The sequence below is a fragment of the Prunus avium genome, chromosome 4, assembly GCF_965620075.1.
Source record: "Prunus avium chromosome 4, drPruAviu1.hap1.1, whole genome shotgun sequence".
In the NCBI taxonomy this organism is placed as follows: domain Eukaryota; kingdom Viridiplantae; phylum Streptophyta; class Magnoliopsida; order Rosales; family Rosaceae; genus Prunus; species Prunus avium.
In genome coordinates, this window is record NC_142287.1 from 29460133 (window position 1) to 29598700 (window position 138568).

Genomic DNA, 138568 nt, shown 5'->3' on the forward strand with positions numbered 1-138568 from the left:
GAGTATAACTCGTGCTCTCAACGAGAACACCAATTTGTGGGAGCCAATTTCCTCCCACAGGAATATTCGCCTAAAGATTCCTTCGTCTTCTCCGCCTCTCTTTCTCCCTGCAAAACGAATAACAATAAGAGGACCACACCCGGGGGGTGTTGGCCAAAGGCCCTCCGATGCCTAAGTCAGTTCAATCGATCTGAAGAGAAACGATGGCTAAAATAGGGTACGGGAATATGTATGTGTGGTAAAAACCGGGTGGCCGGAGCCTTGTGTAAAAAGGGGGAGAGAAAGTGGCGGCTAGGGTTTCTGAGAGATAATTTCTGCAGAGTTTCAGTAGGAGTTTAGACGTACCTCAACCCTTGTGTGTGGCCATCCTTTTATAGAGGTCTCGGGGGCTAGGGTTTCAGAGGAATAATTCCGTAGATAGAAGGGAATTATTCCTCCCCAATTTGGCGAGATTTGACTAATTAGAGATTTGATTTATTTGATTTAAATCAAATCCCTAATCAGGGTAGCAATCAAATCAATACCTAATTTAATTAGGTAACTCCTCCTTTAATTGAGAATCGTCCTAGGAATCAAATCAATCATCAACCCAATTAGGTAACATTCTATTTAATTAGGTAATCCCTAATTAAATTGAATAATTCCCAATTAGGTCAAATAATCCCCAAATGGAAGGAATTATTTGACCTAGGGTTAAGGATTAATCCGGTTCCCACAATAGTCATGGAAACATTGCAGCAGAGAGGCTCGCTCTTACCCTAGGCCTCCAGCTTCACATGTTTTTCTGATTAAATATGGAAAACTAAGGTCCAGTATCAGATCTAAAAACAGTTTTTCATTTTGGAAAACTCAAATTCCCTTTTCGAAAACTAAGGTCTAGTAGCAGGAAGTTGAATAAATCATTTACAGGGGAATCATGTACATAGTGCATGCTAAATAACGTCTTTTGATTAGGTTGATTGTCTCTTCCTACCTCCAAAATAATTAGTTTTAAAACACTGAGAAGTACATAACAGATGCTTGTATTACCCTAAATAATCTCAAATTTACGAATATATTGAAAACGTATAGAATATATATATATATATACTCTGATACCAGAAGGGAACTAGGACCTATAATCTAGAAGAACTAGATTAAAAAGGATTTTTAACTAGTTAACTAGTTGTAGGCGGAAGACTTGACTTTTGTTTGGCTTATGTATTTAATGACTTGAAGACTTTGTCTAATGGAGGTGATGACTTAGATACTCAATTTGGAGGAAGAAGAAGGCTTTGAAGAATCGGAGCAAGTGATAATAAAAACTTAGAATGGAGTAAATGCACACTATTAAAATATAAATATATAAACCTATCATAAATTAAGTAGAAAATGAACATAAGAGAATAAACTGTATAAATGAAAAACTATGAGATAACTAAATTGGATTAAATTGAAAATACAAATTATTGAAAATAATTGAAGGCTCATAAATTTGAATGTGAAGGACTATGTTAAATTAAAATATAAACACAGAATATTAACTCAGAAAATAATATTAATTGAAAATATTATTGATTGAGGAAGCTTTGACAAACAAAGTAAAAACTTACATAAATCTTAGTTCAGTGAAAGCAAGCAATGCCACGCAGGACACTCACACTCCATATATATATATATATATATATATATATATATATATATATATATCTTTATGTATTTGAAGTTATAATAAAAGAAAATAGGAAAAATTAGTTTCTTTAGTTTACTATATGCATTTAAGTAATATCTTAGCCTTTTTTAATTACATTAATTACTAATTATGTTTTAATTATTATTTTTATTATTGAATAATTGGTATTTAATTATTTTACTAATTTCATAAATTAATAAATAAATAATAAATAATTATTTTAAATTATTTTGTGGACTTTATTTTTGAATTTTTATATACAAAATTAGTTTGTATAGTTTTATATTTGAAATTAAAACATTTAATACTAATATAAATTATAAATAATTTATGAAATTAATTAAAATAATTAATACTAATTATTCACTAAAGAAATAATAAATAAAACATAATTAATAATGAAAATGATTAAATAACTCTAAGATATTATTTAATTACAACAAAGAAAATACAAAAACTATTTATTGACCTAAGGAACTAATGCTATATTTAAAAAAAGAAAATGATACAAGTGTGAATTTTAAATATTATAGCCACGCGAATATAGTGTTAAAATATTCTAATATATTGAAACAATATAGCCGGGCGGCTATACTATTGTTTTTTAAAAAAAATTGAAAAACCGAGTACAGCCGCTCGGCTATACGTTTTCTTTTTTAAAAACAAGGAAAACCGAGTATAGCCGTGCGGATATACTTTTTTTAAGGGAAAAACTGAGTAAAGCCGCGCGGCTATACTATTTGGTTTAAAAACAGCTATATTATGCGAGTATAGCCGCGCGGCTATACTAGATCCCAGCTCCGTATGAACATTTTGTTTTTGGGCTTGCATTTCGATATCAATTTCCTAAATTTTGGGCCGACCGTTATCCTATAATTCAACCCCATCTTCCAGATCATGGTCCAATAAATATACCCAAAGAAACCAAACCAGGGCCTGTGGCAAAATCTGAACCGCCGCATATTTCCAGTATAGCAGCGTCCAGAGCGCACAAGGCTCTGGTGAAGCAGCTTTTCTCTCTTCCCTTCAAATTCCTTCCATCGCAACTTTCCCTCTTCAATATCCGTCTTCCATTTCGCCTAATTCTCTCCATTTTTCCATGAAACCTGATCCATCATTAAAAAATTAGGGCATAGCATAGCACAACGATACCCCAAAACGATGCCGCTCTTCGTTTCCAACGAGGACTTCTCCCGCCACGGAAACGACGCCACTTGGGTGGCGGACAAGGTCGACGCGTTCATCCGCGACTTACAGACGGAGCTAGAGATGTTCAGGGCCCAGAACGACGCCGCTTCTATCACGGCCGAGCAGAAGTACCTATCACTCTCCGATGAATTCTCCAAGCTTGAGTCGCAATACGCGCAGCTTCAGTCCTCCCTCGACCACCGCCTCTCGAGGTCGCCGAACTCCAGTCCCAAAAGCGCCAGCTCCATCTCCAATCGGTACGATGTTCAATGCTGCTTTCAATTATTTTCTCGGTCCTGTTGCTTTCGGCTTTAGGATTTCATATGATGCTATACAACGATTTTAACTGGGAAACCAACCATAATGTTTTATTAATGAATATATATATTCAAAAATAGTTTCTTTCATAAAACTTGAAGATTCAATAGTTATTACATAGTTAACCAATTTTTATTCTACAACAAACATAATTCCTACCAATTAAGTAGTACAATCTTTTCCTAACAAGACCTATGTACTCATAATCCAAGCCTTCCTCATCCAAACATACAAATGATGCATAACTGAAGTCTCCTCCATCATCCCTGTAAATAAATCAAAATAACAGAGAGAGAAACAAAGCTAAGATTATAAACATATAAAATTAGGTGGAAGAGAAATTTTACCATTGGACCATATTTCCATAGAAAACTTGTAAAATGAGCATAAAAAAGACCATCGAGAACCTGCAAAAGGAAAAATATATAAATAAAATGATGGTGAAAAGAGAAGGTAACAAATTTTTAACAACAAAAAAACATATGACTCACATAGAAAATTTGCAAAAGAAAAAGTTATAAATCTGCAAGCTTCCTCCTCATCTCCTAAGAACCAAATCAGAAAATCTAAAAAGAAACCAGAAATATAAAAAAATATGTAAATAAACCAGACAAATCAAGAGAGACAAAATATGAAATCAGGGAGACAAAGAACATACCATAAACGCAAAGAGACTAATCCAGAATTCACTAGCAAGATATAGAAGGGTATTGAGAGATTAGGTGACTTTCAAATCAAACCTTTCATGAGGGTGTTTTAGAGAGCTCAGGAGGGTTTCAAGGAGGAAGAGATAAGGTTTTCAGAGACGGGGGAAAATCTGAAAATTTGTCGAGCGCGAATTCACTTAAGCGGCCTTTTTTTAGCGTGTTTTAAAAGACGACGCTTGTTAATGAAAGATAAGGTTTTCAAAGACGAGGGGAAATTTGAAAATTTGTTGAGCGCGAATTCACTTAAGCGGCCTTTTTTTAGCGTGTTTTAAAAGATGACGCTTTTTTAAAAAAAACCGTCATCTTTACATATAATAGACGACAGTTCTTTCAAAAAAATAGCCATCTTTACATATAATAGACGACGGTTTTTCAAAAAAACCGTCGTCTTTCCATATAATATACGACAGTTCTTTCAAAAAAAAAACCGTCATCTATTATATGTAAAGATGACCGTTTTAAAAAAAAAATGGTCGTCTATTATATGTAAAGACGACAGTTCTTTCAAAAAAACCGTGTCTTTACAACAAAAAAAGGGCCACTTGATTTTTAAAAGACGACGCTTGTCACTAACAAGCGTCGTCTTTTAAAAATCAAGTGGCCTTTTTTTTGTTCAGCGTGTTTTAAAAGACGACGCTTGTTAGTGACAAGCGTCGTCTTTTAAAAATCAATCTAACGCTAGTAGTGTATAAGATGATATATCATGACGGTTTTAAAAACACCGTCGTCTTTTAAAACATAACGACGGTTTTAAGATGCACCGTCGTCTATTTGTGTCGTGGTTTAACTATTTTGTATTAGTGGTAGCAGGAGGATGCGACATAAAGTGGTTAGGACTCTGGCTTAGTGATGTGGTGGCGTTAAAAATGCATCCATGTTGTATGCGGCCCATGAATAGCAAGGATCTTAAGCTAGCGCAACGTTTCTTGGAAAAAGATGCAGTTGTGAAGGAACGTCCACAATGGGATGAGGAGCTGACGCTAATGGTGGAGACCCGCCGCAAAGTAGAAGTTGACGCGTTGTCCCCCTTAGGGAGGAGGAGCTTCTTGTCCAACGTTTATTTTCCAAACAAGATGGGAGAGCAGGATTGGATATGACTCACTCACTAGTACTCTCATATATGGCTATAGCTACCTTAATTATTACTAGGTATCTTCTAAATTATTCTGTTTGGCATGCTCAATATACTATTTCTTTTAATATTTCTGGATGATGATGCATATTGTTTGTTAATTTCTCTTTTATTTTTCTTTCTGCCCAAATAACCCAACAGCCAACGACTTCCTTGCTAAACCCAGCGAGCGTCTGTCTTCTCTTCTCCAATTGCAGCCAACCCAGCAGCCAGCGAGCGTCGTCTTCCTTGCAAAACCCAGCCATACCCTCTCTCCTCCCTCATAATCTCTGCATCTTCTCCACCATCAACTCTCAAACGCTTGCAAAACCCAATTCTCCTCCCTCCTAATCTCTGTTTGGAAATTGCAGCACCATTTTTCTCAAACCTTCAGCTTCATTTGCATTGCATTGGCAGTCCAGTCCCCTTGTCGACATTCTACCTGCATAGGCCGACTCCACTATTTCCTTCATTGGCCAGTCTAAGAATACTTCTTGAACCACACACCAATATTCAGAAAGCTCTCAAAGTCCGATTGCGGCCTGCAGACAGGAGTTGGAATCAGATGGAATTGAAACCCAAGTATGAAATTTTATGAGCTTGATTGTAGTAGTGACTGAAAGACTACTACAACGCAGAAGCAAGTTTGGCTCATGTGTTTACTTTACCTCTCAATGGCATGAGTATCATTAGGAAACACAACGACTTTGACGGGAACTCCTTTCTCTTTCAATGCCCGAGCATACTACAAACAATAAACATCTAGATCACTTTTCTAATTTCACACCATTACAATTGTTTGTGTATTTTATGTTTCATTCACTTTCTACTGCAATGCAGCCAAGAAGAATTGTTATCCAAGCACTTGTTATTGTTGTAAAATCATTTAAATAGAATAAAGTGTTCAATGTGTAGTTCATTAGGAGGGGAACATATTAGCTTACTTGCAACTCGGTAGAAACTGGAACACGAAGATCCTGAGCACCCAAAAGAAAGAGGGTGGGTGTTTTGACCTGCAGAGAGAATAAAAAATAAAAAAGTTAGAAATAGCAAACTCCTTACTAGATAATATCATTCTAAATATTAGCTGTTTTTGGAAAAGGAAGACAACGCTCGCTGGCTGCAATTGGAGAAGAGGAGAAGACGACGCTCTCTGGGTTTAGCAAGGAAGACGACGCTCGTTGGCTGCTGGGTTGGCTGCAATTGGAGAAGAGGAGAAGACAGACGCTCACTGGGTTTAGCAAGGAAGTCGTTGTCTGCTGGGTTATTTGGGCAGCTTTTAATTTTTTTTAATTGTTAAAATTGTCAAATAAAAAAGTTAACAGAGTTAACTCCCTGTTATGTTAGTTGACACGTGTCAGCAAATTAGAGAGGAGACATGGAGGGGACACCAATTTGGGGACAGCGGATCCGCTCTAGTTTACTATATGCATTTAAGTAATATCTTAGCCTTTTTTAATTACATTAATTACTAATTATGTTTCAATTATTATATTTATATTGAATAATTGGTATTTAATTATTTTACTAATTTCATAAATTAATTAATAAATAGTAATTAATTATTTTTAATTATTTTGTGGACTTTATTTTTGAATTTTTATATACAAAATTAATTTGTATAGTTTTATGTTTGAAATTAAAACATTTAATACTAATACAAATTATAAATAATTTATGAAGTTAATTAAAATAATTAATACTAATTATTCACTAAAGAAATAATAATTAAAACATAATTAATAATGAAAATGATTAAATAACTCTAAGATATTATTTAATTACAACAAAGAAAATACAAAAACTATTTATTGACCTAAGGAACTAATGCTATATTTAAAAAAAGAAAATGATACAAGTGTGAATTTTAAATAGTATAGCCGCACGAATATAGTGTTAAAATATTCTAATATATTGAAACAGTATAGCCGGTCGGCTATACTATTTCTTTTTAAAAAATTGGAAAAACCGAGTACCGCCGCATAGCTCTGTTTCTTTTTAGGATTATTCGCAACAATGGTCCCTCAACTATACCCCAAGTTACACTTTGGTCACTCAACTCAAATATTAGTTGCAGAGGTCACTCAATTAGGTGTTTTGTTGCACCGTTAGTCTTACCGTCAAGTCTCTCTAACGGTAGGGACTAATGGTGCAACACAACACCTACTTGAGTGACCAAAATGTAACTCTGAGTATAGTTGAGGGATCATTGCTACAAATAATCTTAACTGAAAAGTCACATTTGCCCATCAATAATCTAAGAGATACTTGCCACATCATCATTTTAAACAGAAAAAGTAACAGACTTGACGGTAGGACTAACGGTGCAACAAAACACTTAATTGAGTGATCTCTGCAACTCATATTTGAGTTGAGTGACCAAAGTGTAACTTGGGGTATAGTTGAGGGACCATTGCTGCGAATAACCCTTCTTTTTAAACAAATTGGAAATACCTAGTATAGCCGCCCGGCTATACTATTTCTTAAAAAAACAAAGGGAAAAACCGAGCATGGTATTCTTTTTAAAAAAATTAAAGAAAACCGAGTATAGCCGATCGTGTATACTATTTCTTTTTCAAAAATTGGAAACCCAGGATAGTTGTTTGGCTATACTGTTTCTTTTTAAAAAAATTTAAAAAACTGAGTACAGCCGCTCGGCCATACGTTTTCTTTTTTTTAAAAACAAGGAAAACCGAGTATAGCCGTGCGTATATACTATTTTTTTTTTTTAAATTTGGAAAAACTGAGTAAAGCCGCGCGGCTATACGATTTGTTTTTAAAAATTAAAAAAACGAGTATAGCCGCGCGGATATACTAAATCCCAGCTCCGTATGAACGTTTTGTTTTTGGGCTTGCATTTCGATTTCAATTTCCTAAATTTTGGGCCGACCGTTATCCTATAATTCAACCTCTGCTTCCAGATCATGGTCCAATAAACATACCCAAAGAAACCAAACATGGCCTGTGGCAAAATCTGAACCCCCGCAGATTTCCAGTATATGGAACGTCCAGAGCGCACGAGGCTCTGGTGAAGCAGCTTTTCTCTCTTCCCTTCAAATTCCTTCCATCGCAACTTTCCCTCTTCAATATCCGTCTTCCATTTCGCCTAATTCTCTCCATTTTCCCATGAAACCTGATCCATCGTTAAAAAATTAGGGCATAGCATAGCACAACGATACCCCAAAACGATGCCGCTTTTCGTTTCCGACGAGGACTTCTCCCGCCACGGAAACGACGCCACTTGGGTGGCGGACAAGGCCGACGCGTTCATCCGCGACTTACAGACGGAGCTAGAGACGTTCAGGGCCCAGAACGACGCCGCTTCTATCACGGCCGAGCAGACCTGCTCCCTCCTCGAGCAGAAGTACCTATCACTCTCCGATGAATTCTCCAAGCTCGAGTCGCAATACGCGCAGCTTCAGTCCTCCCTCGACCACCGCCTCTCCGAGGTCGCCGAACTCCAGTCCCAAAAGCACCAGCTCCATCTCCAATCGGTACGATGTTCAATGCTGCTTTCAATTATTTTCTCGGTCCTGTTGCTTTCGGCTTTAGGGTTTCCATGATCAACTGCTTGTGTTTTTAATGTTGTTGAGGCGGTTTCGATATTCTTGTGTAGATTTGATACTTCGTTGGTTTTGATTTGTCAGTTTTTATACGTAATGAACCTATTTTGATTTGGTTCATTGGTATGTTTGGGTGTGCCTTGCTGTGTGTATAGATTGGGAAGGATGGGGAGATAGAGAGGTTTAAGACGGAGGTGTCGGAGCTGCACAAATCAAAGAGGCAGTTGATAGAGTTGGTGGAGCAGAAGGATTTGGAGATTAGTGAAAAGAATGCCACCATCAAGTCTTATATGGACAGGATTGTAAGCTTTGTTGCACGCTTTCTTTCCCATTTAGCATTTACAAGGTGAAGTATAATGCTGCCACACATTTAGTGACATTTTCACCTGTTCTTTGATGATTATGAAGGTTTATTCATCAGACAATGCTGCACAAAGGGAGGCCCGTTTAAGTGAAGCTGAGGCAGAATTAGCACGCACCAAGGCTTCATGTACTCGTCTGTCACAGGTAATTTCAATTGCATTTCTTTTAATTTTTTTTAGTTCTCCATGCCACTGTCTCTTATACCGAGACAACTAGATATATAGTTACTCACCACTGGACAGATGATGTTTAATGTGGTGGCTCCTGCTTTCTTTCAATATATTTTGGAGCGTAATTGTTTTACCATGCCAAATTTGGTGATATGCAGGAGAAAGAACTTATTGAGAGGCATAATGTCTGGCTTAATGATGAGTTAACAGAGAAAGTTGACAGTCTCATTGGGCTACGTAGAACGCATGCTGATGTTGAGGCAGATTTGTCTTCTAAACTTGCAGATGTAAGTATATTTTACAGTTTATTTGTAGAACATAGTTCCTTTTTGTGGTCATATGTAAAGCATACTTTTTAGTTTTTATATTAAATGATATACATACAATTTATTTATTTATTTGCAATGTACTTCATTTCTATCATTTTCAGGTTGAGAGACAATTCAATGAATGCTCTAGCTCTTTAAAATGGAACAAGGAAAGAGTGAGGGAACTGGAAGCAAAGCTAAGATCTCTACAGGAGGTGGGATACATTTCATTTGGCATTGTAAAGTATGTTTTACATGGCTCATTACTTATGTATCAACGGACTCATTCATACTTATTTCACACTTGTAGGAACTATGCTCATCTAAAGATGCTGCTGCAGCCAATGAAGATCGGTTAAACGCTGAACTTTCAACAGTGAGTTTTATGAAATATCTATTTATATTAATATATTTTTTCTTTAGCCATGTATTCAAGTGGAGTTGGTGTGAATTGAATTTTAAATGTTATTGGAAATAGAGATGTTTTACAGAGTTTTAGTTTTTTTTTTTTTGCGTCAAGTTTGTGCTCATCTGCACTGAAGATATAGAAGATTAGCTATATGAAAATGGTTGGCTGTTGTATGTACTTCTTTCATCATATTTAATGTGTATGTTTGCTATTTTTGCAGTTAAATAAGCTTGTTGAACTATATAAAGAAAGTTCTGAGGAATGGTCCAAGAAGGCAGGAGAGCTTGAGGGTGTGATCAAGGCTCTGGAGGTGAAATATTTTTCGGTTAATTTTTTTTTCTTTCTTATTATTTTTTTGTTTATTGTGGAGTTTCTGTATTATAATTTAAAATGGGCTATCATGTAGACACATTTGAGTCAAGTGGAAAATGATTACAAAGAGAGACTTGAGAGGGAAGAATCAGCAAGAAATCAATTTCAGAAGGTAGCTGCATTTCTTTCCCCCTTTCCCCATTAGTCATTAGTTTATGGCTTTAATATTTTAAATTTCTGGAGCACAGCTTTTCTGCACTCTTTATTTTTGGGTGTGATGATAGGATTCAAAGTATGTCATATGATACTCTTGCTTTTTTTTTTGACAAAGAAATTTTTTTATTTGTTTTTTGGAGACGGAATTGATGGTAATTTTTTTTTTCCTTTCCAAAAGTTGAAAAATCCAAGAACAAGTTGTTGGCCGAAACTTTAATTGTAATATTAGCAGTTCTTTTTGGGCTTGCAACTACTTCGTCTCAATTTTTCATTTGACATGAGCATTCCAAACATCTGTTGCAGATTTGAGCCATTTTTGGCTCAGAATGTATCGCTGTATTCTTTTTCAAAGTTTTTTTGTTTAGAAGTCTTGCCATTTGCTTTCTGTATAATGTTTCCTTGTTGTAAGTGTTGTGTTAAAACAAATTGCTATCTTGATGATGCATGGGATTTCTTTTATTTGTCTATGTTGGTGTGCTTTTGTGTTGTTTGGCGGTGATAATTCCTAGTGGCATCTGTCTGTTGCAGCTGTCTAATCAGGACCACATGTGCCGTGCAAGTGGGACTAGTCCCTGTATGTGGTAATCACACTTGCATGATACAGCGTGGATGGGCAGGTGGCGTAACTGCCCTTATTGTTCCTGTTTTGGTGATTTTGTGGTTTATTTTTCTGGACATCCAGCCAAAAGAAATGTCTGAGTGTCATTGTGGTGTTATATTTTTTCTTTTGTAAAGCCAATACTTAATATGTCCTCTTTTTTTTTCTTTTTTTTTATATATTATATATATTTTTTTTTCCTGATCGGCTTTTGGGTTGTGATAATTATAGGAAGCTGCAGATCTGAAAGCAAAACTTGAGAAGTGTGAAGCAGAAATCGAAACGAGCAGGAAAGCGAATGAGCTAAATCTTCTTCCACTCAGTAGTTTTACCACGGATGCGTATGTTCCACTTTATTTTGTTTGAAGACATTTTGGTTTCTAGCTATTACTATGATGCTGTTTGGTCCACTTTTGTTGCTTGATTTTGTCGTCTTTGTTGTGTTTTCTTATTCATTTATATGGGTAAATCCTGTCTTGTTTCTTCAGGGTATTTGCTACTTTCTTGCTTAGTATAAAATGTTACTGTGCACATTAGTGATAAGGGAATGAGTCAGATAAAGTTTCTGTGCAGACAATTTGACTCGTAACTTATTTTCACCAAGCTTAATGAATGGTTAACAAATTTGTCATGTGGATTATGATAGTTGTGAAGGTTTGGAGCTCATTCGGCTTTTATAATTTGAAATGCGTTCTATTGAAATGAGCTGATCTATTTTATAAACTTAAATTACTAGTGGAGACATGTTGGTCAGCAGGTCATGATTCTCTATCTTTGTTAATGGCATATTTCTCGGTGAAATGTTGTTAACCTTTATGGGGTGCTTAAATCTTTTGCCCTGGGTAAGTTGCTTCCTAAGTTTGGCAGTTCCAGATCATGCCAGCTTATTCCATGGTGTTGGGAGTCATTTTGGAAAGAGCTTCTTTTTCATAGCTTCTGATGCTCATGAAGTTGCACCTGTAATAAAAAGAGCTGATTACGATTGAGTGTTCTCTGATTCGATATTTGGCTAGCTAGAAAAAAGTGTCATTTACTTGAAGCTTATTAATATTATAAGAATTTGATAGTGGTAAAAAGGAGCTCAGATAGGTGTACAACACCGTTTGACCACAATTCACAGAGAATAAATCCCACGCAGTGCCATGAAAGCTATGAGTAAATTCTTATCTGTAAAGATTCTTTACAGACAATGTGATGTTCTCTGGGTACATCTAATTTGACTGACTATTTATCAAATTAGCTGGTTGACAAGCTTGCTGTAAGTTTTCATTCAAAGTTCTTGACGATCTACATAACTAAGGTGGGAGAATTCTGGGCTTCATTGCTGGGGATTGCTTAAATTGCACAAAATGATTGTCAAACATTGAAGGCGTGTTAGCCTATGGTTTTAGTACCATGAATTGTATTAATGTTATTGAGAAGCACGGCTAGAATGTAGAGGGAACTTGTGGAGTTGTAAGAAACTTATTCTTCTTATTTTGGGTATATTTCTTAGGTTTGGTGTGAGGGTTGAGTTTTGGAGAAATATCTGGTATTCCCATTTCATATGCACTTGCTTTGAAATTTCAACATAATATAAAACTTTAGGTTTGTTGTTCAGTCGCATTTCAGTTTCCTGTCACAGCAATTTTTGTGACGGAAGTTTTGTACCCATGTTGACATGTATGTTTTGGCGAGTGACATTATATTTCACTGAATTTCCCAGGTCTAATTCTTAGTCTGTACTAGTGCGTATATGTTATTTGAGTTGATTTATATGTTGCAGATGGACGAATTCATTTGAATCTACTGACATGGTTGAGGTTAATCGTGCGGTTGTCCCAAAGATTCCTGCTGGTGTTTCAGGAACAGCATTAGCAGCTTCACTTCTACGGGATGGTTGGAGTGTGAGTAGTTATTTTACTATATTGCGAGTCATATATTGTCGTCTATTCAGTTTACTATTTGTAGTTTTTTTTTTCTTTATTTTTCTTTTGAATTCTTCCTCCCCGTAGCTTGCAAAAATGTATGCGAAGTACCAAGAGGCTGTGGATGCCTTTCGTCATGAGCAGTTGGGAAGGAAGGAATCTGAGGCAATTTTGCAACGGGTATGATCTACGTTGTGATTTGTTGTACTTCTTCCCCTTGAGAAAGGATGATACTCAATGCATGTACTGCTTGTGTCTTTTGAACATACATAGTATTATGATATTTTTGGTGAGGTTTTTTCTTGATATTGCTAATATTTCTGAGCAGGTTCTGAGTTAAGCAATATATATGTTATATAGTGAAATTTATTTTCAAGACGGTTTTATTTTCTTCTTTTCTTTTTGATGGGAACATGTTTACAGTTGTTGCCTATGTACAGTTATTTGTTCTTGCATATACCTATTTTCTTTTGTAAAATCTATCTTGTAATCTTGTAAACCAACATCTGATGTGTTAGGCTGAGTTACCGTCATGTTGACCCCAATTATATATAACACACAGTAGAATGGCATCAACTGTTGGTTTTATCTTTTTATAAACTTTATTTTTGCCATGCCAAAAGGTTTAGTTTGCATTTCGTCATGGTTTTGCAGGTTCTATATGAATTAGAGGAGAAAGCAGAAGTCATTTTGGATGAAAGAGGTATACTATTTAATACATGCCTATCAAATCCCCTTCATTCATATGTTCTCTATGAGAAAAGTTTAGACAAGTCTTAAAATACTAAGACATCTAATTGTGATGAAATAAATAGGCGAGGACGATCATTGAAATACAATGCAGAGTGGGCCCTACAAGGGTGTCCCTCAAATAAGTTTATGTGAGGGATCCCTCAATGGAAGCTCCATCCATGCCTATCTTATACTTATATTTGAGGCAGTCATGTTTTATTATTGATATTCAAGATCTTTCTTAGTGAATTTGGATTAATTGAAGTAATGTGTGTTTGTGTGTTTTCTGTTATACTTGCCCTGCATCAGGGATTGAGACAGTATATTCTCTCCTTTGACCCTCTTGTATGCGTCTGAGAAGTGTACGGCATGCCAGGATAAGAACTTAAGATGTTAATAACGACTGATGGGGTTGAAACCGCTCTAGAAGGTGTCTTAAAATAGGCGTACCGTGAATTTCAAAGAGCCAAGTGATTCTTTAGTCTAAACAGCCATAAAAAGAACAGGCCAACTTTTTGTCTCCTTAAGCTGGCTTTGACCATCTCAATTTTGATCACAATTTGAGTTGCAACATGACACCTTTCACTGTCATTTAGCTCCTTGACAGTTGGCTACATTAAGAAGATACATGGACTTCTGGTTTATAACATTGACTGTTTCTTGACAATTCTGCAGTTAACTGGTTGACGTTCCTTGTTTACCATATTTGTTCATAAAATATTTCCTTTCTTTCATTTTACATCTGGTTACATTTTTCATTTTCAACAATAACTTGGTGATTGCAGTGAGGTTGAACTTGGTGATTTCATTTCCCATTTGTTGCACTAATATCATTGTTTTCATCTATGCAGTGGAACATGAGAGAATGGTTGAGGCATATTCTATGATCAACCAAAAACTGCAGAATTCAATTTCTGAACAGGCAAACTTAGAGAAAACCATCCAGGAGTTAAAGGTTTATGACATCATCAAACTTTCTATAGATCCATTATTATTATTATTATTATTTTCTGTCATATGTGCTTATGTATTTGGTATCCAGGCGGAGATAAGGAGGCATGAGCGTGACTACACATTTGCTCGAAAAGAGATCTCTGATCTCCAGAGAGAGGTAATTGAAATTCATTCTATTAGTGGAATGTGCGCATTGTTTGATTGATTGTTCTTTAAAAATTCTTGACTTTGGTATATCTATAAAGTGGAGTTGTTATATAACCTTCATTGTTTTATTTGTTCAACATAACATTTTAAAACTACCCCATACGGAGCGTCATCCTTTATTTCCTGTGTAATCAGACATTTAAGTAGATCACTACAACTTATTAGATACTAACCTTAATTCTTATTACTGGCTGGTTCACCAAATGAATCCAAAATCCATTTCTCTTTCAAGATCATATGCTATCTATTTGTGGTATTATTTTGATCTCCACAATTAGATCATATTGGTTAAAGAAAGAAATCTGAAGTGACCCATTTATAGTCTTCTCATTATGTCTTCCATTATATATCTACATATATTAATATGATCCAGACTTGTAGAACACTCTATCAGTTATGTTAATCAATAATTTCAATTAAAAATTTATCAAATTTGTACACATGCATCAATATGCTACTGTGCTAAATCATGGATTTGTATACATTTTTCCAAACGACATTGCATGATGTTTTAGAAGATAAACCAATGCGTATGGTGGTATGATGTCCTATCATCTTTCAGCATATATTTGCAAATATCCCCCCACCACCCTGCCGCCCCATTATAATTTGAAAGCTGTACATGCTTTATTGGTCATGCTAATGTTAATATGAGTTTTAAATTTATCAATCTTTTTGTTTCTCTTTTATTTCATTGGTTAATGTGTCTTGTTCCGCTGGTGATACAATGTAGGTGACAATCCTTCTGAAAGAATGTCGAGATATACAGCTTCGTGGCACATCTTCTGGTCATGATAGTCATGACTATGGTACTGTTGCTGTGGTTGAGATGAATGCTGAATCTGATGCTGAAATAGTCATATCTGAACATCTTGTAAGCTTGTTGCTTATTTTTCAACAATATAACTCTTTAACCTTATGCTTTTTCTTTTTTGTGTATGGATGATTATATTTGAACTCTTGTGGATGTAACACTGCAAACAGTTGACCTTCAAGGACATAAATGGACTAGTTGAGCAGAATGCGCAGCTCAGGAGTCTTGTTCGCAATCTTTCTGACCAGCTTGAAAATAGGGAAATGGAGGTCAAGGTTTGTGTTAAAATGTCAATTTTTGTCAGTATGGTGCTTGTTTGTTTAGCATAATACTACTTACCTATGTGTGTGAATTTTTTTTTTATGAGTAAGTGTGTACCATGATCTACAGGAAAAGTTTGAAATGGAGCTCAAGAAACATACTGATGAAGCAGCCTCTAGAGTTGCGGCAGTGTTACAAAGAGCTGAAGAGCAAGGGCACATGATTGAATCCCTTCACTCCTCCGTAAGTTCTACTTAAGCCTTCTGTATAGCAAGGGCACACTTTTTTGTCATTAGTACTATATATCTTTTTTTCTTTTGTTTTTGGTTTTTTTTGAGATGGCAATGACCGGCTGATGATGGAACAATTTCGCTGACTCTTTTCTCTGTCGTCCTAATTTCTACCTAGGTTGCAATGTACAAAAGGTTATATGAAGAGGAGCATAAACTTCATTCATCTAGTCCCCGCTTAGCAGAGGCAGCTCCAGGTCTGTCACTCTCTATCTATATGTCAATACAAAAGATTTGATGGTCAAAGGAAGCTTTGATCAATATGCTCTATGTGTGTGTAGATATATATTATCCAAAAGAGCTGCGATTATCTTCAGATTGGAATAGTCTGGTTACAAACGTATGAGTTGGGCCTAATTGTGAAACAAAGGGCGTTTTAATCTCTTCGAAGAGAATATTAATCAGGAAGGGCAATTGAAATATTGTAGATTATGATGTCTTACTATTACTTTAGAAATGTATGAACTGTTCTGGTTATGTTGGGCCACTTTTCCAACTAAAGTGATTGCTGAAGGTAGCCTTTATGGCTATATCAAAGTAAAGTGATTGCTGTGGTTATTAATGCTGGTGGATGTGGATTAATATCCTTTAAAACGACTATTTCTTTAGAAAATCATTTTCAGTTTTCTGAGCATTTATTTGGTATGAGAGCCCTTCTTACTTTAGATTTAGTTTATTTAAGAAAACATGTTGAGGTTTCTTGACCTCTTCTTCTTTTTGCTTCGTTACTACTTTTTGCGTCTCTGTTGTACAATCTAATTATGTTTTTTTTTTCTTTTTGGCAGAAGAAAGAAGAGCTGACGTTAAGCTTCTCCTTGAGAGTTCCCAGGTATGGTGAACATTGGAAATTATCCAAGGAATTGGCATGTTGGTATTTTTATTACTTGTTAATTTGTACTACTATAAAATATGATACAATTTAGGAATTAATGTAGGAAGCTACCAGAAAGGCCCAAGACCAGGCTGTAGAACAAGTGAAATGTCTGGAGGAAGATTTGGCAAAGACCAGGTAAACGCTGTCATATGAATATTTGTGAACTGTCCGTCCTCAGATGTATGTTATTGTGGCAATAGTCTATTCTAAATTATGTGCTTTTCATACGTGTTTGTCTCTTGATATATCTTTTGACTTTTGACCTCTTGGCCATTTTTTTTTTCAATAATCATTATTGTAATAATATTGGCCCCTGATATTATTTTGATTTGTCAATGGCCTAGTCAAAAGTTTATGCAATGCAATTTTGTTCTCCTTTTCTGTTAGTTTATTTTTAACTCTGTCAACCTCATATGCTTCATCACTTATTCAACAAAATTTGATGTTTATGGTCAGGAGTGAGATCATATCATTGCGGTCAGAGCGGGACAAGTTGGCTTTGGAAGCAAATTTTGCTCGAGAAAGACTTGAGAGCTTCATGAAAGAATTTGAGCATCAGGTGATCTTTTTGTTGGAATCTTTTGCCAAATTTTTCTCTCTGGCTGTGGTCCATTTTTATGTTTTTTTCCTGGTATTTTGTGTTGATGTGGCATGGTATGACTGATATTTGTCTAACTGTTAATTTATCATTTCTTCTTTCTAATGCATAAAATATCAGAGAAAAGAAACAAATGGTGTTTTAGCAAGGAACGTTGAGTTCTCTCAGTTAATAGTTGACTACCAACGGAAGCTTCGTGAAAGTTCTGAATCTGTGCAAACTGCTGAGGAGCGTTCTAGGAAGTTCACTATGGAGGTGACATTATTATCCTAGTTTACGAAGCATGGTCACATTTGACAATACTCACTTTATATCTTGTTTCAATACAGGTATCTGTTTTGAAGCATGAAAAAGAGATGTTGGAACATGCTGAGAAGAGAGCTTGTGATGAAGTTCGTAGTTTGTCGGAGAGGGTCTATAGACTTCAGGTCTGGACTTTTGCAATTTATATTGTGCATTTTATTATTCTTGATTGTTTGCTGATAGTGTTCTTTGCAGGCTAGTTTAGACACTATTCAGAGTGCCGAGCAAATTCGTGAGGTAGCTCATCTCACTTGTGTTATTTGTAAACTATTCTTAACATGACACTTCTATATCTGATTTTATATTTTCATGCAAATACAGGAGGCAAGAGCTGCTGAGAGGAGAAGACAAGAAGAGTATACAAAACAAATAGAGGTGTGTATTCTCAATGTTCTTCCTTTTGTTGCATACTTAACTCCATATGTTGTATACTTGATATGTCAGTTTAGCGTCTTAGGTGCAGATTTTTTATCTTCCTTGTTGATATGTTTAACGGTGTTGTTAATTAAGGTCTATCTTTATGTTTCTCTGAATTACACAGTTAAGTTAGTTGTGGTTATTGGTTTGTGTCTAGACTATCCACATTGGAGAATGGAAGCTTTGCGATAGTGTTTAAGATATCTTGGGCCTCTCCACCCATTGCCAATTGGTTTTGGTTTGGCTGGTATCAGAGCAATCTATCCACGTGGAAGGCCAAACGGTCCCATAAGAATTGTCCAAGTGATATGGGCAAAAAGATGCCCCATGTAGTGGGAGTGTTGAGAGTATCCGACATTAGAGCATGGAAGCTTTTTAATTGGTCGCAAATGGAAGCTTTGCAATAGTTCTCAAAAGATCTTGGGCCACTCCACCCATTGCCAATTGGTTTTCGGTTGGATGCTCACATGCATATAGTTTGTTTGATTTTGAATTGTTCAAACGGAAGCTTTGCAATAGTTCTTAAAAGATATTGGGCCTCTCCACCCATTGCAAATTGGTTTCAGTTGGATGCTCACATACATATAGTTTGTTTGATTTTGAATTGTTCAAATTGAAACTATACTTGATGGTTTGGTAGGGTATGATTAGTTTATTATGATATTTGTTTTAACTTTTTTAGATATAGTGAAATTTTTGTAGAAATATTATTATTTGTTGCTCTTTTATTGTGGTTCTTGTATTTGAATATCAACTCCGTATAATTGCATGATCAGTTCCTGTCCTTTGTTTTTTTTAAATTATAATTATAATACTAAGAAAGAATCAAACATCTGTTTCTGTAAGGGTGGAAATATTACTGATAGTATGATTACATTTTCAGAGGGAGTGGGCAGATGTCAAGAAAGATCTACAAGAAGAGCGCAACAATGCCCGCACTCTCACTCTTGACCGTGAGCAGACCATACAAAATGCCATGAGACAAGTTGAAGAAATGGGAAAAGAGTTGTCTAATGCATTGCATGCTGTTGCATCAGCTGAGAGTAGAGCTGCTGTAGCCGAGGTCCTTTTTCCCTTCCTTTTCTTATTTTCGGTTTGGAAGAATCTTGATCTCTTTGCATTTTAACAATATTCTGTATCATATATATCCTCTACATGTTTGTAAGTTCACTTTTTTAGTTGGTTCATGCATTGATTCTCATGTATTATTTTTTTCTCGGCCATATTAATGATTTTTAAATTATGATTTGCATGTCTGGTCGATAACACAGGCTAAACTGACTGATCTGGAGAAAAAGATAAGATCCTCCGATATTAAGGTATATTTTCTAATAAATGGTGTTACGATGTCTGTGAAGTTATTTTATGATAAATGCCATATTCTTAACCCTTCTTTGCTTCTGGCTATTTGCATGTAGAAAGGTTGCCAATCAATTTACATCATGTTGAGAGTGTAAAGTTTCCTTGTCTGAGATTTATCCTTGATGTGCAGAGAGTTTCATTATATGTCTTTAAAATTGAATTGGCATGGGTGATAGCTTAAACAATATATCGAGAATAGTTTGAACTGGAAATACACAAGATCATTTAGACAGTCCTTGGCTATAATTAGTGTACACAGTCAAGTGCCATTAGTATTTTATTAAAAATTTTATTATTTATAAATGGAGTTAAGTTTATTCAAGTAATGCTGATACAATTTCCTCCTGCATCTCTTTTCTTACTGATGCAGGTTGTGGATATTGATGGTGAAAGTGGATCTTCCTCTTTGACGAGTGATGAGGTCGGTTCTGTTCATTTAACTGTCCATTTCTTTTCTGTTGCTTAATTTTTTCTAATTGACCTGGCTATCTCTGTTGCTTATATTATCCAGCTTTCTTTCTCTTTTGTGACTGATGTTGCTATTTTCACAATTTCCATGAATTCAGACTATCCATATTTCATTAATACCAATCTTTTGCTCTTAAGTCTATACATACTGTGATTGTGATCTCTGTGATATGTCGATGAGTTCTTGGTTCTTGTCAACATTAGCGGAAACCGGAGGCAGAAAAACTCCTTCCCCTTTATTGTTCCGAATTTTTTTGGGTATTTTGGTATTCTTTTAGCTTGATGTAGTTTCTCTCCCAAGCTGCTTCCTCACCGAAAAAGCAAAAGAGGTGTTAAGGTCTTGATGGTGTTGAGGACCCTGTCGAGTTCATTTTGATCTTGACATTAAGGAAATTGCAGGGTTTCCTGTTTTCAAAGGTCCATTTGGGTTGGTGGTAGCACAGAATTTCTCTAACAGAGAAACTGGGGAGAGGGAGAATTGGTTGGGGGGGGGGGGGGGGGAGTTCCTTTCGCATGTTCGCATTTGCAAGTTCAGATTTGATAAATTTTCAATAACCAATATAATGGGTTCAAATAGATATGCAGCTCCAATTGGATGTGTGTTAGTTGTAACTGATAATGATTGTAGTCAAGGTTTGACATCGCCTGGAAGTTTGAATGTGCTTAATACTAGTTATGGTGAACCACCTTACCTGTATGCAAGGTGGTATTTTGATTCTCATAGTATAAAGTCACAACTGTCATGCTAGCCGAATTATATTTTGGCCTCAGTAGAACAAAAACCATGAATGAAAGAGAGATTACTTGACCATTCTCCTCCTTAACAAAGCACTACGTAATGGCTGGAGTTGGGAGAGATTATAATCAATTTACTTCTCAAGTGTTATCCAAGTGTTTTTTGAAAAAGATCATAATCAAGTTGAAACTAAGTTTTTGACGAAGCTACTTCAAGCACATTCTTGCTCAACTTTCAAGTTCATAGTCTTAGTGACACTCACTGTTTTCACCTTCATGTATCATTTGATAATATTTACATGTTTAACTGATGAATTCTTGGTGGTTTAACATTTTAAGTGTGCTTGTCGACTATTTCAAAGTTTAACTTGAACTACAATAATGCTGGTAAGCACAATTTAGGTCATGAATGGGTGTTTGTTACCTCATGCATTATGGTACAATTGATATATTTTTCTAGGTTAATTTATCTATTAAATTCTAAAATGCACAGCTAGCCATTTGTTTTGGCTTATTACTATTTGATTGACTCTATTTGTTGTCTATTTTGGGAGCTAGTACCAAACTTTTGTATTGAGCTTGAGTCAGTTATTTCTGACATTGACTTGGTTTGGTTGAATAGGCTGTGGTGGCATTGCGTGCTGCAAAGGAAGAGATCGAAAAATTGAAAGAGGAAGTGAAAGCTAATAAGGATCACATGCTACAGGTTCTTACTATCCCTAGATGTGCTTAATCTCTTAAAGCGAGACGTATGATTTATGTCCATTTTAATTTCACAGTATAAGAGCATAGCTCAGGTAAACGAAGATGCATTGAGACAGATGGAATTTGCCCATGAAAACTTCAAGATTGAGGTACTTCTGTGTGTCAACCTTTTGGCTTGTTTGCATTATTATGTCAATGTGCCCTGCATTATGATCCCAAATAATTTACAGGCTGAAAAACTGAAGAAATTGCTTGAAGCTGAACTTCTTTCTCTGAGAGAGAGGGTCTCTGAACTTGAACACGAGTCTGGTTTGAAGTCTCAAGAAGTTGCTTCAGCAGCCGCAGGGAAGGAAGAAGCCCTTTCTTCTGCTTTATCTGAAATTACAAGTCTAAAGGAAGAAATCTCAGCTAAAATGTGGGTTTCTCTTATTTTTCATTATATCATGATTTTGATTATCCGATATGGTATCTCATCTACCGTTTTCTTGTAGTTCCCTAAATGCGTCACTGGAGATTCAGATATCTGCTTTGAAAGAAGACTTGGAGAAAGAACATCAGCGATGGCATTCTGCTCAGGCTAACTATGAAAGACAGGTTAATTGGCGTGTATTTGTATTTTTGTTTCTTGTACAACCCGGTGTTGAGTCATCTGGTGCATTTTGGAAGAAAGGTTTTAGACCTATCAAGACTGGAATTACTGATGCTTGATGATTCAACTGGTCCAACGGGGTTTAGAAACGTTGGGGATTTTTTGGCACCATTGATAGTGGTTTTTCAGGTTGATCTTTTGCTGTTTTCCTGCGTTGCAGGCCCGAATAAGTAATTGAGTTTTAAGGCTGCCATTGAACTCCAACCAGCTAAATATTGCTTGTGAAGATGTAAATTAATGTCAAATTGGAGGGTCTACACATGCCCCTGGGGATTAGTTGTCCAAAAGAAAAAGATGTAGTTATTGAGCAATTTCTATCATCTAATTCCTTGAATAGCTGCTGAGAACTTGAGATTGTCACGTTTTTCATACATGGTCGCCCTCATATATATTGCATTCATCGGTAGCTGATGTATGATTCTTAATCTTGGTTAGGTTATCCTCCAGTCGGAGACAATACAGGAGTTGACTAAAACATCGCAAGCTTTGGCCCTGCTCCAGGAAGAAGCTGCAGAGTTGCGTAAATTGGTTGATGCACTTAAAAGTGAAAATGTAACTTTACTCTCTTACATGGCCTGTAGTTTGCGGTAAATCATGTTTAGTTGTATGCAAGCTGATTTGTTTTTGCGTTACTTACAGAATGAACTGAAGTCTAAGTGGGAATTTGAGAAGGCAAGGTTAGAAGAATCAAAGAATGTTGCTGAGAAGAAGTACAATGAAATCAACGAACAGGTTATTGTAGTACATAGTTAATCTGATAGTCATGATTTGCGGTCTGCCCAGCTTTCTGTCAGTTTTATGTTAATATCTTAAGTTCAATTAATTTACTGTTAATAATCTGTATGAGACACTTTTATGTGAAGTGAGGTCTTGTCTTTTGATAACCAATTTTAAATATGGATACATAAGATGAAATTCTATGGCTACTTAACTTTGACTTTGGGCCATGTTATATTAACCCTTTTTTTTCATGGCCTTTTCTTCTGAACTTCCGTTTGTGTTTGCAGAACAAAATACTGCACAGTCAGCTTGAGGCTTTGCACATTCAACTGGCTGAGAGAGATCGTGGATCATTTGGAACTTCAGCAAGCACTGGTTCAGATACTTCTGGGGATGCTGGTTTACAAAATGTAATAAGTTATCTTCGACGGACAAAAGAAATTGTAAGTTCTTTTTCCCTGCTATTATTGCTCTCTCTATCCCACACATGACAGGCCTGAACTCCCTATTCACCCATATGACATATATTTACTAGTATTTGATTTCATTATTGTTTTCAACTTAACAGGCGGAGACAGAGATTTCTTTGTTGAAACAAGAAAAACTCCGGTTACAATCACAAGTGAGTTTGTAGAAATTAGGTTTCTTTCTTTTATGCACCACAAATTTTTATTGCATACATATGGAAGAACGAGTGTTAAATCGACTTTAGGTATTCTTACACTGTTACTATCATGTTATCCAGCTTTTCCTAATTTATTAATTTTGGATTTATCTTGAATAAGTATTATGATTTCTCAATAAATTGCAATTTCTGATGCATAAGTAAATGGAATTTTTTGACCCAAAAATAAAAATAATTGGAATTTTGCAGCTTTTGGCTGCGTCAGCTGATGTATTTGTTTTTTGTTCCAATATGTGCTGGTACTCTGTTGTTCTTACATTTATCCCTCTCTTTTTTCTTGGATATGTTTGATTCTTCTCCTTTGACTTATTTTTTTTTTACTCTAGGAGGTTCATCTTTGTACTTTGATTGCTACAACATACAGCTAGGCGGCTCTCTGTGTATGTTTTAGTTCATGTTGAACACTTAGCATAAGTATCCCATTTCCTTTGGACTGAGATAAAATACATATTAATCATCTAAGTTGTTGTATGTGACACACTATAATTCTGAATTCAGTAAACCATGGGTTGTCATTACATCCTAAACAATTTTTGCATATGTTTCTGATGTGTTTTATTTCCAGTTTTATCTTGATTGTCTTTTCTTGTGATTTCGTATTTCTTTTATGTTGAATTGTGATGGTTACTTCTTGTTTACAGTCGTTGGATGAATTTATGTACTCAAATTTTTATATTTCCTTTATAGCTTGAGAGTGCCCTCAAAGCTTCCGAAACTGCCCAATCATCACTTCATGCTGAGCGTGCAAATTCAAGATCATTGTTGTTCACTGAGGAGGAAATAAAATCCTTACAACTACAGGTTAGTTTCATTTGGTCCTGTATTTCTGTCTCTTCCCAAAACCAAGATGTATCGTGCTCCTTAACATTTAGTCCATGATCGGTTTCCATTATTTTGTTGTAATATAGTGCTTCTTCTCTAACATGTGTGTGTTTGACCTGTTTATTTGACACTGAACTTTCTATTGTTGTCCATGTTTCTGTGGACTTGTACAGAAAACTATTTTGTGCTTAACTCATTGCCTACTATTTCCCCCTTCTAACTCTAAAGCTGTCATGATGAAATTATTTCTCAGGTTAGAGAAATGAACTTACTTCGGGAAAGCAATATCCAACTAAGAGAAGAAAACAAGCACAATTTTGAGGAATGCCAGGTATTTTATATATATTTTTAACTGGAGAAAGTCCTTATTTGAGGAATCCCTCCAATAATGTTTTTTCTTCTATATAAGTATTATCAATCATACCGTTGACTTAATGCTAAATGTTTTTCCTCAGAAATTGCGTGAAATATCACAAAAGGCTAATATTGAGACTCAGAACCTAGAGAGATTGTTAAGGGAGAGACAGATTGAGTTGGAAGCCTGTAGAAAAGAACTTGAAATGCTAAAGACCGAGAAAGATCACTTGGAAAAAAGGGTTCATGAGGTATTGATCTTGGAACTTCTTGCTCTTGCTCTCTATATCACGGACATCTTGTAATTGCATAAATATACATGTTCCACGATGGTGGTTGTCATGTAAGATTGATATGGCCTATTTTTATTTTGTACTAATGTCTTGACGGTTAAAGCATTCCAAAACATTGGTATATATTTGTATTTGTAGCTATGTACCACATCCTTGTCCGATCCCTTACCACCTAAATTGAAACCGTGGCTTCAAATATAATGGGAAATATTTCAGGGACACAAGGATTTTTGAACATTTGGTTTCCCTTCAATGCAGTCACGTTGGTTTGGTCTACTACCAATTTGAGTGCTCTCCTAGGGTTTTGGATTATTCTGAAAACCTTGTACTCTAAATCCTTTCCCTGCACGCGTCAACCTAATCGAGACATAGAAATGCATATTATTTCTTGAAGTCCAACTGAGACAATGTCCTGACTCCTGAGAGCCAGATATCAGTGCTTGTAATATATTTCTGCTCTGCATCTGGGAGACACTCATGTGGACTGTGATACTACTTGAAAAGATGTAGAGCCCTGTTGGTCTTCTTTAGTGGCTGCTGTTAATTGTTTGTTTATACTTGCATGCACATATTGAACAAAGATATTCAATATTCTAATATACTCTCTTTCTTGAAGTTACTTGAAAGGTATAGGAATATTGATGTGGAAGATTATGATCGTGTGAAGAATGATGTTTGTCAGTTGGAGGTAGGTTTTTATCAAATTGATAAAGATATTAATTGCTTTAAGCTCACAATGCTGCGGGTAGTTATTTAATCTTATCATTTAAAACCCCTAGTCAGTAGAGCTGGCCTTAGTTTTTATCTGTGGTTATTTAGTGCATGTGAAAAGCTTTAAGGTATTTGTCCTTTTTTTTGTTTACTTTTTTATTTGATTATTTTTACATTAAAATTAAGTGGGCCAACATTCAATGGTGATTTTTAATTTATTTGTATCTTACTTTGTTTCAATTCCCTTAAAAAATTGTATGTGATTTCTTGTACTTTCTTTTATCATTGTTATTGTTTACATTTTTATTTATTTTATTGTTTTGTGTTGCCAGGAAAAATTGGAGAAGAAGGTTTCTCGTGTAGAAGAAGTCGAGAAACTTCTTTCAGAAAAGCAGGAGACTGTATCGCATCTGGAGCAAGATCTTTCTAACTACAGATTAGATCTGACTGAGAAAGAAAAAAAGATAAATGAAACTTTGCAAGTTGAGGTGCACCATAAAATTTTGTGCTCTAAAATCAGATTTGGATAATAGCCTGCCATTGGGTTTATTATATCTTTCTGATGTATATGCTTCTCATGCACAGGCAAGTCTAAGATCAGATGGCGAGAAGCAAAAGAAGGCGATCCTTCAGTATAAGGTTTTTATAATCTCATGTCGTTTAGCCGGAACAAGTATCACCCATATTAGTCGTACATTTTCTTTTTATTTCTCATAACTAGTTTTGTGACATATAGAGTTATGCTCTTAAGGTGGAAACTTTTTTGTTTGCTGATCAGTTTATTACCACCTTCTGCAGAGGAGGTGCGAGACACTCTTAAAGGAAAAAGAGGAACTGAGCAAGGAGAATCAAGCTCTTTCTAGGCAGTTGGAGGAAGTCAAACAAGGTAGTTAAACCATCCATGGTCTCTCCCATTCATTTTAAAAATATATGTTGTAATCCTGTCATTTTTTTTACTGTTGTTTTCTGACCTTGCATTATAGGGAAACGATCTTCTGGGGATACTAGCGGAGAACAGGCCATGAAGGAAGAGAAAGACAAAAAAATTCAGGTTGATCTTAACAGACATTTTTCTTTTTCTGTATTTCCCTTTGACCTCTTTAGCACGTTTTGACTTTGCTACCATGCTTGCCCAGACTCTGGAAAAGCTTATGGAGAGGCATAGAGATGATATGAAAAAGGAGAAGGAAGAAAACCGGATAGAGAAAGCAAGGCGCATAAGGACTGAGAAGGCAGTAAAGGATTCCTACACTAACGTTGAGCAGGTTTTTTTATGAGCCCATTGTTTGAGTTTCTATATCATTTAGTGCAGCCCGCCCATTTACCCTCAGGCTTTACTTCTGAACTTGTGGTGGATGTATTCTGGGTTGTTTAATTTCAAAGTTAATATAAGGTTTCTTCTGAAGTGATGTGATATTTTTTGCTTACATTAGGATAAAATGAAGTTCATGAATGAACTGGAGAAGCATAAGCAGGCTGTAAGGCAGCTTTCAGATGAACTTGAAAAGCTGAAGCATGCAAAAGACAGTCTCCCTGAGGTATAATTGTTACTTAATTGGTCTCTGTTTCCTTTTTTGTAACTTAGAAATATTAAATCGATCTCCTTTCTTTTACTACTTATAAAGGGGAATTAAGGCTAAGGCAGAATCTTGGGAATGTAAGTAGTGGATAAATGTGATAACTGTTGAGCAGTGAGCATGATTTACATAGGTTGGAATACTGGAAAACAGATTCCTTTCGCTCAGCTTCATGTAAGTTGAATAAAACAAATATGCTTAAGTATTGACAAGCAAATACCTGTATTATAACTTATTTCACGTACTTTTTTCATCATCTTTAGAAACCATACTTTCTATTGCTCCTGGATTTGTTTTAATAGTATAATCTGCATATCTCAGGGTACCTCTGTTGTTCAACTTCTTTCTGGATCCATACTGGATGGCCTTGCCGCTGCCTACAGCTTGGCTGTTGAAAATTTTGAAAAGGCAGCGCATTCAGTTCACGGTGACTTTGGAACTCATGGTGCTCCTGCAGACACTCCTCCAGTTTCAGATGCTTCATTAGCAGCTACTTCGGGTGCTTTTCCTTACTTAAGCAATCCTTTCTATACCGATGATTGTTTTACTTTATTTTTTTCCTTTTTTTTAAAATTGATTTCATATTGGATTTACTTGCTACTATTCATTTATTCATGACTAATGCGTCAACCTTTGTGGGTTATGCAGGTACTGGTCAAGCACCAACTGTTGTGTCCTCAATGAGTCCTGCAACAGGTTTGGCATCCAAATCAACTGAAGAAAGTGAAAAGAGATTGACTTTGACTTTGCCCAAAAGCAATGTTGAAATGCGTAAAACAGGGAGGAAGTTGGTTCGGCCCCGTCTTGTAAGACCTGAAGAACCACAAGGTGATGTAGAGATGTCAGAGATGGAAGGGAGCCGCAATGTGGCCAAGCATGCCCCATCAAATGAAATGGAAGTTCAAGGCAATGTTACTTCAACGCAACCGCTGCTTCGAAAACGTCATGCTTCTTCATCTGCTGTGGAGTCTCGTGAGGAATCAAGTAACCAAGGGGAAACTGGTCCTGATGTGGCAGCACCTGTGCCGAAGAAGTCCAAAGGTTCAGATTCTCCACAAGGAAGTGAAGGGCAACCATCTGCTATTTCTGAAAATCTTTGCAGTGTTCCAGTCAAAGATGAAGCTATTGATGTTGCTGAGTTGCCTCAAGGTTCAAATGAGGAAGCTGTTGGTGATACTGAGAAGGAAGAAATTGAGACTACAGGAGAGAAGGTGGAAGAGCCAAATGAACGACAGTTTGATGGTTCAAATCAAGTAGAATCACAACCTGACAAGCATATTGGTTTAGAAGAAAATGTTGATGGATCAGGTGGAACTGAGATGATGTGTGATGATGGAGCCAAGGATCAGGTTGAGCTGGACAACCAACAGTCCAATGAATTTGGAGGAGACAGAGAAGAGGGAGAGTTGGTCCCTGATGTTTCTGAGCTTGAAGGGGCTGATACAATTGGCAGTCCTGAAATAGGGGAAGGTCAACCTGAGCCCGTTGCAACTCCTGGGGCTTCCCCAGCCAGGGGCGATGATGAAGGGGTTGCTGCTGGTTCTGTTGTGGATATTGGTGAGGTAAATTCTCCGGAGGTTCTAAATGATGAGAAAAATGATGAAGTTGTAACTGAAGAAGCTGCCGATGGTTCTGATAAATCAAATGAAGGTAATGACCAAACTGGGATGGAGACTGATCAGGCAGCCGAAGCTGCCTCAGTAATTATTGAGAATACGTCATCAAGTACTCCTACGGAAGTTAATGTTCCAACGCAAGTTAGTCCGAGTGTTACTGCAGAAACAGAAGAGGTGAAACAGGTTTCTCCTATGACTAATACATCAACTACCATTTTTATAACAGAACGAGCGAGGCAGAGATCCGCGATCAGACAGGCTGGAGCTGGAGCCCCTTCTCCACCAATCAGAGGTCGTGGAAGACCAGCAGGACGTGGACGAGGTGTGCGTGGACGTGGACGTGCACGTGGGGCAGCACCTGGTGATCAAGGTTAAGACTGGAAATTATAAAAGATGTGCACTTTATCCCCCGTTTCTGCCATTTGAATGATAATAAGGGTTTCGCTCCCTAGTTAAACATGGTGTCGCAGTTTATTATGTCCCAAAACGTTCTAGGCATTTTGAGGGACATGATTACCACTCACTTTAATGGTTGTTGTCTATAGAATATGGATTTTGAAAATATGGTAGTTTGAGAATGTGTCATTTCACATGACTGAGTTCTATGTAAATTCCTTGTTTCTTCTTTCATGGTTGAGCACATGGCTAATATCCTTGAACTGATATTTTTTGCAGCCGAAAAACAGAAACAGAGATCCTTCACTTTTGCAATCTCGATTTCTTATTATCGAATTAAATAAAAAATTGTTTGGAGATGCATCATGGTTGTGCTTTTAGTTTTGATTAGCTTCATGTGCTTGTTGGCGCATTTTAAGTTTTCTGCAATACATTTTTTTAGACACGAGTTAAAAAAAGGCTCTGGAAAGGCAAATCCTGCGACTTTTCTGCAGTTAAAAACTTAGCAAACTTGAAAAGCTCGACGGCGAAATGCACTTTAATTTTCTGTAATTACATTGAGTTTAAACTGTAAACTAATACAAACCTGTCGGTCATTCATTGAAGTAATTAACTATAACCATCCTTTTTCTTTTCTTTTTTTTGGTTTTTTTATCTATTTTTACAATTGCATTTGTGAATTGTGATTATCAAGAGGAGAGGAGAAAGGGTGAGGAGAAAGGGTGTAAACTTTATGCTGAAAGAAACACCAGTGTGGGTCGGCAGGGGAGAGAGATAGAGCTTGGATTCCACAAGCATATCAATCAAAGTGGATGCATTCAAGCTGTTGTGTGGGCCATAAAGAAACCTCCTTGGTAGCCAAAACCAGCATTTTATATCTCATTCATTTGTTGGGAAACAGCTACACATTACACACTTTTATGATCCCTTTTGGCTTTCAGCTCCAAATATTCATTCATTTTCCCATATCCCTGCATCCTTCCTTTGCCTCTAACCTGAGGCCCTTACTCAGCGCTGATACTTAACTCACCTATTTTTTGCTGCAACATAAAAGAACTTTTTAGTGATAATTCCAAGAGGAACAAGTATGCATGAGTGTCTTCCAAAAATTTAAAGCAATCAAAAAAGAAAATTACAGTGATTATTATCCTATCTTTTGAAAGAATAGAATAAAGTCCATTTCAAAATTTCAATGGCACTACACTCTCCACTTTGTTACTTGCATAAGGAACCCTGCTTTATTCTTAATTTTATTGTAATCAAAGAGAATCATCTTTTCAATCTAAATATTAACCCATCCACCATCTCAGTTTGTGATCTTGACAACTCATGATTCTCAGTTCCTCTCCATGCATTCACCAAAGCAGTTCCAATAACAAAAGAAAACTAGGAAAGAATTTTGATTAGCTGAGAAGAATCAAGAGAATGGATGCGAAGTCGTATACCTGCAGATCATAGTAAGGTGTAGACTGCCTGATCCTCTTCTCCTGCATCACCTTCTGGCGGCTTTCGTAGAAATCAAAGTCGTCCAGTATTGATGTCTTTGACAGATGATTTTTAAATATGTTCAGCATTTCAATACCCTGAAGGAATTTCACCTGGAAATACGAGATAACCTCAGAGTTATGGTTGCTCTGACTGATCGACATCTGAAATAAGATATAACAGTAATATAAAATCAAACAACTAGTTGGAGATGCTCACCTCTTGCGTGTCTCTGCTATTGGTCACAGGCTTGTTCTCATTATTCTCAAGAATTATATGCCGTAACTGCGGGTTTGGGACGTCTTTTATGATATGCCACTTGACTGGGAAATAACCATTCCATTTATCCTGTTGCCAGAAATCCATGCTCTTATTAAAGTCCACACGGCCAGTCATCTCAGCTACTCCACAAAACTGACCACTTGCATTAACCTGAAACGCAGCACAGAGAAAGAAAGAGGGCATTAGTCACTCATTTCAGAGGCCAATAGCCTAAAAATGTGCAGTCGGAAACTCCTGTATCCAAATTAGGGTCAAATTCTAGAGCATACCGAAAAGAAAAGGAACACGGGACACTTGCAGCCTTTCTGTGCAACCTTCTCCTCTGCATCTTGATAAGCACTGTCCAGCCTCTTATTCCCGTTAGGAGTACTAGCCCACACATTGTACTTGATGCTCTTATGAATATCATCCTCACTGTAAGACTTGATAACAAAGAAAAGTGCTTGCTCATATTTGGTTGGAAAGTCAGGAAGGTTATATTGATCCTTCCTGATGGCAGAGGCTATGCTGTCACACTTTACATTCTCCTTTTCAGCTCCAGACAACAATGCACCTTTAGGGTTGGTTGTTCTAGGGCCATGGCTCTTTTCATTAAACAAACTAATATCTCTAACACCATTAGCCTTACTTCTTGGTTTCAACTTCTCAGAGCCACCCCAACCCTTTGCATTTGCTTTTAAAGTTGGTGAATTGTTTGGATAGAGCAGTCCACCAGTCCCTTGGTTATAGACCGGAACCTTTGCCACAGAAAAGTATCCTTTGGCTAGTGCTTCTGATTGGATACTTGGGGCACGTACTGAGGCCTAAAAATCATCAGAAAACAATTATCAAAATTGCACAAGGTGAGGACATAAGGCCAGCAGAAGACAGAAAATATACTCTACCTTGTTCACTGGTTTTGGCTGATTTCGTGCACCATAACCTGATTGAACATCCAACGGTTTAGGAGATTTAAAAAGTGGAGCACGATTGTGACTAGGGGAAGAGAAACTAGGTTTAGAGGGTGGTGTTTCTAAAACTCCATTGTAAGCATTTCCAAATGTTCCATCTCCAACAAGAGATGGATCCCACAAGTAAGGTGATGGGACTAACTCCCCATAAGGAAGAAGAGAGGGGTTATATCCAGGGGGCATAGGAGCTTGGTACATGGGGCTGAGTGGGGGATACATCTGTTGACTAACATATTGTCCATCACTACCGATTGTAGTTATGGGCATGTATGGCGCATAAGGATCGTAACCAGGCTGAAATCCTGGCATCAAGTAGACAAAAGATCCATTATCTGCTTGCATGACCTAAATGAAGCAATAGTGATTATAAGATCAATTTGTTACAATAAGCTAAAGGCTTGCTGAAATCTACAACTTGAACTCCAATATTCAAGCTATAGGAATCCAGATATATACTTCAATGTTGTTCATAGGCAATTGTGAAGAAGATAAAGGAACTTACAGGGTATTGCATCTCCATCCCGGGTCCGCCAACATAGTACCCTTGGTTTTCCATATCATAACCTGTAAACATGCTACTGTTAGATGTGAAAGAACTAATAGGATAAAAATCATGGACTGTAATTGAAGAAGCTGCAGCAAACCTGGATAGGTGTAGCCATAATACGCAGTGGTTGGATAAGATGTCACGGATTCATAATCTGCATCTGCATCTGCATCACTTTTCTTGACACTGGCAGTTGTATCTCCCACAGTTGATATGCATGATGCTGTATCAGATGGGCTTCCATCCTTGGAGAGGGCCTTAAGATGAACACAAACATACCCAAATTCACAAATTAGATATTATGAATTGCAAAAGAAACATAACAACCATGCTAATCCTGAATAGATATTAGATATGTAACACTGGTAATTGAATCTCAGCCTGAAAATTTGAGCTTTAGGCCTAAAAACCAAGTACTTATTGAATTAAGGAGATGAAAATTTCTGTAAAATAGCTGTCATGACTGGAGGTATAAGATGAAACTGGCAAGCAATTGTGTGAATTGAAATGAAGGAATGGAACAGTACCAGATTGGAATGGAAGAATTCAGTGGATTGAACATGTAGGTTTGTTTCTTTCTCTTCTTCTTGTTTAATTGCTGATCATAGAAAATTTAAATACAGAGTTAAGGCTCAATCACCAGAAAAACACAAACTTCTTCCTTAACAAAATTCAGAGAAAAAAACAATAAAAGAAAAGAAAAGAAAAGAAGATTACAGTTGTGATGAGGGTGTTGAAATTGAGGAGCAGCCATGGCCTCCAAAGACAAAGAAAATCCTTTGAATCAATCAAATGAATCAAACTTAAAATAAAAACTTGAAAAAGATATTTTTTGTGTGGATTAAAAACTGAAAAAAGGGTATCCTATAATTTCTCAAAGGATATTATCTGTCTGTCTATCAATCTATCAATCTATCTAACTATGCAACAACACAACAAAACCGGCTATAAAAATAGCGCTATATAATCTCTGTTGCCCAAACTCCAACAATTCCACTGCTTGTGTGCTGCTTTTATTCCTTTTCCACTTTTCTTTCTTTCTTTCTTTTGGGTTACAAAAATAAAATATTTATATGCTCTCAAAAACCAACAACAACAATCACAGAATCATAAACAGAGAGAGAGAGAGATTGAAAAAGAAGAAAGAGAAAATGGTTTGCTCAAACTTCAAAACAACAAGAACAAGAAGACCAAACAGCTAACAAAGACAGAGACAGAGTAAAGTCAACATCGACAACAAATTTATGGCCAACGGACGGTGTTGAGGCATCCACGTCCTCTTTTCTTTTTTGTAGCTAAATATTAATGGGAATAAAATTAATATTTAATGCATTTTCTATGCAATGTATATATTATTCTGGTTGTACTTTCTTCTGTTTACTGCTGTTCTTGCCTATTTCTGGAATCTTTCTATTTTTTTTTTATCACCATCCTTTTTATGGGCTTAGTTACTATTCATAATCTCGTTCTCATTCATCCCATCATTATTATTATCATTATTATCATTATTATTATTTCTTTTTTCATCTAATTATTCATCAAATATGACAGTACTGCTTTTATTTATTCTATTATAATTAATTTCAGATATATTTTCTGTACCTATCTATCATCATGCGCGTCATCACCATTCACCAGTCCATGCACCCATTCATATCATAAAAAATATCAATATCTCTATTTTGTTTCTTTTTTTCTTTTTCGTGGTGAAATGAATACCATTCAATTCATTATGGTCTGTATAAAAACAATGGTTGCTCACGTCTCTTCCACCACCCACACCTTCTCTACTATGCTCTCTTCATTCCTCATCATCCATTTTTTTATTTTCTTCTGCTCACTCTTTATCCAGTTTTGTGTTTATTTTTCTGGGGATTTTAGATATGTCTTGATAATAATTCATCTTCTACAAATTTATATTTTTATGAAGCTTACCCATGAATTCTATATAACCAAATAACATGATATTTCCATCACATAACATATAGTTGGTCACTGAGAAAAATAAAGAAATATGGACCCAATTTCTCAAAGTGAATGATGATCTTATGGTCATCTGTGAGCATGAGATGAAAGTTGACACGATCATTATTAATAGTTGGATCAAAATCGAATTGTATAGACATTACTTTTAATAGAAAAAATACTTTCTTTAAATTTGAACCGAATTGGAGTTATACAACAAAGCGGAGTTAAATGTCACTAGACCAAATCATCATTCTCGACAAAGTTGAAATTAGAAGAGAAGCCGGAGCCTATGAGGTTTCATTGACCATGATTAGTAGTAACCACGCGTTCCAATATTCATCAACCTACCTTCCTTAGTTTATTCGAATACTTGAAACGCATTGATCCACATGTCCCGGTTGAGATGCCTTCCTAAAACAGGCGCATTATCATTGGCCTTTATATATGCTCCTTTTTATCTGCTAAACCAGACTCATTTGATGCCACAAAAGATGCTTCAGGAAAAGCTCCTACTTTATTGAGAGAGAGAGAGAGAGAGAGAGAGAGCTCCTATGCAGCTATAAATTTCTAGTCATGCTGGAAACTGCAGAGAAATTTCATTAGATAGCAAATCGATCTTACCTATAAATTAACACCAAGAAAAAGATATCACAACCCTCTTTTTTTGGAAAGTTTGGATGAGTTCTTCTAACTTGCTGATCAAATAATTGTGGAAAGTCGTCGATCAAGAGTTTAAAAATGCAACAAGCAGGTGCAAGTGCAACATCAAGTCATAGGGTTTGGATTAATATATTAAAAGATGGTATGGAGGTGGTGCAACTTGGACTTTGATATAAAATATAAAGGTACCACCATGCTTAAGGCTTCAGCTTGGCATTGAATATTTGAAAATATTGTATTAAAACATACCTGAATTTAAGTTCAATAATTTAGTTTCCGCCAAAAAAATAAAAACAAGTTTAATAATTTAGTTAGTGTTTGGACATTTCTGAAAAGCCAGAGATCTAGAACTAGAAGAAGGTCCCCAAAAAAAAAGGACACAGAGAGAGAGAGGCAAAATATTGTCAAAGTTTTCTTAGTGGGTAAGGGTTCCTTCCCAGCCACCCATCCATCCATCCATCCAAATTTCAACCATTTAAAACTATGGACGTTGGCCAGCCCCAATTTTTATAAACCCAATTTTTAAGAGAGCCTAGGGTGCCACGTTTGGATTATAACAGATGGTGCGTGTACAGATTCATCAACACTGAAATATTGAACTGGATAGTATATACATTTCAAACCATTTAAATTAGGTTTTTGTACTAAATTTGGATAAAACCATTGCAAAAGGGAAATAAGATGGAAAACAAGCAAACCCTGAAACTGATCATTTTGGATTAAACATTTGTTACCCTAATTAGTAAATTTGCCAACAGGGTGCAGCCTAATGGAAAAAAAATCTTAAACTGCAAACCAGCGATTTCACGTTCAAACCTTTGTGGCACTTTAGTAGTTTGTGTGTGAAAACCCCCCTCTCACTTCCTAACTTTGGCAAACAGAAAACCCTAATTAGCAAGTTGAATAATAATAATATTATAATTAATTAATTAAATTAAGCACCTTCATAGATGCATTTATGGGGAGATGCTTCAAATCCTCAAACATGTGTTTATCTTCTTCTCAATTATGTTTGCGTATGGATTATGTAAAGGTATGTTGAATGAAGATGGTGTGATTTCGATTTGTAAATAATAATATACAATGTTTAATTCCGCATGAAGACAAACACATCCCTTTACCTCCTTTAGCCAACACAAACTCATCCAATTAAGGTAAGGTTTAATAGCTGTCTTATATATATATTTATTATTTTTCAACCCATCCAAAATGAGAAATGATGATTTACACGAATTGATGGGTTACATGGTTTGGTTTATATATGTAGAATTTTGTTTTGTGTTGTCGACATTGTCAATCGTAAACAAAACTAAGCAAAGCCCCGATGACACCAAGGACCCCAAAATTATTTGAACTTTGACCACCCCCTTGTCTTATCTTATGTATGCCATTGCCATGAGGCATGCAGTGTAAATGCACCAAACAATTTGATCAATACACACCCCAACACCTAATAGCCCTCCAGTCAACTCAACCAGGACTGGGTTTTTTTTATTATTTATTTATAATTTTGTGAATTTTTATCAATATACTAAGCCGAAATGGGAAAGTCCTAATCAAATTGTTAGGTGTTGAACAAAAATGGGAAAGATAGATAGAGCTCTCACCCCTTTCCTTGGATCGCTTTCCGTTTAGCAAATATCGGCCAAGCGTGGAGAACTGTTGTTGAGCCCCAAAGTATTGCAGCCAGACTCAACTTTTGGGCCAAACTATTAAATTTAGTCCCAAAGCTCAACCCATTTGGATACTTTTATCGTGCGAAGTAAACCTCTAGTGCTCAAGCATTAACTAATATGATGCTAATCACTCACTTGGACTCATTCTGAAGTATAACACATACACATTATTTGAATTGTTCATGTTTACGTCCACATCGAATCAGTTCCGATAAAATTCACTCAAGTTGAAAAGCATTTAATTATCTAACTGTGATTCAAGCAAATAGATGAACACAATATTTTCAATCAACAATGAAAGATATTCAAGATAATGAGCAAATAGCTAAACAATTTCTTCTAATATGAGTAAATTTTTACGATGACGATCGTTAGTGAGAACCAAAAAAATGAACAGTTCTAATAATGAAATTACAATATGGAGTATGTCACAACGAGTGGTTAGTATCATATTAACTTACTAACTAGTTAATGCTTTAACGTTACTAATTGTAATTTCCTTGTCGTCAATGAATGGTGTAAGTAAAAGCCCATATTATGCCTGCATATTTGCTGTAACACAACAAATTGATATTTTCAGGAGACTCAGCAACAATGCTTGAAAAGTGCAAGTGCAAACCATGAAATTTGGTCTGAGAGTTGATTGTATTGTATGGCAATCAAGCCATTCACAAACTTGGTCTGAGAGTTGTGAGCAAATTTCTCTCATCCACTCTTTTTACATGGTTTGAAAAACCAAAAGGTTGGAATAATGATTTGAACAAAAGCACGACTGGTTTTCTTTAAAACGGACTCATGAGGCCATGACCAGAAAGACCCAATTCGTTTTCCACCAAACTCATTTTCAATATAAAGAGGCCAACTTTTGTTTTCCACCAACAGGACCCATATCCATTTCAATAGAGGAGCTTCTAAATACACCCAACAATGTGATCAATAATACACCAAACATTGGAAAAAAAAAATCCAAAATTTTCCCATTTGTTCTTATGGGTGTATGTATGCAAATGTGATAGCTTATTTTCTCTTTCTTTTCAGGCCAAAGAATAAAATAAAAATCTCTCTCGTCCTTCGTAAATATTAACTTGATTGCGTAATGAGTCGCTCTCGCATTGAGTTATTTGTACGTAGTCTCTTGATTCATCTATTCGGAAGGGTTGAAGTTGATTGTACGAGCATCTTACCTGCTTCCATGTCCAAACCACGACTTTGCTCAAAACCAAACCCTGGTCTCACTCATCCATAAGACCATAGCCAAGTCTAGGCCACAACTATATGGGTTTTTCTTTCTTAATTTAAACAAAAACAGGGCAAGTCCATGCAAAGACAGAGAAAACGACAACAAAGTTCCTGATAATTGTATTATTAATGTAAAAAACAGAAAGCAAACAATTGAGCTTGACCCCGATGCACATGGAGTAGATAGACGTTTACATCTTGAGATTGGTTGTGTGTTTAAAGTGATGGCTAAATTATCACAAAATGATAAATGCGGTGATGAGAGATGAGAGTTGGTGGGCAACGGGTAAAGCGCCTTAATTTATGTAATTTACATGATACCCTTCCTCTAATCATGCATGTTCTAAATTCTATTATCTGCGTATTCAACTTCATCTACTGGATCAGATACCATGATTTATGTTGTCTAAGATAATCTTGATCATAATTTTATCTCTATTGAATTCAAGACAGGAGAAGAGCTAGAGTCAAATTCTTGTCATTAGTGTCAACAACCACTTGAGCTAAAATCGCCATATACAATTTAGGTCGCATCGACAATGATGACTTTGACAATTCTACTTTGCCTTCAACGATGGTACATCATGTTGCTTATTGATATACTTTGAGCAATTATGATACTCCTCTTCTCAATGTAAAAGAAGTTTCCAAATTCAAATTCCCCTTCCGTCGATTAAAAAAAATGCAAAAGAGACATCCTTCGTGCAATATGGATGACTTGCTTAACGCAATACATTTGTCTGAAACTGTTCTGGATCATAAATTAATGCCGTCTTATTAGATAAATTGGGACCTACAAGGATACTTTCATGCTTAACGACAAACAAAGAACAATTTGATATAAGTGAGTCTTAACCAACCAAGCAAGCAATCAATGATAAGCGTGCACGTCAGGAGTTGGTCTATCTCATGTTTGTATAGGAAGGAAGAAGCTCACTGCTACTGATTAATCATCAAACCAATTACTTGACATTTCTGTATTGTTGGACGCTTTTGCATATTTTGTTTTGGAAGATATCATATGATATTCAGTAGAATATCTATGGGGGTCCATCCAAATGCAGGTGGTGTTCAAGTGGACTCAAAAACAAACAATCTATTCTTAATAATTCTGTGTTCACTTTCCCATGTCGACATGCCAATCATTCACACTTACATAATTCTATCTTCACTATTCAATGTAGATTCAATCATTGATACTCGTTTCGAGAACAGAGCTCATTCATTCTTATTTTGGTTCGTTAAATTTATCACGTGATAAGAGAGCTAAATGTAAACGATCTTCTTAACTAAATCTAGAAACTTAAGCGTGCAGATAATGAATTCCTTTATGCATATGAAAATCCAATAATTGTATGTCCACTCTCCTACATTTCAGACCATCAATTCACAGTTGCTTCTCAGCATAGATTTTGAGACAATCAAACTCAGGAAGTCTGTTGAAAAACCACCATACTCGTTGGACATAACTAACACTTGCCAAATTATCCTACATTTGAGACAATGATCAATTCACACTTTCGAAATTATCTTTCACATCTATCAGTTCCAACATTAGTTTTACCCCTATAAATATTCGCTAGCTAGCTAACTTGGATTTCTTTATTTAAATTTATTAATGGATCAAAGAGAGAGGATTTGAATTTGGACTTCTTTCAAGAGACGTACCATTAAATTAAGAACTAGTTGGTCACACTTAAATTAAGAACTAGTTGGTCACACTTAGATATTTTGTCTGTTGAATTGAAACTGATATTGAAAGTTTTATTCTTCTTCTTTTATTATTTTTGTTATTCATAATTGATACAAAGAGTATACAAATAAAAAAAAGAAAAAAAAAAGGAACAATTTGGTAAGTGTGAGTAATGTAATTGATTTATGATCAATTACAAGATGTAACAAGAAGAATTGCAATGAATTTCACAACTATATATGAGAAGAAAGAGGGAGGAAAGAATTACAAGAACATGAATTCCAATTCCCATTTCGAAAAAGCAAAAAGCAAACAAAAAAAAAAAAAAGAACTAGGTGCAGGTGGAAGGAGCAAAACCCAAGGTTTTCCGCACCAAATTGAATTCCCACAAATGGTTTTGCTGCATTATGTTGCCAATAGTACAGGGGCCTTCAGTAGCTGGGACAAATGCAAGACACTTCTTCCCAGGCGATACATCAATAACATAGTTCCTCACTGGTGGCGCAAACTTTGCTCCACCTGCAAAATGAAACACCAACTTTGGGACCAAACGGTCACTATATCCTGTGGGGTTGAAGCAGAAGTCAAAAAGGTCTTCTCCTGATGGCAATCTTCTTAACTTTGTCAAAGGCATTGTCAAGGCAGTCATGACAGGCCTGTATGCTGGCATGGTCAGATATGTTAGGCTTATGCCTGAATCAATAAGGGTACCACCACCAAGTTTTGGGTTCCATATGTGGATTGGTATGTTTAACATTTGGCCTCCAATGGAGATCCCCTCTAGCTGTACGCCGTAATACGCACCGTTATTAGGGTCACCCAAGATCAGCTGTGTGTAGCTCATTTTGCCCTGCAATACAGCTTTCTTGTTGGCTCCAAATGTGAGATAACTTGTGACATTCTTGTGGTTCATGTGATCAAGCAGGCAATAAGATAACTTGCCACCAAAGTTTAGAGCTGCTTTTGTTGTGAACGAGTACTTGCCAAATCCCAACCCTAACATGCCATCACCTCCTGTGAAGCCTCCTTTGCCAATGACGGATTCCGTGCAACCAATTAGCACATTATCAATTCTGGTTCTCTTACCATTTGACAGGGATGCTCTTATAGTATCGGTGGCAAAGGCGCCGATTGCAGAAGATCCTTCTACGTAGCTGATGAAAATAACATAAATAAATAAAACATATTAACTTGTTGGTCATCCAAGAAAATTAGTAACATTAATTTGGCATTGTTAGATTATGACCCAAGAAAACTTAAGTTGTTAGGCAGTAGGCTGATATTGTATATCATGTTAACACCCTCCCTCATGTGCAGTCTCGTTCTACACGTGACGAGAAATAAAAATGTAAATAGAGTAAAACATATAGGCGCAAACCTCACCCTGCACCTTGCAACACAACAAAGAAATAAGGAGAGATTAAGATTTAAGATCTCCTGCAATCAAAACTCTAACCCTCGAAAGCTTATGTCGTTACTAGAAATGGCATTGCTACCATTGCAGCTGCAAACACATCCTAACAAGGACACAAGTTTATGTGTTTGGTACAGAAATGTGGGTCATGTGACCCTCACACCTACTTACAATAACTCCCATTTAAATCTTCTGCTGGATGTAGGTAAGGGCAGCGCTTACATCTTCTGCAGCTGATGAATTTGGGGTACCCCACAAACAATTGTATCTGATTGTTCATTAGACTTGTTAATGTTTCAACTAATTCTGGGGTTATTTCCAACTTTCGCAGCAAAATGGTCCATGAACAATAATGAATATATGAAAATGATGATGCCAACGAAAGACCCTTATAACTCCTAGACCAACACATGACCACATATTTACATTTGTATGCCGACTTCACTTTGGTATTTAGTATTCTTTAACACAACCAAAACCAACCCCCTTCAAATAAATACAAGCTCTAACAATTTTTAGGTTGGCTTTAAAAACGAAGTGGACGTATGTACTTCAGAAATGACACATGTTCCAACTACTTCTAGTTTGGATTGGATTTTCTCCTCTATGTCCAATCCAAAATCTCCACAAAAGTTTCTTCTCACCAATCCATCGGATCATAATTCACGAAAATTATAATCTCATCCCAATCTGGTACCAGATTTCTGGACCTCATCCGAAACTGGAGACAGGGTCTTTGTTCAAATTGGCATTTTTATAAGCAAAACAGAGAAACAATAGAGAGAGAGAGAGAGAGAGAGAGAGAGAGAGAGAGAGAGTGTGATTATGGAAGAAAATGGGAAATTGAGAAATGTACCTGTAATCATATCTGCAAGAGCTTAAAGGGCTAGGGCATTTATTGAGAGAAAACATGTTAGCAAGATCAAACTTGCACATCTGAGAAGAACATGGAATGGATTTGTGTGTAGAAGAGCGATCTGCGTTGAACACCCTCTGGTGGTTTTTCCTGCCTTGGCGTATGCCACAACCCTTACCGCAATGGCTTTGGCATCTCACCCATGTCAAGTCACTGCCTGTATTTGCTATCACCATGAATTTCTGGGGAGGTGTTCCTACTTCGAGCTTCACCAGGTACTGCCCGAGACCATAATCCCAACCGGCAGTTATCGGCATTGCCATGGAGACTCTTGTTTGCATATCCATTCGCCTTGTGCTGTTGCTGCTGCTGCTGCTGCTGTTGCTGCTGCTGCTGCTGTTGCTGCTGCTGCTGCTGCTGTTGAGGCCTTGATCATGGCCGTTTTGTTGCCTCTTTTGAGCCATCATTTGAAATCTAACGATGTCGTGGCGGTGTAGCTCCTGGATGAGCGCTTGCTGGGTTGGAGGTATCTCTACATGCACACCATGGTCTTTGGCACGTGGAGAGTACCTGTGTATCATCTCCAGCCTCATCTCATCACCATTGTCACCATCTTCCTCATCATGATCTGCATGAGCGAACGCAAGGCCATGGATGGCAGAGAGCAAGAAGATGAAGAAGAGGGTTGAACCTGACCTCAACTTCATCTCCAAAAATTTGATATGAAACAATAAACAAGGGGGGGGAGGAAAATAGAGGCACTTTGGCAAAATGTAAGAAATGGGGATGATTAAAAACAGGGGAGGAGAAACAGAACAGAGCTAAATTTAGGTCCTGGGTTATGGCTTTGCAGTTGAGGCCCTCCCTTGTTGTGAGCTTTGGGTGCTAATTCACACCTTGTAAACAAAGTAAAAAAAAACTAACCAATAAACCCAAAAGTAGGAGGTTGGGGTGGTCTAACATCAAAGATAGTGTGAGGCTGAAAACCATAAAGGGAGGCGCCTTTATTTTTTTTTGAGTTTGAGGCTATCTATTTAAAGCATTATGAGCCCCCCAATCCAACTTCTGGTTTTTCATTTTTGTCTGCCTCATAATTTTCTAATGAGTATATATATATATATCGCAATATGGTTGATATGCAATCATATCTCTCTCTCTGTCTCTCTCTCTCTCTCTCTCTCTCTCTCTCTCTCATGACTCATGTGGGATTAATATCAATCTGGAGTTGAAATTCAAATGACAGCATTGAAACTGAACCAATATTTTTATTAAAAATACAAGATTTATCATAAGATCACTTTGTTTGATAACTTAATGATGTAACAGTTTAGTCATTAATTTTAAAACTCCAACTTTGTACGATCTTTCTTTATGTTTGTCCGAGGGACACGGTTTGAAATAGATGTGTTATGTAACGTGACAATATTAAAAACAAATGCATGGAAGGTTCGTTAGTAAGTACTGCCTCATTAACCAACAAGCTTCCCCTCCACAACAAGGAGAGAGAGAGAGAGAGAGAGAGAGAGAGAGAGAGAGAGAGAGAGGTAACATTTTGACTTGATCAGCGTGGCCAGCTGGCTGAAAATGAATGTTTGTTTTTGTGTTTAGGATTAATTACCGTTCTCTTTCTATTTTTAGAGTATTTTTTAAAAACGGTTACAAGTTTGTTACTTCTACAAGGTTTGCCCAAATAGCAACATAACTGATGTCAATGATATATTTGTACTGCTAACAACCTAAAATGGCTTCGCAAAAATCACACACAAAAGTTTATAGGAAGACAACGATTGGAAAAAGGGGCCAAATCGGCTTTGGTCCACATCCAATAGAGCAAAATGGTCGGTTCTTAGGGGAGGGACGAATTGAACCTAGAACCTCAGTTGCCATATAAATAATCTAAATCACTTTAGCTACTATTCCTTTGCCATCAAGTTGAGTGAGCCTAGAAATAAGAACTTGAGATATCTTCTAATATACTAAAGAAAAACAACACTAGTTGAACCATAATAAGTTTTAGGTCGAAAAACATAATCCCGTGATATAATGTCATATCCTAAGACTTTCTCTATATATTATAGACTAAATTTGACAATTTGTCCAATTCTCAGTGTCCACCTTATTTGGTTATAGCATGACCACACTCAACAACAACGCGTCTGATTATTTTACTAAGATTTTAAAGTTAATTCTAATGTTTTGAATTTGGGGGACTTTATTGCCCCCTTGAAGTCATTTTCCTTCAAGAAATATATATTCCAAACTAAGGCTATATATATAACAAAAATGCTAGTCATAGCACATTTATATACCACATTGTGCAAAGGATATATTAGTGCAGTGGTTTAGAGTAATTGCTTCTCTAAACAAGGTCCAGGATTTGAGTCCTAGCATCCATTAGTGGAACTACATGGAGGGCAGATCGGGCAGCTTGTGAATTCTCTCTCTCTCTCTCTCTCTCTCTCTCTCTCTCTCTCCAGCCCATTTTTTAGATTTTTCTCTCTCTTGTGGGCTTTAGTTTCCTATTATCTCTCCCTCTCTCTCTCTCTCTTTGAATTGGGTTTTTATTCTTCTTATTATTAATTTTTAGGATTTGAAAATGAGTTGTATAGTATGGGTTTTGGTTATTTGTTGATAATATATTAATATTTTTGGGTGAGCTTGTGCTATTATTTTTGTGTTGCATTGCATTTACTTGTTGTTTTTATTTTTGGTTTTTTTAATAAGCTTTTATTTATGTATAAAGATGTATTTGAGGGTAATGCTCATTACATTTATTGATTAGGTGTATTTTTCTATGTTTATTAATGAAATTCACTCATACCATTGAGTTTTTAATGTAAGTTTCATCTGGCCGACTTTCAAATCCTGGATTGGCCAATATACCGTGTACCCCTCTCAATAGGAAAGGTCTTAAAGAAAACCATATTATGTACCACTTCTCTAATAGAGGTGCCCTATTATATTGGTAGACTTCACCTCTATTAGAGATGTGGTATGCCTAGCATTATTACCGAGGTGCACAATCGATGCTCAAAAGAAAAGGTCAATCTTGCTAGTAATTAAAAGATTTTTAATAAATAAATAAAAATCTAAAGAATGAGTATTGAACAAAAACTATAATATCGTTGGGAAGTCAAAGCCTATACCAAACATGTGTATGTAATACATATATACACGTATGCGAATCCCACCAATGGAGAAGATCATGAGCTGTTCATCATCAAGATTTGACATTCTATGTACCAAATAAAAACAAAGATTTGGGTTTTGTTTTTTGGTTTTTAGTTGTAAAAGCAATCAATTTCAAAGAGTTGTGAATGGAATAAGTAAGGATAATGGTGAGTAATAATTGTATAATCACCGTTTGGTAGAAGTGGCATGCAACTTGCAAGAGCAAAGAGGATGATATTTCAAAGGCAAGATTTGGAAACAGCTAATATTAGACTATAGACTCACTATAGGTATCATCTTGATGTTGAGAGTTTGTAGCGGCAAATCTGCCATGTTACATGGAGATTTTGACCTCTTCCTTCCAAGTTCCATCCCCATTACTAGGCCTCACCGGCAATTTCTTCGTTCTCATATTATTATAAACCAAAAACCCACCACTAAATAGACTTTTTAGGAGCATTTGCTAATATTGTGCAAGTGCCTCAGATTTGTGGCACTACTAAATTAAGCCAATATTGGATTGTACTGAATATGATAGATCTAAAAGAAGAGGAAAAACACTAATGGACTCATTCTATAGTGAGGGTATTATCCAAGACCATTAGATGAGGCTCTATCTTTTAACCGTTTGATCAAACTAACCAATTTGATCATACAGTTAAAAGATAGGTCCTCATCTGAGGGCCTTATAACTATAGAATTCTACAACACTAATGACCTCTGGAGTCGTTTCGCATGATGTATGTGCTACCAGGCCTCGCATGAAGAACAGGCAAGTATGTGTTTTGGCCCAATATGAATGAAGGCCTAAACTTTGGATTTGAGCAGGATGTGCAAATCTCCAATTAAATAATAGATAGCATTGTGACTTGTGTAAAACTTCTAAATCAGGAGTTTATTCCGGCAAAGAAACCTGAAAAAACTAGACTTTAATATTGTCGACTGGTGGCACCTTGTTTCGTATAGTAGCGCCATCTCCAAGCATGCTTTCATTACTTGATTGGCAATTAAGGAATGACTAACTACCATAGATCAGCTTGCTAGAGTAAGTTTCACAGAAAAAAAAATTGAATTGTGTTTTTCTGTCATCACCCTACATGGAAAGTATGGATCATCTCTTCTAAGATTGCAGCTTTATCTGAAGGGTTCGGTTTAAGCTGCTGCAGAAGTTCTTCTGCACCAGTTTAACGTTGATAGGCAAGTGGGGGACTGGAGCTTCATCGACTGATCAACAATCTAAGGGAGGGAATCTCATTTCTACATTACGAAGTTAAGCCGGAATGACTTCATTTACCATGTTTGGATTGAAAGAATAATCAAATTCATTCTGATGTCAAAACAGAAAAGCAATCATGTCATTGTGGAGGAAACAAGTTAGCAACTTTTCAATAACATTACAGCCTTCAACAATGTCTGTCACATTGAGATAGATGAATCCAAAGCTTGCGCAAGGATTATTCATGTATCACTAGAAATTACCAAGTCGAGGGATGAAACCATAAATTTACAAAAAAGCAAATATCTATCTTGGTTTTTCTTTCTACCTCTAATATCCGCTTTGGGCCACAGTGGAATCTGGAGGATAGCTGCAACAAATTCATAAGAGCAATGACCTACGAATAGAAATCCGAGCCTAATTTGTAAACTTCACTTTTTCTTCAACATAGTTGCTTCAGATTCTTTGGAGCGAAGCTTTCAGATGTGGTTGAAGACTTGTGAGATTTGTAGCCATCTGAACCTCATAAAACAGTTCTTCATCTACCAACTTAAAAACTCTGGTTATCTCTCTCACCTATGCAAGAAACAGAAAAGCATCATAAATTGTTCAAAAGTCAATTTCAGGACAGAGACAACTAATTTTTGTTACTGAAAACCATCAAGGCTGCTTTACAATTCATGGAACAACAAAATACCTGAAGTCAGTCAGATATCAAAATAATTCATATTTCTTATCAACATTTAGTCGTCTCCACGGATAAGATACTAGATTTCATAAATCTCTAATCCAAGGGCAGAATGACTTTAGTATAATAAGACATCAAGGGAAAGGACTCCAATCTTGAATCAGGATTTGATATCCTGTAACCAATTCTGCAGATATACGTAGGTCTTGCCTTCCGTATGTGCAGACCTTGAACTCAACGAAGCTCACTCTTCCCACACCAGCTCCATTTCTCCTTGTTATACTTTTTGTTTGTATCCCCCTACCCTTTATGTAAAATCTCTCGACATTCCAAAAATCATCAGCCAAGACATTTTTGAAAGGTTGCAAAGATAAAGAAAGAGTTTTAAATAATTAATTTAAAAATCATCTATCTTTGTATTATACCCCAATATCTCAAGATCCTTGAGGGATCCTCATTAGCCATGATTTTAGCAGCACAACCACTTTCCTTCTCCAAGAAGCTCTCAACTGTGCCCATAGAACTTATATGTTATACCGATAAACTCTCAAGTACCCATGTCTTGCCTTCACAACCTTACTGGCAATTATAATTCTCAATATACATATATCAATTTATTGCTTATGGTGAAGATTACTTATAGTAGGAAACTAAATAGCAAGTTTTTTTTTGAGCTAGCTCTATGAACTGCCATAAATTGATACATGAATCATTGTAAGGAAATTGCATTATTGTATCCACGGATCAGCTTAAATTACCTTAGAAGCATTGCCGACAAGTTCACTTTGAAGCTTTATGAATTTCTCTTCTGCACTGTATGTCCCTTTCTAAACAAATAATATATATACAATAATATCAGCAGATCAAACAAAGTAAATAATTAAGAAACATTAATTATCAGAGCCATACAGATAGAAGGTATATTATCAGCTAAACTTGGATTCATTTGTCATTAAAGTATGCATACCCAAAATAGGAACTGCACATTCCATATTCAGAAATGTATTTTCCAAATGAGGAAAAAAAGACAGAATCAAAATCCATATAGAACTTCTGAGATGCTACCGATCAAAAGGAAAAAAGTTAGAATCTTTAAAGAGTTAAGGAATATATTTCAATGGGTGATCAAACAGCTGAGCAGAGCAGTGACGAAGCAGTAACTTGGAGAATGAATTTAGGGACACATATAGGATGCGATGGAAATGAGAATTTCCCAGTAGGAGAAGACAAGGAAATTCATTGTATTTGTACCTGGGTGAGTACATGCATTGCATGATGAAATACCATGGCCACAACATTAGTGGATTTGGGTCATCAAAAGATTCGTTCTTTATTTGCTTGGAGTTGTTTCTAAATGCTAAATGCTAAATGCACATCCATCTCCAATTCCTTTCAACAATAACCATAAATATGAGAAGAAAAACAAAAGGGTAGTGCCACATTGGTCAATATAGCATAAATAAGCAAACTTGAGGCCACAATTCAATAGAGCAAGCACCTGAACTTCAACAAGGCCAGTGCTTTGGGAAATGACAACTTCAATAGTACCATCTGGTTTGGGTCTCCAAAAGCCACTCTCAGCGTGCATAGGCTCCCCGGAGTTCAATTTCCAGGTCTTCTGAGTGTAAGCTATGAAGGGCTTCTCTCATTTCAAGAATATAATCAATTGGCAACCAAATAGTCAGACAGAGACAAGCAAAGAAACAAACAAGACAGCGACTTTAGTGACCCACTGAGTCAACTCACTGACCCAGTAGCTAAAAAGAGAAATGGAGTACCTTGCCAGAGTGAGAGAAATGGAGTTGTTCAACGTAAGAGAAGGAGTTGATGGTGGGAAACCCACCTTCCCCTCGGCCTCTCCATGTGCCCAGCAGGTATGAGAGTGGTGCTATTGCTGGGTGTATAGCCGGTGATTCTGTAGCATCCTCCATGTTCTTGTTCTCCACCAAGCTCACAATACAGGCGTTGCTATTCTCGTCTTCTTTTGTCTTTGCTCTGCGGCCTACTACAAGTACAAGTTTAATCGTCATCATCTAATTTTCATTTTTCTTCCTTTTATTAAAATATTTTTCGATTTAACTAAAGAAAATAAAACAAAATAGTTACCAAAGGATCACTTAGTTATCTCTAAAGTGGCTTTTAATTTAAGTGATTAAAAACATGAAACATTTTCTTAGGCCCAAAGGTGTGAATATTTTAGTTTTGGAGTGGAGGATTACATAAATATATTTCTCAAAACTTAATATAAATAGTAGAAACGTTGATAGCATTAACTAAGAGAGCGACATGTAGATTAGATAATTTTTAATTATACTTCAAAGAATGTAACTCGAACATTAGTCAAAAGTATTTACCCTTGTACATAAGGTTGTATGTTTACTTCTTTTCTGTACTAATATAACTCATGTAAAATATGCATATAATTGTTTTTACAAAAATATATATAATTGTTAGGCCAAAAGTTAGTTTTAGTCCCTACAAAGAGCAAAATGATATTTGCCTTCCATAGCTGCTTCAAAGGGCTTAGTCTTAAAAATCACTTGAATCCGAAACTATTTGACCACTGAATTAGATGATTGTTATTTTAGTCTCTTTTTAAAGCACCGTGTTCGTCTATTTTGTTGCTTACAATTAGATGCCTTAATGATTTTCAATTTGTCTAATTTTTTGCAAGAATGATCTATTAATGAAGACTTGAAAAGTAGACCGTTTGGATCCTTTAAAAAAAATTAGTAGGGTACATTACCAACAACAACAAAAACTTATATGTGAGGTGTCCCCTTGGCATTGGTTGATGAGAGGCCAGCTCATCCGATTGCAAGGTTGGAGAATAGTGGTGGGCACAGAGGAAGAGAAGTCAGTCCGGCCACTATTTGACAGAGGATTAAACGCCCAACCATCCATCCTCTATGACCGTTTCCCTCCTCTTTCTCTCTCTCTCTCTCTCTCTCTCTCTCTCTCTCTCTCTCTCTCTCTCTCTCCTTCCTGAAGTTAGAAAACACAAAACACAACACACACACATACACATTCACACACTCTTCTAAATCTTTATTTTCTTTCATTTATAAAAGGGAAAATCAAAATATGGGTTTTCCTAATTCTAGTTTTGTTTTGCTCCACAATTTTCTCCAATTCCTCACACCTCCTGATTATGGGTTTGTGTGGTGGTCCAGTCAAGAACCAGCTCATTCCAATTCTTTCTCTCAATACCCAAATGCCATTTCTCTTGTAACCCATGTTTCTTTCTTTCTTTTTCTCTCCATATTTCAAGAAAGATTTTGTCTTCCTTTGACAATTGCTTGGGAACCAAACAATTCATGTTCATCTAAGCTCTCTCCCAAACACTGCTTGACAAGGAAAAAGATCACGGCTTTGTTGCTGTTAATTGCCACATTGAATTTCTGGTTGGTTCTGCATTTCCTGCAATCTTTTATTTCAGATGGGTTTCTTTTATTTTTGCGTTTGCATTGTCTCTTGCTTAGCTTACCTCCGTCAATATGACTAATTCTACATTTATTTATTTATTCATTTCTTTCGTTTCTTTAGATACTACTACCCATATCTATATTCGGGTGCCTATCATTCTGTATTTGAACTTTGACTTTGTTGTGTATGTCCCTGTCTCCCACGCCATTACGTGCCTACCACATACTGGTTTTGAATTCTTGATTGTGCTTTCCTTTCACATAGGCATACGGACAGTGGATGTTATATGACCATAAATAAGTAGATTATTGTTGCTTCTAGCAGAGGTTTTTATTCTTCGAATGATGATTATTCCTTATTTTCAGAGCTACAAATGTATGCATATCAGATATAGGATATCAGTTAAAATGATTTAGCAATTGGATGGTTAGAAGGTTAGCTTTTGTTTAGTATAATAGGAGAGTCTAGTATAGGATGTTTTTAAGAGTATAATATACTTTTTATGTCCTCAAGACCACAGATTTATCCTGTTGGCTGTTTATAGGTTCATTCAATATTATCTTGTGTTGGAAGTAATGGATTTTCGTAATGATATGATCAGGAATTTCTTTTGAGGGGTGTTGTCAGTGTTACCCCATTCATGTCTTCAAATCCAGCTAATGTTTCTGACTCATCCGAGGTAATTGCTCCATGTCTATTCTTGGTCATGATTTTTGTTATGTAAAGGTGTTATTTGTGAATACTGATGTCATAGAATTGTTTCTTCCTCAAACGCAGATGAGCTACAGTTCATCAGATGAAACACCATGTGGACCCAAGATGCAATCTCATGCCAAGACTGGTATAAATTCATCCAATGATAAGGTTTACGACCCCAATAGGGTGGATAGAGTAGCAAAATCTAGTGTCAAATCAACTCAAATTTCATCAGGTGGACCTCAACATGTGGATCCAATTTCTAAAGGAACGGAATTTGGTACTAAGACTATAGCTGAGCCAACCACCAACCATCATCTATATCCAAGCCCAATGGCACCTGCAAATTCTGAACTTCTAACCATTTCAGCAGGAATGGCAATAGGACCATCAAAGAGTACCAGTTCTATCACCAACCTTGGCCAAATGAGCGGTAGTAGCTCTCGATCCGACAGCTTAGAGAGTTCCTCTAGTGCACCCCTCAGGCCTCATACTGGTGGTGATGTACGGTGGGATGCCATTACCATGGTGTCTAAAGGTTCCCCACTTAATCTTAGCCATTTTCGGCTTCTTAAGCGCATAGGTTATGGAGACATTGGCAGTGTCTATCTTGTTGAGCTCAGAGGAACAAATACATTTTTTGCCATGAAAGTCATGGACAAGGCATCTCTTGCTAGTAGAAACAAGCTATTGCGAGCACAGACAGAAAGAGAGATACTTGGACTTCTTGACCACCCATTCTTGCCCACTCTCTATTCTTACTTTGAGACTGATAAGTTCTATTGCTTGGTCATGGAGTACTGTAGTGGAGGTAATCTGCATTCTCTTCGGCAGAAGCAACCTAACAAGCATTTTACAGAGGAAGCTGCAAGGTTTGTACCCTTTCCAGTTCTTCTGGTTTCTTTTTAGCTAAATATTGATAATTTAATTTGCTTATTTCTTAATATGTATGTGATCTTTGCTCAGTATTTTTGAATTTCCTTACAAGCATGATCAATGAGATTTGGTTGGAGATACTGGTTTGATGGCTTCAACTCACGGTTTGAAGCTGCACAGTCAGTACGTTTCCAGCCTTTTGTTGCATTGTAAGGGATGTAGATTTCATATAGGAACCCCCTTTTTTTCCTTTTGAATTGCAAGAGTCACTTCATTGAAGGTTGTATACATAATGTAGCTTATAAAAGCTTGTTGATGGTAATTATTAGCCTTTGGTTTCTATCATTTCTTTTTTCTGGACAGTGGCACGGCAAAGAATGGTTCTTTCTGGGTGCAGAACTGCATATGTTATAGGCTGAGAGATAGACTTCTTATTATCAAGCATGATGCAACTTAATTGTTAATCTGCTAAAATCCCCTACCTTTCTTAAGCCAACATAATGAAATCATATCTTCGCTGTGGATGTTCTATCTTTCTTCTCATTCTAATTCCATTGCATGCTAAGTCTAAGTTCCTTGTGCCATTCTTAGATGTTTAGACTGGGCAAGAGGTTTCTTACGTTTTATCTTTCGGCAGATTTTATGCATCACAGGTTTTGTTAGCACTTGAGTATCTGCACATGCTAGGAATTGTGTACAGGGATTTAAAACCAGAAAATGTTCTAGTAAGAGATGAGGGTCATATCATGCTCTCAGACTTTGATCTCTCACTCCGTTGTTCTGTCAATCCTACACTAGTCAAGTCATCATCTGTCCACGTAAGCAATGGTGGTGGTGGTGGAGGTGGTGGTGGGGGCATTTTAGACGATGACCTTGCTGTGCATGGTTGTATGCAGCCATCCCATTTCTTTCCACGCATTTTACCAGGCAAGAAAAATCGGAAATCTAAATCAGATTTTGGCCTTTCTGCTAATGGCAACCTCCCTGAACTGATGGCAGAGCCTACAAATGTGCGCTCCATGTCATTTGTTGGAACACATGAATATCTAGCCCCAGAGATTATTCGCGGAGAGGGCCATGGTAGTGCGGTGGACTGGTGGACGTTTGGTATCTTCTTATATGAGCTCTTACATGGGACAACCCCCTTCAAGGGTCACGGAAATCGTGCCACACTTTTCAACGTCGTAGGGCAGCCTCTGAAATTCCCAGAAACACCACAAGTGAGTGTTGTTGCACGAAATCTCATACGAGGACTGTTGGTGAAAGAACCACAAAAACGGATTGCCTATAAAAGGGGTGCCACAGAAATAAAGCAACACCCATTTTTTGAGGGAGTGAACTGGGCTCTGGTGAGATGTGCCATGCCTCCGCACGTTCCTGAGCCAGTAGACTTTTCACAATATGCTAGCAGGGAAGCAAACACTGCGGACAAAAAGATCACAGATATTAGAGGTGATAAAAAGAACAATAGTCATAATGATTCATCTTATGTAGATTTTGAGTACTTCTAGCACTCCTTTGCATGATGATTTACATCCTCTGGAGGAAATTTACCTTGTACAAAGCTCAAAAAGTTGCAACTCAATCAGTTATATACTTGTATCATTTTATGTTGAGAGGTCTTCACAGAGAAAACTTTCGTTGACTGAACACTATTGATTTCTTTCTAGGTAAAGGGCAAATAAAAATACATGCAGGGGTGGAAATTGCATCCAAATTTTTGGCTTGCCATTCTTTTTGCATGTATATATGTGGACTTGTCAATACTAAATTGGATCTGAATTCTGGTCTGGTGTGACATACAGTTAAATGATTCCAATTAGGACTAACATTTGTTCACTTGGTTCCAAATTTTGATGCTATAACTGTTAATAAGAAAGGTTATGATTGTGTTTTGTTGGTAAAGAAGCACTTCAGCTGGCCTTGGGGCAGTTCTCCTTACAATGCAAAATGGGTTTATTCTTCAGACCACAAGTGAATATTCAGAACACAAGGAATGCTTTTCTTTTTTGGTTGGAAAATATAAGGATGCTTGAGAATTGACAAATTGATATACAAAAAGGGGATGAAAATTGGCAGCTGTTTGGTCCTATGCAAGGTGTGATTGGCATTTACAGGAAAAAGAAGAAAAGTGCGATTAGTAAATCCTAAAACACATTGACATAAAAATTAACCTGGTGAAATTATGTTTGGCAAATAAGAAAAGACCAGGTAAAATTATGTCAGTAACTCGTTTTTGTATGAAGCTATGTGTACCACCAATCATGTAAACTTAACGTCACGTTATTTTATTAAGGTTTTTTATCACAAATGGTCCTTCACGTTTACGAAATTATCACGAATAGTCCTTGAGGTTTTTTTGTGACACTAATAGTCCTTAACGTTTGGACTTTTTATCACAAATGGTCCCTGCCGTTATAAATTCTGTTAAGTGTGACATGAAAGATAAGTGGAGCCCACATGTCCAATCATATTGTGACATGTGGATAAAAAAATAATTGAATAATTTTTTAATGAAAATTCTTTTTTTTTTTTTCTGCAACTTTTCATCTCCCTTCCTTACTCAGTCTCTCACCCCCTCTGCCCACACTCTCCATCTCTTCTCCCTCTGCTTTTTTTCTTTCCCACTGCCACCTGCAAGAAAAAGTTGCTCTCCAATCCCAACTGCCAACCACCATTGTTCTCTCTTCTCTTTCTCCCCACCACCCCAACTCCGATCCACCTCACCCCTAAATATATATCTCTCTCTTCCTCTCACAAGAACAACCCCTACCCCACTATCCCTAGCCATTTACCCCATTCCAGCCAAGCTTTGCCCATTCAGGGGTCACCTCACTTCTTTGTCTCCATCTCTCCCCTTTGGCCATGCCCCTCTTTCCCACCTCTCCGTTGCTGGGTCCTTCCCTCCCCGACAACCCCCATCCTTTTTTTTCAAGTTTTTTTCCTTTCTCTAATGTTTTATTTTAATTTATTTTTGTCTGATAAGTTTTTAAAATTGGCCAATGGAAAACTTAGCTTTTTGCATTTAACCCTCAGCCATTTTTACATTTAAGCTTTTAAAAATATATATAAAATTATTTTTCCATTTTTAATTATTTAATTATTTTTTATCCACATGTCACAATGTGATTGGACATGTGGGCTCCACTTATCTTCCACATCACACTTAACAGAATTTATAACGGCAAGGACCATTTGTGATAAAAAGCCCAAATGTTAAGGACTATTAGTGTCACAAAAAAACCTCAAGGACCATTCGTGATAATTTCGTAAACGTAAAGGACTATTTGTGATAAAAAACCTTTTATTAAAGGGGATATCCGATTAAAGAACTGTTATTTACAGTCTAAAATAATAATCGCACAAATCTCTATATGAACAAAAAAATACAGAATAATTATTTTGAAGTGTTAATAGCAATTTCTATCCTATCATCACATTATAATAAAGAACAAATATGGCAGTACAAGACTTTGATCTGATGAAACAAAGTTCGTCTCTTTTAGACTCCTAAATCTGAATAATAATAAATGCAACGTTTTTGTCATCACTCATCATCCCGTATCTCATTTCTCAATTCTCAATTCTCAGGAGAGTAGAAACGATTCAATTCATATGACGACCTTTACATAAATACCAACAAAGAAAGCAACAAACTTTCACTGGTTCTCTCTCGCTAGAGCCCAAGTTTTCGAAGCAAAGGCAAACCTTTCACCTCTTTTGCTATCGGCGGAGAAATGGAGTCATTCAACAAGATAAAGGTGACCAGCCCGGTTGTCGAAATGGATGGTATGCCGTCTCTACAGTCGTATGCACTCTCTAATGCCTATTTTCGGCAATTGTTTCTTGTGTTCTGTTGTTTAAACTGCTCTGCTTCTTCCCATTGAAAATTAAGAATTGCTCTGCTTCTTTGATTGATTTCTGTAATCTTGAATTGATAAACATAATACAAATTATCAAATCACTGTATTTGGATGGATCCCATGGATCAGACCATGCTCTTCAAGCCAAGTTTTAGAGACAACCCAACAGTTATGTTCCATAAAACTAGATGATCATCTTAACATTACATATTTAGGCCAATTTGAGGTCCTTCCAGTCTTACCCACCACTACTATGATTCTTCTCAGTTGAGCTTTTTTCAAGTATGTTTAAATGATTAAAATTCAATTTTGTTCGTTTAACCAAATTGCGTGGCCACTACTTTATTAGTACTTAGATGCAACATCTAATTTGCGATGCATATATTTGCCTGAGCTGCAATCTATATCTGTGTCATGGAACTGTCCATCACAATATTTGTCCATGTATTTCTAGTTAAGAACTGATACAGATTTGTTCAACATCTTGTTATCTCTGGTTTTCTATGATGCATATTTCCATTATGCAGGAGATGAAATGACTCGAATTTTCTGGAAATCGATAAAAGATAAGGTAATTGTGTTATCATGGCATCTCCTATGATTTCATGTTCATAATGAATCTGCAACTTGTTTTAATGTTCTGCAGCTTATCTTTCCCTTCCTGGAGTTGGAGATCAAGTACTTTGACCTTGGCCTCCCTAATCGTGATGCCACCAATGATAAAGTCACAATTGAAAGTGCTGAAGCTACTCTTAAGTATGCCCCATCATTCTCCCTTCATGGTTCCTTTGTTAGACTGGAGTACTCTCAAAGAATGCTATTGTTTTATCTTTATTTTAGTTATGGTTGCTTTCTCTTTTGATTTAGTCTGCTTATTTTCAGTGGCACAAGTATGACGTGTTTAAATGGGCTCAGCAAAACATGACACAGTCTATGCTTTGTCATGCTTAGAATGGAATGTCAGCAAAACATGACAATCTATGCTTTGTCATGTTCTATTGAGACCATTAGCATATTTGTTAAAGCGTTAAACCTATTTCTTTTCATGAAAAGAATGTATCACCTGTTGATGCCCCTTTATTTTCTTTGTATAATTTACTCCTTTTTTTCCCCTTGTTATTGTAGGTACAATGTTGCAATAAAGTGTGCAACTATAACTCCAGGTATATGCATAAATTCTTAATGGAGGGACAGTGTGCATTTTCCCTTAAATACATGGATTACTTGGCCTTTTCAATGGACACGATTTGGCTAACATGCTATTGTGATGATCTGAATCTTTTCTTTTGGATTTTAATAGATGAAACTCGTGTTAAGGAGTTCAACTTGAAACAGATGTGGAGGAGTCCAAATGGGACAATACGGAACATTTTAAATGGTCAATAGAATTTTCCCCTAATTTTAACATTTACCACTACATGTTCTGTTTTTTATTGGTTGTAATTAGCCAATATATTTTCCGTATTCTGCAGGTACTGTTTTTAGAGAACCAATTATCTGCAGAAATGTTCCCCGACTTGTTCCAGGTTTGCTATAATTTTCATCTAAACTTGCCCTTATAACAAAGAAAAATACCAATGAGTTAGTGTTCTTTCCAGGTTGGACAAAGCCAATATGCATTGGGAGGCATGCTTTTGGTGACCAGTACCGAGCAACTGATGCAATCATAGAAGGACCTGGAAAACTTAAAATGGTTTTTGGTATAAGATTATTTTCAGTATAGAGCCTCAAATTTTGTGCGTTTTACTTTCGACAGCTACTTGCTAATATCAGAGAAGTTGAAATAGCTACTTTCGACACACCCATCATATATTTTGAATATTCTTCTTTTCAATACTTCAGTAGATTATTTATATTATCAAGTTATTTGCAGTACCTGATGGGCCCAATGAGAAGACAGAGTGGGAGGTTTACAACTTTACTGGTGCTGGAGGCATAGCTTTGTCCATGTATAACACGGATGAGGTTCAAACTTGCCCTTACAAAAATTCTGGTAACTTAGTTACTGGTGTAAGTCAGTTACTAAAGGTTTTAACAGATATTGTTTTTTATGCTTAAATTGTGAAAGCAGTCTATCCGTGCTTTTGCTGAGGCTTCCATGAACACTGCCTATCAGAAACAGTGGCCACTATATCTTAGCACTAAAAATACTATTCTGAAGAAATATGATGGAAGGTATGCTGTTGTCATGCTGCCTTTCTTCCTTCATTGTGTAATCTCTCTTCTTTTTTTTCTTTCTAAGTTTCCATCAATGGAAAAGGAAACAACTAATCCCCCCCACATACCTTGGAGCGCATCTGTGTGCATGCACATGCAAAAGAGAAAGAGACAGAAGAGAGCTATGAGATGCTCATAAAATACCTGTGTTACATATACTGACCCACAATGTTTCACTACAGGACTTCTTTTTCTTGTCATTTTCTTACACTTGAATTTTTAATGAAGATTCAAGGACATCTTCCAGGAAGTTTATGAAGCTCATTGGAGATCCAGATTTGAGGCTGCAGGGATTTGGTGAGATACCTTGCCAAGCAAGCTGATTAGTTCGCATAGTTTCAGTGATTTTCAATTGATTAATATTCTTTTGAAGGTATGAACACCGTCTTATTGACGATATGGTTGCTTATGCTCTCAAAAGTGAAGGAGGTTATGTTTGGGCATGCAAAAATTATGATGGGGATGTGCAAAGTGACTTCTTAGCCCAAGGTCTGTATATTTTATTGTGTTGAAACCCTGTGAATGCTGCTTTTGTTGGAAGCAAATAGAAAGGTGCTTGTTCTAGGATATAGCCACTGTGTTTGCTAATTTTATGACCTTTTAATAAACTTTGAAACAGGCTTTGGATCTCTGGGGCTGATGACATCTATACTGGTATTTCTGTGGTGATTTGTTTCTGTCTTATCTTACACTTTGCCTGTGGCTTTGGATGTATGAAAACCTGTTTTGGTTCCAGGTGTGCCCAGATGGAAAGACCATTGAAGCTGAGGCAGCCCATGGTACAGTAACACGCCATTACCGAGTTCACCAAAAAGGAGGTGAAACCAGCACAAACAGCATAGCTTCTATCTTTGCTTGGTCCCGAGGTCTTGCACACAGGTATAATATCAATATGGCTTAAGTCTGTTAGATGAGTGCTCCTACCTCTCATTGTGTGGGGGAAGGTGCGGGGGTTTAAAATTTAAAATTTTGATGTGTTCAGAAGTTGAAAACATCAGATATGAGTTTTCAGTAATTCTGTATTATCAGGGCAAAGTTGGATGGCAATGACAGACTCTTGGATTATACGGAGAAGCTTGAAGCAGCCTGTGTTTCGACTGTTGAATCTGGGAAGATGACCAAGGATCTTGCACTCCTTATCCATGGACCTAAGTAAGTGCTGTAAAAAGTTTCATTTGAAAGTTTCAGTAGTCTTTTCTTTCTATTTGTGTATGATAAAATGCTTCATTTTTTGTGTAGGGTCACTAGGTCTAAGTATCTGAATACCGAAGAATTTATTGATGCTGTGGCTGAGGAGCTGAGAGTGAGATTGTTTAGCAGAGCAAAGTTGTAAACTCTTGGTTGCCATGCAGCTTTTTTCTTTTTTCTTTTTTGACATGTTTAAGTCATTGGTATTTTTCCAAATAAATAAATGAATAAACTCGTATTGAGTACCTTCAAAATCCTCGGGTGGTCTTTTTCTGTCATCCTAAACTGAGTAATAAAATCCACAATGTCATTGATCACATTGGCTGACCCTTTCTCCCATCTATTTTAACTTCTTCAATTGTACCAATGTCACACTAGTATAATGACAAAGTTTGGGGCATCTTACAAGCCCACTTCACTCATGAACCACTCCGTTTTATTATTTGGAAATATCACCATGCTTATAACAAGGTATGTGATATTTATAGTATAACCTGTTTTTAAAAGGAGATATCTCCAAATTTCAGTTTAATTGCAGATTAAAAGGAGTATAACCTGTTCTACTTGTAAACCATGAATGGTGGTATACCTTAAATACTCTTCTACAAACTTTCAAGTATAAGGCAGCTTGGCATCGCCATCGTCTAGTGACCAGTCACAAAATTAATCCCGGCCATGGGGCAGTGATCGCAATTCCTCCTCTTCTTTCATATCATGATATTTTTATTCATATCCAAAGCAAGTTGCCAACCCAATGGGCAAAGCATAATCCAGACAAAAAGCAGCACAAAAGTAGCAACTTTCTCCACAGTTTGCGCATTCCATGTATCCTAGGACTTGCTGCACATAGCTTATGCAGAAGTTGACCTGCAAAAGTACACCTCAAAGCTCAGGTTTTTTCCCTTTTTTCTATCTTGACGTGTTAAAGAAAATACAGACCACAAACAATGAGTTGGGGACTACAATGAACAGTATCAGGCGAATAAATCACTGCAATGAACAAAGAATATCATCTGCCATTCACTAAAGAATGAGCACATGCTGATAGTACTGTACGGAAAAAAAATTTATGCCTGTAAAGCACTTACTCCCACACGCATGGCCAGAGTTCAATTCCCACTTTCCCCTTCCCCTGGATCAGAAAAGGAAAAAAAAAACACTAATCCCATCATTTTGAAGTCCCTCACCTTGAAATCCCATCATTTTGAAATCCCCTCACTTCAAAATTCCATCATTTCAAAGTCCCTCATCCAAACACAGCCTTAAGTCTTGCTAAATTACTAAACAAACTGCAAAGCATAATAATAGTCCTGCAATCAAGTGCTTTAGATGGACGAGATGAAAGCAGAAAACAAGCTAGAAAAAAATCATGACAAGGACCAATGAAAAAAAAAATTCTCGTGCACTATTAGCGAATGCCATATATATATTACCAAAACAAATATGCAAGCCATGTATGAAACTAGAACTGTGTATATGAATACTTTGCAACTCTTATCCAATATAGATTAATCATTTGCAAAGGTGTATTATACCTACGCATGATTCACTTCCAGGTGACCTGCCAACAAAGCTTTCTTCTCATCCAGCTAGGAGCAGGTAAGGTGGCCCAGTGTACAAGGCTCCTGCCAATGGGGCTGGGAGGGATAGATGTTATATATCCCTGTTTCCCTGACCACTAAGTCACTTTCAGCAAGGCATAACCCCTCCAGTGGTGGAATCAAATGTTATCTATCAAAATGAAACAAGAAAAGCTGTTCGATCTGCAAAAGCAAAAGTTAAATGGATGACAAGAAGGCAGAAGACAAGCTAGAAAAAGAAAAAAAAAAACATAACAGACAATCCAATAAAATAGTCTCTTGTACGATTAGCTAAATGGCAGATCACATATATTATAGAAGCAAACAGGAGAGTCATGTATAAAACTAAAACTATGCATATGATAACTTCGCAACTCCTACGCGGTGTAGATTAATCAAATGCAAAGCTGTATGATTACCTAGGCATGATTGACTTCCAGGTGACCTGCAAACAAAACTCTCTACCTATCCAGCTCGGGGTGGGGCGAGTGGCCCAGTGCTCAAGGCAGCTGACAATGTGGGGTCTGGTGAGGGCTCGATGTATGCATATCCCTGTCTCCAGCCGTGGAATAATTGTAATCTATCAAAAGGGAACAACAAAAGCTGTTCATTATGCAAGCCCATGCAAATTATCTACATTATTGAATAGGAAATTTACCATGCTATACCATTAAGGGCTTCATAGATTCACAGCTCATGCATCTATCCAGGCACTGATAATCAAACAGCATTCTTACTTCCGAAACTGCACTTTCTTGGCTTTTAGGATTCCATGTTGTAGAACCAAGAGTGTATGGGTATCTGGCTGTATTCCCTTAGAAGACATCTCATTAACAAGGGTTACAGCCTTATCCACATCTCCCCTATTACAACAGCCAGACAGAAGAGCTGTGTATGTCACTGTATCAGGTTCTAATCCTCTGTTAGTCATTTCATCAAAGAGTGCAATAGCATCCTGAAGGTTGTCTGTTTTACACTGTCTGTCTATCAAAACAGTATAACAAATTACATCAGGTCTTATTTCCATTTCCTTCATCTCAGTCCAAAGAGTGAAAGCATTCATCCTTTCTTCCTTATCTCCACTTGCGCCTAGAGGGGAGCGAACCCTTCTTAGGTTTCTTTTTGAATAACTATCAAGCAAAACTGTGTAAGTGATGATATCAGGTTGAATCCCTTTCTTTTTCATATCATAGAAGAGATCATGGGCTTCCCGCAAACAATTCACCCTGCAGTAGCTATTTATCAACATTGTGTAGTTAATGACATCAGGAGTGAATCCTCTCTCAACTAAAGAATCAAAAAACCAATGGGCCTTTTTCACCTCTCCAGCTTTGCACAGAGAAGCTATGACTTTGTTGTACATAGTTTTTCTAGGTTCCACATTTAAGGCCAACATTGACTCGAGCAATAAAATAGCTCTGTCATTATCACCTTCAACACAAAGGTTACTGAGTACCTTAAAGCAAACACCTTTTTTAACTAAAGTTCCTCCCTTTGCCAACCTAATAAGAAGTTCATAGGCTTTTCTTGTATCCTTGGCTTCACAGTACCCACTGATCATGGCAGAATAGTTATCAACGCTCTTATATTCCAAACTTTTTATAAATGCTTCAGCTTGTTTGACTTTTCCTCCTATACATAAATTTTCAATTATCATGTTGTGTGTAACAGAGTCTGGTTTAAAACCCTGTGACTCCATATAATCCAAAAGGTCAAGTGCCTCAGCTCCCAAGCCATTTCTAGAAAACCCAGCAGCAAGTACATTGTAAGTAGTAATGTCTGGCTTTAGACCTTTTTCCTTCATTTCCTCCAAAAGATTTACGGCATTAACAACATTCCCCTGATGACAGTAGCCTTTAATCAATGTGGTGTAGTGCATAATATCTAAGATCATATGCTTACACTTCATCTCTTCAAGCAATTCTAAGGCTTGGTCCACTTTCCCCAGCTTGCACAAAGCATCCACAGCGATATTGTAGGAAACCTCATCAAGATAGATCCCCAAGCTCTTATATTCTATGAAATAATCCACAGCTTCAGAAGGCATGCCCATCTTACACATGCACTGAAGAATAAAACTAATAATCACACAATTTGTTTTTATACCCTTCGACACCATGTCATTATGGAGTGTCAAAGCTTTTAACAAAAAACGATTCTTGCAGTATCCACAGATTATTGCACCATATGTATAAGAATCAGGGACCACCCCTCGCTTTTCCATATCAAGAAAGATGCCTTCAGCTTCATCAAATTTCATCTCATCACAGAACCCACGAATGACAGTGTTGTAAGCATAGACATCAATATGGACATTTGCCCCATTGCATGCTTGGAGCACTTGATATCCTAAATCCGACTTACGATTGGTGCAAAGTCCTTCAATATATGCTGTGTAGGCAAAGGCGCTAGGGGTTACCCCAGCTTTCTCCATCTCCTGAAACACGTCCACAGCCTCTTCCAAGCTGCCTTTCTTGCAAAGTCCCTTGATGACAATTGCGTAGGTGTAATCATTAGGGCTCAAACCAATCCGTTTCAACTGCTTGTATATAGCCACAGCCATATCCACTTTACCACGCTCAATCAAGCGGTTCATTAAAAAATTACTAGTAAAGACATGCGGCACAAACCCACGCCTTTTTGTTTGAAACAAAACATCGATAGCCTCATCAAACATGTTCAAACTGACAAAAGACTTGAGCAATGCATCATAAGCTCGAACCATCGATGGGGAAGCCTCAATTCCCTCCGCAATGGTTTCCAACAAATCCGAAAACTGAAATCCAAGGTCTTTAGAGCTCTTAATAAGGTCCAAGAAGAGAATATCCAGCTTCCTATACAGACCCCACGAGCATAAAATTCTAATAAGCGCGGAATAGGTGAAGACATCGTGTTGGAAGCCATCTCCCTTCAACTGGTGGAAGAAGGAAAATGCCAAATTGGGTTCGTTTCTTAGACTGTTGAGGTTGCTAACAACCCCAAAGGTATCTAATTGAGAGAAGAAATGGGTTGCATCGGAGTTATTGGAGTTGGTGTTTGTGGTGCAAACAGTAACATAATTGTCATCAGATTCATCAGAAGGTGATGAACAGGAGTTCCAGTGGGCAAGAGCCGTTTGGGAAGACGCCCACTTGAAACCACCAACACTAGCACCACCATAGATGAACATCAAATGATTGTGATTGTTTTGTGTGGGTTGAATGCGTTTTCTGGGAAAACCCAGTCTAATGGACGAAAGCCACATACACATGGAAGATTCAGACTCATTGCAACAACGCCTTCATGTAGTTCAAATTGAAGAGAATCGAGCAAAATTAAAGAGAAAGCTTACTTGGGATTCATCATTGAAGCTTAAAGCTTTGGTTTCGTGGTTTTCTTTTGCTCATACAGTCTGAGTCACCGACTCGGAGGTTTTGAATGACTTACTCTGAACAGCTTAAGCTTCTTTCTGCTAAAGCCTAAAACCCTACTGAAGTACCAACTTCCCCACCAGTAAACCCCGCCCACACAAACCGGGTCGGTTCAAAAGGCCTCTCGTTAACCTTCTCTTCTTTTTATTTTTTTTCTTTTGGTTCTAAACAAAATTTATTTTATTATTGCAATGGGACCGACCCAGTTATTATATCACATAGCTAAACAAATTTAGGGAACCGGCAGAAGTAACTTTATAATACGGTCGCATAAAATAAAAAACTTTATAATACGGTCCAGAAAAAAAAAAAAATTTAATACATGCGATAGTCTCTAAATTACATAAGAAGGGAAGGAGTTTCTCACACACACATTGACTAAAAGGTTTTTTTTTTTTTAAGTACATGTAGACTTGATCCTAAAACCTACTTCCTTTGCCACTTGAACTCAAGCTTTTGGGTTCCATTAAAAAAAAACTTAAAATTTTGGGATGTAATAAAATTTTATTAAAAGGGGTGAATAATTATATTTTAAATTTTTTCTTTTTATCAAGCGATATTAGATGAGCGGATATTTCGAATGGTAAATGCTCTTATCACAACCACTAGAATTACAAGTTCCCACTTTTAAGGGGGTGTATTCAATTTAGATTTTAAAAGAATTTGAAAAAGTTTAAAAGTTCATGTGTATTCAATCACAATTTTATAGGAGTCTATACAATTCTGGGTGTATTCAATTCAGACATTTTAAACTACATTCAAATTTGGATATATTCAATCACGACTTTAAAAGACTTCATAAAAGTTTAGGTGTATTCAAAAATTCATTGATTTTAAAGGAAATACAAAAAGTGGTGGATTTCGTTTGATTATAGAATAATTTTAGGCCATGAAAAATCTTTGCTTCCTCCCAGAGATTTTGATAGATATATTATTTTTATTCTCAAGATTTGATTTCACCACTTCTACTACCACCATCTTATAATGGCTATCACCACCGCTGCCACCACCACCACCGCCACCACCACCTCACTCCTACTGACACCACCACTACCACCCCCACCTCCTCTACCATCACCCACAAACCACCATCGCCATTGCCATCACCACCATTGTCATCACCCCTAAACCCTTTGGTTTTTTAGTGCTATAAACTTCATTAAAATCAATAATAAAATTCTAACAAACTCAATTAAAATCTATACACGAATTTAGTCAAAATCTATGTGGAGTTTGTAGAATTCAGTCAAATTCAATTAAATTCAATTAAACTCCATCAACTTAATAACTCTTTTAAAATCATTTAAAATCTAAATTGAATACATTCTCCTTAGATAATGGTGTGGGATTTTTATTTTCTTCTGTTTTGAGAACTTGTATAAATTTTCAAATGATTCAAATTAAAGTTAATCACGGACTGAACATGCAAAGAATTTGACTTCCTTTTTCTTTGTTCTTATTTTGCTTATAGCAAAGAATTTAATTTCAGCAGGAGCCTTTCAACCATAATTGAATCAAGGAAAAAACATAAGCTCAGATGATGATGCATCTCCCAAGTCAATGCCAGCAATTAAATTGATTTCCTCAGTAACCAGTAAGTATCCATTGAACATTGTCTGCTCAGAACACTATAAGAAAGTTCGTCCTTGTTACATTTATCACGTACATAGATATTGCTCAAGTAATTATCATAAGCATATGCTTCAGCTAAACTGATTATTACACCATATCTCAGGAGCCTTTGAGAAAAATGGAACCCACAATAGAAACAGAAGATCCAAGATCCACGAGTCGTGACAGCCTCTATAAAATGAGTAACCCACTGCTCAACCTTTTAATCACATAGAAGAGAAATTTGTGTAATATGTCAGATGATATGCTATAACCTATTACCAAGACTCCACAACAGAGACTGGCATAAAGAATATTACTAAGAGAAAGCAATATTGAGTCTTGACCACACAAAGCATGCCAGAAAGTGCAAAATTACCAGCTCCTATAGCTTGGTTTGCATGCTAGGCTTCCTTCTACTAAAACGGACACCCTCCTAACTACAAAAGCTAACTGTTAACAGATTTCCTGCCAAACTTCTTGCTGACTTGGGTATCCATGATAACTAGCTAGGATTGCTGGAATGGCTCTTGTTTGCTAATCTATCCCCCCGCAAAAATTCCTACCGCTCCTATAGAATTAAAAGCTTGAAATCTGACTGGAAAGTCCAGGAACTCCTCCCATGTGGCATCTTCCTTAGCAGCATTAACTTCCATTGAAGACCGACCTCAGTAATTCCTCCATTGCTCTTCTTCACCTTTCATATATCCAATATAACAACAGGCTGCTCTTGTATGATCCCGTCAGTATTGGTAGTAGGCAAAACATTGTATAGGAGAAAAGATGCCTTGTAAGGCATTACAGATTGGAAAACTGGATGCAACTTTGAACCACTTGGAAGTTGCAGCTTATAATTTACCTTTCCTACCTGGCAAGAACCCCAAATAAGAACTTGGCTGTGACAAGAGTGACTTGAAAGAGAAGCATGTCAGCAAGGAGCCAACCTGAGATACGCAAGACAATTAAAGAAAATTAGTACAAGAATATGTCTATGGAGAGAAATTAACATAAAATATTTAATTAAAAACATCAATCTGTCCACTTAACCACGCATAATGCATATCCATAATTTAAACTTAACGAAATAAAGAAAGCAATGGTTTGCAAAATCCATGATTGCATAAACTGGAATAAGAAGGATTTACTTGCTGGCAGAGTATGGGTTTCAGACAATACAGACGTGCATTAAATAAACTCCCTAGGTTATAACCAGATATACCAAGTCAAGGGAGACGTCAATCTTAGTGAACCATTGAGAAGAAGTCAATTTATCAGGCTTATCTTCAAGTCTAGATCTGAAAAACTGAATACCCGGCGGTAATCTTATTGATGGCATGACTATCAGCACATATACTTGCTCAGTTTTTTTTATCCCAACAAAAAAATAATACAAGTTCCTGAGAAACCTTAGAATGGTCCAATACAAGTGAAAAATTGACTTGGCTTTTTTGGGCTGCGTGAAAAGAAAACTATCAATCATATTTAATCATCCAAAAGCCAAGTGTCTGAAGCTTATTATCATTTATATCAGGGGAGAAACTTATAAGAAAACAACATAATTGAAGCAAAGCAAAACCTATCACACTTCTGTTGAATTCCTTGTTAACAAGAAGGAAAAAAAACGATATTTAACCCAAAAAAAAACACAGAATATTATTGTTGTGCAAAGGGTAGAAAAATCAATGGTAGACCAGGATGGAGAAATCACAGATATTACAGACCCATTTATCATATAACCAAATAACTGCATCTTATTAAGATTTCATTTGAAATTCCAAACTCTCTCAACACATGCCTTCTCGCCCTGATTTATGAAAGAAGATACCTTTCTCACCAAGTCCACAGGCTTGTCACAATTTGGGTTAAACAGGTGAAACATGCGGTCCTCCCCAAACACAGACATATCTGCAAATAGATAATCACACACATTAGACTATGAGATAGTAGGAAGGAAAAAAATAAAAACTGAATAAGCCTTTTTTTTCATGAATAACGTGCTTGGTGGAAGCTTAACTACTAATGAGTATACACATCAATCAAATGTGCCAGGCTCGCAAGCTATGATCAATGTGCCACATAAGGAAGAAAATATATATATAAAAACATGATAAATGCTTGTAATTTATTTGCTTGTAGATTTGTAGTTTTACCCTTTTCTCCACAAATACGAGCTACAATGAAACAACACCCCAAGCTTTTTTTTTCAGTTCTAATGTTTTTCTTGCATATACAGAACAAATACCAAATTTCAAGCCTCCAAAACAATGCTAATCATAACAAAGAAACAAAACACAACATGTAGAACAAAAAACAGACAAAAGAATACACAAATTAAAATCATAAAATAATTTAACCATCATATCAAATGAAGTGAGAAACAGGAAGAGAGAAGTTACCTTGCTAGCAAGAATCAAATCCCAAGTAGTAGTAATTGCAGGTTCAGGACACGTTTTCCAAGGGGCACGTTTTCCATTTCCCTTTAGTTCATGTGGCATTCTAGAAGAAATTTTGTAGTTTGGTGCAGATAAAAATCAAGATCATATCCAAAAGATCTCATCCTACTAATGAGATCAAGGGCGTGATCTTTTTTGTCTTGGGAACGAAGAAGACACTTGAGCAGCTGGTTGCATATTTCAGGCATTAACATGAAACCCTTCTCCAGAGTATATATGAAGACACCTATCGCCAGGTCCAAGTTCCCTTCTTTGCAGAGACCATTGATCAAGTGTACACAACTTGGTGGAGTGACAATGACTTTGTACTCGTCAAGAACAGAAAATATTCTCAAAGCTTCATGTACTCTTCTCACCTGACACAAACCAATTAGCAAAATGGTGCATGGTTCTAAATCAAAGTCTTTGAAGTTTACATCCATTTCAAGTAAACCTCTGATTGCCTTCTCAGTTTTCCCTTCCTTAAAGTCTTCTTCTATTGCTCTGATTTTTTCCTCTTCTCTCCGAGAAAGGTTGCTTAGATACTTCAACCAAAGACTAAAAGCTAAAGAAACCTTCTTTTTCCTGCAAGACCAAGTCATCAGTGATTTATAAACTGCAGAGCTAGGCACGCATCCATGCTTCACCATTTGATCAAAGACCACAAAGGCATCCTCTTCTCTATCAACCCTTTGCAGTCCATCTATAAGTGTCCCATATGTAACCGAATCTGGTGAGAGCCCTTTCAGTTGCATATCCTTGAAGAGCTTAAAAGCACCATTTATGTTACCAGCCTTGCAAAACCCATTGATTAGAATGTTGTAAGTGATGATGTCAGGTGTGACCCCACTGTCAGCTAGCTGCGTCAGAAGTTTGTAGGCCCTAAGAATCAATCCTGACTCACACAATTGCTCTACCTCCGTTTGAAGACTGGCACTGTCAGTAATCCGATTACTACCTTGAGAAAGACGAAGAAATAATGAAGGATTTCTTCCTATCTCCATCTTGTAAAATAATAAGTGCGCTTCCTCAAGCTTAGAAGCCTTACAAAGTCCATCAATAAGAGCATTGAAGGTCACAACAGAAGGGACACATCCAAGCTTCTCCATCTCATTGAATATTTGTTGTGCCTCCCCTACCAGCCCATTCTTGCACATACCACATATGAGAATGGTGTAAGTGCAGGCATTAGGGAAGCAATCTAGCTTTGAAATATCAAGATGAAGAGACCGAGCTTCATCCAAAAGACCCAAATCACAGAACCCTTTAATGACAGCATTATAACAGTAGGCATCCGGAACCAAACCTCTCTCATTCATCTCGTTCAAGAAGTTCAAAGCATCCTTAACCCTGCCAGCATCTGATAACCCCCGAATTATTATCGTACACAGGACAATGTCAGGTTTGATGCCCTTCTTGATCATTTTGCTATACCACCCATGCGCTTCATCAAATCTCCCAGCTATAAATAAACCATGAATCAAGCAAGTATATCCACTGAGTCCGAGAACATAACCATCCCTCTCAAATGATCTCAAGAGCGCATAAGCTTCACCAATGCTGCCTGATTTACAATACCCATCAAGTAAAGCATTGTAAGTAATCAAATCAGGAGGACACCCACTTGCCTTCATCATTTCAACCAATGTATACGCTTCATGGGTCCTCTTTGCCTGGCACAAGCCAGAAACAACAATAGTACAAGTTATGGTATTGGGAGCAATACCTCTCTGGGTCATTTCATCAAACATTTGAAGCGCGTCCTGAGTTTTCCTCGTTTTGCAGAACCCATTAATCAAAATGCCATAAGTATTTCTACTGGGACTATGATTTGACTTCAACATCTGGTTATATATAGCTAAAGCTAGCAAAAACAGTTCTTTTCGCACCATAACATAAAGTATCGCATTGTAAGTAAAGGCATTAGGCTTACAATCGAAATCTTTCATCCGGCCAAATGTCTCCACAGCCTTTTCAGCCATGTCCAATTTGGCATAACCATTGATCAGCACAGCAAAGGCAGCAGAACCAATTGGAAGCCCGCAGTCTCTCAGTTGTTCAAGTGTTCTCCAATAGAGTTCAAAGGCATCGTCCCTGACAAGCATGTCAATGACCGAACTCTGAGACATTCGGCTGCAAAGCCTCATCCTTTTGGTTGCCCAAATGAAGAACCGGAAAACCAATCGTGGGTTTGTCTGTTCTCGGATCACATAGCTCACTATCTCACTGGAGAGTTTGGGGACTACGGGTTCCAAGGCACTCTCCATATGGTTGACTGTTTCAAGGATGGTGAGGACCTCATTGGCAGTAACAGTCGCCTCTGAACAGGTGTTGAAACAGCGACGCCATGGGGGTTTGGGAGTGAAGTAGGAGATGGGTCGAAGCATAGGAGGTAGGAGATTCATTGTGTCATTGTTTCAATGGTTGCATTTTTCACGCTATTTGCTTATGGGTACGCTTTGCAATGTTGGGAAAAAGCTCGCTCCGAAATCAAGTGAAACCCCATCAAACACAAACACAAACACGTACTACAAATGAAAATCCATCAACACATTGGCTTGCTGTATTTTCGGGGATTAGGAAGATGGGTCTTGCTTTGGTGTTTGAGAATAATTTTGAGAGTATTTGAATCAGTTCCCAATTGGGATTATTGGGGTGCGTTTGTTGTTTGCTGGGATTGAATTGGCTATGGCCTCTAAAGATACGAATTCCAAGGAAGGGTCATTTGTGGATGCTGGTTTGTGCGGCGGTTCCGTTAACCGGGTCCAGGTTCTGCCAGTTGGGTTTTGGGTATGAAATTTTGCTCCCTTTTTTGGTTAAATTGAGGGAGATGGCGTTCTCTAGATAGATCCTCTCCGCTTGGGGGTGATGTGTAGGGTTTTAAGTTTTACCATGTCCCTGTTCCAAAAGTTAAAAAAGGCTTGGAACTCTGTAAAACTATTAAACGGCGGCGTATTGATGTCCCTTTTTTGGCTCCTCGGATATGGGCCACACTACCAATGAGGAATGAAGCTATCCACATGGACAGGAGAAAAACAGATACAGAGAGAAGTCAGAGACTGGTGTGTTTTGAGAGTGAAAGACCATGTTGCTCCAGTTTTGGAGCATTTCCAGTTCCACTGCGCTTCACAATTCTTGGGCTTTCTCTTACTCCGGAAAGCACCACAACCTTGTTTTTAAAGGACCTATCTGCCTCAGAAAGCCAAAGGCCTCCTCACCCACTTGCCTCAGAGCTCAGTTGCTAGAGGAAATCACTCAACTTGCCCATAACAAGGTCAAAACTAATTCCGGATATCTCTAAAGTTTCTTGCGTTTTCATTCCCTGCTTCAAATTTTCTGAATTGCTTCATTGTTTTGGATGGTTTTGATGCTATAGTTGGTTGCTGAGATGAAATTTTGGTGATCTGTTTGTTCTGTTTTGTTTATTTTGGAAAGGTGCTGATTGCTGCTGGCGTTTCTGCGGCAATTGGGCAGCTCACCAAGCCTGTCACTTCTGTAATTTTGTATGGGAAAGACTTTGATTTCAAGGCAATCGTTCAGGCCGGGGGCTTCCCTTCTACCCATTCCTCTGTAAGATTACCAGTCAGAATATATGATTTAAGTTAATTCATCATACTCAGTGATGTTGAATACTAATTAGCTGACCCTGAAATTGCTTTTATTACCATTTTCTCCGTGGATAGGCAGTGGTGGCTACTGCAACAACCCTTGGCCTTGAAAGGTATGCACCACTCGTTTTCTTCCTCCTGCATTTATACAAACACCTCTGTTCATGTATTGCTGAATATCTGGAAATTAAGTTAAATTTAAAATTGACTAACTTTGACTGGTCTCTTACTTATAACTGTATTATTTCGTTCCAGGGGCCTTTCGGATTCAATATTTGGCCTTACGGTTGTTTATGCAGGTCTTGTGATGTATGACGCCCAGGTATAAATGTTCTTTACAGTTTCAAACCTCTAATTATGTCTTTTCACATCTGTCCCTTGATACTATGAATTTCTTCAGTTTTTATATTTTGAATAATGAAAACTTACATTGGGATTGCTTTCTTGTCATGATTTTTGGTTCAAGAGTACCAATAGTTGAACTCCAACCTTTTGTTTCATAAGGTCTTATTAAAGAAGAATGAGGTGCAACTCTGTACTCGTTGACCATGGTGGCTTCTACAGGAGTAATATAAAGGTTACAGAACGTGATACAGGATTTTTGTTTTGGTTGATATTTGATCATTTTAAACTTTTCCTCTGCTGACTAAATTTATACTGCCAAAAGGATGTGGAGATATGAATATAGGCTTACAGTGCTACACTTCTGGTGCCACTCACTATAATTGAAACTTCACACCAGTCTGAGCTAGAAGTGGTTCTTCAAGTTCATTTGAGTTGACTAAATCAGACTAGAGTTTTCCGCTAGTTCAGCTTAAGCTTTGCTTATATGTGCTCTAGGGTGTAGCATGTCTGCAGGTGTAATTATAGTTACTACAGCCAATTGATATTAATGTCTCCCATTCTTCACTACCTTTTCCAGTCCCCATAGTTGTTGCCTAGTGCTGCACTCATAATGTGGCAGAAATTGTTTTCTGGGTTACATTGTAGCAGTTATTTGGTGCTATTGAGATGATTTGTGTTTGATATATTGCAAAAGTGTACAACACTGCTGCATTGAAAAGCATTCTGATGGAGATTACTTTCTTATCAGATAGTATTGCGTGCTTTGTAATACAAATAATTATTTCGGAAATATCAATGTGAGATCATACTAGTAGTGATAGATTTTATACATTCAACTTCAAATTCTTCATGAAATCTCAAAATTCCATCTTCGTCATTACAGGAAGGAGAGCTTTAGATTACTAAGCAATAACAGTTAATAATACTTTATTCCCTTGCTTTTGGTGGCTTGTTTTCTGTTGTTTTGAGTTTGGAGGTTTTCTTTGAGGCTGTGGTTAGTTTCTGAGTTTTGTGGACTGCTGGTCCACATTGATTGTACCCTTTTATATATATCTGCATGTTTCCTATAAAAAATAATAATAAATTTACTTGTTTGTTTCCCACATAAAATATGAAAGGATCCCTTGTGAGATTAGTAGAAAAAATTGGCATTCTTCTTCTTCTTCTTCTTCTACTATTGATGGTGGATTGAAGAATAGTGAGAAGTTTTGTGCTTTTGAAATTCATACCCCGCCTTCCTTTTCTAAATGTAGTTGCTAGAGGTTTCTTCTTGATGGGATCATCATCAATTTAATCAAGTTTTTGCTAGTTTCAGATATCAACACCGGGCACAACGTATATAGTACGACTTTTGCTACTGTATTCACATTGTAAATTACTGATGACAATGTGTTCAAATTTGTATTTGCTTACGTGGGTCTGAACCAAAATCTGAAGGCAAATCTCTACTTTTTCAGGGCGTGAGAAGAGAAGTTGGCAATCATGCAAAAGTACTGAACAAAACACTGCCTGAAAGTACAAGGATGAACGCAGTTCCCACCAAGGACAGAGGTGGAATTAACCCTAAACCGAAAACATCATCGTCTTCGTCGTTAAAGTCGGATAGCTTTAGGTCTCTGTTGTCTGAGGAAGCAAATTCTTTCTCATCAAAACCAACAAACGGCCCTTTAGTGTCTCTCTCAGATAACAAAATGAGGCAAACTACTGACACACAGATGTCTTCTGGCTTAGGAACTGATGCCGAGCAAGGTTTAGAAAGAGCTGGCAATCGTTCAACTCTGTTGAAAGAATCGATTGGCCACACTGAAGTTGAAGTCACAGCCGGTGCTTTGTTGGGTTTCTTAGTAAGCTTGGCTATGTACACCATAATGTGATATCAAATGCGCTCATACTTGTGGCTCAAATTTTGTATCCTAAATTTATTGTTGTTGATGTAGGCTACTAGGCTCTTAGGCTTGAAATAGTTATAGCTTAAGAGATGAGATCTCCTTATAGAACTTGACTTATGGATAGAAATTGGAAGTGGCAAGATGTGCCGAAGCACAAAACAAGCACACTTAAGAAAAAGGAAAAGGAAGCATCAATTCAGTTGAGTTGAGTCGACATTCTTTTTTCTTCTTTATAAATTGCAGTCTCATCTCAGAGTATACTTATTGAACAGGGGAGTGTTGAAAATATATTAAGCTTATATGTTACTGAGAAACTTTTTATTCCAAGAGACACTGTGACGTAATGTTATTAATTCACGTGTTATAATAAACGTTAATATAACACTTCATCGCACTCTCTTTGTCTTGTTCTGCTATGTAACAGTATATCCGTAACTGTTTGATGTTTAGATTATGACTCTTCATCTTATCTTGTTAAAGGCGTGGCTGCAAAGCGTTTGCATGAGACACGTATGGAGCCGTAGGCTAACTGCTGGCTATGTATGGATGCCACGTAGCCTCACCGGTGAGTACAGGTGTCATTGAAACAGGCAATTGAGGCTTCATCAGCTGAAACAAACAGTAGACTCGACCGACTACAAGAATCTCAAAGGCTATATATATTATGTATAATAAAATTTGATCATATCCCTGGTTGCAAATCATCAGAGCTAAAAAGTTAAAAGTAAAATTTGATCATCAAAGTTGAAAATGTCAGGAGCACAAGGAGCTCAGCCGCCGGGGTCACGGACGGCAACAACGTACAAGTCAATTCCGGGAGGAGAGAACAAAAGCAAGGCAGACCTGAAATCCCAACAGGACCAAGGTGGCCTTCAGATTGACAAGCTCCAAGACAAGGTCGAGGATGCTGCTGGCAAAGGTGGCCCTGTCTTTGGCGCCGGGAAAGACCCAAATAAGCAAGATCTTGGTGTCACCGGCAGTGGCTAATTATAATTAATAGCTTAATTAGGCAGCTTGTGTGTATGTGTGTTAATTATATAGCCTAGGGTTAATTAAGTGTGTTTTGATCAGCATGTATGGTGCTGGAGTTTTGGTTAATTATGTGTCTCCATATTATGTAATTAGTTTCCACCGTTCCATATTATGAATTAAAATATTATCGTTTTATTTTGATGGGTCTATTTTGTATAGAATTTTTTACACATTGACCTCAAAAATGAAAATTTCTGGATTCTCCACTACATGTGGGACATGGTTTCGCCACAGCCACATTTGAAATCCTAAGTTTGAAACTCTAAGAACCTATGAGCTTCAAGATCTTATGTTCATAGTCCAAGCTCTAGTTTTTAAGTTAAAACCTAGACTTCGTGGTAAATTTGAAACTTTTAAGAACCTATGAGCTTCAAGATCTTCTGTTCATAGTCCAAGCTCTAGGGTTTAAATTAAAACCTAGACCTCGTGGTAAGTTTGAAACTCTAATAACCTATTCTTAGAGCTTCAAGATCTTCTGTTCATAGTCCAAGCTCTAGGTTTTAACTTAAAACCTAGACCTCGTGGTAAGTTTGAAACTCTAAGAACCTATGAGCTTCAAGATCTTCTTTTCATAGTCCAAGCTCTAGTTTTAAGTTAAAACCTAGACCTCGTGGTAAGTTTGAAACTCTAAGAACCTATGAGCTTCAAGATTTTCTGTTCATAGTCCAAGCTCTAGGGTTTAACTTAAAACCTAGACCTCGTGGTAAGTTTGAAACTCTAAGAACCTATGAGCTTCAAGATCTTCTGTTTATAGTCCAAGCTCTAGGGTTTAACTTAAAACCTAGACCTCGTGGTCGGAGTGGCTGGTTTAAATGAGTACTCCTGTAGCACCCATTTATCTCATGCAAGTATGGTATGATACAGTTGAAAAACGTAAGCCCTTGTATGGGTTGGACTTACGTTTTCTTGCTTTTCTTTGTTGAACTTTTTACGGTATGCCCTATATGTTTTCCCCTTTAGCTCAATAAATTAAGAACAATCGACGTCCCTAGGTAAATTAAGAACAATCGACGTCACAATTTAGGGGAAATTTAATGTCATTCTAAGAAGAAAATTAAAGAAACAAAATACTGCGATAATTCGTCACATATAAAACTAACTTAATTTATTTTTTTCATTTCAAAGCATTGCATGTGCTTCATATGTGAAATTTTTAAAAGAGTGTATCCATGCATATTACCACTTTAAAAAGAAAATATAACTCGTTAGTAGTGATGTAGACACAGAGACGCAATGAGCTGCATCTGTACTTTTTCTCACCAACAAATCTCTTTGAGAGGTTCTATTAAATATAGCTCGTTAGTAGTGATGTAGACACAAAGACGCAATGAGCTGCATCTGTACTTTTTCTCACCAACAAACCTCTCAAATGCATCTGTACTTTTTCTCACCAACAAATCTCTTTGAAAGGTTCTATTAAATATAGCTCGTTAGTAGTGATGTAGATACAAAGACGCAATGAGCTGCATCTGCACTTTTTCTCACCAACAAATCTCTTTGAGAGGTTCTATTAAATGACTCAAAGAGGCTTTACTATTTTATTTGTTTGTAATGTTTTTTTTTTTTTTTTTTTATAAATTAATTAGTATTATTTTAATTATAAGTGTATTTGATATTTTGTTGTTGTTGAGATTTTAGCCTTTTAAATATCACTCATTTTATGAAAAACTTATGGTACATTACTTCAATATACTTCAATCACACATGGTACATTACAACCATCTCCCACTCCACAACATCACACAAAAAGTGGCGGTGACACCTCCAAACGACCACAATGGCTCAATCTTTTCCTTGGTCTCACATCAACGATTACCAACTTAGACCTATTTCAATTCTCTACCATTTAAAAGAAAATTCCGAAGTGAAAAATTGTTCAAATAAAAGTACAAGAAGTAAAATTGTTCTGTTTGAAATAAAATTACCCACAACAGTCCACTCACCCCCAAAAATCCAACAGTGAAAAAAAAATCGAAATGGGACATGTGGAGAATCTGAATTTCACAGTTTCTAGGGCAGCTGCTGTATCTGCAAATAAATTTGGGATTTACATCTCATAACAATCAATGTCGAGCCATCTCTACGGCTACGGCACCGCACAATCAGCTGCTGCTGCTGCTGCTGCCGCCGCCACTGCCGGCCTATCCAGCCTCTACACCTCACGTGCCCTAACCGACCCAACCCTCCGGTACCTTTCCGGGTCGGACCCTTTCGCCTCCGCCACCAACCACCATAGCCGAAGTAGTTCTATGTATCTGGCGACATCGCATTTGATGTCCCAGTCTTCATGGCCAGCTCCCGATGTCGAGCCCGGCGTTCCCGGCGTCAAACGCCCCTCTGAAGGTTCCTCACCTTCTGCTCTCTATCACTCTACTTCCGCTTTCTGTTTGTTACTGGGGGCTCCAATTATTTTCACATTTTAACTCGAATTTTTGTTCTGATGTAATTGTTTATTGTTTGTTTGATAAGAAAGTGAGAATCTTGAGTATGATTATGATTATGATTAAAGTTCATTGCTTTAATACAAACGTTTACTGGAAGTTTCTAATCGCAGTATCATAGAGATCAAAGAGTGGGAATGCATGCACTTGCTGCCTTTGATGCATGCATACATTGCTAATTTAAGCTTATTTCTGTGTTAATCTTGTATGCAAGTGTATTTCTGATTCTATGTGTGCTTTTTAATTTGCTTATCAGCAAGTATGAATATGCTTTTTTGCTTTAATTAGTAATGTTTGAAACTGATTAGGATTTCAATCTTACTTTCATCAAGTCAGTTTACGCCAGATTTCACCTTAGAGAAGGAAAGTTGAAACTTTTTTTAATAATATCATGACAGATTTAGTTAATTAACTTTATCTACTATATGGTTCAGCTGGGTACTGTATTTGTTATATTTCTAATAAACTGCTTAATGTCCAGTAGTTTAGTGTTTTTGTATTGGCATTTAGGTCCATATATTTACAAAAATAGAAGCACAAGAAAATTTATATTTGTGTTTCTTATATATGTACGTTCTTACACAAAATTACTATTTAAGCTATACTTATATGGTAACCTATATGTTTCCTCTGGTTTTCTTGTATATATGTGTCTACTACGTACATTAGCACTCTACCATCAGAGTTTTATGGGTGCGTATAATACGATTGGGCAAGAAGCTTGGTATTCTGCGTTAGCCAAGCGCCCTAGATATGAGAGTGCAAGCAATTTGCCTATTTATCCACAGAGGCCAGGAGAGAAGGATTGTGCCCACTATATGCTCACAAGAACCTGTAAATTTGGAGAGCTCTGCAAGTTTGACCATCCTATTTGGGTTCCTGAGGGTGGAATTCCAGATTGGAAAGAGGTGACTGTTTAAAGTTATATTACATGCCTATAATGGTATTTTATCGTAATTTTACATACGAAATTATTATTTAGTATAATAACTTCTTAAATTCTGATATAAAATAAAGTCATTTAAATTTATCAGTGAATTGATCATATCCTATAAGCTATTTGTCATTGCTATGTTGTATGATTGTTCCTTGGATGTGCAGATACAATATTATAGTAAGACTTATTTGCTTATTTCTTATGTTTTTTAAAGCTTGGTAGTCTGCATTATAATACAACTTTTTCTTTAAAATTTTACTGTTTCATATATTCTTTAGTCTGCCTACCTGCTGAATCTTCTGTAGAGAATCTGGTTATGTGGGAAAGATAAAGCAGCAAGGCTGATTTGTTCTGAAGTCAGTTGTTGGGGAACTTATTATTTCTGACTTTCTCTTTCTTACTTCTTAATTTTTAATCTTATTATCATCTCATTAACCCGAGTTATCTATATTTGGACAGACTAACGACTGTTATTTAGTTCTCTCATGAACTGCTGAATAGGAAGAGGGGTATTAGGGTACAGATTGTCGGCTAATTACGTTGTCAATACACCTGTGAGTTGTATCTTTAGTCTTGGTCTGTCATGTTTGTGCATTGTGATAACTATGCCATTTTGAAGCTATGTTGAATACATTTCGTTAGATTGTGTATATCGTGAAGGAAGGTTTGTCAGGCAAAACTTTCACAGTTTGAAAAGTTGAAATTTTGTTGCAAGCATGTTTTTTAGCAGAGTTTTTGGTAGAATTATTTGATTAATGTTCACTGAATCATTTCTCAGTGAAGTGTTCTAGTTCTTGAATCTTGAAAACCTAGTAGAATGTAGCTAAGGGTAATTTCCCTTGGAAAATAAACTATAGCTAAGTGTAGTTTTGAGCTTTTGACTTGGTTGTTGGGTGTTTTTCTTTTTGAACCACAGGCTATATTTTTCCATGGTCTGAGATGTTTTTGCAAGTGTTATTTCAATGCTAGGGTTGCTCATGGAGTACCTCCATCATTATTGAAAGAGTTTCTTCAATACCCAAGTGCATGCTTTTATGCAAAAATCATTGGCTTACTGAGTTTTGAGATTCCTTTTGGAGGAGACCTTGTTGATGTTGTTGTGGACCTGACTTGAAGATAAAGATCAAGAGATTAGGTTGCTTGTAGCTGTAAACAAATGAAGGAGAATACTTGTACCTTGATATGTTTGAAAGATAGTTGGTTATTGGTGACTGTGAAGGCTGTAGGAATGTATTAAGAATTGTTTGGAAGGTGTGTGGGCAGTTTTCTAGTTGTTGACCATGATGATGGTGACATAACGTTTTCGAAGTCAAGTCAGTTAGTATGTCTGACATGTTGTAGACATGTACCTATACTTTGCTTAGAATCATGTAAAAAGGGTTTTCATCTGATTACTTTGCATTTTCCTGTTACTGAAAGAAGATGAAAATATTAATCTAGCTTATGATTTGAACCTGGCTTACACCTTGCCTTAAATTCCGTGTAATAGCGGTCCCATCTGATGATTACCTACTTGCTCAATAACATGAGTTTTGTGTGTGAAAAATGCTATAAATTTATGATTGCTTGATTCCATTTTTGTGGCAAGTTATTCTGCTGCTCTGCAGAGTATTTGCTCTTTTCTGCCTTTTGTATCATCTTCATCAGGAATCTATTAATTTTAGAAATTGAATTTGTTGATCACAGATTGCAGCTGTTTGTGTGCTATTGTCTATTTGCTTATTAATTGATAAACAGACAGAAGGTATATCGCTATAACATAACAGAAATTTATGATTGGTTCATTAGGTTCCACTTGTCGCTCCAAGTGAATCCCTTCCTGAGAGACCTGGAGAGCCAGATTGTCCAGTAAGTAGCAATTCAATATTTTTTTTCTTTATGCAGAAATGATACTTTTAAACACTTTAACTGGACATGGATTCTTTTTCCTCTTTAATGTTGCAGTACTTTATAAAGACTCAAAGATGCAAATTTGGTATGAGGTGCAAGTTCAATCATCCGAAGGAAAAACTGGCTGCTGTTGTAAGTGCAAATGATATGCAGATTTTCCAAGAGTTAACTGTCATCTGGACCTATTCCCTATTTTATTATGATATGATGTTCTACTCTGGTTTCAGGTTGCTTCAGAAAATGCTGATGTTTTTGCCTTACCTGAGAGGCCTTCTGAGCCCCCATGTGCTGTAAGATATATTTCCATTACTTTTTTGGTGTGCATTATCTATCTATCTATGATGTCGATTTGCTTATATTCCATTTCATAATTTTTAAACAGTTCTACTTGAAAACGGGGCAATGTAAGTTTGGTGCAACCTGCAAATTTCATCACCCAAAAGATATCCAGATACCATCAGCCGAGCAAGAGAATAAAATTGGAGAAACTGGGACAACTATTCAGCCGGAGGGAACTGGATTTGGTGTGAAGCTTCCTGTTTCATTCAGCCCTGCACTATTATATAACTCCAAGGAGCTTCCTGTAAGACCGGTAAGGATGAAGCAACACATGAGCATTTTATTATTCTATTTGCATTACGTCCAGATTTTTAGTTAATTCTTTCTTCTTTTGATTTAACAGCTTTTTGATGTCGTAAAGTTCTGATGATCATGTATCTTTTGCTTCTAACAGGGTGAACCCGATTGTCCATTCTACCTGAAAACTGGAAGGTCAGCATATGTATAGTTTTGTTGATTTATACTGTGATAAAAGTAAAAGATGACTGAGAATTCTTAAATGGCTTTTGTTTTCTAAATCAGTTGCAAGTATGGGGCCACTTGCCGCTACAATCATCCTGATAGATATGGTATATTTAAGATTCTGATGTTCAAGATTCCAGTGTTCAGTGTCATTTATCAAATAGTTTTTCAAATTTCATTGCTTAGATTTTTGTGCAGCAATCAATCCACCAGTTGGTGCAATCAGCCATCCCATTGTAGCCCCTCCGGCAGCAGGTCTGAACATAGGAGTTATTAATCCAGCTGCCTCCATTTATCAAACTTTGGCTCAGCCAACGGTAAATAGTATCTTATCTTTTGTCTTACTCTTTTTCTTTTCTACCATGTTGAACTGTTAGCTAATTCAACTCTCTCTCTCTCTCTCATGCACGCCCACACACACAAAAACACATGCCGACGCACTGGGTGGGCCATGATACGTAGTTGTAAAACTTCATCTTGGTATTGTTTACTTAAAACTTGACTCATGTTATTTTTTTGCATGTTGCAGGTGGGAGGGGGCCAAACTGTGTATCCTCAACGCTTTGGACAGATTGAATGCGATGTTAGCATTCTTCTTCATCCTCTTCATTATTTAAATGAATGTGATTTTAAATGCATATGGTTTTTGAGACGCCTATGGATAGATCCTAAGAGAAAAATATTGAATTTGAGTGTTAATATCTTAAAAAGTATGTAGTACCTTCTAATTCTCATAATATTAATTCTTCCAGGAACTGTTACTGGAATATTATACCTTCTCATTTTTCTGAATCATTGGAACCTTGACCACAGCTCTCATGTTTATGCGTTGTGATTTTTTCGTGTTGTAGTACTATATGAAGACGGGGGAATGTAGGTTTGGCGAACAATGCAAATACCATCACCCAATTGATAGGTCAGCAGTGGCCCTGTCAACAACAAAACCAGTTCAACAACAAAATGTTAAGCTAACTCTTGCTGGACTACCTAGGAGAGAGGTATGAATCCTTCTCTATAGAATGATGGAGTTATTCTTTGTTGGGATTATACTGTTGGAGCAATAGGGATTGAAAAAAATAGCAATGGTAAAACATATAACTATCCTTTTTTCCATTGACAAGTGATTGAATTTTCTGATGCATTTAACCCATATCCTATCTTTTCCATTGAAAACTTTAGTCTATCTAGGCGTTATGTATTACCTTAAAACTGGCATGTAAGAGTATTAATAAGGTTGGAACTTTTTACAGGGTGTTGCTATCTGTGTGTATTACCTGAAAACTGGCACATGCAAGTATGGTGCAACCTGCAAATTTGACCACCCACCTCCTGGCGAGGTTATGGGCATGGCAGCATCACAAGGAACAGCCGGAGGGGAAGCAAAACCAGACGAGTTCACACAGGAACAGCAGCAGTGAGGTCTCTCGCATGAATAACTTTGGGAGTAATTTTGTTGATCTCTGTTGCCATGCCCTGTTTCACACTATTCTTCTCGAGCCATTGTTGGCACAGTACTTGTATGAGTTGTCTAATTAGCTATTCTTTGTGTTCTGTTTTGCTTGTATGGTGCAAGTCTTTACCGATTGAATAACCGAAGCGTTTTTCGTTCTTCAGTAATTTTAGCCTGTCTCTGCAATACCGTCTGAGTTTCTAAATGATAAGTTTCTACGCTCTGGTGAAGTTTGTTCAGGAAGTTCCGGAGCTTTCCACTTGCAAATATGACTTCAGTAATAAAAGAAGTAAATATTTATGCAATCGAAAGCGTTTACAGCAAATTTGCAAATATGTTCATTAGTTGCAATTCCCCTTTGAGCCCCCACTCTAGTCTCGGTCTTGTCATGAAGAAATTGTGGGAGCATGAATTAATTAAGTATCTCTCCTCCAGTGACTTAATAATCAATGAATGAATCTTAAACAAGGCTTGCAAAACTTCCTCATTCTCCTCCCTCTGCAGACTACTGCATCTTCACCATTGTCTCAACTGCCGATCGATCTTCCCTCCAACGATCTGCCTTGGCTTCCAAGTTGAATTGATCCCTGCAATAACAGCATTAGGCTCAACTTCAGACCACAAAAAAGCTGGCTCTTATGAAAGCTCTAAATAGGTACCTTCAAATCTGTGATGTTTTCTTTTCATCTCATCCAATGTGCGATGGTTGTCAATGTCCTTTTTGTTTTTCAAGGGTTGTTTGTTGGTGTCCTTTTGTTTTTCAAGGAACAAATTAATGCAATAATAAAAAGAATAGGGAGCTTTCATTGAGGGACACCCTTGTGGGGCCCCACTCCACATTATATTCCACTAATCCAAACCATCTATTTTTTAGATAGTCATTCAAAGATCATCTCTACAAAAAATCACTTGAATCCGATATCATTTGACCACTCAATTGGATTCTTGAAATTTTAGTATTTTCTTAAAGCGCTGTGTTCATTGATTTTGTAGGACACAATTGGATGTCGAATTGGTTTTCGATTTGTCTAATTTTTTTTGCAAGGATGATCTATGAATATAGACTTAAAAAATAGATTGTTTGGATCGTTGAAAAAAAAAATCGTAAGATACCCTAAAGGGTGTCCCTTAAATAATTATTTAAGGGATCCCTCAATAAAAGGGGACTGATAAAAAGAATACACTCATTTTGTTTTTTTTATAGAAATTCAAGATTCTAAATTACGCTAAATTACAAGGTAAGAAATTCGAACTCGGGTGCAACGTGACAGGTGGATTGCCTGACTAACTCGTCTGCAGCTATGTACTATAATTAAAAGTTCCTTCATTTTAAAGAGGGAAGGAGAAAGATGAAAACTTTTAGCCAATTTAGTATTTATAAAATGAATTGTGGATTTTTAATGGATAAAAAGAAAAGAAAAAGAAGAAATTGGGAGGGGAGGGAGGGTGGCGTGGCATAATTGGGGTCATTCGTAGGATAAAAACTTTCCGAGATGATAATTCACTAGACTTGCTTATTATTTAGAAGAGAAAAGAAACTGTTTGGATGGAAGGAAAATAGGCAGGAAAAAATGACAACCAGAAAATAAAGGAAAAGAAGAAAGATAGTTAGTTAGAACTTAAGAGAAGGCAAAAAGAAGGAAAAATGATAATACAGGCGCAATCACAGTGTATCTCACTCTGCTCCTCAGCCTTTAACTTCAACCATCGCCATTCCCAGCATTTTAGAGTTGGAGTTAAAGCACATGCTAGTCTCCCCTTCTTGTCCAGATTTCCATCAGTGGCCACCATGTCCACTAGAAGCAGCAGCAGCCAGTGGAGGAGGAGGAGGAGGAGAAAGAGGAGCGACGACGTCGTATCACCTTCTTCTTCTTCTTCGAGATCTTTATGGCGTTGTGCAGCTGCCTCGGCCTCACCACCACCACCACCAGCGCCCCCAACTGCAGATAAGGTCCGTTGCTTCTTTGTTTCTCTGTCTCTGCTTGCTCTCTTCGCTTTGATTCTTCTTCTTCCTCACTTCCAAGTGGTTCACTTTACACCAGAGAGAGGTGCCTGAATTACAGACGCTGATCCGAAGATTCTGGAAAGTGGCAGCTCCCTACTGGTCATCGGACGACAAGGAACAAGCGAGGATGCAGCTGGGCGCAGTCTTCGCTCTCACTCTCGCCACCACTGGCATCAGTGTCGGCTTCAATTTCCTGGGCCGCGACTTCTATAACGCCCTTGCCAGTCTCTCTCTCTCTCTCTCTCTCTCTCTCTCTCCCCACCATCTTTCCCTTTTGTGCTCATTTTGTTAATCTTATAGGTACTGGTAATAAGTTTATTTACTGAATTTTGTTCTTTTTTGCTTGAAAATTGGATGGTGATGATGATATAAAGACAAGGACCAAGAGCAATTCACAAAGCAGCTACTTTACTACTTGGGTGCCTTTGCTGGTGGAATTCCGGTGAGCACCAATTGCTGCACTTTCACTTAGGTATCCATCCCTCTGCTTTTTTGTTTCCTTACTCTTCATCCTTCTTTAATCACCACAAACAAACAAGCCTGAAATTAGCACAACCCACCGAGTAAAATAAAAAAGGTAGTTATCATAAGCTTCTGTCAGTAAATTACACAGCAACCCACAGTGGAAAAAAAAAACATATATACAAGCTACTATATGCATTGTAGTTTTTTGTTTTTGTTTTGGGTATTCTGTCCATAACTTTCCACTTTGCATTTTAACCACAACCACTGGGTTCGTATTCGTACTATTATTGTTGATTTGTTTGCTTATGCAGTTCCATTGAAACAATGACCTGGTTTACTGACATATTTGTTTCATATGTTGAAAACTGTTGTGCAGATTTTTGTGTTGCGAGATTATGCAAGAGAAACTCTTTCTTTGAGGTGGAGATCTTGGATGACAAAATATTACATGGACCGCTACCTAAGCAACCAAACCTTTTACAGAATTCAATCCCAATCAATTATTGATAATCCTGATCAGCGCATTGTTGATGATCTAAGTTCTTTCACGGGAACTGCCCTATCCTTCTCCTTAACACTTTTCAATGCTGTGATAGATCTCATATCATTCAGTAACATCTTATTTGGTATCTACCCTCCACTGTTTGTTGTCCTTCTTGTGTATTCGATTGGTGGAACAGCTATTAGTGTCTATCTTGGAAGGGTAATATTTGTAACTCTGTTTAACAAAGAACCATTTCCCATGTTATATACGGTTGATATAGTTGGCAATAATACAGGATACCAACTCGATTTAATGGAAACTCTGTATTTGTGTTTTCAGGGTTTGGTTTCTTTAAACTTCTTACAAGAGAAAAAGGAGGCTGATTTTCGTTATGGACTTGTGCGCGTGCGAGAAAATGCTGAATCCATTGCTTTCTATAGTGGTGAAGAAAATGAAATGCAACTTTTGCTGCAACGCTTCAAAAGTGCTTTTGAAAATCTGAGTGTATGAATGACTTTAGTTTTCTTCTGTTTTCATTTACTTGAGTTTTCTCTCCATGTAGTCATTAGCCTTTACATTGAGGACTCCCTTTTCTCTCACTCATTGAATTTAGTTAATACAATATTGTTTCTGTGTGCATTTACTATAAATATGCCGAAGAATCATACTTAGGACTTCCCCCTTCTATAGATCTACTGAGAGAAGATGAGCATTTTTTTTTCCTTTCTTTCCTTGCATGATTGAATTTAAAGTACACAGATGCCCACGAGTTTTGTTTGCAGTTGATAGTTTTACTGATTTACAATTACTGGACATGTAGATTTTTATGTCATGTGGTTCCATATGATTATGTTTTAATTCCTATTCCTAACTTGCAGAAATTGTTGATATCTTCAAGAAATCTCGAGTTTTTCACCAATGGATACCGCTATCTTATTCAGATTCTTCCCGTTGCTGTTGTTGCTCCTATGTTTTTCTCAGGAAAAATTGAGTTTGGTGTCATTAATCAGTCAGTATCTGCTTTCAATCATATTCTTGGAGACTTCTCCCTTATTGTGTACCAATTTCAGGCTATCAGCGCATTTTCAGCTGTAATTGATCGACTTGGTACTGCCTTTCCATCCTTATCACTCTATTTACTATAACTAGGATCTGTTGCGTATGTCTTCTCTGACCAGATAACTTTATAAGAAAGCTGGCTAATTTGGTTGATGCTATATGGGGTCTTGAAAAATTGAATGAATATGGGTAGTCTTCAAGAAAGAAATTGACATAAGATAACCCTTTTTCTTTTTCTATCCATATTCATTTTCCTTCCTAGATTCATTCAGATGATTACAGACATTGTTTGTGCACACAGTTTTAACTGTTTCTATATTTTCAGGTGATATGTAAACTTCTTCAATAATATTTGGTGACTAGGGATGTAAAACTACTAGAATGTGACCGAATTTTTTTTACTATCTCACAACTTGAATTTTCTACCTTTCACCATATCTTTTATGTTGCATTTAACAGTAGAAGCCTGCTATACTCTTCAAGTTAATTAGATTTATTCCATCATTTACAGATTCATTATACTTTGTATTTTGTTATTCTGCCTAATTCTATTAACTCCGTCCCTAAATTTACTCATGATCTGAAATATTGTAATGTTTTCTTTATGGGTTCCACACAAGATCTTTTATAGCATTTATTCCACTTTGCACACTTGTTTACCTCGTGATATCCAACACATGCAGGTGAATTTGATGATGTGTTGGATACCAGCAACTTTGAACGCCGTTCTGATCCCTTAGAAGGGATACATCTTATATATTGTAACGTTGAAAGTTTAGCTGAACTGGATTCAAATGGATCCATTCCCATAAACAACAAGCAACAAAAGTTAGTGGATATAGAGAATTTGACTGTGCAGACACCAAGTAGTACTACATTGGTTAGGGACTTATCATTGCTAATCAACAACAATGAGCACTTATTGGTTAGTAATTCCATTGTGATATTGAATTTATCATGAGTTTACTAGATAAATCTTTTGACCCAGTAAATGCTGAAGAACTTTTCTGGTATATGATCACTTTAATAGGTAACAGGACCAAGTGGGAGTGGTAAGACTTCTTTGTTAAGAGCTATGTCTGGTCTTTGGAGTACTGGAAAAGGAGAGATCAAATTCTATGTGAAAGATGGCGAAGAAGATCATCAACCGTCCATTTCCTCTGGTGTAGCTCCCCTTAAGGTAGATACTGCTAATGATAAATATGGGGAACTTGGAAGGCCCTCAAGTAGGAATTATAAAGGCATATTTTTCCTTCCTCAAAGACCATATATGGTATTGGGAACACTTCGCCAACAATTGCTCTATCCTACATGGGCTGATGATGCGGTTTCAACATCGGAGAGTACTAAACCAACTGGTATGTACTTCAAATCTTTTTGGCACATTTTTAAAAGCATTTATGACTTAGATTTTTGGGAGCATTTTTCTCCTAATTTTATTTATAGAGCATGTTTTTGTTGTTAGGATTTTGGAAATCCTTTTTAAACAACTCCCCTAAAAAAGGAAAAATAAAGAAAATAGGGGGAAACAATTTTCATTTACAGGAAAAGTCGTTTACCCTTGTATACCTATGTGTAACAACTGGAATGCCAAACTTTCGTAATTTTCCTGTGCATGTGAAATTGACTGAGTTGTTTAAGAAAATAACAAACAGATTCCAAAAGAGTATCCACTCTGTGGAAACAAGGTTTTTGCTGAAGATCAAGGATATGTGTCCTCAATCAGATTAATTTTATGGTACTTCTGCATGTTGTCTCTTGTGAACGGACTAGCTTCAACACTAGTCTACTCTATCAAGGGGTGTACTTTTGCACTCCTATATATATTTTTTAAGAGAATAGGACACCTACTCTAATTGTCTGCAAGTTGAAGATTTAGCTATAATCTTCAGGGCATAAGACTTAATATTTCATTCAAGAAATCCCGTTTTATCTGGATGGGATAGTAAGTACCACATAATTGATAATGCTCAAATAATCTTGGAGGTTTTATCGCGTCTGCATTCTTGTATATCATTCTCTATTTGTAGATTTACATTTTGATCTCAATATATCATGGTGTGTGTACTGAGAAGTTATAATCAGCTGTGACAATTGATTTTGTAATTCTTGCAGGTTCACTTCCTTTCTTGATGCAGGCACCAAACTTAGAAAATACGAGTGAAAAGCCTAGTAAGCCCACAACAGAGGACCTGATACAGGCTTTGGAGGATGTCCGACTTGGTTATATATTAGCCCGATTCAGTAGTTTGGATACTTCATATGAATGGTCTAGTGTTCTCTCCCTTGGAGAGCAGCAACGCCTTGCTTTTGCACGTCTACTGCTTTCAAAACCAAAATTGGTTCTGCTGGATGAATCAACCAGTGCTTTAGATGAAGCAAATGAGGTATTCATTTACTAGAAATTATCCTGTCTTTTGAATTGATGATGCAAGTTTTATAACTAATCTTGGGTAAGCTTCAGCTAAAGGAGTTCACATATTCTACGCTACCATTCTCTTTCCTAAGACTTTCAAGAGTATCTTCAGGAATTGTCCCTAACACACTGGACACCTTCATAGTAAACCTTATTACCTACATGCTACATTTTGTCTGTTTTTGCGCTATGCATACGAAACACCAGAAATGAATAATCTAGTCTTTACAAAGTATTGTTTTATTCAACTCATTCAATATCCTGTTCGTATAATTCAAAGTTGTAGTGAGGTTCTCCTGGGTGTGCTTCTGTTGGCAGGCTCATTTATATCAGCAGATTGAGAAAGCAGGCATAACATACATTAGCGTTGGCCACCGGCGTACTCTGTATGACTTCCACAAGAAGAACTTGCATATATCCACAGTCGATCCAAGCAGTGCCAATCGCAATTGGCAGATTAAATCCATCAATAAAGACACCTCATACAATTTATCAAATCTATAATTGTAGCTGCCTTTACATGGCAAGATTTTCTGCCGGTTTTACATTAGGTCACTAGTTAAGTCTTTTCTTTCAGAAAATGCAGAAGATATTTACATTCTTTTTTTATACGTCAACACGTCATGTAGTATCCCACTTATATTTTCTACGCCTGAGGCTTTCATGTACTTGGGGTGCATTTGGTAACAATCTTATTTTATTTGGATTAAACAGGAAAGGGAATTTGAGGAGTGAGAAAGAAAATAGATGTAAGGAAAAGAAAAGGGTGGAAGAATATAAATCAAGCACTAATAACTAAGTAAAACATTTTTTAAAGATAAATCTTAGCTTTAATGATTATGTTCTTTCTTGCTCCTCACATATCCTTGAAAAATAAAAATAAAGAAAAAACGTTATGAGTCGTTACATATTCATGCAACGAAGATCAAAATTGTTTCTTCAGGACAAGAACGCATATTGGAGAAATTGCTCTGTCTGAAACTGGGCTGAGATCTGAGTCCCCAACCTTCTTCCCGTGTCATTAGCTGCAGTTCTTAGATCCTGCTCGTCCAGAAACCGCAGAAAGGTTTTGTTCTAAGTACTGCATTCAAAGAGTAATAGGAACCAAAACGGCCAAAACTTTTTAAATCATAAATCTTCGAAGAAGTTTGGATTGGATGGCACATTGTCTGTTTGACGTAGAATTCGCTATCTTATGGGTGCCTTTGAGATGTGTTCTTAGCTTCATGGTAGATGCGGCCAGCATTTAGCAATGCACAAATTTTCACTGCTTTAGAAATTGGAAGAGTGACAAAATCTCTCTTCTTTTTGTCAAAATTGGCAAGTAGATCCGAATAATCTGTAAGGAGAGATCACAATCCTTCACAGTAGCTTGTGAGACAGAAGCAACTCAAGAGCATGGTGGATTAAGAGCATGATTATATTGATTATTGCATTTATGCAAACAGAAAAGATAAATTGTCATACACTAGCACCAATTAGTGATCTCTCCCCTAAAGATTATTTCCCAAACAAAAATCCCTCCACTTCGAAATGTCTATTTGATCTAAAATAAAACGAAATAAAAGTTACAATTTCTAAGGGACACAGGTCTCTTTAATACTTATTTAGAGAAGGAAACATTCAAACATGTTAGTTCTTTAAAACATATATTGAAATGTTGCCTAAATGTTCCTCTTTTCCAAGGCCAACAGTCAAAAAGTCCTCATACTAAAAAAAAAACAAAACAAAACAAAGAGTTCAATGGAGCAACATCACACTTCAAGCCAAATCTTCTCGGAATTACCAGCTGTGTCGTTCAAAATTCAAAATCCAGCTTAATCCTGAAGACGAGTCCTCTAGAGCTACACCATCTATCCATGCTCAGCGTCTGTACAGAAAACCGTCAGCTACCAAAAGCACTTCCGGAGAAACAATACCACGAGGCCATCACCAACTTTCTCTTACAAGTGGACGCCATTACCATTGCTATACACACCATTTAGCAAGCCATTGGACGTCTTAAAAGCATGTCCATTTTGGTGGGTTTTCACCATTACGTGTCCATTACTCATCCCATTTGTAACTGGCTTTACTACATGCCCATTGTTTTGAAGAATTGTATTTGAATGCCTGCATGCTGCTATTAGTCCTGTAACAGAAGACATTATTCGCGTTAGCCAAACTAGACACAACTTCATTAAGTAAAAGCCATTTTGAGTTATTTACATAACAGAGTAACCAACAGTTGATGCAAGGGTTTTCTCATCGTTGCAAGTCACATAACAGAGTAACCAACAGTTGATGCAAGAGTTTTCTCATCGTTGCAAGTCTTCCCCATAGCTTAATTGTTTCAGTATGTAACATTCAAAGAGAGATTCCAAAGCAGGGGAAAAAGGAAAAAGAAAAATACCCAAAAACAGAGCAGAAGGCTTCCCTGGCCTTGACTTAAATTCAGGATGAAACTGAACCCCAACGAAGTATGGATGGGAAGGCAGCTCAACAATCTGCAGGTAATAACTAATTAAAGTTCACAGTTGCTAAAAATAGAATAAACTATCAAGCTGAATTATGGAGGACTCTCGTAATTCAGGCACTTGGGTTCATATACAGCATGTCAACATATGCTTACCTCCATGCGCTGACCAGTTTCATCTCTGCCAACAAATGATAAACCCGCATTTTCAAGTTGTGATATCATATCAGGATTGACCTACATAGCACAAACAAAGCCTTCTTAACTAAAGAGAAGACAATTCAAGACAGTTCCTCTTCTATATCATATAGCCTGTCTGTTATGTAGAAGGCATGTTGATTACATGTAGTAGAGCATGAACAAACTTACCTCATATCTATGTCTATGTCGTTCATCAACAAACGCCACATTCCCATACCTAAGCATAAACCCAAACCATGTTGGTATATTAGCATAACTGAAGAATGTATAATGAGGATTCAACAAAATACAATATTAGTAATCTAGTTTCTAATAGCATAAGAATTGCTGCTAACCATTCCAGTACTTATTGGAGGAGTCATGAAGTTTATGAAGACACGTACATATGCATATATATATATATATAAAAGATATAAGGTTAAACAGTTTTGAAGTCCTCACAGTTTTGCTGATTTGCAGTCAGCAACATTGAAGTAAGTCCTCCTTGATCCCAGACGCATAGTTCCTCCCATATGAGTTTTTGAGCCCTTATTGTTGAAAAGAAACTAGCTTTAGAATTTTTTTTAAACAAATCGAGTATTAAAGGTTATATCACTTTATCAACTACTGTGGGATCACATACCTCTGGCATAAATATGACACAAGGGCTTGTAGTTTCAGGATCAAACTCTGTGCTGTTAGCATCAACCATACCAAGAACAGATTGTGCAAACTCGATGACAGCAATTTGCATTCCCAGGCATATGCCAAGGAATGGAACTTTGTTTTCTCGAGCATACTTTGCTGCAAGAATTTTCCCTTGCACTCCTCTATCGCCAAATCCTCCTGGAACTAGAACACCATCAGCACCCTGAAATGAAGGATGTTTAGAGGATCAATGAAGGAAAAGCACTCTGAATATACAACCAACAAAATATTAACAAAAAGGAACATTTAACGCAATCAATTATAAAAGCAGGATCACCTTCAAAAGATCCCATGCAGCCTTATAAACCTCAGGGGCCTGCAAGCATAAATTAGTAAATTAAATAACAAATAAACTAAATGAATTTTGGCAATATGGTAAGTTAAAATCAGTGCAAACCTCTTTAGCAGTAACATCTTCAAGGTCACCCGCTGCAACCCAATCTACAACAAGTTTCCGGCGGCATGCAACAGAAGCATGCAGAAGAGCCTGGCACATGAAGCTAGACATCATAATCCGATCTCACAAATTTTAGACCTTACAACCCATGTTATAAGGTGTCAAAAATATGTTTACAAAACAATTTACCTTTAAAACAGAGAGGTAAGCATCTGAAAGACCTGTGTATTTTCCAACCATTGCAATTCTCACCTGTAATGCACAAGACAGTTAAGAGCAAGATACTGGCATTACACAGATAAAAGAAATAACCAAGTCTTGATCTTGAAAGCCCACTGGATCATGTAAAGTCGCAGAAATTTCTGTCCTGGCAGTCCATTCCTTCAAATTTGGCTTTCTAGCAACACTGTTAAATAAAGGAAAGGTTAAAGGCAAGCTTGCAGCAGCACATGAATGTTGCTGGTAGACCATAGAAAGGAGAGCATCCATGCAGCAGAGGAAAGAAAGAGATTATACAGCAAACAAAGAATGAGTTTGTAAGACAAACCCTAGTAGGTTGAATCCTTTCAAGATTGCTTCATGTGCTTTCTGATCCTATTTTTGACAACAGATGAACAAAAGTTCAAAAAATGGATTCTTGCTGTAAATAAGTATAAATAAATTTAATTTTCAGACACACTATACTTACTCTTAAAAGCAAAGGGACGTGCCAAATGTTTGGAACATCATAAAGAGTGACAATGTTTTCGGCCTGTAAAAGGTAGTTTGCTGATTAGTAAATAATAGTTAAGGTCAAATGAGGAACATTAGCATTCATGTTATATTGTTATAGTACCGGCACGTGGCAAAATTGAGCAAGTTTTGCCTTGACATTCTCCTCAAGTGGCTGTCAAAGACAAATAGAAAGAAGAAACTTGAGACTCTGCACCAACATACAACTAAAAAATATATTTGGAGAGAAAGGCAGAAGACAAGACCTTTGTACTCCTACAAGCTAGAATATTGGGTGTCAAACCATGTCCTCTGAGTTCCCTGACACTATGCTGTGTAGGCTTTGTTTTCTACAAATTGAATATTTAAATAAAAATTTAATTAGAGCAGGTATATGACTGAAAATTAGTCCAAAATGTGCATAGACTATGCTTTGGCACGCTCCATATTAATGGAACCATTAGCCTGCACAGTGCATATAAAATATAGCATTAATCAACACTATTTGGAGCACCTGTTCACCAACAACATTGATAACTGGCACAAGGCTGACATGAATCAAGCAGAAATTTTCAGGGCCTATCACAAGAAGCAAATTATTAAGGAAAACCAGTTTAATCAAAGACATAGAAAATTTAGTTTAAACGAATATGTAAAATAAAGTGCCATGTTCATTGAGCTCGTGACCTTACCTATACGATATGAAAACTGGCCAAGGGCCTCAACATAAAGCATTGATTCAATATCCCCTGCAATATGGGAAACAAGAGTTTATTTTAAAACATTTGATAGGATTTTATTTTGAGCTATTAAGTAACAGGAAAATATCGCGTCCTAAACAAACAAAATAAAATTTTCATGTACCTATAGTTCCACCTAATTCAATGACACAAACATCAGCTGGACCTTCTTTTCCATCAACAGGTACCATTGCCACACGCTCTATCCATTCTTGGACAGCATCCGTAACGTGTGGAATGATCTAGTGAGGGGGAGAAATAAAAGTCAGGTACCAACATAAATTTTGCAAATCTTGGAAAGGTACCAAAAAAATAAGAATGTTGAAATCTACCTGGACAGTCTGTCCAAGATAATCTCCCCTTCGCTCTTTGTCAATAACATGCTGTTAAAACAACCAAGAGAAGAATTAAAAATGAAGCAAGTGGTTTGACATACATAGCTCACATGATTTCTTCAGTTATATCCAAACGTTAAACATGGCTCCACAAACCGAAAGGAGGAAGTCAAGTAACCTGATAAATTTTTCCAGTTGTGATATTGTTGTCGCAGGTCAAAGTGAGATCTAGAAACCGCTCATAGTTTCCAAGGTCAAGGTCCACCTTCAAAAACCAAAAAAGCGAGTCATAACCACTCTCTGTCACCACTAAAATTAGAGCATCAGCCACATCTAAAGATAACAATAGAAAGCACCAAAAACCCACAAAAGTTAAAACAACAGCATGCAATATTGGATCTGTTTATTAGGCAATTTACCTCGCCACCATCATCTAAGACAAACACCTCCCCATGCTCAAAAGGAGACATTGTCCCTGCATCTGTGTTCAAGTAGGGATCTGCATACACAGATACAATTCAGCATTAGTAAGTACGATATAAACTATTGATGTGTGAAGAAGCATTAAAACTTATATTTCCTTGTAAAAATAAAAATATTATCAAGTGGTATAAGGACATGTGGTAAAATATCAATAAGTCAGATACATCACAAGCAAGAAATATCCTAATATCCAAGCTCTATCTCTAACACCTGAACAAAGGCTGAGGCCAAGGTGAAGTGAAGTGTTTTATGATTGACTAAGATACCTTCTCTATTTAGAGAAATTTACATCCAATATACAACACAACTATATTTAAAAAAAAACTAAGCTAGTGGAAGAACAAATTGCAAATTGTACTGTGAGAAAGTTAGAATTTATTAAAATGACATCAGTCCAAGTACAACGAAAAAGAAACGTTGCAATTTTGTTTCGTATACTCATCAAAAGGTATTAGGATTTGCATATTTAAACCAAAACCAGCTGAGGAAACTCGTAAAGAGAAAGGTACCAATTTTGATAGATGTAACACGAAGGCCACATGCTTGAAGGAGCAATCCGATACTACTAGCTGTGACCCCTTTGCCGAGTCCACTGACAACACCACCCGTCACCAATACGTACTTCATTTTGTCTACTTTCGTTATAAAAAGGTTATCTTTTCCGCAAAAAAAGAACCGTCCTCTGCTGACTGCTGCTATCAAAATCTGAGAAAACCCAACATCACTAAGACTGAGACAAACCAAAGCAGAATAGATGTGATAGCAGGAAGAAGTAGCGCCTAGCACTAATTATAGGCTTACAGCTAGTAAGACCCAGTTGGTGTTTTGGTCTGATAAAACCAAAGATAATATAAATAAAAATGCAACAAAGCATCAATGCCCAATGAGAGGCTAATCTGCATATATATTATGGGTACATACTGGATAGATAAAGAGGGATGAAGATAAGAGAAAAATCAAACCTTGTTAACAATGGCGGTGTTTACAAAGGTCTCTGTCTCCCGCTATGCTTTGCTCTCTGGGATTTGATGTGGGTTCACAAACACCACATAAATACTTAACTGGGTATCGTCAAAAGGCTACACAGAATATGAAAGCAAAGTAAAGGCCAAACTGCAAAAGCAATGCAACTTTTTCCCTTTTTTTTCTTCTTTTTCTCTTTTTCCTTCGGAAATAATGGAAACAAACGAGAGATTGGTATCGTTATCGTTAATATAAACGCAAAAGAGGAGGACTTTGGAATACAAGATAGACCCAAAAGCCTCTCCTTTGTTCTTGTTTCAACCAGGCGGCGGGTGGCGGAACCCAAGCGCTTATAAGAAGCAAATAAAAGAAAGACCTTGGCTTTTTAACTTTGGAAAAAAACCCAACTCACTCACACCCTTACTAAGATTTTTCTTTTTCTTTTTCTTTTTCTTTTTTCTTTTTTCTAGCAGTTAAAACTGTTTAGGGTTTTCCAAGAGGACCCCCCCCTTTAATTGGTGATTACCATAAAGATTTTGAGCTTTGAGAATCAAATCAAGATATTTAAGATATTAAAATAATAATAAAAAAAGCCAAAAGAAAGATATCACATATTTTTCTTGTTTTTTTTAATACCATTTTAGCCATTTATAAAAGAAAAATATCTAGCAGTTAAAACTTGTTAGGGTTTTCCAACAGGACCCTTTAATTGGTGTTTACTATAAAGATTTTCAGCTTTGGGAATAAAATCAAAATATTAAAATATTATTAAAAAAAACCCCAAAAGAAAGAGTATCACATATTTTATTTTCTTGTTTTTTACCATTCCAGCCATTCATTCACACCAAGACAAACTTGGGATTTTAATAATAATTGATACAACACCAAACACGTGGCACTGACCATGTATCCTGGGTCACTGAGTCACTGACACTTGCATATGCTGTTATGCCCCTATGCTCCCTTGTGGCTGCAATATGCCCCCCAAAACCAAAACCAAAACCAATAGCAGCAGAGCAAGGCAAGGCCCTACTTTCTCTCCCTTTGTTAATTGAATATGCTAATCTTCCCCATTAATCTACATTATCCCTTACTTTGGTTACATCTTAGGACTTTTATGTTAATTACCCATAATCACTTTTAAAATATTGCTTCTTGAGCTTTTGGCTTTTCCCATTAAGCCAAAGCATGCTTTCAGACTGTCCCTGATTTTTAACTTTTTCGTTAGAAAAATTTAGGCCCTTGGTAGTTATGTTAGGTTGGAGGTTAGGACGAAATGATGCTCCTCATCCATCCAATGTTATCCGGTCAAATTCTATCCGTCTTTGAGGTCTTTTCTCGAATACTGGGCCTTGTAAGCTTTGTTTATATATACATATATACATATGAAATTTGACATTGTATTAAAGGTCCACACTGAGTTGTATTAAAGGTTTCCATATCTGTAAACAAAGGCAAAGCACTCGATTGGACCAGAGCTTATAATAAGTTAGCAGGCTGTAGAAACTTCTTTCTTGCATTGTTTTTAATGGAAAGGTTTGCTAATTTTGCAACCAATATTTGCATACTTATGTATATATTCACCGATTTGTGTTGTTTTCTTTTCTGATATTTGTGAAGAAACTAGGTAATCTGAGGGATTCATTTTTCATATGTATATCAAGAAAATGAACTTTTTCAATGATATAATCAAACCATTCTAGAAATGGCAAGATAACAACCAAAGGAGATGACAAGATTCAAAAGAGATGAAGAAAAAGCAGAAAATAAAAGAAAAAAAAAATCACATGCTTTGAAAATGATCTCTTACCTGAGTTTTGAGAGCCCTTTTGTCTATGTCTTTGAATAAATTTATCAGATTCTTCACTCTTATCCAACTCAAAGTTGAAATTTAGTAGGATCAGAGTTTGGACTTTTAGTCCCTTAGCTTAAAAATCCCACCCAACCATGCATGTATGGGATAATATAATCTTAAATTTTTCATATAGTCCTTACCCCCATGCCACCATGTCCAAGAGTCAATTAGAAAATTATAACCAGAGGGGTAATCAACTATTCATTTGTATATATGACGTGTGGAGCATCAACACACTCAATCCATATAAACAAAAAAAACATACTCAATTTTCGGTCACTAATCATCAGAAGGGAGACGTAATCAATGATATATTTTTTAACTTGAAAAAGGTTAAGAAAGTTGATTTAAACTTTTCTGCTTATGTCAATGGGATAAAGCAAGAGAAAAGAAGACCAGGAAAATATAAAGCAAGAACATATATATATATAGCTTAATTATTTAAGCAAAAGTTGTTTGATTGCAACTCATCATAGGAAGGAAAACATTTTCTCTCATGGCCAAATGGTACAAGATTCATTTAGTCAACAACACAAATTAAACTAAATCCATGATAGGATAGCTAATTAACTGATGAAGGCTTAATTAGTACTAATTTGCAGATTCATTATTATGTGTCCTGCCCATTTGCAAGGCCCAGCTAATACCAAATTGCTATTTTGTTATTGTAAACCTTAAGGCTACACACAAAAGAACACTACAACATATCCATACCTTTGAATCTCCTGAACTGCTACTGGACTTGTGCTGCAAGGAACCGTGAACAAGAACAAAGGCTCTTCTCTCCTCTGCTCGATCTCTTTATCTCACTTGGCTCTAGATGGGGTTTTGAGTGCTTCAACTTCCGAAATGCATTAGGTTTTAACCTCCTATTCCACAATCTAATTAGGAATCCTTCTCTTAGCTCAATAATTATCTTTAAACACAGACTTTATATTAGCTGCAAACTCCTTATCGAGTCCAAGAGCTCTACGTACTATAATCATGAGACCACACTTAAGTAGTCTAAGTGCCCGTTGGCATTGATTATTTGGGGTGATAACTGATTTTAAAAAAAAATTGGGAAGCCCAACCTGTTTGGTAAACTATGAGAAAATCACTTATTGTTAAAATTACTGTGAGAGGAAGCTATAAAGGAAGCTGGTATAGAGCTTCTTTCATTTTCTGATTATGCGGCAATTAGTTTGGAGAGGCATTAGAGTTTATTGAAAATTTCAGAATTCCAAAAATAATCCCATATGTTTTCACGCTCGCGTCTCTTTCTCCTTGTTCTTCTATTTCCTATCCTTCATCTTCACGCCTTCTCTTCCATGTTCCTCAGTCCAGAGCTACCATTCTCATTCTTTTCCTTCAATTTTTCTTATGGGATTGTTGAAGCACTCTCTTGAAGCCACAAGAACAGGTCAGAGACATATTAGGTTAATGTTTCTTGTCAATTTCATTCTTCTCAATTAGGGTTGGAGAAGCTTCTCATTGATTTGGTTTATCATACAACTCAAACTGATCATAAACCATGAAATTAATTTTAACAGCTTCAATTCTATATATAAAAGTCAGGCGCTAGGCGGGTCCTAATTTTTTACCAAAAACATTTGAACAGAAAAGTTAGGCGCTAGGCTGGTCCTAATTTTTTATAATAGTATAGCCGGACGGCTATACTCGGATTTTGTTTATAATTAAAATAGTATAGCCGCATAGCGCCATGCGGCCGTACTCAGACTTTTTATATTATTATAAATCGTATAGCCGTGCGGCTATACTTGGATTTTTTTATATAATAAAAATAGTATAGCTGAGCCGCTGTACTATTTTTTACACGTTGCGGCATTCCTCCAGGCGCCGGCGGTTTTTTTTAAAAAAAACAAGAATAGTATAGCCGTTCGGCTATACGCGGAATTTTTTATTATTAAAAAATAGTATAGCCGCGCGGCTATACGATTTTGACATGTGGAAAAATGGGCGGAAGGCGCAGGCCATACTTTTTATTATTATAAAAAGTATAGCCGCTCGGCTATACTCGTATTTTTTTAATAATAAAAATAGTATAGCCGAGCCGCTGTACTATTTTTTACACGTTGCGGCATTCCTCCAGGCGCCGGCATTTTTTTAAAAAAAAAACAAGAATAGTATAGCCGTTTGGCTATACTCGTATTTTTTTAATAATAAAAATAGTATAGCCGCGCGGCCATACTATGTTTTTACATGGTGCTAGGCTCCAGGCGGTTCTGTTTTTTTTTTAAAAAAGTAAATAGCCGGTCGGCTATACTTAGATTTTTGTTATAATGAGAGTATAGCCGCTCGGCTATATGCGGGATTTATTTTTCAAAAAAAAGTATAGCCTAGCCGCCGGGCTTTACGGGGGGTCGTTTTTTTTTTGGGAAATTGGCGGCTTTGCCCCCGGCGCAGCTAATTTATTCAATATTATCCCCATTTTGAAATCTAATCACAAATACTCCCTATAAAAACTCTCTATTGACAACTTATTGCCCATCCTTCACTTAGGTTTTTTTTGTTCTCAGTCGTTGCTCTTCTTCTTCCTCATCCTCTTCTTCCTTCTGCCAAACCTCACAGGAATCCACCTCCACCATAGAATCTCGCTTAACTCAATCTCCTCTTAGTTATATCTTCAAACTATGAGCTAATTTGAACCTCAAGGTTGAACCCCAAATTTGGAATTGAACCCTAGCCAAGGCGTGACTCACCACCTTCGTCGTCGGCCTCCATAACGGAGCCACAATCGTGACTCTCCACCTCCGTCGTCAACTTCCACCACAAAGCCACGACACCTTCATCTTCGATCTTCACTGTGGTGAGTTCTAATATTGGTTTTGCTTTTTTTTTTTTGGGTTTCTGTTATTGATTGAGATTATTGGGTGATTACTTTTACTATTTTGAATGAGACATTAATGGGTTTTTGTTGTGGTTTGTTTGCTGTTTCTGTGATTGAATGAAATTTACCAACTATTTCTTGTGGTTGTCAAGCTCTTAGACTTGGATACATTGTTTTGTACTTAAGATTTGTCTCTGAAATCATGCATACACTGTTTTGTGATTGAGACTTGGACATGCAGACCTCCTTGAAAGTGGTGTATTCACTCTTTTGTGATTGTGATTTGTCTGTGAAATCGCTTAGGTGATATATCAAATTAGGACTTCTGGCTTTTCTGAGCAACCTGTAAGAATACATATAAAACTCATAGATGCTCTCTGAAATAACAGTAATGTGGGTTTTAACTGTAAGAAATCAACATCATAATTTGAAACCAGTAGCACCACCAACAAATGCAAGATTCTAATCCTTTACTTCTTTTGAAAGTGATTGGAGATTTTGTAAGTTTTATGAGATGCCAATATTTTAACATACATTTGATAGTGTAAAGTTGGCATATGTTGGATCTTTGTTTTCTCTATTTTTTTGTAATTCAATCCTAGATCTGTTTTTGGTGCAATCTATACAATCCTCAAGGTTGGTATCATGCCAAAGTTGTGTTGGTGCCGTGAAAAGGGTTCTTGGAAAACTTGAAGGTTTGTTGACAGCTCTTTGCATTTATCTAGTTCCATTGTCTTGCTCTTCTTCTTCTCTGAGACTATGCTTCTTTAATTGTTTGAACAATGCCAAATGCACTATTGATGATTTCCTGATTTCCTGATTTGTATTTTTATTTGCCTGCGAGGACACACATTCACTTCACCCATGTTTATAATTACTTTTATATTGCAATTGAGTAGTATGAAATTGTGTGCATGAATGTGAACTTTAATTTTGCAATGGTACTGTCTTGTGAAAGCTTTCCATATGAAGAATTGGGTCATTTAGAAAAGCCAACAATCTATATGAATTTTGATAATGGTTTCTATTTTGAAATTGGTTTCAATTGTGATTGAATGTTATGTTTTTGTTTCAATTATGATTGAATGATTTACTTCTAATATGCATTTTTTTATCCATTTTATACAGATGGAAGATTGTCTTGTTTCAAGTGGCGGCGTTCTTTTGGGGAGGAAATTGCTAACTTTCAGCTTAAATTCGGGTCTAAGAGGACATGTCCTGGAATTTTAATGATAGATATAAATTGTGTTAAAATTCCCGACCAAGAGGAGATGTAAATTTTTTGTTTTTTGCCACTTTCTTATGTATATCTTAAGATGTAATGAGATAACATTGCTTCCATAGTAGGGAAATTGGGAAATTATGGTTGTAAGAATGTGATTTCATCAAGGACGTCACATCCTTTTTTGAGAAAACACGTTATATACATTCAGTGTATATTACGTGTATATTGTCTATATATCGCTTGTTTATTGTTTGTGTATAACCATTTATTGCCTTTTATTGTCATTGTATTGTATGTTTATTGCCAATTTATAGCTTTTCATAATAAAAAAAAAGAACCCTGCAAAAGAGATGGCAAAACAAAAAAAATTACAGGTCCTCTTTGTTGTGCAACAACAATTTCATCAACAAATAAGCCTAGCAATAACTCATAGGTAAGCCTAAATCTAAAACACTGAATGATGATGGCTGTCATACTACAATGCCTCTGTACACTCTTCCCAGTCATCAAAGAACTCTTTTTTCTCACCTTATAACTGATATGGTTTATGGCATCTGCCTGCAACAACCTACAACAATGAAACATAATTTTAGAAAGAGAAACAAGGAAGGTTATAAGAATTGGAGAGCAATTCCAGAGTGGACTGTGGAATGAACAAAGCAATCTTGTAATTGGTGAACCCATTATCCATTATCCAATTCCTCTACAAGCACAATCTAACTTTGCAAAAAGTGTCCTACATTGTAGAGGAGTGTAATTAAAGTAAGTGGTGGACATCAAGCACAATCTAACTTTGCACAATTTAACTTCGATTATTATCTTACTAGATATCAAGCGTTTGCTTCTACTTAAGCTCACCATTGTTGATTCAATATTATGGATGCAGAGAGCTCACTTAGTAGTTCTTTATATCAATTTATGTAGTTCATTCAAAAATCACATCCCAAAACATAACAAAACAAATTCAAATCATAGCAGATTCTTGAAGATGCATAACACTTTCTAGTGGCCCGAATGTTCCTTTATATTAGATCACACAACTCCTATAAAACCAAGAGACCATTGAACCAAATAATTGTGTTTCTTCAATTGATTTCTTGTCAGAATAAAAACCTAACTCAGTAATAAATTCAATCAGCAAAAGAAAAACTTCAAAATCATTTTAGCCTGGACAAGCTTCAAGCTTCAAGCATAATATTCCTTACGACAAACAGAGAAATATTTGTTGCACAGTCCCAAAATGTTGGCTCAACAAGTTTTTGTATAATCCTACTTAAATAACATTCTCTACACAAGCTGAAAATATTAATTTTAAAAAAGAGAGAGAAAATTTTAAATTAAACCCACAATTATGTTTCAACAAATTTATGTACAATCTCACTCAAATTTGACTTGAAGGGACTTGAAGTGACATTAAGCACCAAAAATTCCAACCCATATATGAAATTGAAACAAGCAGAAGAAAACCCAAATAACATATGGGTGTGAAAGTATAGCAGAAAAGCTAAGTACCTGAGATGCCATGGATTTCAGGAAAGCTGAGAAAAATTGAGAAATTTGTTGAATCAGAGGGGAAGAACGGCAGTCGAAAGAGGTGACAGAGAGTGAGAGATGGAGGTGGAGAAGGGCGGCCGAAAGAGAGAGGGTGAGGTATAGCATTTTATTGCTTGTGTATTGCTGCTGTATTGCCCCCGTATATCTTTTTTTTTTTTAAGTCTGTGTTGGAATAAATTTATAGGGGGCGTATAGAGTTTGTATATTGCCATTGTATAGCCTTTTATCGCTTGTATATTGCTATTGTATTGCCCCCGTATATCTTTCTTTTTTCAAGTCTGTGTTGGAATAAATTTATAGGGGGAGTATGTGTATTGCCATTGTATAGCCCTTTATTGCTTGTATATTGCTAGTGTATTGCCCCCGTATATCTTTTTTTTCCAAGTCTGTGCTGGAATAAATTTATAGGGGAGTATGTGTATTGCCATCGTATAGCCCTTTATTGCTATTATATTGCTAGTGTATTGCCCTCGTATATCCTTTTTTTTTTTTTCAAGTCTGTATTATGGTTACAAAGGTAGGGATGGGGGACAAAAGCTTCACGGGGATGGAGATGGGAATGGCATACCCACCCCCGATTCGACCCACTGAATCAAAAACTTTGAATACACAATTTAGGCCCGAAAATGACAGATTTTAACAACAATATAGCAGATAGAATACGCAATACATACCAAATAATGAAAATTTAACAGAATTCACAATCCACAAAACACCAAACGCAATACAAATACAATTCAAATTCACACTCCATAATTCATAATGTATGTCCAACATTAGGTAGTGGAACATTGTTTTTACAAGTGCTTTTATTGTGGCCTGTGCCACTGCACCTTGAGCATTTTCTCCTTATGATATCCTCTCCTTGCGATGGAATCCTTAGCTTCTTTCGTCGGCCTGGCATGACCTTTGCATTGGGAGGATGCACAACTCTACTTTGGACATCTTCAGGAATAACCCACAACTCTTGAGGTTGTACCGGGTAGATGGTATCTGAATAAGCATCCAACCATGTATTTCGAGTGTAATAACGAGAAGCCATGGAGTATACATTTAGTTTCAAGAAACGGCAAACTGCAACTACATGCTTGCAAGGTAGTTGCTCAAGCTGAAACTTCCTACAACTGCAAGTGTTATTCGTCAAATGTACGTGGCCGTCCATATCACCGTCCACGACATTATACTCTACGTGATTCAGTTTCACAACATTCATCCTTGAAGCACATTCCAACCTGTGTCTCAGCTTCTTCTCGCCAAAGTCAGGGCACAATGTTGATGTACAATTCAAAGCAAAATCACGACGTTTACTGAACCATTTCACAAGCAGTTTGATGATTTCATCAATCAAATGCACCACTGGTAGCATCCTTGCAAACCGAAGGACTGAGTTGATTGACTCCGCAATATTTGTTGTCATTACATTGTATCGACGTCCATCCATATGAGCTCTAGACCACTTGTGTAATCCTGCACTTTCAAGATATTGAGCAACCTCATCATTTCCCTTTATCTTACGAAAATGACGATCAAATTCAGCGATACCATAAGATTTCGCAGCTTGTTCAAAGTATAGCAACAATTTATCACGTTTTTTCAGTTTGAAAGTGCGTTTCATGTTACCCTTCATATGGTAAAAGCATATGCCATGTTGTGCTGCTGGAAAAACGTTGTGCCACACATTCTCTATGCTAATATTCCGATCAGAAATAATCACAAGATTTGGACACTCACCAATGGCTTCATGAAGCTTACTAAAAAACCAATGCCATGATGCATCCGTCTCTAAATCCCCAATTCCAAAAGCAAGAGGATATATATTTCGATTTCCGTCAAATGCATTAGCAACAAAGAGGACACCCTTATACTTACATTTTAAATGCGTGGCATCCACAGCAATGACTGGCCGCATCGAAGATTGAAACCCTCTAATACATGCCCCAACAGCCATAAAAAAATACAAAAAGTTATTGTTCTCATCGGTGTGGATGTGTGTCCTTGTGCCAGAATTCACACGCTCTAATTCGTGACAATAAGTTGGAAGGAGAGAATATGCCTCCTCTACTGAACCTCTAGTGGACATTACAGCTAACTCCCTCGATCTCCAAGCTTTGCAATAATTAATGGTGACCCCAAAGTTTTGTTTTACATCTCTGATTATATCACTTGGTGTGTATATTGTGCGAGAATCTTTCAACTTCCGTTTCACTGCATTACCAACGAGTTTAGCACTTGCGTGACGATGCTTGTCATGTATAAAACTCATATCACATTCATGGACCGGATTATATTTCACAATCATGAAGTTCTTTTCTCCATAACTAGATGCACGAAGCCGCCATGGACATGGACCTTGAGAACAAACCACAACCAATCGACTCTTGCAAGACTGCTTCACCTTAAATTCAAAGTGACCTCTCACTGCTGCCAATTGTAACTTGTTGGACAATGCTTCCTTACTAGAGAAAATTTTCCCAACTTCCAATTTTGGATCCCAATTATTCCGTGAATACGCACTTTCAATATCTTCTTCTTCATCATTTACAATACCCAAATTGTGCACGTTTTGTTCACCCATTTGTCTCCAATTATGTCGAATAGAAAGTTCAGACGTTGTTCCGAAACCCGTCACACCCACTTGTGAAAATGTCTCCAAATGGGCCAAACTAGGAGGGGTTGAGTGCATTTGCAAGCCATTCATTTCTGTACCATTATCACCACTATGCATCCCCTCCATCCCTGTAAAATCAATCCTGTTTAAATATTCTGTTCCAGAATCACCATGTATATTACCATTGCTTTCAACTATGGCATTTGAAGAACAGGCCATTCGACTCATATCTGTCATGATATGCATATGATCACCTACGACATTTTTCACTCCTCTGTCTTCTATGCTCACTAGTAAAGGAGCCACTTTTGAAGGAATTACGTCACAAATGTACTTAATAAAAAATTTCACATCATCATTATCCTCAATCTTGATATGCTTACACTCATTCGAGGATATTGAAACTGAGAACTTTAAACAAAGCTTGTCTTCCCTGTTGTCTGTATTAACAATCTTATGCACCCTTTCCAAAAGCTTACCAAACGTGATGTTTCGCAAAATTATTACGCCTTTTGAGTCACCCCCTTCATATGTGCACATCTTCTTTGAGGTTACCCATTTTCCATTGTAGCAAACCAAAATTGCAATTGTGTCCATTTCTGACCATCATAAAATTTCCTTTTATTAACACATGTTAAGCTACCAATAAAAAATCTATCAACTAGTGGATAAACCATATGGATAAAACATCAATTAAACATCAGTAACCAACAATTTCAAAACATCAGCATTATGCAAAGTGAAACGGTTCAGCTAGCCTAGCTGTGTTTCAAGCTCCAGCAAGGAAGGCATGTGTCAAGAACTCTTAAAGTTAAAACAACCCAAAACCATTAACCTAGGGTATCATATTACTAACAAATTACTTACAAATTGCCAAACCTTGACTGTCCAAGGTTGTTTCTTATCGAATATCATACCACCCAAAAGAGTGAATATATCATTTTCAAGGAGATCTGTAAGTCCAAGTCTCAATCACAAAACAGGTATAAAGACAAATCATAATCACAAAACAGTGTATCCAAGTCCAAGAGCTTAACAACTACAGGAAATAGTTGGTAAATTTCATTCAATCACAGAAATAGCAAGCCAAAACAGAAACCCATTAATGTCTCATTCAAAACAATGAAAGCAATCACCCAATAATCTCAATCAATTAAAGAAACCAAAAACAAAACAAAACCCATATCAGAACTCACCACAGTGATGATCGACGATGAAGTGTCGTGGCTTTGTGGTGGAAGTCGACGACGGAGGTGGAAAGTCAAGACTGTGGCTTCGTTGTGGAGGCCGACAAAGGAGGTGGTGAGTCGCACCTTGGCTAGGGTATGGTTCCAAATTTGGGGTTCAACCTTGAGGTTGAAATCAGCCCCTACTTGGAAGATATAACTAAGAGGAGATAAAGTTAGGGGAGATTCTATGGTGGTGGAGGTGGATTTTGTGAGGTTTGGCAGAAGGAAGAAGAGGAAGAGAAAGCGTAAGGACTGTGGAAAAAAAACACAATAAGCTGTCAATATGGAGTTTTTATAGGGGGTATTTGTGATGGAGTTTCAAAATGGGGATAATTTTGAATAAATTAGCTGCGCCGGGGGTAAAGCCGCCAATTTCCCTTTTTTTTTTTATAAATGGTATAGTCGATCGGCTATACTCATGACCCTGTGATTTTTTTAAAAAGAAATTGTTTTTCCCCAATTTTTGTTAAATGTACTACCTTATGGGTAGCTCTACAAGCTGTTAGGCAACTTGATCCGTATGATCATGACCAGACACTTCACTACTCCAAGGGCAAAACATATAGAAGGCCGTGTTTGTTCAATTTATCTCTTGGAAAGTTTGACACAGAAAGAGCAAAGCAAAGCAAGGTTGGTGTCTGTAAATTAATCCATATTTCCCCATATATATAGAGATGTTTGAATCTAGCTTTATTTTGTGGGGAGGATTCCCGGTCCCAGATTGGCTTCATCAATTTGGTGCCCACCACACATTGAGCCCACTACTTGGCAAGAGAGTGGACCTGATAGATGCATCTGGAAACTCACCACTAATGGTAAGTTTTCTGTTAAAACAGCCTATGACATTTCCACCATTGATGATGATCCTTTGATGTCTTGGAACTCTATTTGGAAACTTCACATACCTATTAGAATTAAGACCTTTCTTTGGGTTCTTTGTCATAAGAAACTTTTTACCAATATTCAAAGACATAAGAGGGGGCTTGGTCAAGACACTTCCTGTCCGAGGTGCTCTTCTCAAGTGGAAACCCTTGATCATCTGTTTATTGATTGCAATACTACTCAGTTAATTGGGAAGGATTTTTGGGAGGATGATGAGGCTCCTATTTTTTCAATGATTGATTTTGATTCTTGGCTTCTTAAAATCCCACAGAACCTTTCATAGTATTCCTTGGTCGTTGGTCTTCACAGTTTATCTCTGGTTTGTATGGAAATGGCGTTGTAAGGTGGTTTTTGAGCAGAATTTTTCGACTCCGCCTAACTCTCGTCAAATAATTTTGAATTATGCTATGGATTGTTTCACTGTTTGTAATCATACTCCTGATCTTGTTGTGAAGCAACTGGTACTGTTGCACTGGATTGCTCCCAAGCGTGGGATTTGTAAAATCAATACTGATGGTAGCAGGAAAAACTGAAACGGGTTGTATTGGTGCTGGTGGTATCTTGAGAGACTCCACTAGCAAGTGGTTAAATGGTTTTTCTGTGAATCCTGGTATTGGGACAATCCTAGAGGCTGAACTGTGGGGTGTTTTTTGGGGCCTCAAGTTGGCTTGGAATATGGGCTACAGAATTGTGGAAAGTTGAATGTGATGCTAGCTCTGTGGTGGCCCTTCTTCAGAATGCTCCTATGTCTGATCATCCTCTCTTTAGTCTTCTAAACTGTTGTCATCTGAAGCTTCATGATGACTGGATTTGCTCTCTTACCCATATCTATCGTGAGCAAAATCGTGCTGCTGATCTTCTGGCTACCAAAAGCTATGATTTCCCTCTTGGTCCCCATCTTTTTGCCTCGGAACCTGCTTTTCTCAGCACTGTACTTGCTGATGATACTAGCAATGTGGCTAGTCCTCGTTTAATTCCTTTATAATTGTTGTTTCTTTGTTTGGGCTTTAGCCCTCCTTAGCACCAAAAAAAATAGAAGCCTTCTCTCAGTACGTATATATAATTTAGTGCATACACACACTCGCAAAATACTTACATGGTTCTACCTTTAACCTGCAACCTATGGCCGAAACTGACAAGAAATGGACCAATATTGCATAACTTTTTCAAATGGAAAATAATTTAAGCTATAGTGTGAGAATAACTTAAAGAAGAATATATCAAATATCTAAGCAAAACACCAAAAGAAATAAAACTTATTTATATATACATTTTGATACTCAAAAGAAATAAAACTTATAAATTAAATAGAAAAGGCTAGAATTTGAACCAAATATCTAAGAAAAACTACCCAAATAAATTAAGAGTGGAGCGTGGACAGCTTAATTAGGATGGATCGATGAAGTGAATATCGATCCACCAAAGAGACTTTGCAGGCTTGCAGAACCCTAGAGCTAGCTACTTGGAAAACTTTAAAAGGTCAGTTCCACAGCCAAGGTATTGAAATGGGAATCTCTGCTGTGTTGTTGATGAAGTACCGACATGTTCATGAGAATTATTAAGCTGCTGCTGAGCTGATGAAGAAGGGTTGTTGCATTTGGTATGTGATGAGTGGTGATGATCGAGGCTCTGGTGAGATGCAAGGAGCTTGTCCAAGAATGACCAATCACCACCGTTGATGAAGGATCTCTCCTGCTGTTGCATGAGTTGGCCACAACCAGCTGCAGCAGCTGCTGCTGCTGCTGCAGTAGATGTTAGCCGCAAAAGGTTTTGAGAACACTCAATGTCCATGGTGTTCAAATTGATAGTATTAGGCGACACGAAGGATGAAGCAACAGCTGACTCTTGACTGAACAACTGCGGGAGGTGCATGGACCCAGCATGATCAAAACTACTAGTGTAATCATACAGTGCTTCCTGATGATGATGATTTTGTTTTGGCTCATGGTGATCTAGTAGTACTGGGGCATGGGAACCACTTGCCTTCATGTTAGCGAAGTGATCGTGTTCTTGATCTTGATGATGAGCAAATTCTGGTTGATAGCCTCTGTTGTGATTCTTCTTTTTGAAAACCCTACAAACCACCCATCCATCTTCCTGCTGAACCAAAAGACCAACAACCTATTAGTTATTTCAAATATTATATGACCACATATTTCGACCACTTACATAACAACTCCCATGTGACATATGACAAGTAAGATTGCCTTGTTACATCAATTATTATGACGGGTTGGTAATTGACATACATATATATATTTGTGGTTCACTAATTAAAAATGTGGGTTTTGTAACATCGATTATACTTAATTTTACCTGAACTTGATCAGCACTAATGTTGTCATCTTCGAGGCGATACTCATGCATGATCCAGTCCGTCTTTTGGCCATGAGGAGCGCGGCCAGTGTAAAAGACTAAGGTTTTCCTCATGCCAATCCTCTTGGAATTGGCGAGATGGATGGCTTTGTCTCTCCCAGTTGCCTTCCAAAACCCAGCTGTGGTTGCCCGGTTCGTTCGAGTTCCTGTTGGGTATTTCTTATCCTTGTGGCTGAAGAAGTACCACTCATTCTGAGGCCCTGACCCTATTCTGCATTTCTCTGCATGCACAACATTCACAGTTATTATCATTTTAAGATTATATGTGTGCGCGTGCGCACGCGTGTTGTGTGTATGTATTATAATTATGGAAACCAAAAAAGAGAAATCTAACCTTTGAGGTCCCAGGGCTCCAGTTTGTTGAGATCCACCTCCCTAATAACATCAAGGTCGATGGCTTCATAAGAGACCTTCTTCCTGAGGTAATAGTAGAGAAGCTCTTCATCCGTAGGATGGAATCGGAACCCTGGAGGGACAGTCAGTTGTCCATTTCCTGCAGCCATCATCCTCCTCCTTCTCCTTTATGTATTTGCAGATTTAAACTACAACCTGAAAAAGAAGGGCAAGATATTATTTTTAGAACACAAGTATGATATATATGAAATACAAAGGAGCTAATTGCACTCATTATATATCATTAACAGGCATGTAAAGGCAGAGTTGAAGGTTGAATGCAAAAGTAACTAATAAACTAGCTAAACTTCAAAGTTCAAGCTAAACCATCCATGAAATAACATTTTTTGGTTTTTTCTTGTCAGTTTATAGAAACTGGAAAGATCCCTGGAAACCCTTATAATTAACCCTTATACTAATTTGAGACGTTTGCTAGTAAGTTGTGAGCACAGGAACATGTTGTAACCTAGAAATCCCAACTTTTTGGTAAGAAAGATCGATCCCGGGTACCGTTATCGTATGTGCATGTTTATGTGGAAGGAGAAAGGTTGCCTTTGGTGGACCTCAAAACACCATCTCTCTCTCTGTACTATATCTAAGAGATGAACTCCAAGTAAATACATTTTTTTTTCAGTAATATTTGCTTATAATTGGAGATGAACTCCAATAACGTAATATTAGCTAGTAATATTAAGTAGGAAAAAAAGGGAAAACAAGAAAGAAGAAGAAGAGAAACATAACATATAAAGTTCAAATCAAGATACGCATGAATGATAAAGAACAAAAAAAGAAAAAGCAGTAGACCTTTTTGCAGTAGGTAGAAAGAGCTTCCACTTTCCCTCTGAGACAAAGAAAAGAAGACAACCGGCCTCACAGGAAAGAAGGCAGACAACCGAGAGAGAGAAAGCACTGATAGTTCCTTCGCTTCAAGGGCACGATGTCGTAGGTTTAAAGAGAGATAGAGACAGAGAGATAAAGAAGAAGAAGGAAAGAGAGAGAGAGAGAATGGATGAGTTTAAAGCTTAAGGTCTGACAGTAGAAGATGGGCGCAGAAATAAAGAAACAATCAGTAAAAAAATAGCAAACAAAGAAAATGAAGGTAGAAAATAATGTATATATGAATTAATTAATTCGGTAAATATTCATGAAATATATATATATTATATATTCATATGAAGGGGGCGGTATCTTGTTTTCTCATGGGAAGGGTATGAATGATGTGAAGGAGCTTTGGTAAATGTCCGTTGAATGGGAGACCCTAATCCTTAATATCGCCTCATTAAGATGAAGAAATTCAGCAAAACTGTCAAATTTCCCATTTAATTTTTAATACAGTTACATTTTCTTCCCACTTTTTTATTTTTATTTTTTTAATTGTGTTTTTCGTCTTTTTGTATCCAAATTCATCTGTCAGTCTTCAATTACGCATGCTCACAGTGGTGGTCATAGTCAACGAGGAATTTGGGAATTATTTCTTTCATTCCTTTATATTCCAAACCGGGTTCATATCTGCCTCTTTTTAAGCCCTGTGGGCCTTCTTCTGGTCCAATATTGTTCATGCAAAAAATATAATATAGCTAGGTTGCACTATACTTGTTTTTTTCATGCTGCATGATTAAATTAATTTACTCAAGGTAGAAATTTTGTTTAAAGCTGCGGTCAAACTCAAAAGGGGTGTATCAAAAGGGGTGTATACGTTGATCATGGACTGAGTGAGTGCCCTGAATTGCGTTCATCAAGTGACAAAATTTGCATCAAATTCAGTGCAAGTGAGAAACATGAGAGGTCCTAACCTAATTTAGTTGTTCATATGGTGCTAAATTACTTATTTACCCCTACTGGCATTGTTTTGGGGTAAATATTGGGGTGCTGTGCTGCAATCGATGACCATGAACGAGAATTTTGATGCATATATCATGATCCGGATCCTAGGCATGAGGCAAACCCTTAAAATAATATGTATATATGTATATGTTGATCGGTAAAAGAAACCCTATAAAAACTACCCAAATTCATATAATATATATATAATGCGGTTTGAGGGACTTACAAGAATGTTCCTCAAATAAGCTTATTTAAGATACCCTTCAATGAAAATGCTCTATATATATATATATATGGTGTGCCCTACCATTTCAATTGGATTGCAACCAAAGCCAAAGGCTTAGCCATATCTTTGGTGGTCCACTTGTGACCTGATCATGATAATGGTACCACATCTCCAAATTTGCTCCCATTTGCTATTTCTTTATACTGCTTGATATAAAAGAGATGTTGACAAGAATAACAATATTATATGTTAGATGGGTAACTTAATTATGGTTTATTTGGTTTAGTTTTTGACTTATTTGGGATTAGAAGCACTAATTAGAATTGGGTATGTCATCCCTTCTTTCTTTCAATTTCAAATCAATACTAACGGAAATGAAGCATTTCGCTTTGATATTGGGGAAATCTCGAGAGGGAACGCTTAAATTCGAACACAGAATATCGAGTTCAAAGATAACTGCTTTTAACAACTTAAATTATAATCAGGGAAAAACTGAAAAAGCTCCCCAATGGACCTGGATCTTGGCCTTGTGGGATTAACTGAAGAGGGTAAGTTCCAGAAGAAAAGATAAGGAAAATAGATGAGGAGGGAGGGAATATATGGATGGTGAGAAGAGTAGGCAGAATCCTGAAAGTCCGTGGCATTTACACGTGCTGATCCAACATGGACTACACAATTCAAGGCCTCGATTACCTTAATTTAATCCCAATGCAAACTCCGGATTGTTTGTTTCAATCCACACCAAAAGGGATTCCCACGCAATCTCATCTTCTTATGCATAACATATTTTTATCATTCTTATACACATATTCCTGGTCAAACACGCACCAAAATTATGGTCAAACATCTTCATCTTTCTTCCATCATCATATTACAAAGGACATTGCTCGGCTCTTTATAGGACATTGTTTGACTCCTTACATATAAGGAGTTATTTTTTCGTTATGACTAATCACGATATATGCAAAAATAATTAATTAAAATTACGAAAGAGAAAAATTTATACATATATGTCAGATTGTTATTTGTTTATAAGGAGAAATAACTCTTTCAATATAAGGAACCTAATATTTTGTCTATTAGAAATGCCCTAATGAAATACTAGTTTTTTAATTTTTAATTTATTAATGAAGATGAATATTATGTATAAATAATTGTTTGGGTTACATGCAACAACATGTACAGCTGGTGCCGTTGCCTTTACGAACACTGTTGCTACTAATAATACTTGATAGTTCATAGCATTCATATCATGCATTAAATTCATCAAAAATATAAATAGAATATGGAATCCAATGGAGTATGGGAGCTTCTATTCTCCTCGCATCTTGTGTAACCCTAAAATACTAAACCCTCGATCACTTCCATAATGCTTAGTGCTTCCTCCAACAATCATTAATTCACTCCTCTGGCTCTGATCGGCTTCCATTTATTCAATTTCCATGCTCATCATCAAAGATGCATGCAATGCAAATATACGGAGATAATGCTTTTTCACGCGTTTTGTATCATCCCGATTAAACCACTAAATCAAACCCTCCGCTCTTCACTCTCTGACTTTTGGACACCCATTCATCCCTCCACTCTCTTATATTTGGATACTAATTGATGTGACAATTTCTTATTTACTATATGAATAAATAAAGTGCGTTCATAATGAAAATAAATGAAACATTGACACATGAGTTGTTGTTCAAGAGTTAAAGTCTCTCTAGTATTACTCGGTTGTATTTAATTAAGCCAAAAGTTACTTTTGGTTCCTGTAGTTTGGCACTTCAACTACTTTTACCATGTATTTTCAATTCTATCAATTTTGCCATTGTAGTGTCGGATTTGTAGCAATTCAAGGACATGTTAGTATTCTTGTCAATTTCTTTAACGATGCGAGGGGCAATTTCTTCAACCCAAAACCCTTGAGCATAAAAGCTTGTCTGAAGTTCTCCCCATTTCATATTAGGACTTGAAATTCAACCACTAATCCCAATTTTTGAAGAACCCTAAACCCATATGACCAATTTCAAGCCCTAATATGAAATTAAGGGAGTTTCAAACGAGCTTTTATACTCAAGGATTTTGGATTGATGAAATTGCCCCTTGCACTGTCAAGGAAATTGATAGGAATATTAACTTGTCCTTGAATTACTACAAATACGAAACTACAGGGTCAAAATTGACGAAATTATGACATACTCTACTCTCAACTTCAATCAACCACTCCATTACAATACACTAGTATTATACATACATCATACGTCATATGCTTAACATATCCGGAATGTCAAACAAAGAGCTGTACTCCAAAGTTGCAACTTCAACTAGAAGCTGTCAAACTATGTGCGCACGCAAAATTGGCAAAGGACATGATTTACTAGTAAGTGGAGAGGAGGCAATCATTATTTTTCTTTTGACTATCAATCCAATGTATCTTGGGTTTCGTTCCCATCATATATCTTGCAAACTTGCGAGAATGCTATGTATTTTTGTGCAAGCAAACTTAAAAAGGAGATACACTTGTTCTCATCATATATATTTGGGATACATGCAGCAATGACCCTGATATATAGTAGAGCAAGCTTCAAATGAGCAAAGTCATTACAATCAAACAGATTGCAAGTCTATGATACAGATTGCATTCTTTGTGATCACCGTCGCGTTTTGTGGTGATCTTCTGTAATATTGATCTCCAAGAACATGACCATCGGGTGTTTAATGTATCAAATTCACAACAAAGAGCTCCCTGGTCAAATTTATGAGAAAATAATTCGAGTCCATCAACAACAAGGTTCGCATGGTCTCCATAGATTCACACTGGCGGTCAAGGGACCTGTTACTGCAGCAGACCATGAAGTCAATTCTGGCAAAGGTCCCGTCAGTGCAAGATAATTTTCACCAAAAGTTTGTGGCATTTTCTTCCAGCTTACCTGTGAAATACCAAATTGCGAGCTTTCTTCAGTCTAAGAACCATTGACCTATTAAATGAAACAAAAATATGACTAGGAGCATGCATGAAGACAATGAGATCCATGTACGACAGGAAATTCATGAAGCTCAAATTAATGTTTAACTGATTAAAGCCAAGATAATCCTAACATTTACTGCAGAATGCTGTGTAAGGCAAAAGTGATAATGTCCCAAAACTCTAAACATATTGCAGATGTGATGAGGGGACTAATTTGCTGATATTTTCATTGTGTTGTGTTGTGTGAATGTTAATCTGTTAAGTAATCAATGTTCCTAAAAACTTAAACCACACACAATCAGAAATGGCCGACCGCAAGAGGATTCAAACACAGAATCAGACAGACAATCAAAGCTTTAGTACTATGCTAAGTAACCGTGGACTAAAAAAAGAAATTTGATCCCAAAAGTTAGGCTGAAAAAATAAACAACCCCAATGGTTTATATCAACACAACACACTAACAAGTTCATTGTGCTTTGTGCTTATGCACACACGCATGTACGGAGAGGACAAGTCAAGAGTTCCAGCCATAATCACAAATAACAGTTAAAACTCTGAAAGATGGGTGATTTAGGACTAACAAGTAGGAAAGGAGCCATTCATATTTCACAGACACATAATGTTTGAAGACTGCAATGTTGCTCAATAAGCTAGAAATATAGCTCATCTTTCTCAAAGGCTATCGCATATAATTAGAATCTGATATTCATACTTTCAGTTTGTAAATCTGATAAAAAATTGTAAATTAGGCTAATTTTAAAAATTAATTAGATGTTGCAAGCTGGAAATCTCATAACCACAAGAGTATCAAGCAAGCAAACAAGGCCTACTTGTCCAGGGAATGCTTTAGATAATGCCTTGATAGTAGAATTTTGTAGCCAACTGTCGTCACTGGAGATATTTTTTGGATGAGCTGTTCCATCTCTGACATCAGATGCTCCATCTACGCCGCCACAGTTCACCATTAGACGGCCATTGGGCATCAGCCAATCCTTTAATTCCAACCAAGTTGTAACCTACATAAAAAATCATATACGAAATTTATTTTAAACGCGTGATAACGTGTGATGCGGTCATAATGGAGGACAAGGAAAGTATCAAGACACAGGAAATTGGATACAGCACAGCATTCTGGTTCTGGATAAATTAAAAAAAGAAAGGGACAGATATGGGAATAATAGCTAAGATACAACTAGCTACCTCATGGAGGTGTACATAGACCTCTAAAACTTACTAGGTTGTACAAATTATAAGTTCCCGATTATTACTTACTAGGCCTGACTTAACATGTAACTTGGACATACATATTTAAATACATAATTAACTGGAATCTTGCTGGTTTCAATCTTTTTTAGCTGTATTAAACCCTTAAGTCAGACTTCTGCATTACTTAACTGCTTGAGACGATTGATTTTGATTATAGATGCAATTTAATGGACTTTAAACTTTAGATGCTTTATGACTCAGCTCTTAACTTTTTAGCTTTTAGAATCTGTAGCATAATTTTAATCCTTCATTGAAAGGACAACAGGGGTAGGTGAAATTGGCTGACTGCAGATCACAGGAAGAGGATCCAAAAATAAGAGGGAAGGGAAATTTGAAACAAGGTCTTGCCCTGGAGGATAGTTGCTAGGAAGAAACTAAAAAATTGAGCTTTATTTAATTGCTACTTCCCTTACTTTAGCTATAAAAAAATTAACATCACTTCCCTTGAACTTTTGTCAGAAGTGACTTATGGGTGCTTTCTGACTTCCTTTTCCAACTTCACATTCATGCTCACAGGGAGTGTTTTCTCGGACCAAGCCAAAGCAGTATTCTGAATGGCACTCAAGGATTTCTTGTGCACATTCAAGATGAGTAGGAGGTGCTCTTTTGGGTCTAAATTCATAGGTGTTTCTCTACCCTCTTTTCCTCGGTCCTCCCATTATACCTTGGTTTAACAACTGCATTCTCTGCATAACTTCTCATGGCATTTTTTTTTTCACCACACTCTTTCAAATTTTCTTCTAGCTTTCTGACCAGACTCAGAATGAGACTGTTCAAATGGATACTATACTCTATATGTTTTCAGATATCACTGTGTAAAATGTGGCTTGAAGACAAGATGATCACATGAGATGGTGTATTTATTGGAGAAGATAAATAGAAGTAAACAATTGAAGAAATAGTTCAAACCTCGAATACCATGAAACAATATGAAAAGGTAAGGCACCAACTATTCATGGAAGATAGTATTCTTCATACCTCTTGCAACTGTGGCAAAACTTTTCCATCAGAAAACAAGTCAACAACAATGCCTGATATTTACTACAAGAACAAGTTAGCAATACAGCAGGGAGAGAACTGCAAGAAATTGTGAAAATAGGCATAACCAATGTATTCAGGAAGTATACACAAGAGCACGAAAATTACAAAAACAAATCCTTGAATTTGACCATCCACGCATTCCAAAGGTGGGCCAGGTAATACAAAGACATGTAGACAAGGAACTCACCAGCATACCCTCCAGAAATATTAACTGAAGGAGAAAGGGCATCACCAATGTGAACGTTGAGTATGCCACCAGCTTGAGTAGGCTTCTCAAGATCAGACAGCCCAAAATACTCTCTTGCTTTATCAATCAACTAAAAATATTTAAAATATTCAATAAGGAAACAGATCATAACTAATGCAAAAAAGATTTAACTAAGATAAAACAAATGACATTACTGAAAATTGGAACCCTCTAATATCCTCTGAAACATTTATTACACCTTGTATATTATTTTAATCTTGCTAATCACACCTCCAAGTACAGATTCAGTAAACAGTGCTGCTTAGTGACTCTAGTCTTAAGAGCTAAACAGATGAGACAGCACACCTTCTCAAGTTAAACATTTCAAGAAATGGACTGTAGACCTTTTTTTTCTTCTTAAGTGATATTTTCTGGTCAGCGACTTTTACACTGCTAATTCAAATGCTGTTGACCTTGTGTGGCTGACTTCTTTTTATTTTGAGCAATTTGTCCTACTTCTTGGCTGTTTGAGACAGGACTTCTGTCCATAACTTATAAAGTTTCAAATACAATTCTTGTGGCTAAATAAAACTCAGCATATGATACTTTGGCTGTTTGAGATAAGGCTTCTGTCCATAACTTATAAAGTTTCAAATACAATTTTTCTTGTGGCTAAATAAACTTCAGCATAAGTTTCAATTGATTGTATTTATTCCAGAAAGAATGTATTAAAGATTATAAGGTGCTGGTGGGGTTAAGACCTTAGATATTGATGACTGCTTGAATACATAATCTTCCAAAACAAGTTAAAGAAACAGAGGTGACCCTTCAGCTGCCTTACATTTTCTCTCCAAGACAAGGGGGAAAATCACTGACCTAGCAGGCCAACACCTTCAACATGACGTTGATTCCATTGGTAATGTTTTGTAGATTCCCATGACCTATAAATTGCACTAAGAATGCTTTATAAGATAATGTTAGAGCCTTTCTTGGCATTGCCGCACTAAAGTTGCAGCCACAGTCCAAATTACATAAGAACTGAAATAGGATAAAGCACATAGAAATGCTTAGTGGTTGAGTTGTCTTGGTAGATAACACTTCACACTGCAATAAAGCAATGACATGCCTTGGGAGTTATCATGTATTATATGGGGCTCAAAAGATCAATATTAGCATTGCGATTTTGAGTACTTTGGTCAATAGTCCCAATGTGTTCTTTAAGCTACCACTTGATACTAATTCAACGTACCGAATAAGCTATAATTATATGTGCATAATTCAAGTAATCTAATTATAAAGATTGTCTAAACTTAGTACCTAGTCGTATATTACATTCAGATTTTCAGAAGTTAAAGGTGAGGTAAGTCATTAACTTGTGAAGCAAAGAGGAAGATGCAAATCATCAAATGCAGTTCTTTGAATTATTTAAAGAACTCAAGTCCAAAGCTTTTCAATTAACAGAAGTAAAGGGTTACAAGAAGTGGCACATTGCAAATATGCAAGAGGATTAACCCATTTGACCATAGGACACTCACAATTTGATCAATCTCCCAACCTTCAAGCTGCAAAGACGGCCACAAGTCGAGCATCAGATGAGCAGCTGTTCCACCACCCTGGCTTGAACGATACTTTTAGTCAGGAAATCACAAATTTTTATGGTACAAAAGGTATTTTACCACGAGTCCAAAATGAAATGAATTACCAAGCCAAGGATGGCAATAGGACCTTCTGGAACAATAGCAGGCAAGCTAGCAAACTCATCCTGCACAATGCAGCAACCAATACAATGACTTTCTTACATTTTAGGTTCAAATTCAATAGCACTATGACACATGCAAAGTCTTATCAAATGTATGAAACCACAGAATTTCTAGGAGCACTTAGAATAAACACGTTGAAATATTGAAATGCACATACCCAGTAGGAAGCAGTCCATTTCTGGTGCTTGTAAACAATGCTATGCACATTTTCTGCATGAACCCAAAACATAAATAGCATTTAAACGAAGAATAAAATGATGGGTAACAATGAACGAACACAAAAGAAAAAGATTAACATACGAGAAGAGTCGAGGAGCAGCATTCTTGATGTGGGAGTGTCCACGATTACTATGTCATTGTAACCGCTCTTCATGGCCGTCAGTACTTGAAATTCTTCTTCTTCTTCCTCCTTTTTCTCTTCCAATTTCACTTCTTGCTTATCTGCCTTGGAGGCCTTGGTCTTGAGACTCTTGACTTTTCGTTTCCCATTACAGAACCAGAACGAAACAGAGGATGTTGCTCTGCAGAAATGGTGACAGCGCTGTGAATGGTTGAAATGAATAGTAGCAGGCGACTGAGTTCGACTCGGACCGAGTTGCTGGGGTAACACTAGCAGGCTATTTGTTAGCAGAGCCATTGGTATTTCTAGTCTTCCATGCCCAACTTCACTTCACTCTTATCTGTTTGTATTGTATCTTTAAAGGCGGGCCACCAACAACAGAGATTGTCTTTTTCTTTTTCCCGATATCAGATTAGTGAGTCGGCTAACAAAGCTTTGAGGAGCTATTAATTTTAGTGAAAGGAAAAAGAAACTTTCGTGTTATGATTAGTTAAAAATCCGAAAGAGCGGACCTATTGATTTGATCAAAATCTGAATTATGCTTTTAATTTTGATTTCATGTATTGAAAAAATTGATTATACTTAGATATATAATGAAGACAAGTGAATAAACGTGATCAAATATGAAGACAAGTGAGTAGAAATGAGATTTTCTCAACCTTCTCATTCTTTAAAGCACGAAAGTCAGAACTTATGTGTATACACACATGTTATTTGGTGAACAAATGAATAAATTTGGTGAACCCGACCTTATTGTAATTCAAATAACTGCACTCAACTTGTTTGAGTTAGGAGGAGCATGAGTTTTGTTTTCTTTCTCATTGTTTGAGAAAGTATTTTAAGATGTTTAAAGTTGTGAAGAGGTTTTGCTGTCTAAATTTGTTAGGATTATGCTAAACTCCAACTTCACTTCTTCTTGGACGAGTTTATAGTGTTGCATGCAGGTCGCTAGGTGATGTTCAAGCCAAGAGTCCATGCATATGAAGATTTATTACTGCATTAAAATCAAGACAAAACAAAAGCATAGGGTGCTGGGGAAGAAGGGGCAAATCCCCTGCATATTCTAAGTGCAGTACAAGACTTTTGACAAGCTGACCTGTTTTTAAAAACTCAGGATGCAGCTCTCCATTCTAAAGTTTGTGTCTTTGGAAGGCTGATATCTAACCATGTCCCAAATGACTGTACAAACCAATCCTATAATATTATATCACCTAAAACCCCCTGCTAATTAAGTAATTAAAATCCCCTAAACCACACCACAACGAAAGATAATCCTATAAATATTTTATGTAGAGGCCAAAACAGCCTTCACAAGTGCATGCCATTGAAAATGCTGTATGCACCGTCTTGTGGCCGATTAGCAAGCTTAGTTGCAGCTCCATTTTGATATGCTTTGACTGCTCCATTTGGGACATTTCTTTTGGTCTCAGAGCCCTGGAAGAAAGATTCCAACTGCCCACATGCTGCTTGGAACATATGATTGCTTGCTCCATTTGGGATATTTCTTTGGGGCATATCATTGCTTGCTCCATATGGGATATGCCTCTGGGACATATCATTGGCAGGTCCATTTGGGATATTCCTTTTGCTCTCAGAGCCCTGTAAGAAAACATCCAACTGCCCACATGCTGCTTCTATAAGGCCTGCATGACATTGCAAATTGACAATTCAAGATTTACAAGCTATTGTGTTGCTTCTGTAATCTGATTTACAAGTCAGCAGAGAAAAATTTTGAATTTAGGTTCTCACAGAAATCCCATGAAGTAAGATTCAAATTATCAAACTGCAGCAATGAGGTACACAACCTGAAGAACCTTATTCAGTACTCAAACATGCGACAAGTAAATATTTCTCACAAGAATCCAAGGAAATATGCCTGGTTTGTGAGTTTAGCTGTTACTTGGGCCAGGCTAGCCAAATTTATTAGATATTGACTTGACCAGAAGCACAACCAGGTTGTAACAGACGTGTATCGGCTCTGTTTCTTAATCTTAGCTTTTCAACTTTTTCAATGATTATTTAAGCTCATAGATACCCAATAGATTGAATTCAGGGAAGATATTTTAGGCTAAGATCAAGTGCTTCTATGTCCAAGCTTCAGATAGGCAACAGATTTCTAGTAAATGAAGCAAAGATTACCATCAAGCTTGCCTAACTTCAGATTTTAATACCTTACTTTGACTGGCTTTTTCATTAATAGAAATATTACAGCTGAGCTTGGCTTATTATTAATCAAGTCATATAGGAAGCCTTCAGATTGGTCTAAATTCTAAACGAACAATATTGAACATGCTTCTTTTCAATCTGAGTTCTGTCATGAATAGTCAGAGTCTTGTCTGAAGCTTTCAAAAGCACATTTATCTTGATTGTAATAATGGACTAAATGAAGGAAAGGTAACAATAATCCCAATTTTCAACCAAAAATTAACAACACAGATTTAGTATAAGTGAATATTCAGATGAATAAACAGCAAGCCTCCAGTTCATGTAACAAAGTATAATTGAACATGAAGTGAGTGCGAAACTTTTAAGGATGTATGAGACATGTACCTATAAATAAAGCAGAAGGTTTTCCTGGTCTTGATTTGAATTCAGGATGGAACTGGACACCAACGAAATATGGATGATTACGCAGCTCAACAATCTGTAACGTCAGTAGAACACGTATTAGATCAAAATCACCACAGTAAACAAATCAATTGATTCTATAGTTACACAGACAAATAATGAAAATTTATACCTCCATGCGTTGGCCAGTTTCATCCTTGCCAGTGAAAGAGAGGCCAGCATTTTCAAGGCGTGCTACCATTTCAGGATTCACCTGAATCCAACAGAATTAGCCCTCCTGACAAAATAGTATCTTATAATACAATCATTTTCATTGGGATGCCGCTTACCTCATATCTGTGTCGATGTCTCTCATCAATAAAGCGCTTGTTTCCATATCTAACAAAATTCAAATTTCAAAGATTAGCCAACACAGGCATCTCATTCAGCATGCTGGTACCCTCTGATTTTCATGTGTATCAAGTTACTGATTGATCTATGCAGATCAATAAATCTTCTCATAAGCTTTGGTTCTTATGAAAAATGTGATATGTACAGATCAAATGTGCGTATTTCTTTCCAAATTAGTACTCACAGTTTAGCTGATTTGCATTCTGTAGACTGAAAATATGTTCTCCTGGATCCAAGGCGCATGGTGGCTCCCATATGTGTTGTTGAACCCTGCTTTACAAGGTCCAGAGATTAGATAAATGGGAAAGGCAGGATATTGAGTTCCATTCAATGAAACATAAAACTCGAAAACACGATGCAGACCTCTGGCATAAATATAACACAGGGATTCTTAGTGTTAGGATCAAATTCTGTGCTGTTAGCATCTTTCAGACCAAGTACAGATCGTGCAAACTCAATGACAGCAATCTGCATTCCTAGACAAATGCCAAGGAATGGAATTCTCTTTTCCCGGGCATATTTTGCTGCAAGAATTTTCCCTTGCACTCCTCTGTCCCCAAACCCTCCGGGAACGAGAACACCATCTGCACCCTGAAGATACAGGCCAATCAGAAGGCTAACAAAAAAGCAACTGCAACTCAAGTCTATTAAACCTAAATACACACACCTTCAACAACTTCCAGGCAGCTTTATAAGCATCAGGATTCTGCAATATGATACATTTTTTTGTCAAGTTTTGATATAAGGTAAAATGTAAACATTGCTAGAACTGAATATCAATATATAACTCTTCCAAAAAAAAATGAATATCAGTATATAACAACCTCTTTTGCAGTTGCGTCTTCAAGGTCACCAGCTGGAACCCAATCCACGAAAAGTTTCTTGCCACGAGCAACAGAAGAATGCACAAGAGCCTGCAGAAATTACTACAGATTATATATCCAACCCCAGCATACTTTGTCCTCCCCGACTTTAAATTTAAGTATCACAAGAATGAAAGCAAAATAATGAGAACTTGATAATAGAATTGTACCATGTTTGTATTACCACAACCACAAAGTGAAGCTGGAAAAAAAATTAACACAGTAATTTTGTTCCAAAATTTACTCCCACTAAGTATCTTCCTGAAATTTATCTTGCTGTTTACATTTGGTATGGTTAATATGTTCACAAGGTCATATCTAAACATATCACAGTCACTTTCCCCTGCACTGGACCGGTTTATAAAGCACTAAGAAATGTAATAATTTGATGATGAAATCATAAACTATAGGAATCAGAATTCAACATAGCTATCATCTTTACCAGATAACCTCATATCAAAACATAATAGAAGGCTAACATGGAGAAAACTAATTTTTTTCGTGTTATCTACTTTACAGATCCTAGTTCTGAGCTCAAATCTTGGGCAAGGATTTAAGAATTGTAATTTGTAAGTACTGCATTTATAAATGCAGCAAGCAACCATCTTTAGAAATTAGATTATCGTCTGATTTAAACACCAATTCATAGTGAAGAAGTGGTAGCTAGGTGCACCTTTATTACAGAGAGGTAGGCATCTGAAAGCCTCGTATACTTCCCGACCATGGCAATGCGAACCTGTTATGCAAATGACATTAGAATTTCAATTTTTTGGCAACAAAAGGAAATAAAAAATCTGTCATTGGGCATGTCTTTGGAGCTAAGACCTACCGGCTCGTGCAACATGTCACAAATTTCAGCCCTAGAAGTCCATTCCTCTAATTCAGGTTCCCTTGTTAATCTGCACATTATGGCGCATTTGTGTAGATGAATGTTAGAAAACTAAACAGTGAGATCAACTGATGCACAGTGCATATGGATTACATCCCAAAAGTTACAGGAAAGAAAATGAGAAGAGTTCATGAGACAAACCCCTGAAGGTTCAGCACTTTAAAGATTGCTTCATGAGCCTTCTGATCCTGTTTGAGAAGAAGCAGGACAAAAATTCCATGTGACAGTTAGAGAATGAAGATAACTTCAGCTTAAGAAGATGCATTTCAGAAGTTGTAGAGAACTACTCACTCTTAAAAGTAATGGAATGTGCCAGATGTTGGAAACATCGTAGAGAGTGATGATGTTCTCTTTCTACAAAATATTTAGCAGCTTCAGTAAAGTATTCATTTTGCAAAGCAGAAAGAAATTCGTTTCAAGTAGGATGCTTGAACTAGAACTTATCAAACACACCTGGACATGGCAAAACTGACTGACTTTCGTCTTTACGTTCTCTTCTAGTGCCTGTAAATTTAGAATCTTCAGCCAACATGACAAAGCAAACACGGCAAAAAGATAGAGAGAGAGAGAGAGAGAGACAGATAGACAGACCGTTGTGCTGCGACAAGCTATCAAATGTGGTGTCAAACCCAGGCACCTCAGTCCACGAACACTGTGCTGGGTTGGTTTTGTTTTCTGAACATAATGAGCATAATTAAGTACATTCATTAGAGCAATTTAGTAGTTTTCTCTCATGACTGAGAAATATAAACAGAGGTTAAATCATCTATCTATAAGAAAAAAGCTAGTAAACAGACAATTATAAGAATCTAACCTGTTCACCAACAACATTCAAAACAGGCACAAGGCTGACATGAATCAAGCAAAAGTTGTCGCTACCTGAAATAAACAAACATTGATGGAAAAGAAAAGAAAAGAGTCAAGTAACTAAATGATCAGATCAGAAAGAATGTGTGCCATGCCAACATATATAATTCTGTCATATGGAGTTTCGTATTCAATTTGCTTACCTACACGGTACGAGAATTGTCCTAATGCCTCAATAAAAGGCATGGATTCAATATCACCTACAACCAGGAAGTTGTCAGTAATGGGAAATAGCCATTGAAACAGCTGATGCTGCCAGAAATCAAGAACATTGTTGTGGAAAATATAGATGTACCTATAGTTCCACCCAATTCTATGACACAAACATCAGCTGGACCTGACTTCCCATCCACTGGTATTTGTGCTACACGCTCAATCCACTCTTGGATAGCATCTGTGATGTGAGGAACAACCTACAGATAAAAAAAAATATATAAGAAAAGAAAGGGACCGGATAAAATATAGCCAGAAAAAGGACTCATAGTAGGTAGACAAAAACCTGGACAGTTTTTCCTAGATAATCTCCCCTTCTTTCTCTGTCAATAACATCCTGTGACACAACACAAGGAAAAAAAAAAATCAAACGTTTGATAAAGAGATTTTTGGAATCTGCAGTATTAGGTATATAAAAATATAATAAAGTGGATATATATATGTGTGTGTGTGTGTGTGATATATATATATATATATTTACCACTTGCCTGGTAAATCTTTCCGGTAGTAATATTATTATCACGGGTCAGCTTGATATCTAGAAATCGCTCATAGTTTCCAAGGTCCAAGTCCACCTGTGAAAATTTTAAAAAAAGAAAAAACCAAATTAGAAAATAAAAAGTCTGTGATTCTTCCACGTTTTTTAAGACTTTGACACTTGAGTCCAAAATTTCTCATTGGTAATTGCAACCATTTAATTCTTTTTAACTCTGTACTTATATGGTGGAATTCAAATTGTTGTGGCACAGATTGAAAAGGCATATGATCTTATAAAAGACAACAGAAATTTCCCAGAGGGATAATGACAAAAGCTTCCTACAGAAATGTCCCTCAAAAGTAAAAGAATCATCTAGGAAGGAAGAGGGCAGAAGAGTAAGTTGATGTACCTCACCACCATCATCTAAGACAAACACTTCACCATGTTCAACAGGGGACATAGTTCCAGCATCAGTGTTTAAGTAAGGATCTGAATTACATAAGAAAAAGAAAAATGGTGATCAGGTCAAGAGGGTGAGAGAGAGAGAGAACAGCTTAAACTTATATATATCAGGCATTATATAGAAGAAAAAAAATTACAGTCACTCAGATTTGTGTTCTCACTGATACACTATCTGAAATTCAGAAGAAGAAAAAGAAAACTTTAGCAGGAAAAGCAAAATCTGATACATCTTTTTTCCCCATTAAAAGATAAAGAGAGAGAAAAGTGGATGAGCTTTCCAACAAAAAAAGCATAATGGGTTGACTCAAAAAGTTAAAACAACAGAGATGAGCAACATCACACAGAATTAAAATGAAAACAGAAGAAGAAGAACAAAAGGAAGCAGAAGAGGAGGAGAAAGATACCAATCTTAATGGAAGTGACCCGAAGCCCACAAGCCTTTAGAAGCAGGCCAATACTACTAGCAGTCACTCCTTTCCCAAGACCACTCACAACTCCACCAGTCACCAAAACGTACTTCATTTCTTCTCTGCTTCTTCTTCTTCTTCTTCTTCTTCTTCTTCTTTGACAAACGCCAACTTAGCCCCTCCCCTGTTTCCTACACAAGAGAAACATAACCCATCACCCTAATAAGCATTTTAATCTCCGCCATTAGCTGTGGAAAGAAGAAGAAAAGAGAAAGAAAAAGACAATTTTTTTGGTTGGTTAAAACTTATAAACACAACCCACCAGCCACGGGAACAGTGTTTGAAAGGCAGAGCAGCAGAGCAGGAGCTGCTAATTCTTATTTTCTTAATTTGCAATTCTTGGTGTTTTTGAACGTTATCTGATTTCTCTCTCTTTAATCCAACACAGAGGTGCAAAGAGCATGAGCTATATCATACAAAAGCCAAAGCAAGAAAAACCATCAACAGCTTCTTAACAGCAACAAACACATAGAAAGAGAGACAGAACAAGAGAGAGAGAGAGAGAGAGATGAGAATAAAAAGGTCGTTGCAAGGAATGGTTAGGCACAAGGGCGGCCTTTTATAGACAAAATTGGGAATACAAAATTAGAAATTACACCCAAAAAAAAAATTTTGCTCTTTCCCTCTAAAATTTATAATTAAAAAAATGCCAAACAATTTTGTTTTCTTTTATTTATTTATCACGTCACAGCTCCAGCGGAGCAGCAAAGGCATACCCCATCCCACCAATAAATTGTAAGTGAACTAAAATATTACCTCCTCTTATTCGCATTAATTTTATTTTAATTTTATAAAAATTAAAAAAAAGAAGAAACTGGTCGGTCGGATAATTCTTCCTAACAATTTTGGGCTCTCAATGTATGCACTTTTCTCCGTCCGGCCAAAAAATATATACACTTTTCCGCCAACTTGGACCATTTTGAAGCCATACTAACTACCATATTTATCCTCTCTCTCTCTCTCTCTCTCTCTCTCACTACTACTTTCCATTTGCATACATCAAGTTGATCCTCCCATGTATTGTAACCTCCTCAGGTTGTTACCAAATAATGTCAAAAGAGTTCCCTCCACATACCTTTAAATTAGAGGGATGATTTGGCACTCCAAAGTCTCATTTAAATTACCTCATGCACTATTCATCTGTGAGTTGAGGAGTATGGGATGTAGGATTTGGAGTGCCAAAATAATCCCGTTAAATTATGCTACTCTCCTTATTATAAAATGTTGATCGCTTCTTCATTTTTTCTTCTTTTTTACTTTCGTCCCATTTTATGTAGAATACTAATTTTGTACCACATTGTTTGATCACTACTTTACTAGAGGTGGGTTCTATATATACGGATGCGACCTATAGAGATATGGTGAGTAATGTAATTAATAAATATGGTACAAATAATATTATTCATTTATGTAACATGTGTACTCTCGTACACCCATCATAATGATGCATTTGCTTCCTTGTACCAGAGACACCAAACAACATAATTACATTTGCTGCGAAATTCTCTGTGATTATAAAATTTCAACTTTTGACATAGATCACTGATTTTCTATCCCCAACAAGTATTCGATTCTTTACCCCCTCCCTCCCTCGAATAAAAAAACAAAAAGTAACAAAAAAACCTAGATGACGTTTATTACAAATTAAACTTAACTAATTGCATAATTAATTCCTCCACTTGATCCATATCGCAAGTCTATTCTGAGGATATATAGTACAATAACATTAACATAAAACTAATGTAGTAGACCTACAAGAGAAGACGTAATCTTAGTTACGAGGATAATATAGTTTTACTACCTGCAAAATTATATTATCCTTATAAGTTGGATTGCGTTTGTATATTTTATCGATAAGAGATAAAGGTTATCAAAATGGTAATACTTGGCGTTCACTGATTGGTTTAAACCCTGGTTTTGAGCTTGGCTTTGGAAAAACACTGCTCCATCATCTCCCATCTGTAATTTGCTTTCCGTTCTTTGTTTTTTTTTTTTTGGTTAAGGAAACTCTATTCATTAATAGTGGGAAACATAACAAAATGAGAGGCCTGTGCTTGGTTTTCTTTTGTCAAAACAAAAAATATATAGTGATACTATAAAATAACAGTTGAACAAGACAAAAAGGTTCCGGCCAAATACAGGTGGGTAGTTTTTTTTTTAAAAAAAAATTTGGGTCGGGTAGGAGTTTGTTAGTTAATTCAGGAGGGATTGAGTGGTGAGACCAATACCAAAGAAAAACACTTAGAATTCCGTTCTTATTTCATCTTTATTTTTCTCAACTCTCTCGCGCATGAAATGCAACTCATGATATCACACAATTTATATACTAAATTATTGGTCGAATGATAGTACGTTGATGGTTTTCTAGAGATAACACCACTCTTTAAGTATAGTATCTATCTATAGCATCTAAAGTCGGTAGTTTTGTCATGCTTGATGAAACAAAGGATGCAGATAAGATAAAAAGAGGTGTCAATGGCATGGTGATGATGTTGCTTTAGGCTTTAGTCATGCGATGGGTGTTACTTGCACCTCTTTTTTGGTGTTAAAATGCTGCACTTATGCAATGCCACACAACCCAAATCAAATTCAATCTTTTTTAGGACCACATATATAGGGGTAAATGCTCGTAAGTTAATTACTTGATGAGCTACGCTCTTTACAATCAAATTCAATCTTTTTAGGACCACATGTATAGGAGTAAATGCTTGTAAGTTAACCACTCGAGCTACGCTCCTTACAATCAAATTCAATCTTTGAGGAGAAAGAATATTTTCCATTAATTATGTATCTTCCATAATTTGATAAAAGAAGAAGAAAAGAAATAGAACCCTATGCACCTATTCTTTTTTCCTTTTTTCTTTTCAATTATACTTGTATAATAACTATGAGTAATGAGTGGCACCCGACCAACCACTTGCAAATTACTTTCCTATTAATTAGACCTATGCCAACTTACCCCACCAAGGTATAATTAATGACCCAATAGTGTTTTAATGTAAGAAGGGCTCCACCCTTCTTCTTTATTTTATTTTTATTTTTGTGACTGAAATTAATTCTTGTTTCACAAGAAAAGAAAAAAAAGAGATTTTTTTTGTGTTTTCACAAAACCACCTCAAGTCTTAAAAATTACACCAACACCCCCCTGAGGTTTCAGTTTGTTTTCACAAAACTCCTTTTTGTTGATTGTTCGTCTAGAAATTGATGATTTCATTATAAAAAAATATATAAAAAAAACCTTATGCAAATGATAAAATAAACCTCAATGAATGTATATGCAATCTAATCTCAAAGGCCAACTTTGTCATTTTGAGATTTTATATATATATAAAATCATCAATCTTTAATCGAAAAGGGGTTTTGTGAAAACAATTTGAAACCTCAACGGGTGTTCGTATAATTTCTTAAACTTAAGTAAATTTGTGAAAAAGCCGAAAACTTCATGGAGTGTTAGTGTAAATAACTCTTATTTAATCAGATAAGCAGAAGAAAAATAATAGTGAGGGCAGTGTGGAAGTAAAGGATATTCGCATGCATTCAGATTGATAGATGAAATAAAGCTTTATTGGTTTGCATCCACACCCACTTTCCGAAAGTATTATAAAGAAGAATATAATTGAAACAAAGACCAAGAGATGGGGTCAAAATTGAAGGATAAAAAGACTTTGTGGAAAATTCATAGGATAGAACAACCAACCAAAAAGGAAAAAGAAGACTGAACAAGCATCCTTATATCCCAAGAAAACTACCTATCAACTAACCAACCAACGGCCAACGAAACAATCTACCACTCACTTGTTTTCTTTCTTTAAATTATTCCGATCTTAAGATAATTTTATCCCATGTATACAAGTCAAGTAATTACAGCAGAAAAGTGACAATAATTGTTTCTTAAAACACTAAACTTACTATCATTCAACTAACTAATTCACGTAGTTTGTACGGTACCGATAATTAGCGTGCTATAAAAAGGAGATTAGAAATGCTGATTTCCAACTTTTTGAAATGAATAATAAATTGCACTAATTTAGTGATATTTCTCTTTCTAATAGTAGAAGAGGTTCATATTTAAGAACCCCTCTATCATTGATTTGTTTTTAGAAAAAAAATTATTGAAGTACGCTCATATTTTCCATGTAAAGGGACAATATGCAGACTTTAAATTAAGCTCTATTTTTTTTTCCTTACTATATATGACTATTATACCTCTAAACTTTATGCACTGTTCATAAAAGTATGCTTAATCACCTTTGTACATGGTTTGTCTTGTAAGGTCCCATTTCAACTCTCCTAAATTTGTGTAGTCAATTTTTGTTGTTGAGATGATATGAAACATCCAAATGATATACCCTCTCCTGCTCTTTATTGTCTTCCTTATCTTTGATCACCTTATCAATTTTTGAGTTGGTATTTGCATAAATTTATGCATTAAACTTAATTTTAATAATTAAGATTTAAGAGCTAGAATCTCTACCTTTCGTCATCTGTCATCTGTCATATGTCACTTGACTTAAGACTTATGAGTCACGAGTCACACATTAAATCTGTGGGTGTTTGTTGTTTAATAAATTACTATCTTTTTGTTTTTTAAAAAGGTTGAAATTCTAAAAACTTTAATTTATTTACAATGCACGACATATAATATATACCTTCAAGGCTCGTTTGGTATGTCGGATTGTACTGACTAATTTATGTCGGATAGTATTAATTTGTTTCGAAGAATACTGATTATTTATCCATAATATTATAAGGAGTTTGGTGCTATTCCGGATAAATAGTCTGACTAAGTTATATTGTGTTTGGTGTTGTTCCAGATAACATCATATCAAACTATTTTTTTACCAAAAATTCTTTGATAATTTAAGTGAAAATATAGACAATATAATTTGCATATATATAATTAAGAAAAAAAGAGAATATATTGCAACCCAACAAAAGTAGGCAAGAAGAGAATCAACAGCCAGCAGTAGCAACACGGAAATAACTAGAAAACAACCCAACAAAGCACCAAAAGGAGAAAAAAAAGAAGATAATTTGATTATTGAGTTGGTTTCCTGGAGAAGATGAAATACATAAGGAAAAAAACGCAAGAAAAACTCAGCAGCATGTATTGAGTTGGATACACAATCGCATGATGATTATTTGATTATTCGATTATTGAGTTGGATATACAGTCGCATGTATTGTTCCAACATAGTAAGAAAAAAAAAGTGAAAAAGGAAAAACTCATAACATAATTTTCACAAAAATTTAATAAAAGAGGAAATATATAAAGAAAGAGAAGGTGAAGAAAGAAAAAAAGAGAAGAAGCATATTGGGGAGAGAGAGAGAGAGAGAGAGAGAGAGATGGATATTTGGAGAAGAGTGAAGAGAATAACCTTGGAGAAGATAGCAGAGAAGAACTCTAGGAAGAAGAAGATGAAAATAGCGTCGTTGGATTTTTCACGTGAACGTGTGTGTTCTTTTTCCCTAGCTGTATAATTAAGCGTATATTATCTAAACTGAGGTGTGTGAGTTGTATTAATTAGTCAAGTAAGGAGAGTATTAAAAGCTCAACCCGTATAAAATAGTCAGGTAATTAAATAATACAAGTTGACACTAAACACCTGACATGGACTATTTACTCCTATCCAGAGTCTAATACGGTGTACCAAATGAACTCCCAAAAACTTGTAGAGGAATGTTTCTCTTAATTTTTATCGATGGTTATTTAACTAAATTCCAAGAGGAACCGTGTAGTTATTTTTTTAAAAAAATAGGGAGAAAACTAACTGTTTCTTGTTTCCTCAATTGTTTGAAAACTGCCAAAGGCATGCATGCAGGCCAAACAACAAGAAAGAGACTCGGGGCCACTGAAAAAATAGCATTAGTATTCGTAAATCATGCAAGCAAATGTTTGTTCCATTTTTGTTTATTTTTAAAAGAAGCCGAATGTTCGACCGAATTCCCAAATGTTTTGAGTTGGACCGATTTTCAAATGTGTAGAATCCGGTGGACCGAATATAAGATTAATAATACTAGAGTTACCAAATTTTTACGGAAGATCAAATGATATAATAATATTTTATTTATATGTATTATAATTATATATGAAGAAAATCCCCTTTGTCAATAAGAAAAGTAAAACGTCAAATTGTTCTTTCGGTATTGGATGGATTAAAAAACAAATTTAAAAATTAATGACAATGTAGTAATTCACAACCACCTACCTTTTTCTCACCTCAATAATTTCTATTACAATTTCAAATAACTGTAATCAGATATAAGTACGTTTCAAATTTAGAGTTTTGAAACACCGCAATATCAGTTAGAGTTTTGAAGTCTTTCAAATTTGCCTTAAGGTTGGTAGCATTACTCTGAAAATGGCATAATAAATAAGTACACGTGGTGCTGACTAAGCTTATCCTTCGATATAAACTACATAAAAAATTCAACGTGGATGAATTTTGAAAGCTATATATAATGGGTAGGTAGGGTGAACAGGTATTTGTTAATGTAGACCCATTACCAACTGAACACCTCATATTTACATGTCACCACGTCAGCGTTGACATTAATACGTGTCAGACTCCTTCTCCTTCTCCTTCTCGGGAGGCACGCCCTCGACCCCTCTCTTTTGAAACCATGCCCTCTAATGTCTTCCATTGGCCTCCCTATGCGCAACACAAAATCTGCCCGCCTTGCCGGCCAAATTTGCATGCAGAGAAGGTGTCTGTAGAAAGGCATCAATGAGCCTCATTTGGCACCAACCATTCGGGCATTGACCATTTCTTATAAGTAGGATCAATTTTCACACCCTTCGTGCGACCTTTTTATTTATTTATATTTTATAATTTCCTCTGTGTCCCGATGGACCCAAATGATCATTCGTAAATAGCAATGGCAGCCTTAATTATTTGGCCTTTTGTTTTTCTCCTTTCTTTTTAGTGATGGATATTATTATATCCACTTGCTTTTCCAAGTAAAAAAAAAGAATTCACAGCTTACCATTGAGGCACGGGTTGTGGCCCATTAGCAAGATAGAGTCGTAGAGGCATGTTAATAATAAAATTCCGTGACTTTAGGGCAAAGGAAGTCAAGCTGCCAATGGTTACCTTGTGGCCCAAAAAAAGAAGAAAAGAAAAAACCCCAGTGGTTTTCCTGTATATGTGTATGCAGACAGTCCAGGTGCCAACACGTGAAAGCTTTCCACATGGTTACAGTAGGTTATTGTTGGTGCGCGAAGGTGGTTAGAAACTGACAAAACTACAGCGACAGTAGTTTTCCCCCTTACGTCACTAGGGCAACCTAATTCATTAGAAAACCGATTCACATATACGTACTCTACAGCTTCTTGTGTTTGACCTAAAAATTGAAGCTCTCAAGAGTCGATGTATATCGACTTAGTTAACACGTTCTTCATCACATGCAGCCCCGTCACTTGTGGGAAGAAACAAATTAACACGGTAAAAGATAAGCCGGAGAATGAGGGCTGGAAGTTCCGAACTCAAAACCTCCTTATAGGTGTACGTAACGTAACGCATGTTAGACAACGATTGAACCTAAAAAAAACTTTAGCATGTATATGTATATACATATCAACAAGACAAGTTGTCACTATGGCATCAAGGAAATTTTATAGGTGCACGTAACAAATGTATCGCACATGTGAGGGAAACATGTAGTCTTTAAAGCCGTGATGTCACTACTCATGGAACTATGTTTCCCATTTCAGGAGGCAATCAATCATACATGTGAATAGCAAATATATTGTCCTTCCCACATTGATAAGCGATATTGATTCCATTTCTTCAACGAAACCTAGCACAAAGTCTTTGCTTGTGATACCTTCTGGAATTTACTCGCAATTTCTTATGCAATAAAATTATCACCTTTAACAGTCTTGTCTGATTTGACTAGACAATGACACTCCAACGATATCTTTAAAAAAAAAAAATGAACTATTGAAATTATGAGACAACGTTGTGGAGTGGGTTTGAACGAGTGATTAGCATCATATTAACTTACTATGCGATCAGATGACAAGTCCAAATTATTTGAATGAAAAAGAAAAACCATATATGTCATAAAAGGATTATTTGATCAATGAAAGAAATTTTGTTAGCAATGAATACGTTTTTCTCTCTTGCTTAGAAAAATTATGCGTATTATAATACGTGTATAATCATTAATACATGCAACCAAATTTAAAATTAAATTTCACTCTTTTTATATATAAACAAAAATTAATTAAACTTTGCATTTTAATGATTGTAACGTGTAATAAAATTTCCTATAGACTCAAATAAATGACGTTAGTATGTGATGTGGTGTTTTAGATACAACGTAATTTCCTCTTGTTTGGATGCAAAGACAAGATTAAAATGAAAAATGGAGGACGGAAAGAAGAAAAAGTGAGGTATAATTTTCTTCATGGGTCTACCTTTTCTAAATCACTTTTTAATACTTTTTTGCTAACCATAAAATATTTATTTATTTTCCTTTTTCCTTACGCAATAAAATTATCACCTTTAACAGTCTTGTCTAATTTGACTAGACGATAATAATTGAACGATATCTTTAAAAAAAACATGAATCACTAAAAATTATGAGACAACGTTGTAGAGTAGGTCTGAATGAATGATTAGCATCATATTAACTTACTATGTGATTATCTGAACGAATGATTAACATCATATTAACTTACTATACTATTAGAGCTTAAGTGCCCTGTACATATATATACCCTTTGACTCTTTTGGAATTTGCAATTTTGTGCATGTGATAGCATAGCATGTTATAAAGTTCTAATTATTTGAATGAAAAAGAAAAACCATATATGTCACAAAAGGATTATTTGATCAATGAAAGAAATTGTGTTAGCAATGAATACGTTTTTCTATCTTGCTTAGAAAAATTGTGTATATTCAAAACACCATGTGGCATACCGTCGTAAGAAATTCATTTGTATATGCGTATAATCATTAATACATGTAACCAAACTTAAAATTAAATTTCACTCTCTTTTGAAAAAATAAAATTAAACTTTGCATTTTAATGATTGTAAAGTGTAATAATATTTCCTGTAGACTCAAATAAATGACGTAATTAGTATGTGACGTACTGTTTTAGATAAAACGTAATTTCCCCTTGTTTGGATTGCAAAGAAAAATGGAGGGAGGAAAGATTAAAAAGTGAGGTATAATTTTCTTCATGGGTCCACCTTTTCTAAATCACTTTTTTTTTGCCCTTTAGAAGTCGGCCAAGCGCTGAAAATTATTATGATGCAATTCTTTTTCCATTTCTATTTTCTTGTTTAAAATAAAAACTTTTGACTGGAAAAAGAAAAACTGGTTGAACGTGGTCTGCAGAGCTACACGTGAGCGGAGGCAGAGAGGACGAGGTCACGGTTATTGTCGGTTATGGCAGTTGCCACGTTAGGGACACGTGCTATTATCTTCGGGTGTTTGTTAGGTGGTCCCGCCTGCGCTTGACGGTTGACCGTTCTTCTGTACGGCAGCTTGACCCTACCAATCCCAACTGCTGCCGACATAATTTCTTTAATGATATTTTTCTTTCGTTTTCCAGTACCAGGCTATCGATTCTCGTATAAAATTGTTTCAACAAACGTATTGTATTTTGCTTTCATGTAGTCTTTTGAAGGTGATAATTCTATGTTAATATGCTATATTAAGCAGAAAAATACAACTAGCTACCTACCTCAAATTTTAAGATATTTTACCGATAACCTCAACCTCATCTCGAAGAAAATATTAATATAAACAAACGATAAATTTATGTGTAAAATTTAGTTTTGAAGGAAGATAATTTAACAATATAACAAGTAACATGTTAGATTATCTAATTTTTTTAATTTCTTAGTTGTCATGCAGGGAATGTGAGAAATTCGAACTTGAGATATTTTCAAAGTTGAAAAATTGACAATTACAATCCAAATTCTACGTATTATAGTTTCTCTTTTTCTAAATTCTACCATAACAAAGTAGTTTGTTTTTACTTGTTAGAGTAAGGTAGTTTGCTTACGTAGTTAGTACTTACCTAAACAAGAAAAGACTTTTCCGAGGTTATGGACCTATAATTTATTAATTAATTATGATTTAATTAGTTTATCGTCATTACATTGCATACGCATCACATGACATATACACGACTATCAACTTAATATTATAAATGCAAAATGAGTTTATTTGAATAGTTTTTAGTACAAAAGTGGATAACATTAGTTTATCTAGATGTGTTGTTTAATCAAGAAGACATCAAACATCAGAGGCATAGAAAAGAGGACGTGGATTTTGGTCAAGCACAAGCAGCGGGGCCGACACTTAACCGGGGTTGGCTAATCTCAGGACCTCCATCCTCTACTTTTTCCAGAGAGTCAATTTGGCACAAAACAGGTGGGATTAAGTAATTGGTTTTGGCTCAAGGCTCGATCAATATCATAGTGCATCTCTCTAGGTGCGACCTTAGTGTTATAACTTACATCGTGTTATAA

At 36.5% G+C, this 138568-nt stretch overlaps 16 protein-coding genes and 1 long non-coding RNA gene across 29 annotated transcripts; 7 read left to right on the top strand and 10 right to left on the bottom strand.

Moving 5' to 3' along the window:
* Window positions 1-5151: 5151 nt before the first annotated feature.
* LOC148295192 (uncharacterized) lies at window positions 5152-6218 on the bottom strand. The gene is made up of 4 exons (XR_015835529.1): window positions 6108-6218; window positions 5941-6009; window positions 5665-5741; window positions 5152-5538 (listed from the first exon to the last, which is right to left on the bottom strand). It is a non-coding gene; the product is annotated as an uncharacterized LOC148295192 (long non-coding RNA).
* Window positions 6219-7959: 1741 nt separating this feature from the next.
* On the top strand, window positions 7960-29619 carry NUA (nuclear pore anchor). Of its 2 annotated transcripts, XM_021946694.2 has the most exons (48): window positions 7960-8490; window positions 8715-8861; window positions 8968-9066; window positions 9251-9379; window positions 9523-9615; window positions 9711-9776; window positions 10030-10119; window positions 10216-10293; window positions 11167-11276; window positions 12701-12821; window positions 12930-13022; window positions 13497-13545; window positions 14426-14529; window positions 14617-14685; window positions 15469-15609; window positions 15720-15824; window positions 15940-16053; window positions 16219-16297; window positions 16886-16929; window positions 17036-17109; window positions 17431-17533; window positions 17693-17827; window positions 17902-18000; window positions 18071-18112; window positions 18197-18250; window positions 19176-19355; window positions 19564-19611; window positions 20025-20075; window positions 21480-21563; window positions 21637-21711; window positions 21793-21977; window positions 22054-22156; window positions 22647-22763; window positions 22851-22943; window positions 23219-23374; window positions 23500-23553; window positions 24304-24417; window positions 24692-24769; window positions 24894-25043; window positions 25702-25773; window positions 26129-26284; window positions 26382-26435; window positions 26595-26682; window positions 26780-26847; window positions 26933-27061; window positions 27230-27334; window positions 27695-27872; window positions 28022-29619. In XM_021946694.2, exons 1-48 carry the CDS (start codon window positions 8185-8187, stop codon window positions 29362-29364), a joined length of 6225 nt encoding a protein of 2074 aa, XP_021802386.2. In that variant the 5' UTR covers window positions 7960-8184; the 3' UTR covers window positions 29365-29619. The 2 variants fall into 2 exon arrangements, with proteins under 2 accessions (XP_021802386.2, XP_088108274.1); XM_088252148.1 differs by having other exon boundaries at window positions 21637-21977.
* Window positions 29620-29887: 268 nt separating this feature from the next.
* Window positions 29888-33837, bottom strand: ECT8 (evolutionarily conserved C-terminal region 8). Its single transcript, XM_021946696.2, has 9 exons — window positions 33367-33837; window positions 33177-33247; window positions 32747-32906; window positions 32605-32666; window positions 32037-32447; window positions 31422-31955; window positions 31090-31302; window positions 30831-30983; window positions 29888-30425 (listed from the first exon to the last, which is right to left on the bottom strand). The coding sequence occupies exons 1-9, from the start codon at window positions 33401-33403 to the stop codon at window positions 30390-30392; spliced, it is 1677 nt and encodes a 558-aa protein (XP_021802388.2). The 5' UTR covers window positions 33404-33837; the 3' UTR covers window positions 29888-30389.
* Window positions 33838-40100: 6263 nt separating this feature from the next.
* Window positions 40101-43251, bottom strand: NANA (Eukaryotic aspartyl protease family protein). Its single transcript, XM_021946683.2, has 2 exons — window positions 42156-43251; window positions 40101-41039 (listed from the first exon to the last, which is right to left on the bottom strand). Exons 1-2 carry the CDS (start codon window positions 42860-42862, stop codon window positions 40217-40219), a joined length of 1530 nt encoding a protein of 509 aa, XP_021802375.2. The 5' UTR covers window positions 42863-43251; the 3' UTR covers window positions 40101-40216.
* Window positions 43252-46657: 3406 nt separating this feature from the next.
* LOC110746478 (nitrobindin heme-binding domain protein) lies at window positions 46658-49244 on the bottom strand. Its single transcript, XM_021946709.2, has 4 exons — window positions 49009-49244; window positions 48729-48869; window positions 47989-48057; window positions 46658-47118 (listed from the first exon to the last, which is right to left on the bottom strand). Exons 1-4 carry the CDS (start codon window positions 49159-49161, stop codon window positions 46999-47001), a joined length of 483 nt encoding a protein of 160 aa, XP_021802401.2. The 5' UTR covers window positions 49162-49244; the 3' UTR covers window positions 46658-46998.
* Window positions 49245-50155: 911 nt separating this feature from the next.
* Window positions 50156-53947, top strand: AGC1.7 (AGC kinase 1.7). Of its 2 annotated transcripts, XM_021946690.2 has the most exons (4): window positions 50156-50634; window positions 51258-51335; window positions 51434-52224; window positions 52866-53946. In XM_021946690.2, the coding sequence occupies exons 2-4, from the start codon at window positions 51297-51299 to the stop codon at window positions 53737-53739; spliced, it is 1704 nt and encodes a 567-aa protein (XP_021802382.2). In that variant the 5' UTR covers window positions 50156-50634; window positions 51258-51296; the 3' UTR covers window positions 53740-53946. The 2 variants fall into 2 exon arrangements, with proteins under 2 accessions (XP_021802382.2, XP_088107458.1); XM_088251332.1 differs by lacking the exon at window positions 50156-50634 and having other exon boundaries at window positions 51282-51317; window positions 52866-53947.
* Window positions 53948-55574: 1627 nt separating this feature from the next.
* On the top strand, window positions 55575-59813 carry LOC110746469 (isocitrate dehydrogenase [NADP]). Of its 2 annotated transcripts, XM_021946691.2 has the most exons (16): window positions 55575-55719; window positions 55820-56017; window positions 56619-56662; window positions 56738-56847; window positions 57217-57254; window positions 57392-57469; window positions 57564-57617; window positions 57690-57791; window positions 57965-58056; window positions 58163-58266; window positions 58537-58605; window positions 58682-58797; window positions 58928-58962; window positions 59045-59187; window positions 59338-59460; window positions 59548-59813. In XM_021946691.2, exons 2-16 carry the CDS (start codon window positions 55966-55968, stop codon window positions 59639-59641), a joined length of 1254 nt encoding a protein of 417 aa, XP_021802383.1. In that variant the 5' UTR covers window positions 55575-55719; window positions 55820-55965; the 3' UTR covers window positions 59642-59813. The 2 variants fall into 2 exon arrangements, with proteins under 2 accessions (XP_021802383.1, XP_088107459.1); XM_088251333.1 differs by lacking the exon at window positions 55575-55719 and having other exon boundaries at window positions 55731-56017.
* A 97-nt stretch (window positions 59814-59910) lies between these two features.
* Window positions 59911-64594, bottom strand: LOC110746467 (uncharacterized). 5 transcript variants are annotated; one of them, XM_021946687.2, is made up of 5 exons: window positions 61745-64593; window positions 61496-61656; window positions 61032-61259; window positions 60684-60806; window positions 59911-60363 (listed from the first exon to the last, which is right to left on the bottom strand). In XM_021946687.2, exon 1 carries the CDS (start codon window positions 64324-64326, stop codon window positions 61810-61812), a length of 2517 nt encoding a protein of 838 aa, XP_021802379.1. In that variant the 5' UTR covers window positions 64327-64593; the 3' UTR covers window positions 59911-60363; window positions 60684-60806; window positions 61032-61259; window positions 61496-61656; window positions 61745-61809. The 5 variants fall into 5 exon arrangements, with proteins under 5 accessions (XP_021802379.1, XP_088107457.1, XP_021802381.1 ...); XM_088251331.1 differs by having other exon boundaries at window positions 60585-60806; XM_021946689.2 differs by lacking the exon at window positions 60684-60806 and having other exon boundaries at window positions 61735-64594.
* A 1427-nt stretch (window positions 64595-66021) lies between these two features.
* Window positions 66022-71396, bottom strand: LOC110746472 (Pentatricopeptide repeat (PPR) superfamily protein). Of its 2 annotated transcripts, none has more exons than XM_088251798.1 (3): window positions 68494-71396; window positions 67932-68002; window positions 66022-67041 (listed from the first exon to the last, which is right to left on the bottom strand). In XM_088251798.1, the coding sequence occupies exon 1, from the start codon at window positions 70932-70934 to the stop codon at window positions 68577-68579; it is 2358 nt and encodes a 785-aa protein (XP_088107924.1). In that variant the 5' UTR covers window positions 70935-71396; the 3' UTR covers window positions 66022-67041; window positions 67932-68002; window positions 68494-68576. The 2 variants fall into 2 exon arrangements, with proteins under 2 accessions (XP_088107924.1, XP_021802389.2); XM_021946697.2 differs by having other exon boundaries at window positions 67923-68002.
* Window positions 71397-71541: 145 nt separating this feature from the next.
* Window positions 71542-74608, top strand: LOC110746473 (Acid phosphatase/vanadium-dependent haloperoxidase-related protein). Its single transcript, XM_021946698.2, has 5 exons — window positions 71542-71803; window positions 71965-72099; window positions 72213-72250; window positions 72393-72459; window positions 73940-74608. The coding sequence occupies exons 1-5, from the start codon at window positions 71615-71617 to the stop codon at window positions 74354-74356; spliced, it is 846 nt and encodes a 281-aa protein (XP_021802390.1). The 5' UTR covers window positions 71542-71614; the 3' UTR covers window positions 74357-74608.
* Window positions 74609-75038: 430 nt separating this feature from the next.
* On the top strand, window positions 75039-75542 carry LOC110746474 (seed maturation protein). The gene has a single exon (XM_021946699.2). It carries the CDS (start codon window positions 75122-75124, stop codon window positions 75356-75358), a length of 237 nt encoding a protein of 78 aa, XP_021802391.1. The 5' UTR covers window positions 75039-75121; the 3' UTR covers window positions 75359-75542.
* Window positions 75543-77338: 1796 nt separating this feature from the next.
* Window positions 77339-83085, top strand: HUA1 (floral homeotic protein (HUA1)). 2 transcript variants are annotated; one of them, XM_021946700.2, is made up of 12 exons: window positions 77339-77746; window positions 78514-78752; window positions 80570-80629; window positions 80726-80803; window positions 80899-80961; window positions 81054-81263; window positions 81405-81442; window positions 81533-81579; window positions 81659-81789; window positions 82002-82055; window positions 82324-82470; window positions 82723-83085. In XM_021946700.2, exons 1-12 carry the CDS (start codon window positions 77470-77472, stop codon window positions 82888-82890), a joined length of 1512 nt encoding a protein of 503 aa, XP_021802392.2. In that variant the 5' UTR covers window positions 77339-77469; the 3' UTR covers window positions 82891-83085. The 2 variants fall into 2 exon arrangements, with proteins under 2 accessions (XP_021802392.2, XP_021802393.2); XM_021946701.2 differs by having other exon boundaries at window positions 77342-77746; window positions 81671-81789.
* Window positions 83086-84421: 1336 nt separating this feature from the next.
* On the top strand, window positions 84422-90041 carry ABCD2 (ABC transporter family protein). Its single transcript, XM_021946710.2, has 10 exons — window positions 84422-84873; window positions 84965-85151; window positions 85302-85369; window positions 85769-86095; window positions 86216-86380; window positions 86755-86983; window positions 87619-87860; window positions 87966-88293; window positions 89051-89322; window positions 89670-90041. The coding sequence occupies exons 1-10, from the start codon at window positions 84568-84570 to the stop codon at window positions 89853-89855; spliced, it is 2310 nt and encodes a 769-aa protein (XP_021802402.1). The 5' UTR covers window positions 84422-84567; the 3' UTR covers window positions 89856-90041.
* Window positions 90042-90925: 884 nt separating this feature from the next.
* LOC110746477 (uncharacterized) lies at window positions 90926-96690 on the bottom strand. The gene is made up of 22 exons (XM_021946708.2): window positions 96323-96690; window positions 95870-96065; window positions 95297-95376; window positions 95056-95142; window positions 94875-94925; window positions 94667-94784; window positions 94495-94551; window positions 94317-94381; window positions 94069-94152; window positions 93927-93977; window positions 93780-93842; window positions 93639-93685; window positions 93428-93497; window positions 93281-93343; window positions 93092-93181; window positions 92972-93010; window positions 92630-92857; window positions 92449-92534; window positions 92176-92224; window positions 91963-92043; window positions 91744-91837; window positions 90926-91482 (listed from the first exon to the last, which is right to left on the bottom strand). Exons 2-22 carry the CDS (start codon window positions 95985-95987, stop codon window positions 91295-91297), a joined length of 1809 nt encoding a protein of 602 aa, XP_021802400.1. The 5' UTR covers window positions 95988-96065; window positions 96323-96690; the 3' UTR covers window positions 90926-91294.
* A 13063-nt stretch (window positions 96691-109753) lies between these two features.
* On the bottom strand, window positions 109754-112241 carry SMB (NAC (No Apical Meristem) domain transcriptional regulator superfamily protein). 3 transcript variants are annotated; one of them, XM_088252724.1, is made up of 4 exons: window positions 112080-112241; window positions 111217-111431; window positions 110823-111103; window positions 109754-110603 (listed from the first exon to the last, which is right to left on the bottom strand). In XM_088252724.1, exons 2-4 carry the CDS (start codon window positions 111386-111388, stop codon window positions 109965-109967), a joined length of 1092 nt encoding a protein of 363 aa, XP_088108850.1. In that variant the 5' UTR covers window positions 111389-111431; window positions 112080-112241; the 3' UTR covers window positions 109754-109964. The 3 variants fall into 3 exon arrangements, with proteins under 3 accessions (XP_088108850.1, XP_021811648.2, XP_021811647.2); XM_021955956.2 differs by having other exon boundaries at window positions 109754-110606; XM_021955955.2 differs by lacking the exon at window positions 112080-112241 and having other exon boundaries at window positions 109754-110606; window positions 111217-111939.
* Window positions 112242-115705: 3464 nt separating this feature from the next.
* LOC110754833 (uncharacterized) lies at window positions 115706-121338 on the bottom strand. Its single transcript, XM_021955945.2, has 8 exons — window positions 120840-121338; window positions 120697-120749; window positions 120482-120541; window positions 120315-120392; window positions 118780-118909; window positions 118530-118582; window positions 117116-117301; window positions 115706-116246 (listed from the first exon to the last, which is right to left on the bottom strand). The coding sequence occupies exons 1-8, from the start codon at window positions 121174-121176 to the stop codon at window positions 116097-116099; spliced, it is 1047 nt and encodes a 348-aa protein (XP_021811637.1). The 5' UTR covers window positions 121177-121338; the 3' UTR covers window positions 115706-116096.
* Window positions 121339-121854: 516 nt separating this feature from the next.
* LOC110754834 (uncharacterized) lies at window positions 121855-128609 on the bottom strand. 2 transcript variants are annotated; one of them, XM_021955947.2, is made up of 22 exons: window positions 128339-128609; window positions 128014-128200; window positions 127557-127636; window positions 127158-127244; window positions 126956-127006; window positions 126752-126869; window positions 126600-126656; window positions 126404-126468; window positions 126181-126264; window positions 126043-126093; window positions 125881-125943; window positions 125731-125777; window positions 125530-125599; window positions 125374-125436; window positions 124662-124751; window positions 124505-124543; window positions 124201-124428; window positions 124022-124107; window positions 123777-123825; window positions 123620-123700; window positions 123430-123523; window positions 121855-122522 (listed from the first exon to the last, which is right to left on the bottom strand). In XM_021955947.2, exons 2-22 carry the CDS (start codon window positions 128129-128131, stop codon window positions 122188-122190), a joined length of 1956 nt encoding a protein of 651 aa, XP_021811639.1. In that variant the 5' UTR covers window positions 128132-128200; window positions 128339-128609; the 3' UTR covers window positions 121855-122187. The 2 variants fall into 2 exon arrangements, with proteins under 2 accessions (XP_021811639.1, XP_021811638.1); XM_021955946.2 differs by having other exon boundaries at window positions 128014-128207.
* Window positions 128610-138568: the final 9959 nt, after the last annotated feature.

Coding starts and splice junctions, on each gene's coding strand:
- NUA (XM_088252148.1), top strand. CDS start 8,185: ATGCCGCTTTTCGTTTCCGACGAGGACTTCTCCCGCCACGGAAACGAC. Junction 16,298..16,885: donor CTTAGCAGAGGCAGCTCCAG/GTCTGTCACTCT, acceptor TCTTTTTGGCAG/AAGAAAGAAGAGCTGACGTT. Junction 22,944..23,218: donor ACAATGAAATCAACGAACAG/GTTATTGTAGTA, acceptor TTGTGTTTGCAG/AACAAAATACTGCACAGTCA.
- ECT8 (XM_021946696.2), bottom strand. CDS start 33,403: ATGGCTGCTCCTCAATTTCAACACCCTCATCACAACT. Junction 31,956..32,036: donor AGCCAAAACCAGTGAACAAG/GTAGAGTATATT, acceptor GATGATTTTTAG/GCCTCAGTACGTGCCCCAAG. Junction 30,984..31,089: donor ATAGCAGAGACACGCAAGAG/GTGAGCATCTCC, acceptor TCGTATTTCCAG/GTGAAATTCCTTCAGGGTAT.
- NANA (XM_021946683.2), bottom strand. CDS start 42,862: ATGAAGTTGAGGTCAGGTTCAACCCTCTTCTTCATCTTCTTGCTCTCT. Junction 41,040..42,155: donor TCTTGCAGATATGATTACAG/GTACATTTCTCA, acceptor TATTTTCATCAG/CTACGTAGAAGGATCTTCTG.
- LOC110746478 (XM_021946709.2), bottom strand. CDS start 49,161: ATGGAGGATGCTACAGAATCACCGGCTATACACCCAGCAATAGCACCA. Junction 48,058..48,728: donor CTGGCCTTGTTGAAGTTCAG/GTGCTTGCTCTA, acceptor TTATTTGTTTAG/AAAGGGACATACAGTGCAGA. Junction 47,119..47,988: donor TTGTCGGCAATGCTTCTAAG/GTAATTTAAGCT, acceptor TTTCTTGCATAG/GTGAGAGAGATAACCAGAGT.
- AGC1.7 (XM_021946690.2), top strand. CDS start 51,297: ATGTCTTCAAATCCAGCTAATGTTTCTGACTCATCCGAG. Junction 51,336..51,433: donor ATGTTTCTGACTCATCCGAG/GTAATTGCTCCA, acceptor CCTCAAACGCAG/ATGAGCTACAGTTCATCAGA. Junction 52,225..52,865: donor TTTACAGAGGAAGCTGCAAG/GTTTGTACCCTT, acceptor ATCTTTCGGCAG/ATTTTATGCATCACAGGTTT.
- LOC110746469 (XM_021946691.2), top strand. CDS start 55,966: ATGGAGTCATTCAACAAGATAAAGGTGACCAGCCCGGTTGTCGAAATG. Junction 57,255..57,391: donor GTGTGCAACTATAACTCCAG/GTATATGCATAA, acceptor GGATTTTAATAG/ATGAAACTCGTGTTAAGGAG. Junction 59,188..59,337: donor TCCCGAGGTCTTGCACACAG/GTATAATATCAA, acceptor CTGTATTATCAG/GGCAAAGTTGGATGGCAATG.
- LOC110746467 (XM_021946689.2), bottom strand. CDS start 64,326: ATGTGTATGTGGCTTTCGTCCATTAGACTGGGTTTTCCCAGAAAACGC.
- LOC110746472 (XM_088251798.1), bottom strand. CDS start 70,934: ATGAATCTCCTACCTCCTATGCTTCGACCCATCTCCTACTTCACTCCC.
- LOC110746473 (XM_021946698.2), top strand. CDS start 71,615: ATGTTGCTCCAGTTTTGGAGCATTTCCAGTTCCACTGCGCTTCACAAT. Junction 72,100..72,212: donor TCCCTTCTACCCATTCCTCT/GTAAGATTACCA, acceptor CTCCGTGGATAG/GCAGTGGTGGCTACTGCAAC. Junction 72,251..72,392: donor ACAACCCTTGGCCTTGAAAG/GTATGCACCACT, acceptor ATTTCGTTCCAG/GGGCCTTTCGGATTCAATAT.
- LOC110746474 (XM_021946699.2), top strand. CDS start 75,122: ATGTCAGGAGCACAAGGAGCTCAGCCGCCGGGGTCACGGACGGCAACA.
- HUA1 (XM_021946700.2), top strand. CDS start 77,470: ATGTCGAGCCATCTCTACGGCTACGGCACCGCACAATCAGCTGCTGCT. Junction 81,264..81,404: donor AGGAGCTTCCTGTAAGACCG/GTAAGGATGAAG, acceptor TGCTTCTAACAG/GGTGAACCCGATTGTCCATT. Junction 82,056..82,323: donor TTGGACAGATTGAATGCGAT/GTTAGCATTCTT, acceptor TTCGTGTTGTAG/TACTATATGAAGACGGGGGA.
- ABCD2 (XM_021946710.2), top strand. CDS start 84,568: ATGATAATACAGGCGCAATCACAGTGTATCTCACTCTGCTCCTCAGCC. Junction 86,096..86,215: donor TTAGTGTCTATCTTGGAAGG/GTAATATTTGTA, acceptor TTGTGTTTTCAG/GGTTTGGTTTCTTTAAACTT. Junction 86,381..86,754: donor GTGCTTTTGAAAATCTGAGT/GTATGAATGACT, acceptor CCTAACTTGCAG/AAATTGTTGATATCTTCAAG.
- LOC110746477 (XM_021946708.2), bottom strand. CDS start 95,987: ATGAAGTACGTATTGGTGACGGGTGGTGTTGTCAGTGGACTCGGCAAA. Junction 94,382..94,494: donor CCAGTTTTCATATCGTATAG/GTAAGGTCACGA, acceptor TTCTTGTGATAG/GCCCTGAAAATTTCTGCTTG. Junction 91,838..91,962: donor AAACTGGTCAGCGCATGGAG/GTAAGCATATGT, acceptor TATTACCTGCAG/ATTGTTGAGCTGCCTTCCCA.
- SMB (XM_021955956.2), bottom strand. CDS start 111,388: ATGATGGCTGCAGGAAATGGACAACTGACTGTCCCTCCAGGGTTCCGA. Junction 111,104..111,216: donor GGAGCCCTGGGACCTCAAAG/GTTAGATTTCTC, acceptor TTGTGCATGCAG/AGAAATGCAGAATAGGGTCA. Junction 110,607..110,822: donor TTAGTGCTGATCAAGTTCAG/GTAAAATTAAGT, acceptor CTTTTGGTTCAG/CAGGAAGATGGATGGGTGGT.
- LOC110754833 (XM_021955945.2), bottom strand. CDS start 121,176: ATGGCTCTGCTAACAAATAGCCTGCTAGTGTTACCCCAGCAACTCGGT. Junction 120,542..120,696: donor AATGGACTGCTTCCTACTGG/GTATGTGCATTT, acceptor TGCATTGTGCAG/GATGAGTTTGCTAGCTTGCC. Junction 120,393..120,481: donor CTATTGCCATCCTTGGCTTG/GTAATTCATTTC, acceptor CGTTCAAGCCAG/GGTGGTGGAACAGCTGCTCA.
- LOC110754834 (XM_021955947.2), bottom strand. CDS start 128,131: ATGAAGTACGTTTTGGTGACTGGTGGAGTTGTGAGTGGTCTTGGGAAA. Junction 126,094..126,180: donor TAGCTTGTCGCAGCACAACG/GTCTGTCTATCT, acceptor CTAAATTTACAG/GCACTAGAAGAGAACGTAAA. Junction 122,523..123,429: donor ACCTTCTGCTTTATTTATAG/GTACATGTCTCA, acceptor AATGTCATGCAG/GCCTTATAGAAGCAGCATGT.